This window comes from Agelaius phoeniceus, chromosome 11 (assembly GCF_051311805.1).
Source record: "Agelaius phoeniceus isolate bAgePho1 chromosome 11, bAgePho1.hap1, whole genome shotgun sequence".
NCBI classification, from domain to species: Eukaryota; Metazoa; Chordata; class Aves; order Passeriformes; family Icteridae; genus Agelaius; species Agelaius phoeniceus.
Window position 1 is genome coordinate 8,622,693 of NC_135275.1, and position 142,516 is coordinate 8,765,208.

At 47.3% G+C, this 142,516-nt stretch overlaps 3 protein-coding genes and 2 long non-coding RNA genes across 9 annotated transcripts; 1 reads left to right on the forward strand and 4 right to left on the reverse strand.

Annotated features, from left to right (window-relative positions):
- Positions 1-5,867: 5,867 nt before the first annotated feature.
- On the reverse strand, positions 5,868-14,170 carry DUSP7 (dual specificity phosphatase 7). The gene is made up of 3 exons (XM_054640024.2): positions 13,475-14,170; positions 10,762-11,190; positions 5,868-8,268 (listed from the first exon to the last, which is right to left on the reverse strand). Exons 1-3 carry the CDS (start codon positions 13,884-13,886, stop codon positions 7,961-7,963), a joined length of 1,149 nt encoding a protein of 382 aa, XP_054495999.1. The 5' UTR covers positions 13,887-14,170; the 3' UTR covers positions 5,868-7,960.
- A 2,856-nt stretch (positions 14,171-17,026) lies between these two features.
- On the reverse strand, positions 17,027-27,930 carry LOC143695024 (uncharacterized). Of its 2 annotated transcripts, XR_013183897.1 has the most exons (6): positions 27,602-27,930; positions 25,529-26,673; positions 23,083-23,176; positions 22,471-22,671; positions 20,617-22,311; positions 17,027-20,418 (listed from the first exon to the last, which is right to left on the reverse strand). It is a non-coding gene; the product is annotated as an uncharacterized LOC143695024 (long non-coding RNA). The 2 variants fall into 2 exon arrangements; XR_013183896.1 differs by having other exon boundaries at positions 20,617-22,622.
- Positions 27,931-34,294: 6,364 nt separating this feature from the next.
- Positions 34,295-39,486, reverse strand: LOC143695038 (uncharacterized). Its single transcript, XR_013183932.1, has 3 exons — positions 38,919-39,486; positions 38,700-38,840; positions 34,295-34,606 (listed from the first exon to the last, which is right to left on the reverse strand). It is a non-coding gene; the product is annotated as an uncharacterized LOC143695038 (long non-coding RNA).
- Positions 39,487-58,438: 18,952 nt separating this feature from the next.
- On the reverse strand, positions 58,439-112,500 carry POC1A (POC1 centriolar protein A). Of its 4 annotated transcripts, XM_077184609.1 has the most exons (12): positions 102,410-102,535; positions 101,556-101,667; positions 101,147-101,231; positions 100,308-100,479; positions 99,220-99,399; positions 98,014-98,121; positions 96,656-96,771; positions 92,302-92,435; positions 84,663-84,731; positions 83,346-83,441; positions 70,464-70,604; positions 58,439-58,723 (listed from the first exon to the last, which is right to left on the reverse strand). In XM_077184609.1, exons 4-12 carry the CDS (start codon positions 100,466-100,468, stop codon positions 58,625-58,627), a joined length of 1,104 nt encoding a protein of 367 aa, XP_077040724.1. In that variant the 5' UTR covers positions 100,469-100,479; positions 101,147-101,231; positions 101,556-101,667; positions 102,410-102,535; the 3' UTR covers positions 58,439-58,624. The 4 variants fall into 4 exon arrangements, with proteins under 4 accessions (XP_077040724.1, XP_054496146.2, XP_054496147.2 ...); XM_054640171.2 differs by lacking the exons at positions 101,556-101,667; positions 102,410-102,535 and adding an exon at positions 111,428-112,500 and having other exon boundaries at positions 70,464-70,601; XM_054640172.2 differs by lacking the exon at positions 101,556-101,667 and having other exon boundaries at positions 70,464-70,601; positions 102,410-102,543.
- A 22,424-nt stretch (positions 112,501-134,924) lies between these two features.
- ALAS1 (5'-aminolevulinate synthase 1) lies at positions 134,925-142,147 on the forward strand. Its single transcript, XM_054640135.2, has 10 exons — positions 134,925-135,232; positions 135,975-136,181; positions 137,149-137,304; positions 137,387-137,609; positions 138,056-138,240; positions 138,810-138,989; positions 139,158-139,322; positions 140,418-140,686; positions 141,155-141,317; positions 141,862-142,147. Exons 1-10 carry the CDS (start codon positions 135,034-135,036, stop codon positions 142,020-142,022), a joined length of 1,908 nt encoding a protein of 635 aa, XP_054496110.2. The 5' UTR covers positions 134,925-135,033; the 3' UTR covers positions 142,023-142,147.
- The last annotated feature ends 369 nt before the right edge of the window (positions 142,148-142,516 follow it).

The following is a 142,516-nucleotide window of genomic DNA, read 5'->3' on the forward strand; positions in this document are numbered from 1 at the left end:
AGACAGAGGAAGCAGTCAGAGCTGCCAGGCAGATAAGCTGCCTGTCAGAACAGGCTTGGACTGTCCTAGCAGGAAGATGTCCAATAAGAGGGAAAGCTATTTGGGGAATGAATGAATAGTGAAGCTTCTTGTTAAAAAAAAAAAAAAAAAAAAAAAAAAGAACAAAAAAACACAACAAAAACTCCAAAAAAAAAAACCCCACAAGACTTTCCAAACATTTCTCGCTCTCAGCTTTCTGCCAAGAGGATGCAAGGCCAAGACATGCAGGAGCCTGCCTGAACTGAACCTCTAGCACAGGATCACTCAAAGACAACAGCTGGAATGGGGGCAGAGGGAAGGCGAAGAATGCAGAGAGGACACAGAGATGGAGCTGACAGCAGAGCTGATCTTTGTTCTGTCAGAGGGGAGGGCATCTTTCTGCAGGCTCAGCACCCTGAGTCCCATCAAACTCTCCTCCAGCACCTTGCATTGCAGAGCTCTGAGAGGATCCTGCCTGGACCACTGCCTGCTCCAAGCAGCAGGGAATCAACCACCCAGGGAGAGGAAATGGCAAATTTAGAGTAAGACCCAAACAAATTGCATCACTGGAGCAGGGCTGTAAATCTTTCACCAGGTACTGAGCACTTCACTGCCAGGATAAATGCACGGGGGAAATGATGGGCTCAATTCAGAGCCACATTGGCAAAAGGAAGGAGAGTGCTAATTCCTCTAACTGCACCCCCTCATACATAATTCAATTCCGAATCTCCCATACAGAAAAATGCTGTGCTTTTAGGATGCAATCAAAGCTCAGAGCTCAGTTTCCCCTGGCACAGGGCTTTCACTAATGCCAGATCAGTGACCAGGGTCTCACCAACGCACCAGTCTGCTCCCTCCCTCCCATTTTTTTGCAGGACTTATCACAACAATTCACCTCCGGGAAGAAAGCAAGGCAAAACCACAAGTCAAACTGGAGCAGTTCTTTACAAGAAAATGAAAGAAAATAGAAGAAAAAGACAACACAGACCAGAAACAAAGAGTAAATTTCATGAAAGCAAAACCCCAAATCATGAAAAAATCTGCCCCTGAGGCAATGATGGGAGATGAGAAGAGCAGAATGCCTGATTGCAGAGACTTTCAAAATAAAACAGTGAAAAACTCAGCAAATGGCTTTACATAAGCCAGATGTTTCTCTAAGGAAAGAAAGTCAGAAAATAAATCTGTCTGGATTCCCCTTTTTCCCAGTCTTGGGTCCCTCACCAGGAATTTCTTGGAGCCCTACATCTCTTGGATCCCTTGTACCACTGAGCAGCACGGAAGTGATACACATATCCTCTCCAAACCTCACCATAGCACAGCAGGTCTTCATATCCAACATGTCCCACTGTCTTTGAGAAGAATCCAGGGTTCCCTTCTCCTACAGAAGGACCACAGCTTTGTAGGAGCCACTGCCATGTGAGATCACCTCAACTCTCAACCATTTGAAGAAACAGAAGGCAGTGGAGAAACCAGGGAAAGGACATAAGGATAATGCAGAACAAGAGCAATTTCAGTGATGAGGACAATCAGTGGGGGAGAGAGAAAGGCCAACAAAGTATTGGTGGTTTCACCTTGCACCAGGCAGACAAGGGGGATCTGCACTGCCCCAGCACCGAGGGGTCCTCGCAGCCCATGGAGGCCAGGTCCCAGCAGTCCAGGGCCAGCCAGCCAGCCCGGGCAGCTGCTCCTGCTGCAGGAGTCATTCCCAACCCATAATTAAACCCCAACCCTTCACAGAGCCACCAAAGCTGAACCACAGCTTCCTGCCTGACCCAGCTCCCACCCCAAGCCCAGGATGGTGGCACAGCACAGCAGGGCACCAGGGACATGTCAGGGAGGAGCCCAGAGACTCCAGAAACTTGCAGTTCCTTCATGAGCAGCTCCCAGTCTCTCACAGCGGTGCCACCTCCATCGCAGGCTGAGGGATTTGGCTGGTTCAGAGCCTTCCTCCCTGGGCTCTTCATCCTCCACAGGACCCAGCCACTGTGATGGCCATAAACTTTTCAGCCCTTCCAAGGCCAACGGTCAGGGTCCCTTCAGGTGGCACCTGACATGTCACAGCATCTAGTGGGGAGGCAGAACCCCAAGTGTCTGCCATTGCCCATGATGGGGACAGATGTCCTGAGGCCGGACACCGATCACTGCCTGCCTCATGGTTTCCCCCTCACAGTTTCCCACCTCATGGTTTCCCCCTCACAATTTCCCCCTCACAGTTTCCGACCTCATGGTTTCCCCCTCACGGTTTCCCACCTCATAGTTTGCCCCCTCATGGCTTCCCCCTCACAGTTTCCCACCTCATGGTTTCCCCCTCACGGTTTCCCACCTCATGGTTTGCCCCTCATGGTTTCCCGCCTCATGGTTTCCCACCTCACAGTTTGCCGTCTCATGGTTTCCCACCTTACGGTTTCCCCCTCACGGTTTCCCCCTCACAGTTTGCCTCCTCACAGTTTCCCCCTCACAGTTTCCCACCTCACAGTTTCCCCCTCACGGTTTCCCACCTCACAGTTTCCCCCTCACGGTTTCCCACCTCATAGTTTGCCCCCTCATGGTTTCCCCCTCACGGTTTCCCCCTCATGGTTTGCTCCCTCATGGTTTCCCCCTCACAGTTTGCCCCCTCACGGTTTCCCCCTCACGGTTTCCCACCTCATGGTTTGCCCCTCACGGTTTCCCGCCTCATGGTTTCCCACCTCACAGTTTGCCGTCTCATGGTTTCCCACCTCATGGTTTCCCCCTCATGGTTTCCCCCTCACGGTTTCCCCCTCATGGTTTGCTCCCTCATGGTTTCCCCCTCACGGTTTCCCGCCTCATGGTTTCCCACCTCACAGTTTGCTGTGTCATGGTTCCCGCCTCACGGTTTCCCCCTCATGGTTTCCCCCTCACGGTTTCCCACCTCATGGTTTCCCCCTCACAGTTTCCCGCCTCATGGTTTTCCCCCTCACGGTTTCCCCCCCTCATGGTTTCCCCCTCACGGTTTCCCGCCTCATGGTTTCCCCCCTCATGGTTTTCTGCCAGTTTGTGGCAGTTCCCACCCAGAGGCCACAGAAGCGGCTGTCAGACCTGAGCATGGCCCCCAGAGAACAGCCACACCACGTTTGGTGCTGATACCCCTGTCAGGTGTGCAGCCGGGAGCCTGGCCTGTTGGTGATACAGCAAGGGGCCAACGCCACTGGAGAGAGGAACTGTGCAGTTTGAGTGAAGGAACTCACAGGAACAGGACGTGGAGGCTGGATGGGACTCCCAGGAGCTGCTGTTCCTGGTGAACAATCCCCCACACACCCTCTCACCAGCCCAGCACTCCACAATGAAGGGACAGATTTGAGGAAGTATGGGAGCAATTGGCACAAAATCCAGAAGCAAGCCCGTTTTCACACACATTCTGAGCAGCTCAGAGCATAACTACCACAGCCTGTGCCAGTAAATACAGGGATGTGTTTATTAGCTGAACTATTTGCATGCCTTTACAACACCGCAAATAGCCTGATTTCCTCACATAAAGGATAATACAAGAATGTAACAGCCCACAAATAACCTGGTTACCTTGGAAATGTGAGCACCCAAACTCAGATGGTAGCAGGAAGCGTCTCCTTTTCCACGTGCGTCTCTGGGTGTCGCAACAGCAGGCAAGTGCAGAGCTGCAAAGGTTGACTTGCATCATGCTCAGGATGTGTTTGATGCCACACCAAGGGAAGGGTAGACACAAGCAAGAGCTAAAACGCTACAAGTAACCACGAAGACCCTTCCCTGAGCTTGTGTCCTGCTCACAGGGCTTCTGATGCTGGGCTTCCAGCAGGGAATTGCAGAAACTTAGCTTTGTGCTTTTGCCATAACTTGAAATAGAGGGAGAAACTTTTTGAAAGCACCTGGGACCTGTGGTCACTCTAACTGTTCAAATGAGTTAAGATAAAGTCATCCATGGGGGGGAAAAAAAAAAGATAAATTCCCACTCATATCACCTGAGGGCTTGTGGCATCACATGTGAAAACCCAGGGACAGGAGATCTCTCTGCCCAGGCAGGAGATTACTGGGTTTTGGAGAGTAGAACACCACAGAGCATCTTACAGACAGCTCGTCTGGAATCAATGGGTTAACCGAGGAGCTTCTCCCTGCTGCGTGTGGGAAGCTCTATCTCCTTGCCAAATTCCACTGCTCTGAACATAACCAGCTTTCTCACTCAGCCTGTGCTCCTACGCTCAGCTAGTGCTCGTGCCTGCCTCTGCAAGGGAGTGTAGACAGACCCCACGCTCTCTTTTTCCTCTGTAACTATTTCTCCAGCACTGCCCCTTGCCTGATGTCAGTTCTCTTCTCCTCACTGAGTTTCAGGACATCAGGTCTCCAAGGAAACCCCTCCGAGATTTGTAAAATACTGATGGGCTGAAGACCAGCCAGGCTGGCTGCTCCTTGCTGCTGAGGCCAGGGAGATTGGAAAAAGCTCCTGTGTGTCCTGTTTGCAAGTGGAGGGATGATTTTCAGACAAGTGATCTCCTTTGTTTGGCAACAGGGCTTCTGAGTGCCACAGTGCCAGGGCACTCACAGGATGACCCAGGATCAGGTCCCCAGGAGCTGCCTGGTGGCTCCCTGCACACCAGCTCTTCCTCCAAGGCCACAGCAAACAGCAGCTGTGCTGCTGCAGACAGACAGCCACAACTCAGCTACCACACAAATGTGCTTACAATGCAAACTGCAAATATCCTGCTCCACGCCTTAGCAGAAAAACCTGAGAGGAAATTAGATGGAAGCAAATACAGCCACACACCTGACAAGCTGTTCTGCACTCCTTCAGTGCACAGCCAGCCTCCAGCACAGTTTCCTATCTTCCTCAAGAGCTACTCTACCATGTAATTACAAGGGAAAACCTAAAGGTCTTCTTTCCCCTGCAAACCAGGTAGTTTTTTGTTTGTTTAGCCACAAACAGGTCTCCAAATCAATATATAGATTTCCATCATGGAGTCCAGGAGTAAACAAACTCATGCACACACTTGCTTGGCTCCTGCTTCAACCTCTATCTCCCCTCTGCACCCACTAGCCTGAGCTGCTTCTGGAATAAAACTACCTTTTGTGCTCAGACCCTAGGATAAGAACAAGATGACACATAAACTTACTCTGAGGGACTTCACAACTGAAGTAATTTAATTTCTTGCCATTCAGGTTAAAACAAGGAACGCTGGGGGGAACCCACACGTGCCCAGCTACAGGCAGAGTCACAGTGAGCCACAGCTCCCTTACATAGGCTGCACTCAGATGTTTAGAGCCACGTTTCACCCTAAAGCATCATCATCAGCCCCTCCAGAATTCCCACAAACCATGCAGGGAGCACAGTGGGACACAGCACAGCCCAAGTGTAAGACACACAGCATCCCCTTCCCCAGGGATGCAGGAGGGGGCTCCAGCTCTCCAAGAGCCCCAGGATAACCCATCAGGTGGTTGCCCACAAGCCCCTGACTTCTTGCTCTCCTACCAAAATAAAGTCTGCTAACACAACAGTTGTGGGCAAGGCCTTGCGATGCCTTTGCAGGCCAGGCTCAAACAGTGAACAAAAGTGTCTTTAGTTTATCTATTTATTTTTGGCACAGAGGAATGGCTGGGGTCAAAGCCAGTCCCATTCTCAAGCTGTTCTTTGTTCTCCAGTTTATCCAATACCCCCTGTCCCTCTCCTCGCCCGCCCACCTCCCCCTCTCCATTTTACCACAGGTCTTAAAAATTAAGCTGTGCATGAAACCAAACACCACACTTGAACACAGCCCAGCAAATGCTCTCCATGGTCACAGAAGGATCCTAATCAACCATAAAAAATGGATAAGAGCAGCATGCCCTTATATGGGCAGAGGCTAGACAAGGATCTGACACAAACATCATTTTTAAAGAAAAAATAATATTTATTTGCAATATAAACAAAGTCCCAATATTGGATCAGTATATATAGGGTCACTAATTTTCCTTCATAACTCAGAAAGCAGAACCATTCCTCACTAACAAGCTCTCATTTGTACTAATCAGAAGATGCATCTTATTTTTTTCCTTTAAAGAATAAAGACCACTAACAGCACAGGAAGCCTTTACAAACCAGCTTAGCTGTAATGCAATAGAGATGCACTGTCAAAAAATCCCTGAAAAAATAAATTCCTCTATGAGGTAAGATGCAATTAGGATATTCTCAATTTTCTCACTCACAACTATACGCCCATTCTCCCTTCCAATGACCCACAATCCCAACATTGTGGCAAACAAAACCCAACAAACAAACAAAAAACAACCAGAAAACAAGAAACAGAAGCTCATTCCAACATTCTGATAACATCTTTAACGAAAAGAACAGTTTCAGGATGTGACAGCGTCAAACATTCCTCCAGATGGAGATTTTTTTTTAATATTTTTTATTTTTCTTGAAAAAAGTACAAAAAACTGGATATTTAGAAAAAAATCCGTGGCTTTTTTTTTTTTTTTTTTTTTCACTAACATGAGAGTTAAAGTGGACAGGGAGGGGGGAGAAAGGAGGGACTACATTGCAGCCAATAAAGAAATCTCTAAATCCGTTCTGCCCTCCTCCCAGAAATTATTACCACTTCCTCCCCTCCCAGCTTGGTAAAAGGAGTTTGCCAAACACTAGCCAGAAATACATACAAGTCTTCTCAGAATAGAAGGCACGGCATAAAGTTATTCGAAAGAGGAAGAAAAAAAAATCAGAACCTCTGTTGAAAGCTCCAATCATCTCAGAATTTGCCAGTTAATATATATATTCATATATATATATATATATATATATAAAAATTCTCTGTTACAATGCTCTCCTCATCATTTCCACACCTCTTCACTCCCCTCACGCGCTCCATGCGTGACGATCGAGTCCTGTCCCGCCACACAATCCTCGCTCTGCTCCAGGCGCTCGCTGCATTCCCCCTCCACCCCGCACACGTGGGAAAGATTCCAGTGTGCACAAGAAACGCCAGCACTGCAACTACCTTCTGGACTCGGGAAGCTGGAATGGTTTCGGGCCAGCTGGATGACGTTAAATCAGTCAACAGGCAGCAGAGAATGAAGCCGGGCTCAGACATGCTTCTACCAACTCTGGAGGCTACGAGAGTTTTACCTCTGGCAATAGCAAACAGTGTTTTTGGCAGGGGTGGCATTAAAAAAAAGCTTGCGGCTTAGTCACCTTGGCTGAATCAGTGCAGAGTTTGTGATTGTGAGTGCAGGAGTGGTGAAGGGGTTGCGGTTAAGCCCAACTGGCCTTCACACATAACAAAGCTTCCTACCAGATGCTAACAACAACAGCAGCAGCATGTATCTCTCTCTGGAGTACCCAGTAATATGCCAGGACATACCAAGGCTTCACAAAGTGTGCAAAATGCATTTGGTCAATATAAACATTTGATTAAAAAAAATAATAAATGATCAAACAAGAAACAGAATAAAATACTGGTTTTGCAACCTGGTCTGTACAAACAGTCAAGAACTTACATGTCTAAAAAGAGTTTGAACCCAAAGCTCGAGTAAGATCTACCTTTTCTTATTTCTTTTTAAATCAAAAAAAGTAAACTTGGGTTTTAAAACAGTCTTGGCCCAACACCTTTTGTTCAAGGTTTCCAAGTGCATAAATCTCCTCATTTTCCACAGCAAGCTAACCCCCGGTAGCTCTTCACACGTGTGCGTGTTCTGACAGTCTCAATGGACCCAGGAGAGCGGTTATTGCCGGTGACAGCTGCGTCCGAAACGCTGTAACATCGCCCCTGTTAAATAACCCCCTGTAAAAACACTACCTCTTGAAACCACTTGGATCAGGATACTTAGTGAGCGGCATTAGCCTTCCTAAAGCAGCGACCAGGCACCTCTGCCCAGAGAAGCTACTCATCTCAGAGCTGCCTGGCTAGACAGAGATTTTCGTAAGAGTTGAAATACTCAAGAGAAGTGATTCGATGCTCGAGGTCCCGACCAGGCAGTGTCCTCTTCATGTGGACTCCAGAGTGTTCAGCTGGAACAGGTTGTGGTTGGTGGGGGTGGTGAAGTAGAGCTGTTCACTGGGCGAGCGGTTGTCACAGGGGCTGTTGAGTCCCAGAGTCCTCTCAAAGTCCAGGAGTTGGCCCATGAAGTTAAAGTTTGGGGAAATGTTGGATTTTTTCCTTTTCACAAAGTCATAGGCATCGTTCAGGGACAAGTTCAGTTTTTGCATCAAGTAGGCGACAGTGACCGTTACGGACCGGCTGATGCCAGCGAGGCAGTGAACAAGGATCCCACACTTCTTGGAACGGGCCTCATCTGAAACAAGACAAGGGGAAGGGGGAGTCTATTATTCTGCACCAAAAACACATGGCTTTGGAGCAGGGCCAGGTGGCAGCTGCAAGCTCCCAGCACCACGATGACTGCCAGAGCTGGATCCCCTGCCCCTAGTGACACCATCCCATGTCCCTGGGACACCCACATCTCTCCCCACAGGGCTCCTGAGATATTCCTGCTGCACGGCAAAGCTGCACATCCCCAGCAAGGCCAAGCACCTCATGTGCTTGAGAATTATCAATCAGGTCTAGCAACACATCCCTTGCCTAGGGAACATTGGTACCCTCTACTCAAGAGAGTTGGAGCAACCCACAGGAGGCAGATGAAGCTGGAGACAACAGCTCCAGGGAGATGCTGGTGGCTGGGCACAGCACACCCACCTCAACTCCAACTAAACCAGGGAAGGCTGTGCACTCAGGGCAAGGCTGCAGCCCAGCACTACATGAACTATTCTGCTGTTCCTGTCCTCCTACCACTAGAAAGTTACATGAATGCAGCCAATGCCAATTTAAGCGGAGTCTGAAGTGCAGGAACTTCCCTTATTGTGAAATTGTTCTTTAGGATCGACAGAAATGCACTTCACCACAAACAAACGCTTGTGTTGGAGGAGGCTCTCAGGATGAATGGTAGCGGGAAGCAGGAATGCAGGCTGGACCAAAAAATGGCGAGAGAACAGCAGCGAAATTTCCCCTCCCTTGCCACCAACTGAAAAGCACACACACACTCATTGTCTCTCGCACAGCCGGAACAGCGTGATCCCTTTATGAATTGACATCTCAGTGCTGAAAGAGGGACACGCCACTGAGAGCACTGAATGCACGCAAGTACCCAGCGCTGCCTCTACTTCTGGGCAGCCCTATTTGAAGTCAGTCATTTGACTGAGAGCTTGGTGGGGAGCGAAAAAGTGGCAGGAGAAAGAGGATCCTCGGGCAAAGCCAGAGGTAAGAGACACTCTGGCACCGTAAGTGCAGGGAAGGGCAAAGAAGAAGCAGGCAAAACAAAAATCCAGACCCAAGCCACAACAGGTTTTCTGCCCAGCCTCCAAAACCAGGCAAGAATTTCCAGTAGGGTGGGCAATCACCGCCCAGTGTACCCAGCCCTCCCCCCAGGCTCTCCTGTTCAACATTTTTCCAGACATTTTTGCCTTTCATCTGACCTGCACAGCATTTCTTGGTGTTTGGTTTTAGAGTGAGGTAATCCTCCATTTCCTGTCATTAACTGGAAAGCACAAGCTCGGTGTTCACAGAGACATGGGCTGACTGGAGCAGACAGATCCCAAATGCCACATGTCAGCAGGGAGGGACACTGTACCTCACCCTGACGTTTAAAACCCTGCTCATGCAGGAAGTGCAGATGGGACATCAGACAGGTCCCCGTTGCCACACTGAAGCAGCAGCTTCTGACCACAGTCATGTTACTGGAGGGCAGAAGCTGGGGGCAAAGGAGAATGTGTGAGAATCAGGGTTTCTGACAGCTGAAGAGCAGCCAAGGATCCACCACTGCTCTGCCCCATTTCAGGCCTTACAGCACAGCCAGTGCAAGCTATGGGGTTTGAAATGGGCTGCATAGGCTTCAGTCTGCAGGCAAAGGTCACCCTCTCCTTTACCCGTACAAGTGTTTGTAATCAGACATGAAGCCATGGGGCTTTCAATAGTTAACAGTGCTATTACTGCCTGTGCCATTCACCTCCATAAAACAGCTGATTAGGCTAATGACTATCGTGAGCAAACAGCACGGGTCAGCCTGGAAGTGTACAGCCCTGTTCAGCCCAACATACACTTCCCACAGAATAAGAAGTAATTCTCAAAGTCAAGGCTGGCCTAAGATAAAAGATCTTCCTTCCTGAACCCCACCACCACCAGCCAAAACTGTCACAGGGGCTGCCTACAGAGCAGTTTTTCGATCCAAACCCTGCAGTTTAATTATAATCACTAACTCATTGTGTTGACACTTACCTTAGGAGAAGTATCCATACAAGGAGTTAGTTATGCTGGGGTGACTTACAGCAGGATCCCTATTAGACTAGCAAATCCCCTCAGGAAAAGAAAACACACACACACACGCACTCCCTGATTTTAACCACATTTGGGGCTAAGGAATTGCTGGCAGCAGTCACACTAAAGCAGCTCCCATCCCCAAGCAGAGCAGGCAAAGGAGCTCCCCACTGCCTGGGTTCAGCCATTTCACAGCAGTGCAAATCCCCACACAAGGGCAAGAGGCAGCGGGGCCAGTCCAACCACTTGCAGGTAGTTCGGCTGAGGTGCTGCAAGAGGGCTGAATTTTGGAAGGGGAGGCCTCTCTGAACACAGCCAGGGTGAGATGCACCAGATGTGCCCCCTCAGAGCGTGACACTCTGCTGCTAAACTGATGCTGTGCCCCGGAGAGGTGAGGCTGCAGACAGCAGCAGCCCTGGGAAGCGGCACACCACATTCCCAAGCGGTGAGTATGAAAAGAGATGTTCTGCCAACTACCTACCAATGAAAGCAATGGCCTCGGGAAAGAACTGCGAGAGGTTCTGGCTCCAGTGATCTGAGATGGGGATCTGCTTGTACTTGAACTCTCCGTCATGCTCAAACATGTTTGGCAGGTTAGGAGTCACATTCAGGATGTACTTAATGCCGTATTTGCCCAGGACGTCCAGGTTGGTGGAATCTTTGGCACAGCCCAGGTACAGGTAAGGTAGGATCTGGACTGGAAAGGCAGGCTGATTGCTCGGGATGGGGCTCCCGTCCGACTCCGTGGCACTGCTGGGCTCCCTGTCGGATTCGCCATCCGAGCAGTCGGAACTTATCCGCAGCCCTCCCAGGCCAAGGACCGATGCTGGGGGAGAGTTGCTGGGTGAGGAGCTGTCAAGGTTTGTCTCGCAGTGCTCAGAATATTCAGTCTGAAACTTGTTAAAGCCACCTGGGAAGGGGGAAAGGAGAGAGGGAAGGGGAGAGGCAGAGACAAAGAAAAAGATGTTTTAATCTTCAGGATGGGAAATCCTTCTACCGGTGAACATATTACTCAGAAAGTCTTTACCAGCAAGAAGTTGGTATCCCTTCAACTTCACAGCAAGAAAAGCATTTTCCTGCTCCCTTATCTTCCCTGGGCAAACTGATACTGAGCAAACAGGTCCCAGGAGAGCAAGGAGTGGTCCTTGCAAAGTTCAATATTGCCTGTGAAAAATAGGGCCAAATCTCAACCACAAAAGAAAGAAACATCCACAAATAAAATCAAAGCCAAGACACAATCTCACCGTGCCAGCTTCTCAAAAATAAGGGTCTGGGGCAGTTTAGGCAAGAGCTATTACTGCTACTTAGAGAGAAAAGTATCCGTGTCTGAAAAGACAGATCAGGGACAACCACCACACACTCACTCCAGGCACTAAAACCAACGAAATTATTCACCTCCAAGCAGGAAAAAAGACCCTAAGTTTTGCCACGGACTGATACTCGAAATTATTTTATCACTATAAAATAAGTTTTGCAACAGAGCAGTGTCACAGGTTTGTTCTTCACCCAAACCACAGCAGGGGCACAGAGGGATGGGACCCTTCACGTCTGCCCCTAATACTTTTTTCTCCAGCTCTTCAGCTCGGCTGCTTGGGAAGGAAGGCAGAGGCAGGAAAGCAAAAACCCCACGGATCTACCTCCTTTCCAGGCGGTATTAAAGCAGAGCTCAGCCACCGGGATCTGACACTGACAAATGGTTTAATTAGAAAGGGCTCCTGGAAACTTCGTTAGTGGGTTCGGCGGTTGTGGCGGGGTCACTGAGCAGGACAGACAGCTCCTGCCACATCCATTCATGAAAAAGGCTCGTCCTCGCCCTCCTCCTCCCCCCGCGCCGCCAGACAGCGCCGAGGAGCCATTTTGGAATTTTAATTAGAAACATTTCCCACCGAGGCTCCCGGAAAAAGGCAGAGAAAGGGGCTCAGCTCTTCCCCTGCGCATCGGGGAGAGCTGAGGAGTAACTTTAAAACCGCTCCTTCCTGCCGGGTATAAGGACGATGGGGAGAGAAACGGGAACGCAAAGCGAGGAGGGAGCAACGGAGCCCATGGGGGAAACCCCAAACCGGGATGGGATGATGGGATGAGAGACTCGCCCAGGGGCAGGGATCGGAGGGTCGAGGGGGAATGGGATCAACCCCTGTGCTGGCCCCTCACCATGTTTTGAAGGAGGCGTGTGCGGGCTGCGCAGCCCCGAGGGCTGGTCCCCAAATACCTGACTGTCCCCCTGCCGCCCCACCCCGCCACCTGGGGCTTCCTTGACTCCCCAAAAAAGGTCTATATCAAGGGACAGCCGTGTTTTTTAAAGAGCCGCAAGTGGCAACTTTCTTGACCACTCTCCCCCACGCACGCTCCCCCGCTCTCCTGTTATTCCTGCCTCAAAGCCGCCACCCAGCGACCGGACTGGGAGCACTGGGAGGATGGGAAGGGTCCCAGCAGCCCAGCTGCGGGCTCTGCTCAGCCCGCTGCGATCTTTCAAAATGGCCAAAAAACACCCAAAAAAACCAAAGCTCCCAAAGCGCCCCCAGCCCTGGCGGAGGGACGAGTGCGGGGTTCGGCTCCCCTGCAGGGCAGGTCCCCGCTCCCCATCGCCCTGTCCCGGGGGAGCAGCCGAGCTGCCCTCCCCGAGACCAGCACTGCCTGGCAAAGGGGGAGGAAAACCTTAGCGAGGGCTTTTGCGTTATGTGGGGAGATAAAATACAAATAGAGAAGGGCTCTCTTGCCCCCCAAAATCCGGCCATTCCTCCCGGAGGGCTGGAGAGGAGCCTGGTGCCGGCGCGGGGAAGCTCCCTCCGGGCAGAGGAGGCGAGGGGCACCCGGCGCTGCCCAGCCGGGATCCGCTTGAGACGGGGCAGCGCTGCAGGGGCCGCGCCGGCGGCGAGCCTGGGGGGCTCCTCCCGCCGCTACCGGGGAGGCGACGCAGGAAGAAGCGGGGCGCTCCCGGCCGCTTCCAGCCTGCGACCATTTTGTGCGGGGGATTAAAGCGGGATGCAGAGGAGGGGAAAAAAAACATAGAGAAAAATGGAAATAAATCAGGCAGAACGGATAAGGGAAGGAAGCAAAAGGAGTCCAGCCACCTTCGTCCGACCAGGGGATGAGCACCCTAGGGATGCAGCGGCCGGCCAGGGGCTGCGCAGGGGGACACGGACAAGGGCTGCGGGAGCGGGACGGGGCTGGAGGGAGGGCGAGGGGCACCTCACCTTTCAGGTAATAGGCTTTGCAGCCGTCATCGCGCAGCTTCTGGAGCAGGAGCCCCAGCACGGAGGTGGCGGCACCGCTGTCCTGCCAGTCGGCGGTGGCCTCGTCGTAGAGCAGCACCGTGTCGGCCTTGCAGCGCTTAACGAAGCGCTCCTTATCCTCGTGGTTAGGGATGATGGAGCGGATGGGCAAGTTGCCCTTCTTAAGGCGGCGCAGCATGAGCCCGGGGATGGCCAGGTTGATGGCCGTCTCGATGTGCGAGCTCTCGAACAGCTCGTGGGGGCGGCAGTCGAGCAGCAGCAGCGAGCGGCCGCCGCCCGACTCCAGCTCCTCCTGCAGCCACTCCGCGCTCTTGCACGGCATCGCCGCAGCCATGGGCGCCCGCGGGGAGCTCCCCCAGACCTGCGTTTTCATGGGGCTCGGCAGCGGCGGCCGCCAGCGCCCGGTCCGCCGGCCACCCACGCGGCGTCCGGACGCGGCCCCGCTCCGCTGGGTCGGTCTTGCGCTGCGCCGGACGCGGCTCCGCTCAGCACGGCCGCGGGTGCGCGGTGTGTGCGGCCCGGAGCGCGGCGGCCCCCGTCCTGCCCTAGGCGCTGCGCCCCATGCCGGCGGCCTCAATTAAAGCGGCGCTCGGCCGGCGGCTCGGCGAGTCATGCCTCGGGAGGCGGGGCGGCGGCGGGGCCCGCGCCTCAGCCCCGCCCGGCGCCGCGCCGCGCACACGCCGGCCCCGCCCCCGTCCGGCCCCGCCCCCCGCGCCCCCACAGCCAATGAGGCGCAGCGGGGGGAGCGGGGTGGCCCAATATGGGCAGGGGCGGGGCCACACCGGGGGCAGAGCGCGGGAAGGGCCGCGGGGCCGCGGGAGCCGCAGGGCACCGGGCAAGGCACCGGGCACCGGTCACCGGGCACCTCACCTCACCGCACCGCACTGAACCGCACCGGGCACGGCATGGCCCACCGGGGCTGACCCCCCGCCCTTCACCCGAGCGTGGGCTTAATAAAAGGCTCAGGCGGTGAAGTGACCCAGCCCGCGGGCCGGAGGGCGCGCAGGCCCGCGTGGGTTCTGAGTGGGTCGTGCCCAGCCATGTTTGGTCTTTGACAGGAACTCACAGTTCCAAAATAAAATCGACTGAGACTCATTAAGCCTCCGCATTGCCTCTCGTTCTCAGAATGAGCTACAACATAGATGTTTTTATCTGTGCATCCTTGTTTATTTTTAGAGTATCTTCCCTGTTGGTATCCACTACTATAAATACAAACCTTTTGTGCTGCAACACTAACATTTCAAGACAGGAATGTAACTGGAGGCACCCTTTGGTTTCCTTCCATCTTTTACATTCCTTCTCATGTGAATCAGTCCTCTGGTACCAGAAGTTTTCCGTGCCTCACACAAACTGTTCCTGTTACAAAATAGATTTGATCTTTCTCTTTTTAATGAGCAGGATGACATTAAAAATGTGGTTCTGTATGAGCCACTTCTACTGTAATCTATTTTCACCATGCAGGCAGTCAAACATTGGTGGATTGCTCAGAGAGGTTGTGCAATCTTCCATCCTCGATTGATTTCAAGATCCAACTCAACCATCCCCAGGTAACCTGGCCTGCCCCCAGGGCTGACCCAGCTTTCAGCCAGAGATTTGACTGGAGCTCAGCTGTGGTCTCTTCTCTCCTGGGTTATCCTACAAACCCCGGCTCTCCAAGTTCTTGTAAGCATGAGTGGGAATCATTCCTTCTCCTCAGTCTGGGACAGATAAGCCATTCCATTTTTTTCTCCCTAACTTTTCATCTCTTTAGCCTCTTAATATAAACTTTGTCAGCACACACTGAAGTGAAGAGGCAGGTCTATTTCACCAGAAGATTCCCAGGCTCAGCAACCTGACTAGGTCTCCTCAAGTTTTTTTCCCCAGCTGGCTGAATTTCAGCCAGAACTGGGCTGTACCTTGTGTAACAGGAAAAATATTGCTCTTAAAACACTCCCCCACACGCAAACAAACACGTGCACACACAGAGTCTCAGTTGTAATGTTGTTGAGAACTGTGCTGTTCAAATGGCATTGTCTCTAGGCAGAACTTCAAATTGATTTGTATCTGAAGACACTTTTCTTCTGGTCAAAATCTGCTTTTCTCAAAGCTGAGATCTACTACTGAAACCATTTCAGAGCCACTGTCTCTCTCACAGTCATTTATAGACCCTTAACACATGAAATATGCCAAGAGGGCTATATTCCTGAGCCTTTAGTAAAAAAGCAGCACTTGGATGTGCAGGGGTCCCTGCCTCCTTTCAGTCTAATTCCTAAGGCTGGATCCTAATGAAAATACTGACTTAAGACAGCATTTGAGCAGATGCTTAACTTTGAGCACAGCGAGTGTCTCATTGCAAAACACTCTGTGATTTCAGCAGGACCAGGCTCTGAACCATTCATGGATTTCATTGGCATCAGCAAAATAAATGTCTTGTTGTACATCGCTTTTTTTGTGACTCAAGTGTGCCCAAGAAAGCGGAACAGCAGAAGCTGTCCACTTCCCCTTGCCCGGTTTATTTTTACCACTGGTTGCTGTGGGAAGCTATTGTGATTCAGTGTGGCAGTAGGAAGTTCCTAACACTGCTCTTTGCAGCAGAGGATGTTGAGGTTCTTATGCAAGCCACAGGCACAGTGAAAATAGCTGACCTTTCAGAATGTTTATCAAGGCACCTCCAATTCACAAGGGGAGCAGCAGCAGCTTGTGCAGAGAGCTAAAATCTGGGTCTAAAGTCCCTGTTGTGCTGAAAACAGCCCAGAAATCTTACAGGGATCCTTTTCGGTGGTGCGAGGGAGGCAGGTGTAGCCGCCAGCGTGTGGTCCTGTGAAACCAGAAGAGAAATGTTTCACCTCCATTCTGCGGTCGCATCAGCAACCACATCAGTTTCGGGACAGGCTCCAGACGCGTCACCTGCGGAGACAAGTGCAGATTTCACTCTGAGAAGGGCCAAAGCAAAATAATGTCACTTAACAGAAGGGCGACACCCTCTGCCTGCCCAGCTGGGACCTGAGGGCCACTGGAAGAGCTTCCCCTGGCTGCTCCGGGCTGGCCGGGCAGGGTCGCGGTGCTGGGTGCCGGTGCCAGCCCGTGGCCGTGCTGCCCTCTGGAGTCAGCCGCTCACAGTGCGCCCAGGCAGCCGAGGCACCGGCCCGCCGCCATCCGGGACTGACACCCGCGGGGCTTCTCCCGTCAGAGAGGAATCCCTGCCTGCAGAGAGCTGCGGCCATCCCCCGGAATCCCCACGTTTCCTGAGACATGGCTTGCAGGCTGGGGCCAGGACATGGTGTGCCAGCACCTCCTTCAGCCCAGCGCGGCTGGCAGGGCTCAGGGGTGTTGGTGGTGTTTGTCTCCCCATGCACAAGGCTTTGCTGACAGGCAGAAGAACAACACTTGTCCAGAAATGGCCCCTGCCTGCCAGCCCAGAGCAGCCAGGAGCCAGGGGAAGCTTTTCCAATGTCCCTCAGGTCCTGGCTGGGCAGGTAGAGGATGTCACCTTCTGTTAAGTGACATTATTTTGCTTTGGCCCTTCTCAGCTCAGGTCCCAAAAGCTCCAAGTGCTCGTGACAAGGACTGCACAAAGTGATAACCACTCTACATGTGGATTCATGAAATTGTAGAATATCCTGAGTTGGAAGGGACCCACAGGGATCATTGAGGCCAGCTTCTAGTTCTGCCCAAGACCATCCCAAGAGTGCCACCACGTGCCTGAGAGCATTGTCCAACCCTTCTTGAACTCCAGCAGGTTTGGTGACCACTGGCCTGGGGAACCCAGGGTTTGCCATCATCCCCATACCACAATACCAGACCTGACCCAAGTTTCTAATACAGGTTGTGTGCATCTTTCTGGCTGTTTTTCTGCTGTGGACAGGCTCCCTCCTCCAACAGTCCTTCTGCTTGATGCCCAGTGCAGTGACCAGGCAACTCCCCCTTGCCCACAGCCCCATCTTGCTGGCTTGGCTTCAGAGTGCTTTTGTCTTCACCTGTCCCCACCTCCCATGATGCTGGTGCAGATGCCAGGCTCAGGTTCCTCATTTCCATCACCACCACCTCTCTTTTCCCAGATTCTCTGACTGCAGAGCCCACAGGCCTTTTTGATGTTTTAGAAACAAAGACCATGAGTCATGGCAGAACACAAGGTAAGTGCCTCATTAGCAGATGCCTGCCCAAAACCCACTCCAGGCCCTGGCAGCCCCTGCAGAGGCATCATTCCCAAGGATGTGACAGACCCTACTTTGAGCCAAGGAGGGAGGCAAGATGTGAGTAAAGGGCAGAAGGTGTCACACCCCTAGAGGATGCATGGTACTACCTACAGCTTAGGTGAGGAAGGGGCTCCTCAGGATTTACAGAGTAAAGTAAATTAGAAGCTGGTCAGAAGTTAATATATATTTTCTTCTTAAAAATGAACCTCTGAAAAGCTTTTTTTTTGTAACCTGCACTTTCTCCACAACACTTCACCCCCAAAGGATTTTCCTTCCAGCCTCTCCCGCAACAAACCTGGGCTGTAGCAGCTGAACCTTCATAGGACTTACCTTCTCACCACTCATCAGCTGTTTGCTACATCTAAGAAGTGGTTTCAGGTATGATTGGTGGCCCAGATACCAGCCCATAAAGCTACTAAACTCTTCTAGAAGGAGTTTCACCTGGCTCAGGTGCCTGTGATCGAATATCCATCAGTACCAAGACAGGAAGCACCTTCCTGGCAGCTTAATGCTGGACTGGCAGCTCAAAGCTGTGTTTTGTGAGCAAGATTTCAGCTGGGAATTTGCTCAGGTAACCTGGGCCCTCAGGCCAGCTTCTGGTTTGCTCTGTGACGTTGAGTGAATCCACAGTTTTGTGTACTTCCCATGTGTAGAATGGGGCTGATACCTCCCATCACCTTTGCAAGAGTTTGGGTGCTAAGGAACCAGGCAGGTGGGCTGGTGTGATGTTAACATCCTCTTGCAGCGCTGAATTTCTAGGACTGAATCACTTTTTTCTATCTTTAAAAATAAATTTTTAAAAAAGACTTTTTATTTAACTTCAGCTTCCCTTCGTAATTACTTAATGTAGTAGGAGTTATTTTGTCAGGAGAGGGCACTTGTTGATGGTTTACCCCATGTTTCATTAATGCATGGAAGAGGTTAACTCCTGGTAGTTATGGTAGCAGATGCATGGTTTTAACAGGGGAAAAAAAAATCCCCAATTTTACTTTCTACTCTTGCACTAATTTGTGACTATTTTTATCAATGTTAGCACTGAGCCAGGGTAAAAATACTCCCTAGAAAGTTTAGAATTTACATTTGTCTTCATATATATTCAGCAGAAATCCAGCTCCCCAGCCTCCGCACTGCCTAATCTGGACTCATTAACTTCACCCGCCCCCGAGAAAAATGTCAGATGACTTTGGCCTGGCGAAGCCTTTCACCCACAAACACTCAGCAGGAGGGTCCAAGTCTCCTGTCTGCAGCAAACAATCCCCGTGGAGCATCAGCTCTGGCACTGCAGGCATCCAACTCAGCCATGGGAACAGATTCACGCTTCCTAACACAGCCCTGCCTCGGGGCAAAGTCTCCGATGTTGGGCTCCATCCCGTGGGGATGCTGAGCCCTGGAAGCATCTTCCACATGGCAAGGCAGATGGATGGAGGCTGGGGAAGAAGCACCACAAGGAGAAACCTTTGTGGAGCATCTCCTGAAACACAAGGCAGCCACAAGCATGTGGAACTGGCATTGCCAGGTCCCAGGATAATGCCATTTTCCTTCTATTAAATGGACATAACATTTGGCTCTCTGAGATGCCCTTTTCCTGCACAGCTGGAGACTTTCATGTCAATGTGTCAATGAACTCTGCTCCAAAGACAACAAAATTGCTCTCTGGCAGGTTCCTGCAGAAGCAGCAAACCATCCCCTCCTGTGCAGTGGGGCCATTACCATCTCACAGGGGCACAGCAGCCCAGAGGGGCTGAGGCTGGAGGTCCCTCTGAGGAGTGTCCAGTCCAGCTCCTGTCTCACAGCAGCTTCTCTTAGGGCAAGTATTGCCCCTACTATTGGGTATGCCAATATCTCCAAGGATGGAGGCTCCACACCTTCTCTGGGCAAGGTGGTGCAGTATTTCACCATCCTCACAGTGAAAAAGGGAACTGACATGTCCCGTGCTTCAATTTGTTCCTGTTGCCCTCACTGGCCACCCAGGAAAAGTCTGGCTCCATGTTTAGGGTTTGAGGAAAGCCCTGAATTTTCAGGAAATGGGTGTGTTTTCTATGAAACCCAGGAGAGAAAGGGGGCTCATGTTTAAGCTGGAGCCAAGAGCCCAGAGGCTCCCCCAGCAAGGGAGGGCAGCTCCAATCTAATTAAACTGAGAAAACATCCTTAAGCATCACCATTCCCCTTCTTCCCTGCTTCACTTCCTGAGCTCCAGGCTCCTTCCAGAGGAAGAACTGGAGAATACTTAAGATTATTTATCCTTTTAGCAGTAAGTTTTAAATGAGGAGGTCTGGAAGCTGCTCCTTAGAAAATTCTCCCCTGCAGAGGACCAGAGGAGGGGAAAGCTCCATTGTTCCTTTGGCATGAGACCCTCAGAGTCTGTCACTGCAATGATGGAATAGGACAGGACACTTATGGGACTTAAGAAGCCAATAACATCTCCCCTGGCTCGGGCATGTGTTGGACACAGCCTGCACAGCCTGGAGTTGAATACAGACCTCCATATCCCATTTATTCCTCCTTTTGCATGCCAGAAAAACCCTTCCTCCCTAGAAAAGAGTGAAGCAAGAGAGAAATGGTCCAAGACATGGAATGCAGGACCTGTTGGTGCTGTCTGAGCCCCGGCCCTTGGCTCTGCTGGGCTCCATCCCTCCCTGGCTCTGCAGATCCAGCACGGCGCCCGCCCCGCACACGTCAGTTCCTCGGCAGCTCCTCCAGACAGCCAGGCTGTTTTCAAGAAGCAATTTCCTGCAGAGGAAGATTTTTTTTTTTCCAAGGAGCCTAAGTAGGGACTTCCTGGTGCAGGCTTTTCATGGGAAACCATTGTGAGAACAGCTTCACCACCCACCAGGAAGGGCTGTCACTGAGCAGGCTGCACCCCACTCTGTGTGCCCAGCCCAGCTTCCCAGTGCATGCCCAGGGGCTGAGTTTGTGACCCTCACTCACCTCCCCAAGCTGCTGCTGGGATGCTGACTTGTGGCAGGGGAAGTGGACAGATGGTGAAGATCTGGACGGGGTGCAGGCAGTGCAGAGCCTTCCAGGGAAGGTTCTGCATGGCCTGTCCCTCTGCTGGGAGAAGATGTGGGAGAAACTGAGAGGAGACATAAAGACTTCACCTTACTTTGGCTCTCCAGCCTTTGCATTTTCCCTCCTCACTATTCTGCTGGTCTGATTTCAAGCATGGCCACCAGCTACCAGGACAGGCTTCTCCTCACACAGAGCTGGGTGTCACTGCTCCTCAGCCTGGTTCTGGGAGGCACCTGGGTGCTCCTCTGAAATGCAAACCCTGCCAGGGCTTCTCCCACTGCTGCAAGAGAGGGGCAGCCCAGCTCAGCTCTGCTGTGGTGGAGCCAGGGCAGTCCCAGTGGCTTTGGCAGCACTGCCTGGGATTTACACCAGAGCCCAGAGGCAGCCCCAGCACCATGGCAGTGCCCCACAGCCCTGGCTATCAGTGAAACCCCAAAATGTACCAGTTAAACCCTCAGCCAACACAGACCCTGGGGCAGCAAGTTGCACTGTGCTGCTGCTTTTCACCATGGGTGGTGTTAAAGCCAATTTTTGTTTATGTCCTTTTACTCCAATGAGCTGTGCAGGTCTCCCAGACAGTGCATGTTCCCTTCAATGCTGCTTTTCATTCAGGCAGTTGTTCTGGTTTGAGTGTGTTTTGTGGCTATGGATGGAGAGGCAGCCCAGACTCGTGCCCTGCATTGAGCTCTCACCTGTGCTGTGGCAGCACTGCTCTCCCATGGAGAAGTTCTGCTGGACATCTGTGAAGATGCTCTGGCTCCAGAGGTTTTTTCCTTGCGTCAAATTCTCTGGTTTTGCAACCTCTCACTGCAGTTGAAATAAAACTAAACAACAACCAAGAATCCATTTCCATGAAGCATTTCAGGAGCAAGGGGCTGGTTCCTCTTTCAGAGCATCAAAAAACAACTTCTATTTTCCTCACAGCATTAGCAATGTTCAGCTGAGCCCTGCTCTTTTTTCCCCCAAAAAAGTTTAGTTTCCAGGAAACAGGACTTTATTTTGAACACAAAGCATCTCTTTGGCCAGCCTGAGACTCTTGGGTACATTCACAACTTTTGAATACACATATACGACCTACAAGAACAGGACCCAGCATAGAGGGAACTGAAACAGGTCTCAGGGAAGAGCCCAGTCCCTTCCCAACCCACCACTGGCTCTATTGTGTGATGCTGGGCAGGTCCCTTCCCTCTGCCTGTGTCCTGTTTTCCAAGCCTTGAACTGGGGTTTAAGTCCATGCAGGACTCTGCTGGACCTCAGAGTTGGCAAGAAGTATCTGAAACACTCAAAAGGTGCCAATCCAGTTTCTGGCAGCAGTGCTTGATCAAGCTGATTGTGAGAAAGCACCACTGGCTCATGGTCAGCTCGTTATCCATCAGGACCTCCCAGGTCTTTACCTGCAAAGCTGTTTTCCAGCCAGCTGGTCCCCAGTTTGTACTGGGTCATTGTACTGGTGAGTGGGGTCATTCCTCCTTGGGGGCAGGAGCTCCTACTCCCTTTGCTGGACTTCACAAAGCTCCTCTTTGCACATTGAGGTCCTTGTGAATGGCACCCTGGAAAGTGCAAAGCCAGGGGAGCAGGGAGAGCTCACAGCATTCCATAGCTCAGGTGGTGGATCTTGGAGAAAAGGATGGAGTTGGAGACACACATCCCTTCCCTTCTGCCCACAACAGAGGGGGGCACCAGCCTAGGGACACCCAGGGCACGAGGAAAGGGGGATCCTGCCAGCAGCTGGTGCCATCCCAGCACACACTGTGCCTGTGCTCCTTCACTCACCATCTGACAAGCGAGGAAGCAGCGCTCAGGGAAGGAGGTGACCGGGCAAATTCAGTAAAGACATCGCAGGGAATGAGTCACTGGCTCTGCGAAAGAAGCCAGGCTCTGGAGGGAGAAGGGCAGCAGGAAAGAGGAACACTCCCAGGAGATGGCTGCAGGATGATTAAAGGCTTTTACTTGGACCTTGCATCGGAGACCCCCCTGCCAGAGGAGTGAGAGCAGAGCTCTGGGTGAGCCCACAGAGCAGCTGCTGCCCATGGGGACACAGCAGTGGGAGGCTGCTCCCAGAGCAGGAGAAATCACCCACCTAAGCCAGGCTTTTCTCAGGAAAGGCTTGGCTCTGGTGGTGACATTTCTCTTGGGAAATATTATTTCCTTGAAAACCTTCAGGTCAGCTAAAAGCTTTTAGCACAGTGGCACCAGACACACTGAGCTGGTTGAGTCAGAAGGTAATTTCCAACACATGTAAGGCAACTTCCGAGGACAAGAGAGATTCATCACCATGTTTTCCTGGTGACACCTTCAGTTGTTTTGCTTCTAAGAATCAGCCTTTTGTTTACTGTTTTAGCTTATTTCCTTGTGGAGAGCCTTTCATTTACTCCCCAGCATTACCTGTAGCTTTTAATCCCAGCAGGTGAAGGAGGTGGAAGAGGAACAGCTCTTCAGCAGCAGGGCCAGTGTGCCAGAAATGGTACTTTTTTTTAAGCTGTTCATAAAGATAACAAGAGATGAAAAGGTTGTGTCAGGAGGGGGATCTTCTCTAGTTGGAAAGCACGAAATACAAGAGCACTGCTGTCTCTTCTGCTGGGGCCCTGGCATTTCTGATCTTACTGCTCCAAGGGTTTGCCCTATGGAGCAGATGCCCCAGAAGGGCAGCCAAGGTGGACGGGTGGATGGGAGAGAAGCTGCCAAGGGACTCACACCCATCCTAGAGGGGCTGCAGTGCCTCAAAGAGAGAAGAAAATCTGTCTGGAAAAAAAATCTCAGAGCCCAGACTTGTTGGGTGAAAGGTGTTGGAAATGCAAATCATTAATTTAAAGAACTGGGCCAGGAACCAGGGGTGCCAGGCTGAGCTGTTATCTGCTGCATCAGCTGCGAGCCTGGCTCAGGATTTCAAAATAAAATTAGACTTGCAGTATATGTCTTTAAATATTTAAATTACTTTCAGTAATTCATATGGTGACATTTAAACAAAGTACACCAAGCAAACGGCTCCCAGTGCTAAAAGGAAATGTTTGCAGGTAATAATATTTAATTTAAAAGGGAACAGCTGATATCAAGGCAGAATCTTAATGCTGAATTCAACCTACATTTCTCTCTCAACCAATCAGGGAAGAATAAAGACCCAGGCCAGAAAATGGTTAAAGATGTAGAGTGGTGTGATTGAAGTGCTGGTCCCAGACACCCCAAAGAGCTGTGAATTATATGGGTGCCCAAATATTTTCAGGATCAGGGCTGCCGTAGTTTTGTGGGCTCCTAGAGGTGGGGACAAGCAATTTCATGCTGGGAAGTGAGGACCACGGGGGCTTGGTCATGCCAACCCCTCCTGCCACACTCACCTGCCCTCCCACAGCCTTCCTGGGCCCTTTGCTGTGAGTCTGTTCCAGAAACTAAAGGGAAAATCCATCCTGGGTGCAAGCGAGCAGAGCTCAATGAAGTCAGCTCACACACAGCAGCTTCGCCGCGGTGCTGCCGGCCAATTTGGAGAGCTTAGCTGGGTCTGTTACATCAGTCACACTGGATTTCATAACATCAGACATTTCAATGAGGGTGACTCATTCTCTCTTGAAGGGTATTGTATGTATGAGCAAAGATGATTAACTTTTGCTGAATGGTATGATTTCTGGGATGGGAACTGCTATTAATTAGGAGCGGATCTCAGATGTTCACAAACCCTGTTTTCATGGCCTACTTTGTATATTTTTCTCCATTCTACTTGTTTTTTTAGCTCAGGATAAATATTAAAGTGCTCTTCCCTGCTATCTGGCACTAAGGCAGCCAGATGTCCAGCAAAGGCATCTGACTTTCATAGTCAGGCACGGCCCATGGCTCAGTTCCTGTGGCCAAGCTTCAGCTACTTGCCCTAAAAAGCTCAGTTTTCACATTAAAAGCAAACAAAACAAAATAAAAGGGAGCTTCCAGCCTGCACAAGTGCAGCAGATAAAGTACCAAGGGAGGTAAAATAAGCACAAGTGGCTCAGAATGCAAAATCCAAAGAATTATCCTTTCTCACCCTCCCCCCAAATTTTCTTTATCGAAAGAAAGCTGGGGGCTTTATGCTAATCTCATGCTTCTGGCTGTTGAGATTGAGGTTTGGGGGTTAACACCACCAAGGATCCTTGGGATAAAGAGTTTGCCAGGTTCAGGGAGAAAAATACCCTTTCAGCTGCACTGGCTGCAAAGCTGGACAATTTACCAGCACAAGGGTCAGGGTGTTCAGTGCCTTCCAGCACATCTGCAGCACCCAGCACTGTGGTCCTGCAGGAAGGGCCTGGAGAGATTCAGACCAGCCAGCTTGGAAAAGCCAAAGGAGGCAGGCATAGGATGGGATGGAGCTGTCCTTCCCCACCCCAGGCAGTGCTGGGGGATGCCAGGGAGCAGCCAGGCTGAAGCTGGGGACCTGACAGGTCAGTGTTTAACAGCCAGGCTGTTCAGTGGCACCTTGCCACCACCTCATGATCCCCAGCATCTCCCCTGGGAGGACAAGGTCCCCTCCTAGATCCAGCCTATCAGCTCCCTCTTGTCCTATCCCATGGCACCGGCAGTGAGCAACACAACATCCCACAGAGCCAGACATCCCACCCTGCTCCAGCTCCACTGCTGTGGGCAGTAAAACAGTCTGGGAACAGACAAACTGTGGTCAGTCCCTCTGCCTGGCCAGCAGGGAGCTGGAGGAAGTGTCCTGTTCCTGGTTCCTGGTGAGACACCACCATGAAAGTCAACTGTGACTTCCAGAGAGGGAAAGGAAGGGTCACAGCTCAGCCTGTATTCTTCCAGCAAGGATGAGGTTCACGTGCTTTGCCCAATACCCCATCCCCATGGCCCCTCCAGCACTCACAGCACTCCTCAAATGTCAGGCAGGGACTGTGAGCAGCAGTGAGGCAAACAAAGGTCACTGGATCTGTGCTTTTCTCCTTCCATCAGCTGAGGCTGCAGGAAGCTCCTGGGCACAGGCTGGAGAGCTGGTCCTGCTCCAGAGCAGGCAGCAATGAGGAGCATGAGAAGCAAACTCAAGAGAAACAATTGTTTGTAGTTAATTGAGACAAGAAGAGATGATTTTTTTTTTTAATTAAAATTCAGAGCTGGGCATTTGAGCACAAATGGGGGGTGAGGAGTGAAACTGCCCTGTGGGTGGGCAGCCCTAACCTGTGGGGGTTTGGAAGCTTTTGGGGCAGTGACTTGCTCTCCTCTACCCCTCCTGCTTGTCACCAGGCAGGGGGCAGACGGGTGACCTGCCCTGGCTCAGGCACTGCACCCAGGCTGGTGGCAGCACACCTGGAAGCACCTGCTGGCCAAGCCTCCCTGTAACCACCAGGCTCGCTCTGGAGAAGCTGGGAGGTGTGGGAGCATTAGAAGGCTTCTCCTTCCAGACTCAACAGTGAGGAATGTACACTCGAAACAGAGATAGGGCTGGTTTCACTTGTGCTGCACACCAAAGCCAACCATGAGGCTCTCGGAGATAAAGTGGCATCTAGGGGTAGGAAAACCCCACAATTCGCCTAAAATTTGCACCCATAAAACGGCACTGGCAGATCAAAGTGTGGATGTGTGATTCAGGCACAAGCCTGGGATGTGTGAGCCAGTGCCCAGGCGTGCAAGGAAGGCTGAGCCACGCAGCACCAAGGGTTTCCTTGGAGACTGACGCACGAGGGGCTTCTCCTCCACAAGCAGCACTTTCTCCCTGCCTTACCAGGCAAAGGAACACCCTAAATCCCATCCCCACCCTAAATCCCATCCCCACCCGGAGAGCAGCTGGGGGAAGGGGCAGTGCTGAGAGCCTCCAGCGGGGTTTTCCTCACCTCCGAGCACTTTTCCTGTTGCGCAACTCACTCGTGCTTCTAAAAATGCTTGCTGGAGCAACAGTCTCTAAGGCGATTTCCATAACAATGGGTGCAGAAGAACGATCCACGCTGCTGGAGCGATTTGCTCTCTCACACGCTTGCTGAGGACCGGGCACACCGCAATTCCAGTGGGGAGATGTTCCTGTCAATGAGAGAAAAGGAGTATTTGACTGAATTGCCCTCCGCGGCTGCTGGAAAGCTCCCCACAGGCACTGCTGTCCATTGCCTGGCCAGGGGGCACATGCAGGGCTCTCTGCCCTGCCCCAGGGCATTGCCAGAGTCTGCAGGCACAAAAACACCCACAGCAAAGGTACAAAACCATAGAAAATTCTTCCACACCTTTGGCTGGCGTGTCAGCAGTGCCCAGCAAACACACACCATGCAGGCATCTGTAGAGGGGCAGGACCCAGCAGCTGCACTCTGACATCAGCCAAAGCTCCTGCTCCACCTCAGGCCTTGGTCCTTACAAGGCCCCCATGTGTTTCTCTTTTATCTCACAGTTCTGGGTGCTCAGCCCCAGCCAAAACCAACCAGGTTTGCTCCTTCCCCACATCTTTTCCAGTTGACCCATTAAAATCAACACTCAGCCACTGCCTCCAGTTTACATCGCTCACATCCTGCCATTACAGCTTTGTTTAAATCCGTGCAGAGCTCAACCTGTTGTCAGACAGACACTAATTGGTGTGTTCCTAATTATTTGTTTCCATCTTAAAACCTGTTTTTCAGCAGATTGCAGCTTTATTTTAATACATGCTTGGCTAGAGCTTGATATACTGGTTGCCAGTAACCTAGACACAAATGGGATTGCATTGCGCAGGGGGAGCAGGGGAAAAAAAGAGACTTGAATTAAGAGCCTGTTCATAAAAATGAATTAAACAAAATTGTGAAACAAGCAGCACTGTTACATTGCAGAAGATTGTTTCTGTATTCCTGTTTCTACCTCTTCAAATAAGATGAACCTCTGCATTCACAAAAGGGCATTTAAAACATCTCCTTACACAAATGCTTTGACCACGTTTTTTTATGTCATCAAAGCTCTAAAACTTAGGGTTAATCCTTTTTATACTCACATGGTTGGTGTTAAAAATTAGCTCATCAGTGGGTGACCAAACCAGGATCAATCTCCAATTGCTTTCCCAGGATGTGAATGCAGATGCTCAGGCACTGTCCTCAGCCCCTTCATTCAAGCAACACCAACAAGCTTTTCCTCTTCCAGGAGCAGCCCCGGCCCTTTGTATCTTGGTCATTTTCACACAAGTCTTCAGAGGGCAGGAGAAGTAGCTGAGGTGCTGCTCCAAGGCAGCTGACACCTCTGGGACACACCAGGCAGCACAACCAGTGCTCTGGGGCCTGCCTTGCTCCATTCTCTCTCTGTAGCTCTTTCTCCTGTGCTGAGGATTTTGGGGTCTCCCATCTAAAATGCAATTAGGGAAACAGAGGCAATTAAACAAAAATAAAAACATATGTAATTTGCTGGCAAGTAACTTTTTAGTGCAGGCCATGTTCTGCACAGCCCTGACTAAAGCTGCTTGCAACAGTCTCACCTTTGGCTTCTCCTCTCCTGCTCCCTGCCTTTCCCTGGTTGTGGGAAAATGCAGCAAGAGCATCCCACAGACAAGAAAGCCTCAGTCCCCCAGCCCAGGGGTTGTGAGGACACCCACCCACCCACTCACCAGGACAGCAGGAGCCACATGAGGAGTGGCAGTGTGCAGTCAGCAGCACGCTGTCTCTCTGCCATAACCTGGCCTCTGGTTGTCTCCACAGTCAGCCACAGAGGCAGAGTGAAATCTTGCGCAGCTCTTTCCAGCAGTGGACACACTCTAAGTCATTGATTTCTCTGCAGGCTTTTTGTCAGCAGACAAAGGGGCTCAAGAGCTGATGCAGCCAGTGGGTGTGAAGATGTACTTCCCAGGAGGAGCTAACTGCTAGAGGGAATTGGGTTTTCAGTTGTCAACACAGTCGCCTGGGACTTTGTAGGAGACACCCAGGTTGAGGGCACAGCCCTGGTCCATCTTGCCCCTGGTGGGCAGAGGCCCAGCTGAGAGGCTGAGAGAGGGCAGCATCTCCAGATGAACCTTCTGGTGACCTTCTCCCTCCTGCAGGTCTTGGATTCTGTGGGATACATGGCCCAAAGTATCCCACAGAGGTATTCCATCAATGCCAAGCAGCATGGAGGTCACCTGGGAGAAGGCCTTGGCCAGGCCACATTTTGGGGTTGACTTCCTGGTTTGGTTCCTGTGGAGGAGCATCTCATGCAGACACATCTGCCTGCAGCCATAAACTGAGCCAGTGGGGATGAAGAGGGCCCATCACCTCCTCTTAGCCCTTCCCTATTTCCACACAAAGACATTTCTGGTGAGCTTCTACTCCTTTTTTTATACTAAAAAGGAAAGAAAAGAGGAAGATACGCACTTGATGTTAAGGAAATCTAACAGAGCGTGCAGCAATCCAACTGCTCAGACACATATGCCTCCTTCCTTCTGCTCCATACCAGCGAGGCTGTGCCATATTTAGATCTGGCTCCATCTCTCACAAACTTGACCAACTGTTCCTCCACAGTGTCATCTCTGCTTGTTTACCCCCAAACTGTTCACTGAAATCTTCAATTCAGTGAGGGGAAAATAATAATGATATTAATTTAAAAAAAGGTTTTCTTTTTAATGACAGGAAAAGCACTAAATGCCCAGAAAGGCAGATCATAACTGTAGTGGGTAAAGAGGTCAAAAGATCCCTTGGTGAGTCATCATCTCCATCAGGGACCTCCAGTGTGAGGAGGCAGAGGTGCTTCCTAGAAATGAGTGGCCCTGGGGTGCTCCCACAAGTGTGTGCTCCCACAGGAGTGGCCCTGGGATGCTCCCACAGGAGTGGCAGGTTCAGTGACCACACATGAAGGCAGGCACAGAGCTGTGGCCACACTGGGGTTACCTGGGTGTGACTCCTCCAAGGAGCCGCCTCGTGCAGAGCACTGGGCATCTGCAAAGCAAAAGGGTAACAGCCTCCCTGAGGGAAAGGCTGAAAGTACAGCTTTGTTACAAGTAGGACACATGGGAAAGAGCAGAGAGCATCTCCTGACCTTCCTCATTGTGCCAAACCATGGCAAGTTCACCCCAGTGTTTGGCCTCAGCACTGGCACAGGAGCCAGGCAGAGGTGGTCTTGCTCCATGCTTTCAGCCATGGTTGTGTCACACATGAGGCAGAGGTGAGCCCTTGTCCTCCCACACACAGTCAGGAGCCTTGGAGACTTCTCTCTGAACATCCACACCTCTGCCTGGCTCGCCTTTGATGTCAAGACACTGCAGTCTGCTGGAGGGCCTGGTGCCAGCCTGGCCTGCAGCCTCGCAGGGTGTGCAGCACAGCACCCCCACACCAGCCATGGGCCTTGTGTTCAAAACTTGCTCACACTCGAGGCAGATCTTAGGGAGTTAAGAGCATTTTCTTGGCTTGCTGTGCTGGTGGAAGAGCAACTTGCAGCACAGCAGATGGATAAAATTCTAATTTGGGTTTCACATGATTTATATAAATAGGCTTAGACGAGGTTGTGCAGAGATGGCACAGTCATCTGCCAGCCTTGCTCTGTTTACCTCGAGACCCTCTCCTCCCCCTGTTAATGATCACCCAGCAGTGCCTTGTGTGCTGGCAGTAACGAGTCACCTCAGCTGTGTCACCTCCTGCCAACGCCACGGCCCCGGGCTGTGCTCCCAGCGGGGCAAAGCAGCCTCCTGCCACCCCACCTGGCTGGGCACAGCTTTTATGCTCATCCCTCAAACCCAGGGACGAATTGTCAAGGAGCACACCACAGTCATGACTCCCATGGCTGGCTCAGGAGGTGGGGCAGGGTATGGACCACGCTGCTTCCTACCCAGGTGAGTGGGAACAGGAGCAGGGCTCTCCCAGCACCCCTCACTCACAGGACACCAAGTTCTGCTGGGGCCTCTCCCCGGGGTGGGTGGCTCAGAGTCGAGGGACACCAGTGGCCCCACTGCCACCCTCATGAAAATGACACAGTAACTCCCCCTCCTCCCCACTAGTGCGTCACCCAGGAGCCTTCACCATATCCTGACAGAAATCATCAAACACAGCTTTGTCAGGTTTAGTTAGAAACCTCTTCCTCATCTCCACTGCTCCTCTATCCCTCAAACGGGGACATGAGCTGGTGCGGCTCCTAAGAAGAGGCTTGTGACAAACAGGGCCAGGTCTGGCTCCTGTGAGGCTCCAGCATGCATCTGCTGAACATCTCCATCACAGGTGTATTGTCTCCTAGAAATCAAATGTGATGTGATCCCAGCAGGAAAAAAGAAGAAAACTAAGCTGCTGGTTTCTTTTAGTGGTCACCAGCAGCTGGATATGTGACAGCTGCATCTTCCCAGTGTCAGATACAGCTCAGGGGTCACTCACACCTGGTGCAGAGGACAGGGGCAGGGCTCTGCTTTTAGCACACATTGACCACCAGATATCCCAAGGTCTGAGATGCAGGGGCAATCAAAGCAAAAATGCCAGGTCTGGGCTGAAATGGGACACAAGTTTGTCCAGTCTGAGGGCCAAAAGCCGGACTGCCAAACAGAATGACACTTCTCCCAGTGGGCTTAAAGTACCCCATGTCACACCATGTTACATTGTCATGGAAAACCTCTGCCTTTGAGTGCCTTTGGCCCTGGCAAAATGATCATCATCACAAAGCAGATGCACAGTTTGAGGTAGAAAATGATGGAAACATCATTAAACTAGCCCAGAGTTTGTCTGCCTGAATCCTCATTTTTACAACCTGATTTTCTACAGAAACAAGGTTCCCACAACCACAGCACCCCTGCACCCCTCCTCTCCAACTCTCCTGCTTTTTGGACACTTTCAGCCACAAGGGACTCCCAGTTATTGTGGGAATGTACATTTTGTGAAGGTGGGTGGCTGATGAGGAGGTGATGGTGTGTGTTTGGCTTTTACTGGCCAGTGAGAGCTCCTGCACATCCTTTACTCCCCAGCACAAACCCATCGGAAACCAGGCTTTGCTGGCTTCCGCTGCTCGTGGAACAAGTTGTGTTATTTGTATCACTGTATCCTAGGAGCCCTCCTTTCTGTCCTGCACAGTCCCTGGCATGAGCAGCATTTTCCACGGTCAGCCTGGAAGGAGGGAGCAGACTTTAACCCCTCAGTGCAAAGAGAAGATTCCCACATCAGGTTATCTCCATGCAAACCTCCCTGTGAGAAAAAAAGCCCTCCTAGGACCAAGGCACCGTGCAGAGAAATCTCAATGCCAGCAAGGGGTTGTCTCTAGGAGAGGTGCAGGTGGCTTGGGAACAGCTGGGGACCCTCCTGGGGGGCTGCTTGATCCTTCACAGCTCCTGCAGCCAGTGCCATCCTCAAACCCCACCTTCAGCCTGGCTGCTGCCAAAACACTCTGATCCAGCCTCTCTTTCCAGCCATGAATCATAAACCAGCTCTTTACCAGCTGGGATAAGGCTCTCAGGTCACCAAAAAAAGGAAGAGAAATAGATTTCTCAAGGGCCAAAGCCCCTATGATTTGACAGAGCTTCCCTGCTCCTGCATCTGTGCTGGAGGAGAACAGTGAAGTTATGCTGGCAGGTGGAAATACCTCTGCCCAAGGAGATGCAAGCAGAGCCAGGTCCCTGCTCTGGGCCATGGTGGAAGGTAACAGGAGCCTCATCAGGAACCTCCAGCCTGAGATGAGCAGGCCAAGCCACACATGGTTTAGAACTTCTTGGGATCTGAGCCTGGTACAACCCCAGATGCAGAAGGGGAAGTCTTCAGGGAGATCACAGCCACCCCAGAGCACAGCCACCCCAGTCCTTGCTGTCCAGGTTCTTCATCACTGAGCTCCTCCTTAGCCAGCCTCAGCCACATCAACATTTCCCCCCTACTTGCTCCTGTTATCCCAGATCTGCCCTAATTATGGGCAGCAGAGAGAAGAAGGGAAGCACAGAAGGGCTAGAGACTCAGGTCCAAAAGTGGTGGGGTGCTGGGACTCCAGCAATTCCTAAGAGATCTGCACATGTCCCGTGGATGAGGGCTAGGAGAGACACAAGGTAGAGGACCAGGTGGTGCATGGAGCCCCCCCATCAGCCCCTCCAAGGGCTCAGAGCCAAGCTGGGCTCTTTGCAGTGTTGGTTGTGGCATGTGTGGGCCTAAAAAGCTAGACCATGAAACTTCTGTTGAGCTTGGAGGGTCAGTTTGTGCTGCCCTGGGAAAGAAGAGCAAGTGGCAGGTTCAGGGCACTGCCAGCAGCTGGGCAGAGCGTTCCTGCATTTCCCAGTGCCCACAAGAGTGGCAGATGAGAAACACGTCAGGCAGAAAATATTTGGGGTTTTCTTCTAATAGTTGCTGCCTCTGTGCTGAGGACATGGAAAAAAAAAGGGCTGGATCTTCTGTCAAAACCATTTCCCACTACTGCAATGTTTTTAAGCAAAACCAAGCATTCCAGAAGAGAATGGGGAAGACACCCATAAACCAGAGAAAATAACTTATGGTTAAAAAGGTTTCAGAACTGTGTGATTTAATTGTTTCTGGATTTCATTTCAGAGCTCATTTTTCCAAAGTTTCTAAAAAGCACCTACTTAGTAGTAATGGCAAAGATATTTTCTTAGAGAAGTGTGAGTAGCTTGTAGAGGCAATGTTTGAAAAATAATAAAAACTAATAAAACTTTGCTTTTACAGAGCACAAAAATCACATTTGTCTAAGAATGTACTTACAACAGCAGGATTTCACCAGCCTGTGAACCAGCAGTTGGTATGGATTCAATCTCTGAGGCTTTCCCAGTGTCTTAGCAATTAAGTGACATTATTTCAATCCCAAGCAGTAGAATTTCTTACATCTTCCAACAAATACCCCGTCATCAAGCTGGAAGCTTTGACGAACAAGACAGCTGATTCCTGCCACAGATCACAAACCTCTGCTTCCCTCTGTGAGTCAACACTAAGCAAAGATTTCAGTGTGAACACTGAAATCACAAATCTAGCCTTGATCCATGCCAGCAGAAAAGTTTGGATGAAGCATCTACTGAAGCTTCTTCCTTGAGCGAGGGACTTTCCTGAGCTGGAGGCTCAGAGTCACTGTCTGTCCCTCGGGACACAGCGGCATCTAAGCCTGGGTTATTCTGGTCCTATGTGGAGTGAAATCACCACCATTTCAGTGCCACTGGTCCCCATTCACAACTCCATTCACTCCAGAGCATTCCCATGGCCAGATGTTTATCACTCTTGTGTCACCCTCCAACTATTTTGCAGGGGTGGTAGGAGTGGCTTTTGGAAGACATTTGAGTACACACACAAACACAGGCTTGGGCTGCTGTGTGTTTGGACAAATAAATAAGTGCAACTAATCAGTAGAAATGTTTTTATGCTAGCTGTGACCGGGAAGAGAGGATCCCAGCCCTGCCAGATAAAAATCCCCGTGGGGATTTCTAAGTGCACCCAAAACCAGCTGGACTATGACCTTGTTTGTTCACCCCATGGATTTGTGTGGGCGAGGAATTTAAAAAATATAGGAAGCTTTTAAAAAATAAAACTAAGTAAACAAAATAACCCCTCTGCCTCTCACCTTCACACAGTCTGAACTGCTGGAAGAACAACATGGGTGTGTTGGGCAACACAGCCATGAGCCAGCTCTCTCCAGCTCAGGGCTGGAGATGCAGCACTGATGGAGGTGGTGGCTCCTGCAGCTCCCAGCACCCAGAACCAGCAGTTTCTGTCCAAAATAACCACTCATATACATGTATTCAAAAATACCTAGGTTTTCTCTCCATTTATAACACACCTTGGAAGGTGAGCCTGTCTGGGAGTGCTTCTCCTGGCAGCAGCAGGCAAGCAGCAGCTCTAGTACAACACCAGTAGTAATGTTCTACCCCAGATAAAGCTGTCCCAGGCCCACTTGCCTTGATGTCCAAAACAGATGCTGCAGGATCTGGTGTTCCTGCTGGTTACAGGCAGTGATGAACTGTTTCCATATCAGGAGATGGTTTGGAGAAGGCAAATGACGAATCAGCAGCTGGTGCCTGGTGATGGCTCAAATGGAGCAAGGTTGTCAGGACCCTGTCAACCTGTCAAGGTTGTTTTGGTGTCAGGACCTGTACAGGGGAGGCAAAGCACAGCTTGAGCATCCACTGCCACCCTAAGTACTCTGAGATCATTGCAGCACACAGGAAGCCAGAACCCATCCCTGGGCAGGGCAGCCCATCCTGCTGAGGTCAGTAGGGCAGATGTGCTCAACACCTGGCAGCAGGTCCTAGCCCTGATCCCTCTGAAACCAGCAGCTAAAGCTCCCATTTAGCTTCAATGGAAACAGGATTTGGCCTGGATCTCAACTAAACCCATGACCATCAATGGCTTTGCTTGGGGTTTAATTCCCTGGATTAAAGGGAATTTGCCCCACAGTCACTCAGGGAGCCCCAGCCCCCTGGGCAGAGCTCAGCACCCACATCCCACCAGCATTGTGCTGCAGCCAACCAGAGCAAACTGACCCAAGGGCTCTGGGTTTAAACAAACAAACAGCAAAAAAAGAAAGAAAAAGGAAAAAAAGAAGAGCATTTATTTCCCCTGCAGCTGTGCTCTCCCGGACAGAGGATTTCTGTGGCAGGACAATGACGCTTTATGCAGCGAGGTTAAGTTTCAGTTACTTGAAACTATCAGCTCTTGTGTTCCAATCAGCTTATTACCTCCACAATCAAACAAGGCTTCCCCATGGGCAAGGATTGGGTCATGCTGTTCAACTGGACACAAAGGTCAAGCAGGGCTGGGTTTAAAGGGATCTCATGGGAGCTGCCCAAGGCTGCTTTGGGAAGGGGGATACAGCAGGTGTGTTATTCATACTGCTGGGAGAGGCAGGTCCCACGTGCAAGAAAGAGGAACCCAAAATCAGGCTCTAGAGTTGGAGTTTTGGTTCCTAAATGTCTCCTCTGACAGCAATTTATTACTGTCTAGAATCAGTCTTGGTCCTCTCCAAAATACTTAAGGTATCTGCAGACCCAATGTGACATCTCCAGTAGAATTTCACTTTATCTTTCTTCAAGCAAACCTCCAACCCAGCTCTCTCCTGGCAGTTGCCTCTCCCACCAGCTGTTTGGGGAGGGCAGCACCTCTTCTAATTACCTATCCAAATTCTCTTCGTGACCCAAATGGAAAGAAACAGCCCTAGATCCCATTGGCTGCAGTTAGGCTCAGCTTGGGAAGTTACTCAATATTTGGGCACATCCCACAGTCAGCAGCACATAACATGTGATGAAGATAATTTGCATTTCAGGGCTGCAAAGCTCAAGAGAGCAGATGCTAAAGCCTGAGTGGTGCTTCTGAGCTGAGGCTGCAGGGAGGCAGTCAGAGCACAGGGAAGCACGTGCTGAATGTCACCTGGGGAGGCCATGGCTGATGGAGCATTTGCATTTGTCCCCATGCAGAGGACTCACAGGGATTTACAGACCAACCTGGTGCCATGCAAAGGCAGGGGAAAACACCCCTCACACTGCACATGTGTGGAAGGCAACATGCAGTGGAACAGGAGGAAAACAACTTGCCTGCATCTTCTTTGCTCACACCAGAACTGCTGCTCCTCCAGTTAAAGCTGGATCCCTGTCAGCCCCTGTAGCACTGCAGCCTGGCATGGAGCAGGCAGCAAGCCTGGGAGCTGTGCTTGGAGCTGCTCCAGCTCTGCACAAGCCTCCAAGGGAAAAATGTGGCTTCCATGTTCTAATCCACCCCCTTGTCCAGACGTGAGATACATCACTGAGCTGTAGAATGAAGATGTGCTGTGGGATCAGCTTGCTACCCTGCAGTCTTGACTACCAAAGGAACAGATATTACATTATTAGACTCCAGAGCACAGCCCCAGCTCCCAGGAATTAATGCCCTGGGAAGGGAAGGTGGGGGAGCAAGACAGAATTCCTGGGGACCCACATAAGCAGGGAGCTGCTTGGACCTCCCTTCTGAGGTGCCTGCAGCAAAGCACTAAGGAAGCTCCCAAACACACAAGGCCTTTCAAACCAAAAGCCTTTTTCTTCCTCCCAGCTTCCTTCCCAATTCCTTGGGATCCCAGTCCAGGGGAAGGAGGAAGCACAAATGCAGAGGAGTTCAGCAGAACCTTTGTGAAAGTGGCATGAACCACGCCCCAAACAAATCAGGACCAGCTCTGCATCCCAGACCCACACACCCCTTCCTCCATCTCCCTTACAGGTCCTGTCCTTACAGGCACCACCTGAGCTTGCTGCTGGCTCCTTGTGCCAGGGGACATCCTGGCCTTGCCAGGCAAGCCCCAAATACTCTGCACCATGGAGCAGAAGCTCAGCTGGGCTTTCTGCATCAGCCAGCTCTGCCTGTCCCTCAGGGGCACGGGCCAAGAGCAGCCAGAGGCACTGGTCAGGAGCTCAGGGGATGGCCTAGACATGACCACCATTTCATATGGGGATTTCAGACCTTCCATCTTCAAGTAGCTCCTAAGCAGCTTGATTTAATGATCCCACAGGTTTCCACCCAAGCCCCAGGCTATGGGGAAATTTGCACAGGTGTGGCAGTGTCTCATTACACAGCAAGAAGGAACAGCTCCTGGCCCTGTGCACCAGAGCTTCCAGAGTGCTCTGGGTGCTCCCCCTGCCTCACCCCCTGCTCCAGGTGCTCCCCACGTGAGCCTGGGCACCTCTGAACTCACCAGCACCGGGAGAGGGGCTGGCACAGAGAGCTGAGGCTGGGCATGGACTCCACCTCCCCTCACTGCTCTGTCTGGTACTTGCCATCCCACAGTCACCCAGGGTGTGAAAAGGCACAGGGTAAGTGAGCTAAATACCATAATTATTTAATGTAATTAACCACAGCATTGAAATGGGCCCAGTACCAAGGAGATAGGCTGCTAGAAATCTTCCCTCCTCTTTTTAGAGCACCAACCCTAACACAGGAAAGGCTTTGTCATATCTTCCCAGTAAGGGAGTGGAGAGGAGTAGGTCCTGCTTTTTGTTTTGCTTTTGTTTAATTAATATTATTTTCAGAGATTGTTGTTCCTGACTTCAAAGAGAAGCCATGTCTCATCTCAGGCTCTGGTACTGCAAGATGCCAGCATGACCCCACATTTCTGGACAGGTGCTCACACTGGTTTGGATCAAAGCAAGGGAGGCAGCTGCCTTCCACATCCCCATCAACTGCTTCCCAGGGCTGTGGCCAGCACCTTTCCAATGGGGACAGTGAAATTAATTCACTAATTACTTCCATCCTTTGGTGTTTCAGGTGGGGCAGCTTACAAGAACCATCCATTCTGCATTTCTACACCTTCTCAATGCAAAACAGACCATTTTAAAGCATTTTTGGTATTCCAGTGGAGATCTTTTCAATGAACCTGCTTCTCACTCTTGCCAAAGCAAAAAGAGTCCTTCCTTGACAATACACAGTGGATGGGCTCTGGCCACATGCAGCCCTTGCACCAGGACTGGAGTGTTTCTGCAGTGCTCTTCTGAGGTGATGGTGGGATGCAGGGATATCTCACAGCATACTGAGGCTTGGGTTTTTCACCAGCAATCAATTCAGCCCATAAAAGTTGTGCTGCATTGGGAGGTCCCCCCCTTGTACTTCAGGTACAGCTGGAGAACATCACTGTGACTGTAAATGGGGAAATCCTCACCTCTCAGGACTGTGGGGCTCAGTAACAGCCACCCTGGGTTCATAGCCAAATAGCCAATGCCCTCCTGTCACCTCCTCCAGGGCCATCCAAACCCCCACTGTGCCCCACAAGCCAAAACACACCTTGAGGCTCTTGGGCCTTTGAGCAGAGCCACCCAAAGCTACATTATCATCCCTGGCTGGCCCCTGGTGGAGCAGCATCACTTCAGCATTTGCAAACACTGCCTGCATTGGGGTATGAGGATGAAGACATCCTTGGCAGGGCTCTCCTGGGCTCCCTTCCAGCAGCCCTTGCTGTGGGAGGGGTGACCAGTCCCAGAGTGCCTCTGTGAAGTCATTCTGTCCCAAGAGCCTTCTCCTCCCTGCCATCCTCAGGGGGCACAGCAGCAGTGTCCTGCTGCAGGCTGTGCTTCCAGAGGCACCCACAAGGAATCCTGGCTGCTCACAGAGTGCAGCAGGGTGCACCCAAACGAGGGCATGGAGCAGCAGCCCCCAGGACTCCTGTTCAGTCAGCTGGGTGACACTGCTGGGAAAGGGCTCAGGGAAAGCAGGAAGGAAACAACTCACCCAGCTCAGTCTGTCTTGAGCCTGATGCTGTGGATAACCAGGAGTCCATGGGCTCAGCAAAGCCTCTGCCTACCCCAAGAACAAGAGTGTGGAGCAGAGACTCGTGTGGTGCAGAGCAGGAATGCAAGTGGATGCAGAAACCTTCATTTAAATCAGAGAAGCAAGGCATTAGTGATGATTATCTTCCAGAGGGGCTCCAATAGGAAAGGAGGCACTCACCCCTCACTGCAGCAAGGGTTTCTCCTCCATGCTCCGTGTTCAGCACAACAGCCAGGCAGAGAGGGCAGGGAGCTGTCCTGGGGGGTGCTGGGTGCCAGGCTGCTGACCCTGGGAGCAGGGCATCCCTCAGAGCCAGAGAGAGCAGCTGGGAGTAGCTCCCAAATTAACAGGAGTGGGGGCTGAGCTCCTGTGTTGGAAGTATTTAAAGATTTTCTGGGCTGGCGTCTTCACCTCCTCGTCCACCCCAGCAGCACCCGCCGTGGTTTTACCCAAAGACAGTCCCAGTATAGCTCACCCTGCAGTGCTGGGGCTGCATCCTGCCCTTCCAAAAGCTTTTCTCTGCTCAGGATGCCCCTGCCAACACACCCACAAACACTCACCTTCTGCCCCAGTTTCCAAATCAAATGGTTTAATTTAGGGCTGGATGAATTATTTCAAGTGGGGAGGAAAAAATGACAGGCAGAAACTGGAATTTCTCTGCCTTTTTCCAAAAACTAGCACGAGCCATTTCTTTAAAGTTCTTAAGAGATTGACCAGAAAATTAAAAACATTTGGTCTTTTCATGACTTCCTCCATTTTTTCCTCTCATTTTTTTGCTATGACAGAAAGCAAAAGAGAATATTGAAACCACAGAAAATCATTTACAAAAGGAAAGAAAATATCATTTCTCAACTACAACACAAGCAAGATTTTCAGTCTTTTTTAGCATCTTCACTTTCTACCTTCTTACTCCTGGAATTCAGCAGAAGAGGGAGATATCTTAAAAAGATTCAGGAAAAAAAAGCTCAATTCCACAGATTCTGGCTTCTCATGCCCAGGAGAAGTTGCCAAAATTTACTGATACTTGAAGACAACATACTAGCACTGGAGCAGTGATGGTGGTGGCAGTAGCCAGGAATTGATTTGAAATTAATTGGGTTTGATGGTGTTTTTACCACTTTGTGTTCCCTTCCATGCCATTGGGGTTCAATGAGAGGCTGCAACACAACCCCTTTGGGGCTCAAAACTGTCAGCCAGAGACAGTAACATTTCTCCAGGCTGGGGACAGCAAAGCCACACACAGCTGCTGTGAAGCTGCATAGCTGGGGTTTGCTCATTTGACTTCCAAACACAGTGCAATTTGAGAATCAGCTTCCTCTGAGCAACTTCCATGACCAAGTCTGAGATAATCACAGATCTCTTGACCTGCTGGCTGCTCTGCCAGCAAGAGGGGAGGCACTCAGGAACGAGTGGATCTGTCCTGAATGCTGGCAGTCAGCTGCCCACAGTTTGTTCAGATGGCCAGGGGACACCAGCTTGGCAATGAGGTGTCCTTGCATGTCCCAGAGTGACAGAAAGAAAACATATCACATGAAAGTTGTGTGTAGCTCAACGTGCTTTAGAGGTGCTCTTTAAGGGGCCTACAAGCTCTTGCAAATCAAATGCACCTAAATACCAAACGGATTTCAACCTAATTCCAGAGGTAACACCACCTACTCACATGCCAAAGCAGGGAGCAGACAGCTTGCTAATTAACGTGTCTCCTTCATGAATATTGCACTTCCCGAGGAGGAATTTGGTGCTCAAGCAAGAGGCTGCTGAAAGGGAGCCAAGCCGGGCTGAGCAGCGAGGATGCTTTGAAACTGCTGAGATCCCTCTGGCAGGGCTGGTGCTAAAGCCAGCCCCTGGTTTTCACACCCACTGGCTGAGTCAGTGGGTGCCACCCGGGTGCCACCTCCAGAACACACTGTCAGCTCACAGCCACATCTTGGGGGCCACAGCAGAGGCCGTGGCTGGGATGGGAAGGGGAAACACAAAACCACAGGATGTTTGTGGTACTGAACCTCTGTGACATTTGACAGCACCTGGGGCCTGACCTTTTTTAACCACAACCAAACCCCTCCCTAGAACCTTCTGGGAGCTTCCTCAGGCGGCAATACCTGCCCCAGCACTGCCCTATTTTCTGTTGTAAGCAGCCACCAGGGCAGTGTCCAACAGTCCCATCCATGCACAGTTGTCACACAGCCCCACACACTGAGCTGGGAAGAGCCAGTTTTGCCAGCCCCACTGGAGCCAATCAGGCAGGTTTCCCTTGGCCAGGGCTTTCAAAGCTCTCCCATGATGAGGCATTACCTTGGTCTCTGTTTCCCCTGGCAGACTCCTTTGATGTTACCCCATGAGACTGAGCGAGGAGCCACCACAGAAACCTCACCAAGATACATCTGGCACTCTGAGAATGCAGCAAGGTTCCTTGGTGTCCTTCCCACATCAGCATCCCCAGTGCAGATGAGGATCCCCATCTGAGCACAGCTCAGATGCCTGGTGCTCCAAAACCCACATGGTGCCCAAATCCTGTTGGGCCTGTGTATGGCTCCATACTGAAGCAGAAATGACACTCCTAAGCCCACCCAGGAATTTCACTTTACTAGTTGTAGTTGAACTGGACAAGGAAAGGCAGGTTTGACCACATTAAAAGGGTTCCTGCTTTTTTAACCAAAGTGCTGCAACTGCAGTGCTGGGGTCAAAGGACTCATCATTTCAGATCCCTGCAAACTCAGCCACAGTGCTGACAGTGCTGGAGAGCAACCAACCAACAGCCCCAACATCATCCACCAGCACCAGCGACCTACCAACAGTCCTGTCATGGCCTCATGTGGAAGAGACTTCCAGAAGTACCAAATGGACCCCCTTGGACTACACCACATCTCCAGAGGAGACCACCTTCATCACTGGCCAAGCAGAGAGTCCTGCCCAGCTCCTGCTCTTCACAGATTAAATTCAAGGGCTGTGTGTGAGCTCTCCCAACAGCCTGGCTGTTGGCATTCAGCCCGTGACAAACAGCAGCAGGCTCCAAGCTGAGACTGAATCCCACAGCATTAAAGCCACTTCTGAGAAAATACACAGCCCATGTTATTACCCTGTGGGACAAGCAGGCTTCAGAGACCTGTTCTGTAGCCCTTTCTGGACAATCACCCCTTAAATATAGCTCCTACTACACGTGTGCATGAAATCTGCTTGGCAGAGCAAAAAAAAAAAAAAAAATCCCAGAAACTTCACTCAATCTTCATTAGCATTTCCAGCATTGCACAAACAGCCTTCCTAGCCACTGGAAAGTCTGCCTTTACCCAGCCAAAATGCTCCTTTGCAAGTCATTTGAGCTCTTACCTCAGAAAACTCCTTTCCTGCCCACACACACAGGGAAGGAGCTGTAATCTGACTTTATTATGGTCATGCACGTGCTGTTGCCATGGAAATGGACACGATGCTACTGGATCCGACTGCAGCACGGCCAGCACAGGCAGGGACCACAGCCAGGATCCTCGAGGCAGTTCTGCTGGAGAATCCCCCTTGGCAACTTGCTAAAAAATCCCCCAACCAACAGCAGTGAAAGCCCCTGAGACCAGGAAACTCAGGGTAGCACCAGTGGTAAGTACACCAGAGACCACTTGACACTTATGGTGGCAGCAATACAGCCCTTGCTTTGTCATTAGCTCCACTGGAAAGTTATAAAGTCAAGGGAAAAACATCTCCAAATGTTTCTTGTTCTTCAGGTAACTGTGCTCAAGGACTTGGTCTCTTCAATCACTTGGCCAGTCAAGTCAGCCCTGTGCAGGTGTGGCATGGGCCCCCACAGAAGACAAGAAAGTCCTTGCAGTGAAAAGCAGGACATAGCCCAGCCTGATGTACCCTCCTTGGGCTTGAACCTGCAAGGTGCAGCCCCTCAGGACAGGAACAGCAGCCTTGGTGATGGGGGTGTTTCCACAGAGCCTGGAGGACAAGCTTCAGTTGTGATAACAGCAGAGGCTATAAATTCCTGGAGAAGCCATCCTCTCCTAAGCATGATGGAAACCATCTTTGCCAGGGGAAGCAGAGTTTAAACCATGGCCTGCCAAGGGCTGCCTGCCAGGGAAGGATGGGTCCACACATGCCCCTGATTATTCTTCTAGGCTCCTGGCATCCCTCACCATTGCTGCTGGAAACAGGAGATGCTTCCAGTCAGACACACAAAGGCTGTTCTTATCTCCTCCTTCAGGTCTGTGCTCAAGCCCTGTGCTCGGCAGGGCTGGGGACAAGTCCAAATCCAAGGCTCAGGCTGTGCCAAAAAGGACCACACAATCCTGCAGCAATCTGCCCCAGGGGGCAGGACAGAGGACAGCTGTCCTGGAGCTGAACAACAGCAAGGGCTTTGTAAGCATGGAAAGATGAGAGGCAGACAAGTCCTGTGAGTTTAGGAGTTACCAGCATGTCAAGCAGAAAGGGCTCCATGTTCAAGGCCAGATTGCACAGGGGTTTTGAGCAAGCTTATCTAGTGAAAGGCATCGTCTAGAAAAGCTCATCTCCAAGGCATGGAAGTGGAACTCAACGATCTTTAAGGCCCATTCCAACCCAAGCCATTCCATGGCCCTATGATGATGCAGATTGCAAAGGAAAGCAAAATAAAAACTTGATTCACTGAAGACAGAGAGAGGACAAAGCTCCAGCTGTCACAAGTGGGTCTTGATGAAGCAAAAATGCTCCTCTAAGGCCCTAGGAAGGAAGGAAGGACATCACAGCACCAAGCTGCCCACTGATGTCCAACTGCTCCAGGCTGTGTGAGGAGTGCCAGCTCTCCAAACCCCTCAGCCTCGAGCAGCATGGAAATGTCAGGGTGCACCCAGTGCCTGTCACTGAGGCTCAGCTCTCTGTGTGGGCAGGAAGGCTTCCAGCACCCTGCCATGCTGGAACCAGTGCAATTTCTGGCCCAGGCTGGTGCTGGAGCTGTGGCAAAGGGAGATCCCACATCAAGCACAGGGCTCTGTGCTGCACCCCGAGCTGCCAGCCCATACTGGGGCTGGGCTCCCTGCTCACAGTTACACATCTGCCCCCAGCACCAACCAAACCTGGCACTGGCCTCTCATTTACCTTCCCAAGGGTTGAAAGAACCTGGCCAATATTTATAGCAGCCAATCAAGCCAGTAGTGCACTGGATGCTTTGAGAAAAATAGCTGAGGCTTTTCTGAGTCCAGGATTATTTATTATTTATCAAATTGGATTCCAGATTCCCCCTTCAATTTTATGTGTTGTTTTTCCTAAAATATGGATTTTAGTTTATGATGAGGTTTTACTTAGGATTAAAAAGGAGGACACAGAAAGGCAAAATAGGAGAAAGGAAAACAAGATGATAAAAAAAGGCATTCTGTAAAAACAACAAAATTTTTAGTGAACAAAATTTACCCTCACAGAAACCAGCAAAGGCCAGGACATCAACAAAAGTGACAGTGCACATTTTTTATTAATTACTTCATATTAATTACTCAATGGATCAAGAACCAGTTTACACCTCTACCAGAGCTAAAGTGTCACAGCTGACAGAGAGTGTCCCAAAGTGGCTGTGGGACCAAGTATCCTGCCAACCAGGAGGATCCCTCTGGGAGGGCTGGAGCAGCAGGAGAGGCAGGAAAAGACACTTGGCTGATGCAAGGCTCCTGCTCAGAGCACCTTGCTCTCCTGTCAGCCACCTGGAGCACATCTGACAGAGCCAGCTGACCACAGGGCCGTGAGAAAAGGATGGGATCTGCAACTGAATTACCACATCTATTTTCTCCAGGGATTGCCCAGGAGTGAGTCATGCCAGGAGGAGGCTTTGAGCAGGCTCTGGACCTGGGCAGATAAAAGCAGAGTTATTTGTGTGTGTTTGCTTGAATCAGTCAGAGAGAAAAGTGCACAACGCATCAATCCTGCAAAATAAATACAGCACCATAGAGGGCTACCCAGGAGAGGTGTCCTGGGAAATGCTCTCCTTCATTCATCATCTGCCCTGGGAGGAGAAACCACAATGCAAGGAGAAACCACATGGCCAGAGGAGAGATGCCAAGGCACAGGACACCCTGTGCCCACCAAAAAGCTGTGGTGGTGGCTGGGGCAGACAGTGCCCAGCACTACACAGGGCTGGGAGGGAAATGACAGGATCAGATCTTTATGGCATTGTTCCTCCCTGCTCTTCCCCTTTCCCTCAGAGAAAGGCACCCCCACAGCAGAACAGAACTCCTGTCTCAGATGTGGGAGAAAAAGGGATGATCCCTTCCCTGACACCAAATACAAGGCAGAACTGACTACAGTCACATCCCACTTGACATGAGGCTGCAGTGGGCACATGGCCCCTTCCCCCTGCACCAGGGACCCACTGCTGTGGGGTCAGGGCAAGAGTTACCACAGATGCACAAATAGTCTCCTACAGAGCTCCCAAGCCCTGAATAGGGAGGGGAAACAACCAGGGGAGCTTTTCCCTGAGCAGACTATTTTGGGAGAGCCACCATAAGGGCTCTAAGGCAGGCAGGCAGGCATTTCCCATTTCCCTGGTTACCCCAGCAATGAATCTCTCTCCCCTGTGTTACAGGTGTTCTCCACTGCTGCAGGATCACGTCAGGACAAGCTCTGCAGTCCCCAGGGCTTGAGCAAGTGCAAGTCAGACAGGCAGAGCCTGAGCGTGTCTCTTCCATGCCAAGGGGAGGGAGAGACAGCAAGAGCCACTTAATGAGGAAAAACAAGTTCACAAAAGGGGTGCTGCTTCATGGAATCAAATCCACCACAAAAATCCAAACCCAAACCCAGCACCAGGATGTTGGTGGGAAGAAGGCTACAGAGCAGGCTTAGGATGGAAGACCAGGAAGAGGGAGAGAGCAGCACCTGCAGTAAGGGGCCATGATTGGAAAGAGAAGAACCAGGCTGAGGAAGACAGCAGGAAAGGCAAGAGACACCTCCACAGCAAGAAACAGATGGTCCAAAATGACAGGCAGGTCCTTGCACGTCACATCAGGCACCCTGGGTAAACATTCACTGCTGACATTTCACACCTACACAGGGCTGCATCATCACATCTCAACACCCAGCAGGAGAGACAGCATCCTTGCTGCACTTGTCCCCAGGGCCAGGTCCTCCAGCCCAGATCTCTGGAATTAGACCTCAGGTCTATTCCCTGGAGAGCTTCAGTGGAAGGTCTGTGTGTGAGGAAAGGGAGTCCAGCTCAATTGCTTTGTTGCTCTGAAGAGCTGCTGTGCCTGAGACATTTCTGCTCTGGAGGTCTCCAATTTATTTGGTCACTTTTCTCTTGCTGTTTAGTCCAGGGCAAATATTTGCATGGATTTTCCAGGGGCACAAAAGTTCCTGAATTCTCCTTGATTTCCTCTTGAAGCCAAGGGTCACAGCAGCCCTCCAAGGCTTGTGGTGAAGGACCACATCACCTGGAAGGGGACACCACGAACATCAATGAGTCATTTTGTCATCCAAGGCCGGGGGGAAGCATGCAGATGTCCCTAGCCAAGCAGGGAACATCAGGGTGCCAGGGTGTGTGATTGAGAGAGCCTTTTCCTTCCTGACACCTTAGAAATCAGCTCTGATGTCCAAATGCCTCAATTGTTCAAGAGTTTATCTTCCCCCATCTTCACGAGCTTCAACACAGGACAAACTGAGCAGCTTCTTACTTGACTGAAAAAATGCTGAATAAAACACGGTGATAGGATTTAGGAACTGGGCACAATGGATTCAGATCTTCCCAGAAGCAAGAGGAGGTTGCACCTGGATGCAATTCCAAGGGAGTGCTTTGAGCACAGGGAGCAGCAAAAATCCCAGCACTGACCAAAGTCAGGCTAAATCTGTGATGGGCTCAGGGTAAAGGAAGTGACTTTTTTCTTTCAGAATTGCTGTTCACCCGAATCTTTCACCCAACTTCATTCACAGGAAGTCAGTAGATGCTGGCTGGCAGCAAAGGCCATTTGCTGATGTTGCAGAATGACTCCTGTTGAAGCGCTAAATTGACTCCCAAAATTTCCACTTTTGGTAGAGAAAATTTTCCCCAATGTTACCCAATGAGAAGTCTATCATATTTCAACAACAGCAGGGAAATCATAACCACTTGTCTCTTGGAAGATAAGAACAACTAAGCAATAAGAAACACGCAATTTCAAACAGGACAATAAATTTTCTCTTTGTCATAAAAGAAAATTGTCATTTTTTCCCCTCAAAGACCCCAGAGGTCTCTAAGCATGAATGAAAACCAGAAAATTGCTGCTTGGTTCCTCCTCCAACAACACAACTGAGTATATGGAAACATCTATGGGATCTGTGTAACAGGAAAAAAAAAGTCAGAATTACCTCTAACAGAGCAATGAGGCTCCAAGTTCTTGATAATGGATGTACCATTACACCTTATACACCTGCATTGCAAAATGAGTTTGTGCTAAGGGCAATTAATACCTCCCACCCCAAAACATTTCTATCAGATCTGGAGTCTGCTGGAAAACAAAGGCACTTTTTATGGGAAAATATTCACAGTTGTTTTTCTATCCACACATGTCAAAATTGGAGTGGGAAATTAGGAAGGACAACTCATCAGAGAATGCAATAGTGTAACTATTTCCACCAAGGGACTTGTCCATCCTTGCCCAGTGACTGTGTACCCTGGCACGGCTCACAACCCACCTGGGTCCTGGGCAAAGGGACAGTTTTGTGTGTATCATGTACTTCAAACATTTCCTTAACACCTGCAACAGGTATGACACATTCCCAAGAGCTGTCAGCTCTACCTCAGCTCTCCAGCACCTCAAGAAAGGCAGTCAGCATTTCTTCCAGACCCACTTAGGTTCCTGATGGAAGGTACAAAACCATGGCACACTCAGCACTGCCTCCAGTGACATCAGCTCCTTCAGCCTGGGAGCCAAGCAGGAGTTTTACTGACCTGGGCAGATTTAATAACTGTCAGACCTCTGAAAGAGCCCACACAAAATGAGCTTGTGCAGAAACACTGCATGGGCTTTGAGAAGAGCAGGCATCTGCCCTGACTGAGGACATTCTTGCTGCAGTAAAACCCAGCTCCTTCAACAGGAGCTTACAGCAGTTAAGTGTTTCCTAACAGCGCAGATGTTCCAGAAAACTGGGGTGAAGCTGGAGGCCCACACTCCCCAGCCTTCACTCACCATATCCTGAATGCCATTTTCAGCTCCACAACATGAAACCTCACTCTCTAGAGCAGTACAAAGACTCCAAGTCAGCCAGCCCAGAGGCTTTCCACAAGCATTGTGCACCAAAGACAAGATATTGCAAGTTTCCCTTCACAGCCAGGAATCTGCTGCTCACCCAGCCACACCACAGCAACCACCTGGTAAACTCAAACCTGTAAGCTTTTGTTGCAGAATGCACAACTGAGGGCATTTAGATAAGAGATGGCATTTAAGATAAGAGAAGGTATGATAAGAGATGGCATTTAAGATAAGAGAAGGTATGATAATCTCCTGATTATGCCTCCCATGCAGCCTAATCTGTCCCCACAATCTGCACAGAGACCACCAAAGCACTGCTCCCCCACGCTGGGTGACCCAGGACCCCCAGGCAGGATCCAAGGAGTGCTGGGTGATGAAGGGCAGATGAAGTGCACACAGCCTGGCCAACCTCATCTGCCTTTGATCTGCAGCTTATTGTCTTGGCATGGTTTAGGGAGCTAATCCTCCCCTGTGGCTGGGGGAGGACACGACCTCCCCAGCTTCCTTCAGCTGCACAGGGTGGGGGAACTGGGCTGCCTGGGGGCAGGTCAAGCTCACAAGCTCAGGGGAAGTGTTGGGCACGTCCAAATCGTGTGGTTTTTTTCTGAAATCCTTCTACTCCACAGCAGTCAGTTTAAGCAACAGGAGCCTCATCTCCTGGCTCCTTCCCCTGCCTATTGCAGCAGCCTCTCCTCGTGCCCTGAGCCACCCTGGGCCATGGTGAAAGTGCAGGTATCACCCCAAACACATTAGAGAAAGGTGTAACACTGCCTGAGCAAGCCACTTTGTGCAGCGCAGGTGTAACACAACCAACCAGGGCAGATCCCATCAGCACAGGTTTATCTCACAGCACCAACTCCCTGGGTCAGGTTTGAGAGGTGAGTTCACACTGCAGGATATCACTGTGGTTATCAGGAGCACACTATGTATGGCACTTGCTGGACAACAGGAGATGCTTTCTCTTGCACTCTGCAAGCCAAGCCACTGAGCCACACTGCACTGATGGCAGAGGACCCTGCTGCCTGCCCCCATCCCAGCATCCTGCTTGGAGTGGCAGATTCCCACCAGCCTTGGCTGATCAGAGCAACAGGAGAGCAGTGAGAGGCTGGGAAGGAAACCTGAAATTTGGGATTTGCACCTGAAGCCCACCACCAAGGAAACCAGTCTCAAAGTGATGGTGATAGTCTGTTCCACCCCTGATGCTTGAGCAAAGACGTGGTTGTCAGGAACTACAAATCCTATCAGCAAATTCTGAGCATATTCAGGGTGAGCCAAGAAAATGGACTTGAAGCAGGGACACACTCTGGTCACTCAGCACAACACAATAGGGAGAAGGGCCTTTTATCAAGAGATGCAGTCTGCAGGGAAGAAAAAAGGAGAGAAGGATCCCTCCCTTCTCAGAGATCTCCAGTGAGCCTAATGGGCATGAAACCCTCAGGAGGCAAAGAGGAAGAAGTAAGACACAAAATCCAAGTGTAGAAACCATCCTGTGAAGAGTCAACAAGGGAGGAGGTTTGGTGTGGAAGACAAGAAAGCCTCTTGAGAAAGCACTCGAGAGATGAGCTGTGAGATGCACAGGAAATGAAACAGCACCCAGAGCTCTGCACCTGGGCTGTCACCCAACCAAACACATTTCAACACAGCCATGAGCTATTTCCTCAGCCAAGCACAGACACAGGTGAGGGATGCAGGCAACTGTGAGGACATGTCTTTAGGATGCTGTCTGCAATCTCCAAAGAGACTGGTTCACCCTCAGCAGCCTCTGTTTTGACTGACATTTCCATTTCCTGGACTGTAACAACAGAGGGGAGAACATCACCACAGTGGGTTTTCTTGTAGCTTTCCACACCAGCAGGTCTTCCATCAGTAACTCTGGTACCACTTAGCTTTTGACTTCCACACCACCCCTTTCATAGCAATATTATTATCCCTGTCTGTGGAGAAAGAGGCTTGGGTCTCCAGGGTCAATCACCAGCTCCAGCCCAGGACAGGGAGTTCAGAGCCAAACCAAACTTTTGCTGCAACACCACATCCCTACCCAGCACCCAAGCTCTGGGGCACCTTCCAGTAGGGAAAGCCACAAGTGTCCCACAGGACAGCCAAAAGAAACAGAAACACAGGTGCTGATCTTGGCTCAGCCACTGCAGCTGCAAAGCTGAGCTCCACACAAAAGCCAGCTGAGGCTGTGGCACCACAGCTGGATGCTCCAGCCACACCACACTCCCACTGCCAGCAGCACCCAGCCAGCTGCAAGCAAACCTGCCTCACCATGCCCCAGCTGGAGGCCACAGCACAACCACCTGCAGGCAAGTGCCACAGTCTGAATCAAGTGATTCAGTGAGTCAGGATCCCTGTCCATGAAGAGTGGCTGGAATATGGCCTCTCCTACCTCACAGGTCTCCAGCAAAGATCCCAAGGATGTCTGTGCAATGCTGGCATTACGAGACATCCCACCTATGTGACAGCTTCCACCAGACAGGAGAGAGAGAAACCTTCCAGCAGGGATGTGGTGGGGCTCCAGGAAGGATTATCAGTTGGAGAAAGGACTGTTTCCAGCCCTGTCCAGGACTCCTGGATGTGGTTTGACTCACACACACCAGTACACACAAGTGGTACATGTTTTTCCCTCCAGCCCTGTGTTGTCTCACAGGACTAGCCATGAAATCCTTTAGAAAGGGGTTTTGCAAAACCCACCAACTGGGAGACCTCAGGTGTGGAGCCTGCAGAAGCCCACGGCTGCCAGGGTGGGATAAGAAACACAGTGCACACAGTTCTCAGTCAGGCCAGGCTTCTTGAGAGGCTACAGGAAAGGAGAAACAAAAATCAAAAAGCAGAAGTACCTGGGGAGGAGGTAGAGCCAGATCCAGCATCTCCCTGGTGGGCAGGAAGGAAAGTCTCACTGGTCTGTGCAGGCAGGAGGGTTTCAGGAGGATGGAGCAGGTTACAGGTAGCCACAGGAGAGGGAAGTATGCCACACATCAGGAATACTTTGGTTCACTGCCAAATCCTGCACTCTGGCTGCAGAGGCTGGGGGAAGACACTCGCAGTGAGCAGCATTTGGTGCAGGGTGGTGGGAAGCTGATGAAGGGTAAGAAGGGGTCCCAGGACATTAAATAAATGCTGGGATAAGAATTACAGTCATGCTTTTAAAGAGGTTTCTGCCAAGGCCACAGCATGCTCTTGCCCCTGGGCTTGGTGGCTGCACTGCCTTGCCACTCACTACAGACAGACAGACAGACACACTGGCTCCAACCAGGGGAGTCACAGTCCCTTTGTCACTCACTCAGTGTTGAGCTCTCTGAACACCTGAGATACCACAGCATCCATTTCATGCCAGTCTCAAAGACAGGGAGAACCTTTCCAGTGTCTGCTGGAGATTTATCATTTGGCATTTCAGCACCTCTCCACCTGCAGCAACTTCTCTCAGAGCCTGGGCTCCCAGGACAGGGCCAGAGCAGCTGGTTGCAGGATGAGTGGCAGCTGATCCCACAGCCCTTTGATCCAGACTGTGAACTGCTGGGGTGGATTAAGGAAAGAGGACTTCAGCTGACTTTCATTAGCTTTCTGCTGCTCCTTTCCCAACTTGTAAATTAGCAAGTATTTGCATCCAAAAGGCAGGTGAGCCAACCTGCTGGGGCTAGGGCAGAGGCACTTTGTACAAGGGGCAAAGGGGCTTTGAAAAGACTTTCCTGTCTACCTGGGCCAGGCTGGAAAATCCAGACAACACAGATGCCACCTGGCTTTCCCCTCCCCACTGGTGCCACAGTGGAGCCTGGTACAGGGCTGGCCAAATGACCACATGAGATTTCAAAGCTGCCTCCCACCTTCAATAGGTGGGAGAGCAGGAAGGAAAACAGCCCCTCAATCACCACACCGATTTTCATTGCTATTAAATATAATTATCTCTGTTCTCTTTCATCTTCACTTCTCCTGTGAGAGCTGGCAATGAAGGCAGCACACAGTGAGGAGAGGCAGAGAGAGGGAATTGCAGCAAAGAACATAACCTCCAAAATGCACTGCTGACCCTTGGGGAGGGAGCACAGGAACCAGGGAAAACAACAGGCCCATTGCTATCAAAGGGTGGGGAAAGGGACCAGACACAGAAACTTGCTCAGCTTTGTTTCTTTCCCTCACCACAGCTGCAATGTCTCCAAAGCACTCTGAGCCTGCTCAACACCACCAACAGCTCCTCTCAAAGGTATCCCAAGAATTTTCAGCATCCTCTGCAGCACAGAGCGTGCACCATACCCCCCACCTGGGCTGCCCAATTTAAAACACCAATGTCATGGCCCACCCTTATTTCTGGCCCTGCATCACCGTGTGACCTGCAGGTACTCAGGCAAGAATTTCTGCTTCTGCCCCCATCACCTGGGCTGCTGTTAAGGCATTTTCATGGACAATCCACCCCTTTGTGCTCAGGTGAGCTCCTCTTCTCTCCAGCCAAGGCTGATGGGAAAGGCTGTGCCAGCAGGCAGGTTTTCACTTTCTCCTTAGCACACCTTGCTCCAGACACTTTGTGGTAAGAGCTCCTTTTTAAGACCTATTGATTTCATAAATAATAGAGTAAAAGAAACACATCACACAAATACACAGGTCAAATAATCTCTCCCTTAAGAAACAAACAGGAGCTACGAAGAAAAAATAGCCCAGCAGGCAAGCATTGATCTTTAAGCAGGAGATCAAGTGGCATTAGAGTTATTTGTTAATTAACTTAACAGCACATAGATAGGGCCAGAGTCAAACAGGTCACCTTGGGGATCTTGCTTCACAAACAGGAGTCTTGAAGCCTGCCATTCTCACTCCAGGAGCACTCAGCAGTTTCTGCAACACCACAGCTACCTCTGTCTTGGTCCTACTGACTGATGTCAACAGGGGACAAGTGCCAAAAGCCAGGATCTTCATCCCTAACTCCTGTAAAAAGCTCCCAGCCTAGGGAACCCAACATGCAATGACAAACTTTTCCAGCCAGAGGCCTGCATCAGAAGACACTGACACAGAAATCAACACCTACTGCTCCCAGGATGAAAAGAACAGCGTCTTCTGAAGTAACCACAGCTTAGAAGAACAAAAGGAAAAGGATATTCCTAGGCTGTCACAGGATGAAAACCATCTCAGTTAGCCCTGGTCACCGCATGGACCACGTGTAACAGGAGACAGGCAGAGCCTTTGTGGCTGTTACAGCACCTGCACATGGCAGAGGGGATTCACACAAGGGGAACAGCAATGCCCCCCTCGTCCCCTGCCCATACCGTGCTGCCAGAGGATCCCTGGTGCCCAGCACACTCCAAGGTGCTCATTTCAGCTGAAACAGACAAAGTCCTTCCTGCAGTTGGAAGATCTGCACACCAAAGCTCAGCTCTGGCTGTGAAAACGTGAGGAGGGAATCCCTGCCAGGAGCAGCCACCCCAGAGGGAAGCAGGAGCTCCATCCAGGCAGCTGCTAAGCTTAACCCTTTCAGTCACCAGCTGCAAGAGCAGCTACCACCAGTGGCACATGCTCCACACAGCCACAAGCTCTTGCAGTAAGCAGGATCAGCTGCAGTAGCATTCCCACCGGAAATTTGCAGAAAAATCCTTGTGCCACACAGAGCACCACTGTATCCTCAGCTTGCCTCATCTCTGGAAGGCAGCAGTGAGTTATGAGCTGCATGGAAGGTGCCTGCAGGGAGCAGAAACAGCAAGGGAGAACAGGGGTGACAGCTTTTTGGCACTGGGTCACAGCACTGATTCAAGCCTAGCATTTTTGTGACAACAGAGTGGTGTGTTTCCAGCTGTATTGCATTATCAGGGAGGAAGGGCTGGAGTGAGTATAAAGAAATCTAAAGGTGGTCACTGGGGAAAGCCTTCCTTGCAGATGGCAAATTCCTGGCCTGGAGCAGTGGTCACCTGGCCTGTCTCAGCTGCAGCTAAGCAGAAAATGACCCACTGCCAGAACATGTCCAGGTGTTCACAATGCTCACCCCCCACCAGAAACCACCCCACAGCACTCTCTCCCTCCTGCTGGTTTAACCATGTACCCTCACCTTTGCTCAGAATTGATACCAGGTACCTTCAAACTCCCCCTGAGGTGACAGCCACCACTTGTGCAGTGCAGCACAAAGGGTCTCAGCACACCTTTACCAGCAGCACTGGCTGCTGTGCTGTGCTACAAGGAGACAGGGAGAAAAGAAGGGATGCCAGAGACCTGTGCCCTGCAAGCCCATCACTCTTTTCACTGACACCCCACATTCAAATCTCTGACAAACTCTTCTTTCATGGAACCTGTACTGCAACAGAGGAAGGAATTTATAGATATCTCCTCTGACAAGGAGAACAGGGGGACTGAAGAGTGATGTCTGCCTGCAGTGACAGCTCTGTTGTAGAGCTACAAATCCCAACTTTCCCTGAGACACACGTAAAACTTCCTACAGCACACTAAATCCACAGATCAAATCCACAGAGGAGTATCAATATGAGAATCTTCTTTCCCAGCTTATTTCCTTCCCAAAACTACCAGTGATCAGGTCCTGCCACTTGAGAAGCACTTGCAAACCAACCATTTCTAAAAGCAAGAGAAGAAACAGCCCTGCTCTCATGTCAGAGTGACAAACCTTTGTAAAACGATTCGCTTCCCTCCCCTCCTACTCACTCGTGTTTCAAAAAACATTTCGTTCAAAAGCAGCTCTTTAAAGAGGTTATATAATAAGTGATTTGTACCACAAGGCTGGCTAGTTTTAGCCCAGCTACTTAGATCATAGTTGGATTTTATTTCCTGGTTAGCTGGCAGGACCCCTGTCCAGTGACGAGCCTGTGGGCAGAGGATGCTCCTGGCTATTGCATTTCCCAGCCAGGAGAGTCAGAACCACAGTGCTCTGCTGTTTCTGCCTATTCAGTAAAGCTCTGCTGTTGTATCTGTCCAACTCCAGCTCCCAGACAGGAAGGAAAGTGGGCAGTGCTTGAAGATTCTTACTTTTTCACAGATCACGGTTATGTTTAACATGCTCCATACTCACAGCAGCCAAAAAGCCATTTGCAGCAGCACTGGGCTCCCCAGGGGCCAATCTCAGCACAAAGAACCCTTGCTGAAAGTTTAGTGAGGTCATATGTCTGGCAAATGTAATGGCAACAAATTAAACTACTTTTTTAAGAACTTGGCTTCCACCGTGCCTTGGAAATCCAAAACAAAATCCTTAACTCTTCATGGGCTCCTCCTGCACAGAGCTCACCAGGTGAGGTTTGCAAGGCAGGATTTGTCCTCAAGCAGAGCAGAGGCCATGTCAGCCCAAGGACAAGCCACAGGCTGCTCCTCACTTGGCTGCTCCACTGCTCCCCCAGTTCACAGCTTCACAAATGGGACACTGCAGATGTGCCTACATTAAAAAAAGATCATGAGTGTAAAAGTGGATTTAACTCACTCTGGAGGCTACTCTCCCCTCAGCACTCAAAACCTGGGGTGCTGAGTGGATAAAGCATGGAGTCTCAGAACAAGACAGGCAACAGGATTTGGGCTCCTCATTTTTTTAAGCTGTTGTTCAATCTAAGCCCAAGGATTAAAATGTCAGTCTTGTAGTTTCCAAGCCTTGCCTGCCTCTCAAGCAATAGCCAGCCTTCAGAAGTGCTGGTACATTTTAAGTCCTCCTCCAGGTAGGAGGGTTGTAAGGGGGAAAATGAAGTTGCTGAGATTTAGGACAAAGAAGGTAGGTAATACTGTCAGAATCTTTTCAGATTACCTTTCTTGCCTCCTAAATCATATGGAGGTTTTAAGATTCCCTCTCCTTCTGACTCCCCACTCCCATCCACCCAGGGTTATCACTACAACAACATGGAACAAGAAGGTAAGAAAAGCAATTTTCCCAGTCTGCTGCTTTTGACTGGAATAGAGGTATTTTTTTACCCAGTAGCTCCTATAGGGCCATTTCAGATTAGTGCTGGTAACAGAGTTGATAATTCAGGGATGCTCTAGTTGCTGCTGAGCAGTGCTTACAAAGAGCCAAGGCCTTTCTGCTTCTCACCCCACCCCAAGAGATGAGGCTGAGGGACAGAGTTGGGAGGGACAACCAGGAGAGCCGAGCCCAGCTGAGCCAAGGGATGTTCCAACCATGTGGCATCATGCTCAGCATGTAAAGCTGGGGAAAGAGGGAGAAAGGGAGGGCATTCACATTTGTCCTCCCAAGTCATCATTACATGTGATGGAGCCCTGCTGTCCTGGGGATGGCTGAACCAATGGCCTGCCCATTGGAAGTGGTGAATGAATTCCACATTTTGCTTTACCTGATTAACTGTCTTTATCTCAACCCACGAGTTTTCTTTGGTCTTCTGAGCCTCTTCCTCACCCCACTTGGGGTGAGTGAGGGGCTGGGTGGGGATTAGCTGCCAGCTGGGGTTAAAACACAGCACCCTACATCCCACTTGTCCTCAGCACTTGAGCATTTAACCTCTTTTAGAAGCACAATTACATCTTTCAAATGTTTCTGATTCACTCAGAACATCTGAAAAGGAAAATCATCTGTATCAAAAGTGCCCAAATGTGGACACCTCTGGGCACACATGAAATGTGTCAATTGCACTGCCATCCTCTCTAAAATACTATATACAGTTGCTTCTGTGTCTCTAAGACATTAGAAACTATACATTAAAAGGATGCAAAGGCTATTTTTAAAGTAAATCACAGAACACTCTGAGTTGGAAGGAACCCACAAGGATTATTAAATCCAACTATTAAGTGAATGGCCCATACAGGGATCAAGCCCACAACTCTGGCATTATTAGCACCACGCTCTAACTGAGCTTAAAAACTGATATGGGAATGTTTCAATTTTCCCCTCCACACCCCAATCCCAAAGGCCAGTCCACAACACTGAGGATCAAGTTGAAAGTTTAGGCTCTTGCAACTGATTTTTGTCATTGTTTCAGTGGCAGCAGATCAGGGCAGGAAAGCTGTTTTTCTAGCAGCAAATTGGCCACAGCATCTTTGAGTCCCCTCCTCCCCACCCATCTGCATCACCACACAAGCTCATTTCAATGAAAATGATGTCAGGCTCTCAGCAAAAAGCCACTGAAAGCTTAGAGCAAGAGCACAGAATACCACCACTGAATTGATTCCATTAAGGGAAAGTAATGATTTATCAGACTCAGAGCCTGGAAACAGAAAACAAAGTCTGTGGCAGAGCAGAGAGAAACTCATCATCAACCAAGCATGGAAATGAGAAAGCTCTCAGCCTCCCACAAATGAAGGAGTGAAATATTGTGATCATGCCAGCAAGGGGTTCTTAGAGATGTACAAAGGACCAGGAGGGAAGGAGGGCAGGAAAACACAACCAGCTCCCCCCATGTGGGATGAGGAGCATTAACACCAGCAAGGAACTGTCCCAGCCAACACAGCCTGCAACAGAAACAGGTGCAACACCAGAAACCATTCTAAAGCCAAAACCACACAGCCTGGCCTTAAAACCAGCTAACCTCCATGTGAAGTAAGGATGCCAGCCTGTCCTCAGGCAAGCATCCAGAGTGCCACAACACACGTGGAGATGGAGGCCCTGGAAGCTGTGCAGGGCTGGCAGGTGCTGGTGGCACGAGGTACCACCAAGGGCAGGGACTAAGGCAGCCTCCCTGTCTGCAGAGCTCAGACAGACAGTGGTGAGCAAGGTAACCCTGGGGTGCTCAAGTTTCTCCAGGAATGTGGGTCAGAGTTTATTGCAGGAAAGGAGACCACCAGTATGTGTTAGCAGAAGAGGTGTTGCAGACAGGATCTCCCAGAAGTCCAAATTCTTGTGCAGCTACATACTGAACAGCGCTCAAGGCCCAAAAAAGTCAGGAGGAGCAATGAGGGGAGGAAGGTGCCAGTGATGAGCTACTCAATTGTGAAAACATCTGCAAAATGACCACAAATTAAAGGCAGTCCAGTATGAGAAGAGGGGAGTTCCATGATGGAGAAAACATTCCACTGTTTAGTTCCCTTCCTGTCCCTTTGCCCTGTCTTTAACTTAAAAGCAAAGATGAAGCAAAATCTCCTTGGAAATCACCCTGCACCTGACACGCTGGGGCCTCTGTTCCAGCCTCAATCATTTTTCCTCTGTTGCACATGGGAGCAGGTTGAACGTGTCAGATTTAATCACTTCTGCACAAATATCATCCAGGGTCTCAGCTGCTGTGTCAGATTTGCTGTGTGAAACTTGGCTGAGACAAACCCTTCCAGGTGCCAGTTGCACAGGACCTCACCTGCTTGATATGGTTCTAGAGCAGAGGTGAAAGCTCAATATGGTCCTAGAGCAGAGGTGAAAGCTCAATATGGTCCTAGAGCAGAGGTGAAAGCAGACACCACTGCCCCAAATGTCCTGAGAGCACTTTGCTTCTCACCTTCAGGCAGCACATGCCTCAGCAACTGGCCTAGTACAGCCTGGGCCAGGCATCTGGCATCTCCAAAGTGCTTACACACTTGAACTTAGTAGGACCAGAGACAGGAGAGATGTGACCTTCCTGGTTAGTACTCAGTCCACATGCTGGCTGCTGGACTTCTGGAAAGCACAAGAGATCACAATTGTTACCCACATTACGAATAAAATATTGCTTTTATTTTAGGGAAGTAACAAAGCTATTTACAGATACAGTAACTATACATTCCAATTGAAAAATAGATTGTGCTCAAAATTGTTAAAGCAAGTCACACACAGTCTGTTAGGAACACAAACAACCTCAAACCTCCCAATTCCTTCAGCTCCTGTCTGATCTCAGGAAATCAGTTTGTTTTGTTCTGAATGATTTTCTGCTGAGTCTCAAGACATTCCTTCAGCTTGTCTTCAGTGAGTGTCAGCCTCTGCTCCAGGATGGAAACTGTCTGCAAAACAAAGTAAAAGCTGCTGTTGAGCTACTGACAAAGACACACTGCACACTGTACTCTCAATAAAATGTGCCCAATAAAACACTAAATTCACAGGAATATTTTGAGGATGGAACTCCAGTGTCAGTATTCCAGGAGGGCAGAGCCCTGCATGACTTCAGAGAGGAGCAAGAGCAGACAGTGGGCACAAAGCCCTCCTGCAGACAACACCAAGCACCCATTTCAGCACTGGCTCTGCATTTCCTTTCCTGGACAGGTTCATGAGGCACCAGACACACTTCTGCTAGCGAGACACAAGTTTTAAACAATTTTACTCAGTTATGGCTCTGATTTTCTCTCTTTGCTTCCAACCATTTCCTCCCTTCCCTTAACACCATGGGTCTGCTGTAATTAAAACACTCAAAACTTGCTGGACAAGCACCACGACAGGCAAGAAAACCTTCCCAGCCCGAGACAATGCAGCAGGAGATGGAGGGGAAAAACTCCCCTCCAAAAGTGGCAGTATCTTCCTCAACATAATGCCTACATTTCTTTGTGTAATCCACTTACCCTACAAAAGATTGCTCTCTTTCTCCTGGAGCTGAAGTCATCATGTACAGGATGCACAGGAAGAACATTTTAACCACGTGGCAATAAAAGCTTCTGCTGAAAACCTTTTATTGATCACTCCAAGATAATCAAGGGCCCCAGCTATGCACAACCACTTTCAGCTTCCAGAGACACCAGAATGGCTGATAATGGGCGGTGATGATTTAATGCTTTAATATCCATAAACTTATCAGCAACGATCGATAGCTTCACATTTTGGGCATTTTTACTGCATAAATAACATCCTCTGCTAAAACCAAAGGATGCTCAGAACCTTGGACTTTAATAAAGTAATTCAAATAAACTTGGACAACCGCTGTTTGTATAGCAGTTATACATAGAAAGCCTTTTAATAGCACATTTCGTAAGCACATCTCTAAGTGCCTGACAAAAGCAAGCAGGTCTCATTATCCCCATTTTACAGCTGGGGAAACGAAAGCACAAAGAGAGGAAATAGCTTGGCTAAGGCCACTTGAGACTAAGAAAAGTCTGCTGTAAAATGATTTGGGGAATGAGACAAGTTGTGGGGGAGAAGAGAAAACAGACATAGTAAAAACAACTGCAGGCATAAGGCAAAGCCATCTTGCAAGACTGCATCAAGGAAGTCAGGAAGGGCTTGAGGTTGTCCAGTGCATCATAATGCACCCTTTTCTCCTCCCTAAACACAGTTCAAAGCTTATTTCTAATATATTTCTTAATTCTGACCTGTGACAAGGCAAAAGAGCTCTGCTGCAGCTGTAGAAAGCTTCACCTGAAAGAATAAACCCTGCATTGCCAAATATTCCATAGGCGACAGCACCAGCTGCATTTAAGTTTTTCCCTCCTCTACTTCCATCCCTTAGAGGCACAGGAACTGAAGTACACAGAGAACCAGAAGAAACATTGTGGAGCCAGCAGGTAACATCCCAGGTGCCCCAGAGCCAGCAGGAGCCCTCCCCTCTATTCAAAGGAGAGAGGACTTAATCTTTTAGAGGACTTAATCTCCATATCCAGCCATGCCATTGCCTAGTGACTGTCTTGGAGACCAGGACAAAGCTACCAAGGGCAGAACACAGCAGGCCAAATGTCTACCAAGGGTTTACAGCAAAGATCTTCTCCTTTAAGCAACCAGACACAGAATGAAAACCAGTAGGGATCCTGGCTTTTCCATCTAAAAAAATGAACTAGTAACTCAACACTCCAATAAAAAGAGAGAGAATGAAACACTGCATCAAATTTCCTTGAGAAAGATAACCAGCTGAATTAAAGGCCCAGTCACACTGCCCTGCCAGAAGCAATGCCCAGATCACTCGTGGTTCCTCTGTTCCATGATTTACTGCCACCATGATCCTGTCAATAGGAGTTAAGAGCTGTTACACACAGCACCATGAGACACAAGTAAAGGAGCCTTCACAGAGTGTTGAATTTGTGAGAAAGCTGTAAGGAAAATGTTTATTGGAATGGAAATTGCACGTAAGTATAAGCAGAAACTTGCAGTAAGTATTTTTTGGAAACTAAAAGTGGAAAAGCAGCAGTCAGAAATTAAATTCAGGAAGACCAAAGTAGGAATCAATGACTCTAGTCCATTTAGACTTGAATATATGATGAATATAAATAGACAGGGCATCTGATACCCTAGGAAGGTAAGGGAAAGCACAAATACTACCCAGTTGCTGTAAGTGCTATATTGCAACTTGCACAGAAAAGCTCCTTTATTAGCACCTGAAAGTTTTACAATATTTCCATGCTGCTATTTATAAAGCAAGTCATTCTCAGGAGGCAAATGAAACTGCACCCATTCAACTCCTGCATGCTTTTGCAATGGCTTCTCAAAGATGACAAACCAGCAGTTAAGCCAAGGAGGAGACCACTGTTAGCCAGATCCAGTGAGGATTCACCAGAGCCCAGTCTGCACTCTGAGGCAGGATCTGGGCTTCCTGGTGTGTCAGGAATTCAGTACATGTCTCCATTACGCACCAGGGAGTAAATGCTGGATAATTTATTGAAGTCCTGGCTCAAATTGGCAGAAGGACAACAGCTTAGGCTTAAACAAGAAAAAAAGACCAAGCTATTTATTTTTTAAGGAGTATTTTTGACATTGCAGTAATATACTGAGCATTACTATGGGCACTAGAACAGAATACAGGAATTTTTCACAGAAAACTTAAATCACTTCTACCAACACTTCTGGCAACATTGGTTTTTTTTTTTTTTCAATGTTGAGTCTGTGAAGGTAAATGAAGACCAATCTTCTCTTTGGAAACATTAATGAGAAAATATGGAGAAATAAAAAGTTGCCTCCAATTTACTTAAAAATTCTGGGGAATATTCACTCCCATCCTCCCCAGGACACCTGAACTGAGGCCCCCAGTAGTCATGCTTGCTTACCTGATGACAAGCCCCTTATGCCATTACTCCATGTTATTTTTACAACCCAAATAACAGTGATTTGGGATGCTGTTCCAAGATGCTCTCATGGTATCTTTTCCTTAGCCCCTCTTAAATGTGTTTGATTAAGCAGCAGAGACAGTTCAAAAGCCACTGGTCTTAGGGCTGAAGCTTCTGCAGCAGCCCTGGAGGGGCTTTTGAGGAGGACAGATAAGGGGAACCAGGTGCTAACTGAATGCCAAAAGAAACCAGTTGCAGCAGCATGGAAGGAAACCTGAACAGGAGTCCAGAGCCAGGCAGCAGAGGTCACCAGCAAGGCTCTGGAGCAGCAGTGGAGCCCCTGGCAGGAGAGATCCAGCCAGCCAGATGGGCTACAGCAGGACAGCCTGGAGCTGGGGGAAGGCAGGCAAAGGATAACTAATGGAGTAACTGATGCTCAGCTCAGCCTGCTCAGGGACACTCTGCAAGGCCAAAGGTGCAGCACAGGGCCTTTCCAGTCTGCAGCCACAGTGGCTCTGAGTTAGCCATGGAATAGCACAGGGACACAACTGCCTGAATGAGCACCAATAATCAGGGAATCCCCCCCAAAAAAGTATGGGCAAAGCAGTTCCTCAGAAAAGTAACAACAGCTTGGCTGAACCTACAAGGGATATGATCCTGCACAGTGACTGCACCACAGATGTGTTCTTGGCTCTGTGCAAGAAAAATAGGACACTTGCACTTCTATTCCTGTTTCTTCATAGCAGAAAATCCCTCTCTCCATTGATCTCAAAGGAAGCAGAAGTAGTTTTCTAGCTTTACTTAAAAAGATCCTCAAAAGTTTGCTCCACTGTTTTTTCTAAGCATATGCTAAAACATTTTGCAGAGCACTAACATATCAAACAGCTCAAAGAAAAAACATTATTTCCTCCTCTTCAGATTTTTCTTCCCTATCTGACATGTTAATTTATGAAGACAGCATTTTCTTTTCAATTTATAAAAAAAAATCACCCACAATAAGCACACAACAAATGCAGAAGTTTTTAAGTTTCTGCACCCACACTTTCTTCACTCCACTGTGTGGGTACAAGGCAGAACTTAGGGATTGATGGTTTTTAAAAGGTCCATTGAAAACTACAGATTGCCCATAGATTTACAGAATAGGATTTGTCACATTTGACCTGGAGTTGCAGGTTGGAGAGCTCTGCCCTCTGTAACAAGAAGCATGGCCAGTGCAGGTGTGTTCTCAAAGATGCCCTGCTGCAACTTCAGGTGATTTTCCCTAAAATTAGCAATTTCAGAGCCCACTTTACTCCCAAACATGAAGTACATGAGAACTGCATCATAAAAATGCTGCCTTAGCATCCAAGGGGCAGCCAGGTAAATTAAGCTTGGGAGCCCTTTCTCTAAACTAATGCAATGAGTGAAACAAACTACATGGGAAGGGTTTGCACTGGGGTAGCCCTACCTACCTTTTACAGGAGAAAAAAGCCCTTAACTCCCACCACTAATCACAGCTTACAACTCCAAACTGCAGCTGCAAGATGGAAAGGCTCATGAGAGAACTTATGCAGAGAGTTCAAGCATGAACCTGTCTGGCAAGAACAGATCCTCCTCCTCCTCCTATCCCATGCTGGGTTTTGCCCCAACCTGCAGCCAGTGCCCCTCACCTCAGCAGCTGCACTTGGACCCCCAGAGCAGATCCCTGCTCTTACCAAGCACACCTAAAGAGAGCTGGGCTGCTCTCCTCAGTGCCAGTTGGAATTTAACAGCTTTGAGATGGCACCCAAGTCAGCTACACTTCTGCACCTCTGAAGCATTCTCAGAAGAGCTGGCAGTTCAGATTGAGTGAGGAGAGAAGTTTCATCTCACAGCAGGAGAAGGCATGAAGCTTTCACAGAATTAACACTTTATCTAGCAAACAAATGCCTGCAAGGACCAGCCTGACTCCAGTGGTCAAAGCCTTAACCTCAGAGTGGGTTTTGGTTTAAAATAAAATGTGGGGTATTTCTAACAGAAATGATAACTCCTCATGTGCTCAGATTAAAACAAGAGGTGCTACCCCAAACATTTAAAATCAGGTCTGTAGCCCCTCACCATCTCAATGGCTCTGAAGGAAGACTCTAACATGAATTCTCATAAAACCTATTTGCATAGAATATTTCACACCAGGCTGAGTTAGTGAGTGAAGACTCAGCACTATCCCATTCTCTAATTCAACACCATGAATTTTCTTGGGTTTACTTTGTAACTTGCTTCAAATTCTACAAACTTATTATTATTCCTACAACACAGTTAGCTCCAGTGTGGCTGGACAGGAATATCTTGGTCAGTGCTGCTGCACAGATTTGAGTCAGGAAGCCCCCCAGAGCCCTCAATGCAGGTTTTGCACATCCATCCAAGGTTCACTGTGGGGTCACATGGATTAGGAATACATGACAATGCCTGAAGAAGGACAAATGCCAGCACTAGCCTGGCCTCATCAGGATCTGCTCAAGTTGTATTGCTAAACAACCTCCTTGTCTGCTCTCTAGTGCAGGGCATGAGTTCATAGTCCCACCCCTCTCTTCATCCACCATTCAGACATCCATTACTGAGGACACTTGAAAAGTAAAGAATTTTCTCTGTTTAGCAGCCTGAAGCACTGCAAGAAGGAAATGGTTACTGAGAAAACTCAAAGCCAGTGCTCAGCTACCCTCCCCTTGGAATTAAAATGAGGGTGGTGAGGTCCTGGCCCAGATTGCCCAGGGAAGCTGTGGCTGCCCCATCCCTGGCAGTGCTCAAGGCCAGGCTGGATGGGGCTGGCAGCAGGGCTGGAACTAGATGATCTTTAAGGTCCCTTCCAAACAAACCATTCTCAGCTGCCACCTCTCCTTCCACCTCCCAGCACACCTCACTTTCTGCAGAATTACCAGAATTACAGTTTACCAACCCTTTCACTAAATTATAGCAGCAACTTTGGGGTAATGTACAAATCTCCTCCAGTGGTACTCAGCACAGCAACAAGTGATCACTTGCAGTGCTCACTGTGCTTTTTACAGTAGGAAAACCACACAAGCATACACAAAAATTCCAGTACCATCCAGTATTTGCCAGAGCAAGCATGATCAGCACCAGTATCACAGTGACCAAAGGGACCCTGGGGTACAGAAAAGGTTGTACTTTGTATTAAATCAATCCTAGCTACAAAAATGAGCCAGAGGCTCTGCCAGTTTCATCCACACAGGGTGGAGACACAAGGCACACAAGCCCTTTGCAACTGAGTCTTTGCATTTCCAGCCCTCTGAGTAGAAATGTTTCATCACACGCTGCTGTTGCTTTAGTCTTGACAGCTGATCAGCCAAAGCTAAACTGATGGCACTTGCATCAGATCCTGCACGTTTCTGCAAGGGAATGGCTGATGGCTTCAGTGCAGCTTCCTTGCTGCAGAGCTCTCACCTCTGGGGCTGGGCCAGCACAGCCAAAGGAGTCAGGAGACTCAGTTTCACAAAAAACCACAGCTAGCCAGAAAGGGCTGCAGCAAAATGTCCAAACATGCACCATGACAGCAACTGCACAGTACAGAGGTTAGAACTCCAAGTGACCAGAGGTCTTCCCCAACCACAAAGACTTCAAAGCCTTCCCATATCCGTCCCCAGCTCTGAGAGGATGCAAATCACTCACCTAAATGAACTCAGCTGCTGGTATCCAACAGCTGAATAACAACTTGTATTAATCTTCAAAGTCTGCTTGTGAAAACAAATTGTGGGAGGTGTTTAATATTCCTTCCCATTGAGGGAAAATAGAAGGTGAAGGTCCTGTGAACATCCAGGGAGAGGATGAGCACTTCTGAAGAGCCAGCCTTCAGAGGGTGCCCTGCTAACACAGCAACATCCCTCAGAGTGCACTTAATTTAAGCAATCTTAGAAAGGAGAAAAATGTATCTGCATCAAGATTTTATAAAAAGTGTATTTTGGAAGTAAATTTCAGGGGGAAAAAAAATGTTGCTCTGCTGAATGACACAGAGGACTGGCAATAACCAGAGTATTTAATTTGTTTTGAGTGAGAGATCAAAGCTACTGAATCTCTAAGAGATGGGTCTGATTCACAAGAAATAGCCTCTATGTCTTTTAAATTCAGATTTAAAAACCAAGCTCATCTGACACTCCACAGATTTTCAGATGAGAACTTTTTTATTAGTGTTTCAGATTTCAAACTATTTCTCTTGGAATAAAAATTACTTGCAGTTTTTCTCCTGTATATTGGGTCCATTGGTATTCAGGTCTTGAGAGCAACACAGAAACCAAGATATTTGTGCACAGCAAAGGTAGAAGCACTTGGGACATGATCCCCCCACCACTGCCAAATATTTCTTCTTGACTTGAAACTACTGAAGCCATAAAGCATATATTTTACTAAACCACTTGCTTAATTTACATTCAGTGCCTCTCAAAAGAGAGACCACATTCATCCCTCACCAACACAGGCTTGAGACCACATCTCAAAAAAGGAGTAAAAATTTGATTTTACTCACTTTCATTACCAAGCACTGGACACACAAACATTTCCAGTTTTAATTAAAAAGCAACTTACTTGTGTCCAAGTCTTTTTAATGCTAAAAAATAATTTAGAAAAATTCTTTCTCCACCTGCAATCTTTTCTGGAGTGAAATAATCCTTTAATCTCACATGAGCTAGATTGTCCTTCAATTCAGGCTTTGGATTATTTTACAGATTTATCAAGTCTTCTCCATTTCACCGTGTTGTTTTCTCCAGCTTCAAGGCAAGATTAGTTTGGGGAAGCATATAAAGCCATTTCCTGTGGGTGGATTATCGCAGCTATTTATGAATTTTTATGCTAACCTGGTTCTGAACTCTTCCTTTGGAGAAGACATCTTCCTTCCCACATAAAACCAGCAGCTTTTGCCTCAGTGCCTGCTGCCCACAGATGAACAGAGTGAACACAGCAGCTGGAGGTGTTTGGAGTGAGGACAAGAGTACATTAAACTGTTTGAAGATGATCACAGCAAATGCAGCCAAGACAGTTACTCACAGATGATCTTTTCAGAAGGGCAGCTCAGCTGTAAATGCACCTGAACCAAGCTAATCTTTGATATCTGCTACATTTTTGTTTTAGCCAAAATACACCTTTCTGTGCCAGGTTATCCAAGAGAGAAAAATCACCTTGTTTTCCCCTTAAACTTAAATATTCATCCCAACTCTTCAGAGATACTGAGATCCAGTCCTCAATATAAACAAATAAATTGATGAACAGTTTGCATTTTCATCTTTTGCACATCTCTGAAATGGCAGTAGAGGAATTTTAAACACTGAGACACTGACAAGAGAATAAGCTGCAGGAAAGGGAGGAGCAAAGCATCAGTATCATACATTTATTATTCTCATCCTCCTCATTCTTTTGCCAGATGTGAATTGCCTGCTCTCCTACAGAGGGGAACCAGGGCATCTAAAGTAATCCAAAACTACTGGGAACAACTGGCTTATGTCCAGGTCTCAACTTCACTCTTGAAGGCAGCAGAATTATTAAGCATATGCTACTCTCCTGAAAGAGCCATGTAAGGCCAAACACAAACTGCTGTTAGGAAAAAATATGAAGACCCTGTCAGGTCACATTAGCCCAGTTTCTTACAAGCAAAATGAAAGAGATCCTGACAAAGCTTTGGGGAGTGGGAGTAAAAAAAGGTTTAATTGAATTGAAGACCAGTTGAAAAAGTTGCCAAAACCTTAAAGAATCCTATCAACAACATAAGAATGAAGCTTAGCAAAGCTTCTATTCACTCTCATGGTTACTGGTAGCTGTGATACACAACAGCCACTGGATTCTTTTGATCCATCTCTCTCTGATAAGAACTGAAGTGCCCAGCTGAAGGAGCAAGTCTGCTTCAGTGTATCCTCCTGTGCAGGGCACAACACCTCCACAGCCTCAGTGACTGGTGACTGGCTGGAAGAGACCTCTGAATTGAACAAAAACAATCTCACTCAATCAAAGCACATGACTTTTCATCTGGAAATCTACTGCCAGCAGAGGAAAGGTACTAATAATTGGTGATGCAGCTTCAAGTGTGCAGCTCAGAACAAAGCTGTGTGCTGGCAAGGGATGACAGCCCACAGCTGATGTCTTACTATCACCTCTTTCAGCAGAAATTGGAAGTATTTTCTCTCCTTCCCACTTCTACATGATACCAGGTTTAAACCTTGAAATGACAGCTACAGAAAAAAAATATTAGGAAAATAAGTTTGGCTTAGATCTGCATAATTTCCCCAAGTAGGTTATTACAACTTCAACCTTCCCCCACCAGTACTTTACATGATGGCAACACAGCCTTGCATCTACAACAACAATGAACACAGGAACTCAAGGTACCACATGAGAAATTAAACCAAGCTCCCATGGAGCTAACAGATGAGATTTCTGAGAAGCCCATGGATGGCTATATAATTTCTGGAAACCATTCTCTTTCCCTTCAAGTGGATGGCCCTGTTTATGCCCTTAGAGTTCTCCTGAAACAAAATACTCAGGAATTATGATTTTAACAGAGCACTAGGAGCATCTTCAGCCCTTCTGAAGAGAAAATAGTGACACCTGTTAAGTGTTGTTTATGAAGGCTTGTTTTGAAGAAGCAGTGGTGTCCTCCTTTCACAAAGAAGTCAGCAGGCCCAAACCTGACACACACATTGGTTTGAATCTGCTGCCTGCAGGGAGCAGCACCCATTTGTGCTTTGGCAGAAATGCCTTGGAAGGACAACCAGCCCCACACCAGGCACTGCTTCCAGTTCCCTTGGGTCTCTGCACACCACAGCTCCTACACCAGAGCACATCCAACTGCATCAAAGAGGGGTAACAGTGGCTCTGCTGGAGCTGCACTCCCTTCTCCTACCAGCCCAAGGTGAAAAAGCCAAAGTTCAGACATGCAAGTCAATGCCCTCCACATCTGCCTTGCTACTGCCCACATCCCTCCTTCTGAGGTGCCTTTTTATGCCTTAGTGCAGGAATGAGGAATTTTTCCAGGCTCATTTGCTAAAGTTTCTTTGGTGTCGGTTTGTGTTGCTTCTACATATCAAAACCTTGGCATGAAAGCAGCATGTGAGAAATACCTACCTGTACAAATGCATTAAAATGGTGTTAAATACAACATACACAGAGTAGAACCAATGGGAAATTAAGTGCTTCAAAGATGGTAAAAATGCTACAAAAAAGGTAAAAGGTTGAAGAACACAGTTACTCAAGGCAGCTTTTTGGTTTTTTACTATTTCAGGGCTACTTCCAATTTTATCCTATAACTTACTAATTTATTCCTCCCCCACTGATCTCAATTTCTCTTTCTGCTAGGTTTAAAACAAGATTTAGAATTTTCTACAGTTACACAATATCTTCAACAGAGATATTTGCATTGCTTATATTTAGGTTAAATCCCACACATACTGTTTACTGCAATACTTGCCTCCTCTAAACACCTATGAAGTTGAAAAGGAGCCATTACACATCCATCATCAGAAATGTGGATGTGATTAATGTAATGAAAGATAACAATCACATTCCAAGCTTACTAGGGAGACGTAAAAACAGTATTAAAATATCTTGTGTATACATTGGGTTGCTTTTTACTCACAAATATGAGGGCCCAGTGTCACACAAGATTTCCCTCCCCTCCTCCAGTGTTCAGTGTTTTAAAGATCACAGCAAAAGTGCTTTTTTGCATTTCTGCCAAGTGAACTTAAATACCTTTTGGGTTTCATCCTACACTATTTTAGACTGCTTATAGTTGTGGCATGTTTTTTTAATCCCTAAAACAGCCTTCAATCTCCTGATGGGCCCTCCAACCCATCATGTTACACTCTTTGACAAGTACTTTGACAAGTTAACTCTCTCAAGAGCAGAGAGCTAACTCAGACTACTAATCAGTATGTTCAACACCAAGAGTTTAAGACCTACTTGTTCTTCCTCAGAAACAGTATTGAAACTCACAGAAAAACCCTCCCAACCGATTTTTCCAACCTATCACCATAGTCTCAGCTACAGGAGACCTCCAATGTTTGCCATTCCATACTTTCTCCCTGCTTCTCACATACCTCAGAAAAAAAAACACAATGAAATTCAGGTCCAGCCCACCAGAAACAGTATTTCTCCACAATGAGCAGTTTAGTTAATCAAAAACACTTCTATCCCCAAATTCTTCTTAAGTAAACACATTCTGTGATGATCACCATTCATGGCTGGTTCTCTTCAAACATTGCTTATTGACTCCAAGAAAGAACTGTTTGTTAATGTTTTAGCAAGGGATTAGTTGTTTGTAGCTGTGGGTGAAAAACATGTTCCAACAAGGAGGCACAGAAGGGCCCAGACTTGTTAATGGGAGGAGGATTCTGCAGAGATTGGACTGTGTAGGTGACTGCAGGGTGGGGGAAATGAGCAGGATCTGAACAGAGTTCACCTATGGGCTGTGGTATAACGGAGGAGGGAAGAGAGACACAGATTATTCACCAAAACAGAGTTGTTCTGCCAACCACTCCTTTAAGCATCACCTTAGATAAACCCTGGCTAACAGCACAGACTATCAGAGCTGCTCCAGCAGCCTCTACCACGCTGCAGCACAAAGAAACCGGGGAAGAGCAGGGCCTAAGGTGGAAGTCAGTGTGAGGAAACTGATAGAGAGAAGCTGAGATGAAAGACTTATCAAAATACTACTAAAAAGCAGAGGTTTTGAACTAGCCATATTATTATTCTATGAAACTATTGCAAAACATTCTCAATTCTTCCAGTCACAGTTACCTTTGTCAATAACAAATTAAAAAGCAAATCATACCTGAGTCAGAACATCCAGCTGTCCCATAATATGCTCCAGAGTATTTGCAAGACTGGTCTCCTCCTCTTGCTGCTCATGGGTCCTAACAGAATCCTGAGTTTTTGTTTTCTTATGATGAATGTCACCATCCATTTCTGACTGCTAGAAAAATAAACAGACACGATCTGCTATTGCAATGCAAATAACTGCACAGGGATTGCTGCTCCATGGAGGGTAAACAGTAAAGGACAGTTTATGCTATTAAAAACAGGGAAAGGAGGAAAGGAATTGTTCTTGTCACAGCTGGAAAAGGAAAAGCTTCTGCTGACTTGTGTGCCTGCTCCAGGTGGAGGGTGGTTTAGTTGTTTTCTGGAGGGGTTTTGTGTGTGCTTTTGTTTGTTTTTAAACTCCCACCGGGCAAGGCAAACCTTCGATAAAAATCTTGAGGCAATCCTGTAAGGTTCAAGTTTTCTGTGTGCAAAGAACTTTGGTGTGCTCTTGTGGCACACAGGCACAGACTACAGGTAAGTGAAGACTCACTGGAGCTGCTTAGGGAAGCACTACATCCCAGTGACAGGAATTAAGTAAGCTACCCCAGAGGAGTCTGATTATTTCACTCCAACAGTGAAGTTAAAGCCTCTCTCCATGTTTGGTAGTTGAAAGTAGGCAGACATTGTACCATAGTTAAGTTCAGCAGAAGCAAGATGTCCCAATACGCATTGGAACTGTTTTGATTAAGTAATTTTAATTTTGTTTATATCTTGAACTGGTTTTCCTCCTCAACGAGATTAAGAACAAGTTTACTTTGAAGTTTCAACTGTTTTAGTTATGCAAGCTTGAATATTTCATTCAGAATAAATTAAGTTTGAAATACACAAATAGATCTCTACTAAAGAACCTATTCTTCTTTCCTTTTCTTTCAAAATGGTATTTTTCTTGTAGAACAAACACTATTTGCATTGTTTACCTGCAATAGTGCCAGTAGAAGCAGTACAAAGAAGTTTAGCTAAAGGAGGTAGCCAACTGGTTAAGCAACTACAGACTTCAGTTTCTCAATTTACACTAATGGACAAAATTTGAATTGAAAGCCAAGATCACAGCACTCAAAACACTTCTCCGTAGCCCAATCCCTGGTGCAGCTCCATCCCATGCACTTATTACTCACACAAAGTTTACAAATCAACAAAGCAAGGAATTCTGACAGATTGAAAAACAGTCTCCAAAAGCTCTTCCACATGTACTTTTTCTAAGTAGAAATAAAGATTTGCCTCTGTCTCTTCTCTCCTATGCAACAGCAGGAATGCATTTCTCACCAGCACAGTACTGATTTACCTGCTCCTTTCTGTATTTGATGGCAGATGTGTGCAGATGTGCAAATAAACTGCAACAAGACCAGCTCACATAACTTTAACCACCAAACTGTTCAGTACATCATGAAGATATATACATGCATACAAAAAATTCATATCTCATATATTTAAAAAATATACATCAAAAGCCTTGTGCTGCTGGGAGCCACTGACTGAGGCCACATAAAGGCTCCCCAGGCTGAGATGCACCTCAACAACACAGGCAAAATATGCAATAAGTAGTACAAGGAGCAGAAATGTGAGTACCTAGGGAAGGTGGAGACTGGAGGGGGTGAGCAAGAGAAGAAGAACTAAGAGGCTGCAGCAGCAGCTTTGACAGGAGAAAGCCTTGCTGCTGGCCACCAACTGCTAGTAAGTAGGAGCTGACCATTCTTCCAGACCCTGCCCACCAAACCATCCTCCTACAGCTAAGCCTCACATGGCCAGTTCTGCACAAGGAGCAGGAAAGAAGGGGAAGGTTTAAGTAACAGCTGCCCCACAGGGATCACTGTGCTCCACCACAGGCCAGGGCTGCAGCTGGGTATCAGCCACACTGGCCTCTGCTAATTTCCTTCCTCCCACCTGCTTGAATAATTTGGATTGTCTACAGGCCCCTGGCCAACACAGCCCACACTCCAGGTCACACAGCATGGCAGCCACACTCCAGCTACTCCTGTGCTGCAGGAAGCCAAAGAGCCACACATTGCTCAGTGATGCATTGATTTAATCAACTAAAATATGTTCTTGCAGAGATGAGATCAATCCAGTCTTAAAAACCTGCTATTTGCTGCTTAAATTTAAAAGTGAAAACAAACAAAACCCACAAATCACTGCTTTTCAATAGGTAACTAGCATAAAAAAAAACATTTTCTTTCTATTTTAAGGCTGACTAGCTTATGCTGATGATGTAACTTCAGGCCAGTCAATCATGGCACAGCAGAAAATTTTAGTGAGCTAACACTGCATACAACCTGCACTTAAAAACCCCAAATGATGATGAGCTATCCTCTTCAAAACCCATTAGAACAAGCTGACTCACAGAGCAGAAAAATGACTGTAGCAACAGATTTTCTCCATCTATCTTTATAGCATATGTCAGACAGCTTTTCATAAAAAGCTTTGGGGTTGAACTCTGAGGCTATATTCTCTTTGTTACAGTTCACAAAGTGTAAGAGTCTGGCAAAGGCAATACTGCAGAGATGTTCCTACACTGGTGTTTTAGGGGTCAGGTGGTCCCTTATCATGTCAGGTTGAAGCCAGAGCTGTCAGATGCCATGTTCTGCTGCTCACCTCAGAAGCTACATACCACTCCCACAAAAAGCCACCTCCAGAAAGGCCATGGGGGCTCCTGAAGGCAACAGCCCCAAGAACAGAAATATATCTACATTTAAAAACAGAAACATGACAACATGGCATACTGTCCCATTTCAAACAGCACAGCTGCTTGAAAGGCTCCTTACTGCCCATGAAGACAATCCCAAAGCTGCAGCCTTCAGCAGTGAGGTTCTGAGTCAGTGCCTGTGTCTAAAGCAGGGACACAGCCAGCCAGCAAATAACCACTGGGTCACAGCAGCCACTTCCAAAAAGGAGGCTTCCAGCTGACCAAGGTCTTTGACCATTCAGTTCTGGGAAGTGTGCACCTAGCTGAGGAAGAACAAAGTTGCCTGCAGGCTGAAACATTTTCAAATTTTGTAAAAATCAGCTGTTGTTCACAAGAATGAATAGCAAACCCCTTAGAAACATACAGCCTTCGAGAGACTCCAGGAGCCCTTCTGAAGACAATTTTATATAATCTGAGCCAGCCATCAGGAATTTAAATTCCCACAGGTTTAGAAAAACACTGCAAAAATACAAAATTGTGTCAGTCTCAGTACCAATGACCATCATGATTACAGGCAGTGACACCTGTGCTTTTATCTGACTCACCTGTGGGTGAAGTGCCAGCTGAATCCTGGTGACAGGCACCAGGAACAATGGCACTGCTGCAGAGGTTTAATTCATTTCAGTCAGAGTTCAAGTGTACAATTTATTTGGCACAACCAAACAAATGTCTCTGCCATTAAATATCTTATTACAACATCTGTGTATTACACCCTGGGAGCAGAGCAAGGAGCAGCTGAACATTAAAGGAAGAAGAGATGAGCAGTTTCAGAATACAATACAGATCCCAGTGACAAAGGGAAAACAGAAGTGATTTATTTATAGCAACCACTTAAAGACAGCACAAGGCAACTACTTGGGGGAAGGGGAAAATTAATCAGCCTTCATTCCAGAGGTCTCTTAGTGAGCCTCTTATAAAAATTGTTCTGGCTAAACAGCATCCTGGCCAGAAATTACAGTGATGATCAGGGGTTGGGGGGCAGGTATGAACTAAACAACACATGTGCATCTGTAGCAAACTGCAGGAGACAACTGAGAAATGCCATTTTGCTTCTTAAATGGTGATCCTCAGAAGACATATTGATACAATAACCACCCACCTCAGTTTTACACCTACTAATAAAATGTAGGATTCTTATAATTCAGTCCAGAAGAAGTATTTCTTCTTCCTTTTCTTCACCTCTCTCCACTGGATTGGAAGAATTGAGAGGTGTGAAGGGGGTAGGTTCAGCTCTACCTTTAAGTCCCTTTCAATTAATTAACACAGTATATTTACTCTTTTGAGGGTTTTTTTTAAGACAGTATGATGTTGCTAAGAATTGATTTTCAAGTATCTAGAAAGACAGCACACCCCTTAAACAACACACACATCCAACGCGTTCAATTCAACACAGACCTTCGAAATTCCCTAGTGCAATCAAATTCATTATCTTAGCTGAAAAAATTCCCCTAAAAACAAAGCAGCAGAAAATCCTCAAAGGTGCTGTATGCAGTTCATCTGAACCCCAATTCTACTAATCCAAAGAAAAGAGAAATACCTTTAAAAGTCTATTTTGAGGAGTCATTTTCACTCCAGGTAAAATACTTTAAATGTGTTCCCAAAGAGCAACAGTGACATCCAGTGGAAGCACATCAGCTTCAAGGTAAGCTCTACAGGAAGGTCAGATGGAGCACACCGTGCTGGACAGAAGGGTTCATGAAAAGATGAGAAGTACCTCAGTCCTGCCTGCTGCACACAAAGTACCATTGACTGAGCACAGGCACATTTCTCTGGCCTGGAAAGGCATCCCCTCCTCAAGGCAGCACTGAAATTTCTGGAGCAATCACATTCTTCAAGATTTGCATTACTCCCCATCTACTGTCCAGACCAGCATAGGGTAACAACTCAATTTAGGACACAAGTTAAATTAGCTTTGTGAAACAATTTATATGACAATTCATCTATGCTCAACTCTTATGTCAGAAACCAAGTTGCAATAATGCAGGGAATTTGGGAGGGAGAGAGAAAAGAGAGGGCAGGTGAAAAGAACATTACCTACCTTTATTTTTGCTTCAGACAAACGGTACCTTGGGTTTGATGCAATTATTTACACAGAATCCTCCTCCCTACTGCTGCTACTAAAAAACCACTAAAATTTGGCACCTCTGCTGTAACAACCCTATTTCACCATAGGCCAATAAATATTAAGTTCCTGATAAACCCAGGAAGAAATAAGAGTTAATAGGGACATCTCAAAGCCATTTAAATCCCCAGGCACTCCTGTGCCAGAGCCTAAGTGAGGCACTGGCAGGAGGAGGAGGATGAAGCAGGCTCGTGTACTTTAAGTGAAACAGCATCAGAGCATCCAGCTCTGCTGACCAGAATGCCCGGAAGGACAGAAACAGGGGAAGAGTTAGTGCCCAGCTCAGGGACTCAAAAATGTACAAAACAGCCTGTCCATACAGAGAAGGCTGCACTTGGATTGAAATTGGAATTTGCTTGCAGAAATATCAGCATCCTATCTCTGCAAGTGACCCTGTCTGGCCATCTCCAGCCAAGAACAGGTCCTCACCAGAAGGGAAAAGCTGTTCCCACATTTCACTGACTTTGCTCTGTGGTTGAGTGTCTATTGGTCCAGTTTACTTACCCTGTAGTCTGTAAGTGTCACTTTTAAATCAGGACAGACAGTAGTACCATCAGCTCCAAGGTAACATTGAAGACAAATGGGACCTTGGCACACATTGCATTTCCAAAAGCACAAATAGTATTCATGTGAAAAGTGAAATGAGAAATAGTAATGCCAGACACTGAAAGCCCAGTGACAGATAAAACTTAATGACTGCCAACTGTTAAAGCAAGCCTGTATTTCTGGAAAAGCTAAGGGTGGACTTCAACATTTTAGAATTACGTTTCCTGCATTTTATCTCCCTTAATCGATTTTCCCCTCCCATCAGTCCTAGAGTTTCTTTAGGGAAATAGGAAGAGGTCTTCCAGAATTCAGTATGGAATAATTAAGCTTTGTTGCATAGGTGATGCTAAACTGTCTAACACTGCTCCTGGAGCATAACAACAACAAAAATCTCAATGGAACAGTTTTGTGTGGAAACAAGCCATGATAGGAACAAAAACATAAGAATGAAAACCACTTGTAAGAAATGTCACCAAGAATTGAACTGCTTCTTTCTGGTCCTGATTTTTGGAAAAAACTCCCAAGAAAAGGCAACCAGACATTGAAAAAAAAGTTTATTCTCAGCCTTGGGTTGTCCAGCTACAGGTTCTTTTACACCAAAAAGCATCAGTCTCCAAGGCAAGTGATCTGCTGAAGTGGGAACAACAGCTTCCAGCTCATTCCCTTCATCAGAGTATTTTTTCTTTTTCTACTGAATTAGGTACATACACACTGTATAACATACAAATCATGTGCATACCTATTTTGTTACTTATATACATGTATAAAAATGCATGCCATGTGTATGTCAATGCAGACACAGACACACTACAAGACATGCACTTGTTCTTACTCCTTCTTCAAGTTTGAATTTTAGCAGAAAAGTTTGAGATCTTAGGAACTTTTAAAGCTTAAGCTAACTTCATGCATCTCCAAGCTGGCACAGAACTGCAGCTTGAAAAAAAACTTCAAAATCTTGCCTCCATCTCACTTCTTTGAATTATGACTCAAGCATTAAAACAAACCTCATACAGCAGCAACCTAAGTGGGAGAATTTACATTAATTAGCCTGAGATGCTGAACTTAAAAGGCAATTTTTATTCTGACCAATAATGACTTGTCAGGACTTGCCTTATTGTTCCAGAGTCTAAGAACAAATCTATTCACTGTAAGATGACAGAAATTCAAAGCTGATCCTCTTATTTCTGGAAGACATCTTGTCAAACCAGAGCACAAGGGAAAACAGTAGTAGCAGCACAGCTGCTCCATGCGCTACCAGGCAAAGCTGCTGCAGGTTGCTGCAGTCATTCAGGCTCCTTGCAAAGCCCAGCTGAGGGTGCTGCCTTCTCCTCTCTCCACGTTCTTCACCAAGACACTCCTCCTGTCACTCCGTGCCCCTGTCCAAGACCCTCTCCAGCTCTTCTTGTAGCCCCCCCTCAGGTACCAGAAGGGGCTCTAAGGTCTCCCTGGAGTCTTCTCCAGGCTAAACAACCCCAACTGTCTCAGCCTGTCTCCACAGCAGAGGTACTCCAGCCCTCTGATCATCCTCATGGTCTCCTCTGGACCCACCCCAACAGGTACACATTTTCCCCACTTTGGGGCCTGCAGGTGGGGTCTCACCTGAGCACAGCAGAGGGGCAGGATTAGCTCCCCCAGCCTGCTGCCCACAGGGCTTCAGATGCAACCCAAGAGACATTTGGCTTTCTGGGCTGCAGGTGCACATTGCTGGGTCAAGTCAAGCTTCTTGTCAAGCAACATCCTCAAGTCTTTCTCTTCAGGGCTGCTCTCAATCTCTTTCTCTCTGTTCCTGTTTAAGATCTGCTCCCTCACCAACCAATTACAAGGTCACATCTCCAAACAGGCTTAGATAAGTGGGTTTCCTTTAATAAAAGGAGAGGCAGCTATAAGTAACCATCTGCAACCACCCTGCTTGAGAAGGATGTAGGGAAGAGCTCCTGTGATCAATCATAGCAAGGCTCCTGTTCATCCCTACAAAGTTTCTGCTTGGACAGCCAGGTAGGATAGAGAACAGTGGAAACACCTTGAGTACTCATCACAGTTTTTCTTTTAAGTAAACTATCTACTTACCTATCCCCCAGGAGGAAGGCAACTGTGCACCAGACTAAAGTTCCTGGAGTGGGAATCCTCAGAAAAGTAAGGTGATAGCAGATGGGGAAAAATAATCATTTTGCAGACCACATCTTCACCACAGACTGAAGATTGGATCCCTGCTCTTGAAAACAGGATCCCTCCCTTATAATGCTTAAAATTACATAAACAGAAGGGGGTGGAGAAGGTGCAAACAAAAACCCACATTCACATCCCATTGCAAAGAGCTGCAGCTCTATGCAATTAAACTGATTCCCAGGAAGGAATTTCACAGGAAGTAAAAAAGAAAAGGTACAACAGGATTCATAAGTATTAACAAATGCCAAAATTAGATACAGTTACCAATCTGGAAGCCAAAAGGTCAAAAAAAAGGCACATCTGGCCTGTGAGTAATTCAGAAGGAATTTGTTTACACAAGGACAAGCTGACAGGATGAACTGCTGCAGTCAGCATGAGACCATGGGCTGAGCACTGGAGGCACCCGAGGTCACCAAACAAACCCAAGCAGCAAAGGAGAGAGGTGGAGTCAGCTCTGGACATTCTGTGATGGACTTCAGACAACTTTATATCAGATCACATTTTCTGGAGTTTGCCTCTAATCCTATCCAACAGGACCATTTGGGATAATTTACCATTGAAGAAGTAAGCACAGTTCAAGGCCTGGAGAAAGCTCTTAACCCAGCAGCACCAAAAGAGCCTAAATGTGTCTGTCTTAGCTGAAAGACATATTTGAAAAGTCACATGCTGCTTTTGTTTCTAAGTCCTTTCTGCTGAAATGCTGCTCTTACCAAGCTTTCCTTTGTGTAGGTCAGCTATGCCTAGAAATTTGGTATCTTCACAACTAAGTGCCATTTCACTCCATAAGAGCTAAGGATATTTAAAACATTTGTGTTCCTGAATTTCAGAAGAGAATGTCAAGAGGGCAGTTTTTTGGCAAGAGAATGTCAGAGGACAGTTCCTACTTCTGGCCATGTCTCCCAAATTGCCCTACCAAGGGATTACTTCTTTCTGAGTCTGTCTGAGGTACCTCAGCACAGGCAAGTTTTAAGGTATTTTTCATTAGAAAGTTATATATGGATGTTGAGGCTAAAATCTCCTCATAAGCCTCCTCCTTTGCAAAGTAACATTTTGCACAGAGTTACAACATGCCAGAAGGTTTATGTTTAAATCTGAGCAAAAAATGTATATATCAATGCATATTTCCATAATATTTTATAAAAAAACTGTCTACCTACTTAGCTTATATTACAATGCTTTTATTCACCATTTTCAGTGTTTAGATAAACAAGCTTAGATAAACACCCAAGCACTGTCTAACTGTCCATGTGACATCAGCCATTCAGCATTTGCTGTGACACTTTACCATACACAGCCTTCCTGGAATTAGTAACAATAGCAGCAAATCTATCCCATAATGAAACAAATGTTCTTGCATATTCACATCAGCTGCAGCCACATATGCAAAGCTTTCCTTGTACCTGTAAAAAAAGAAAAAAAGTCCACCACCAAACCCCCCCAAAATAAAACACATTATCTGCCCTCTCTGGACAAAAGTAAATGATATGTTGAATGTTTTCATAACTTAGCAGAACAGTGAACACATCCTCTGATCTGATCCTACACAACTTTCACCCAGACAGATCTAAATGCCAACAGTTACTGACCCCAGACAAGTATAAAAGATTATATTTTTGAAATCATCTGCAAAATCCATTCTCTCGTTCTGACTTTCTTTTAGGTCCTCACTACTCAATAGTGTAGCATAAAGCATGAATTTACCCTTTAGATTTTAGATCAAAGCAAGCACACTCAGAGGATCAAGGCACAGGACTGCAAGACTTCCTTTCTTCCCATCAGCTTCCCACTGCACACACCAGGAGTGCTTGCCCTGAACTTTGGGTTTCAAGGTTATTATGCAACACTTAAAAGCAACAATTGTTAGCCTATAATTTAAGAGCAAGCATTTATTGCAGAGCTACTACTTCTGATCTAACATTTACAGTCTCACATCTATGCTAACATACTTAGAATTCACTTCTGACAGCTTCAGTTGTTTATCACACTTTCACATCTCTGCTTTCACACCAGCCATGACTGCAATTCTGCCCATGTGTCCTTCTCTTTCATTTGCATTAGTCCTTGCACAGATCAGTTCTACTTCCAAAGCAAACTGCATCTCCCAAGCCTCTGTATTTACAGAAAACACAAGCAGGTGGGCAGAGCAACTTTGAACTTTCTGTCCATTGTTACAAACATGTCCAATAGCCTGATTCATCCTGAACTTAAACCAACTGCCTGAGAAACCAGAATCTTCTAAAGGCTCCAGTCTCCCTCTGCCTAGGGAAGTGAAAATCGGTTTGGAGCAAGTTTGGTTTTAAGCTCACCAACCCTGACAATATTTCATGACCCTTATCCCACAGCCTATTTAGGACTCTTTTTCCTTCCTATTCAACTTGATGACAAACTAGTTTTGATGTCTATATTCAGTTATTCTTTCTTGCATGTTAGTCAGCCTCTCTCCATGAGAAACCAGATACTGCACTGAGTGGTTTTACACAGCCACTGTTTTCATTAATATCTGTGCCTTCACAATGCTTAACAAAAAAATTATACAGCTACACAACAGTAAAAGCTCTCCTTGGAAAAATATTCTCATGGACTTAAGGGTGAAAACAGTTTCAAGATGTGTCAAGAATAGCATTCATGTATTTTAGGGGTACCAAAACTAAATAATAACCCATGTGCCTATTTTAAATGTAATTACATCCTGAAATGTCTGCAAAATCTCAAGATTATTCAATAGGCAGAATCCTGGCACACTAACACAGCAGTAGAAAAAGGAGTAGGTTCATTTTTCATTGAAGGAAAAGGTGACCTTGGCATGAAATCAGGATCTGCAGGTGGCAGCTTCAAGTCTGACTTTGTCAGAAAATAACTATCTCACCTATCCAAAACCCACCAAAATAAGCGATTCACTATAAAAAAGCAAGCATTTGGCTCAATACAAGAAAGAAATTAAAATACAGTGAAATTTAGGCCTTGCAGTGAGTTGTAGGAGTGGTAGTACTCTTAAAGAGCCCAGCACAATCTACTTCTAAAAGATATAAGACATGACATTCACTTAAAAGAGGAGACTGACATGAGTGTAAAAGTTACTATGGAGCCACGATCTTCATGCTCAGGTTATACTTAAAATAGAGAATGAAGCCATTTTCAGATCTCAGTTTCTTTTTAACAGCAAAGAACATTTCAGATCAATTCTAAATTTAATCTTAACCTAGGGTATTCAAATGTCTCAGAGGACATTATTTATTCCTCTCCTCCTAACTTTAGCAATTTTAACTGCCTCAATCCAAGGATATAGTACCAGCTATATTTTGCACCTCCCATGCTGCATGCCCAAGCCAAAGCTTGCATTTGGATGGCAGTTTAAGAAAACTCCTTTGAAGTAATTTAGGACCCCAAATCAAAATATCTTTCTCCTCATGACTGAGCATGGATTCAGTCCTGACTCTACAAATCCACAGCACCTGGGCCAAACCAGCATATGACACCTCAGAATCTAGAGTGCCTTGTTTCCTACAGGATCAGGGCATCACTAGAGCAAACCCTGTCAGCCACCAGCACATGGCACAGATTTGCTGTCAGTGGCACACAAACAGCTGGTCTCAGCAGCATCTACTGGATGTTTGGCCAAGTAAACCCTCTTCCATAGGGGAACACTTGTGTTGGAGGGACAGATGTTCAAGGTGGTTAGGCATTGTTCAAGGGATTTGTTCAGCAGCCCCTTTCAATGGGCATCTTAAGAGGTTTTATAATGAAAAACTAAGTTTAAGAACAGCTCAGGGATTTTCTTCCTTTCTTTAAAAGACTACTGGATAAGATGCTCTGGCAATACAGCAGCACAGGAGAAGGTAAATTTACCATCATTTCCCATTAGCTGATACCTTGTCTATATTTTTTAAGCCATTAAGCATGCTACAAACCTAAAGTGTTATTTTTCTCCCAGAAAGGAGGTATCTGTGCTGTATTTCAGCCCAGTATTACACTATGCCATATTTTAAATTAAAGCAGATAGAGTTCAAAGCTAGACCAGTTCAATAGACTAATAAACAAAGAGGTCATTGGACTGATAGTTTCATAGCCTGCATAACTTTAGAGTTAGAACAGGAGGGGAGGAAAAGGAAGAAGTCAGATTTAGCTAAAACCAGCCAAGGACCAATAAACACTTTCACCTCCTTCCTCATGTGACTGTTTCCTCCCATGCTCTCCCACTAACCTACATTAACCAACCTCAGGTTATGTTTGCTTTCTTTACACAGCACTCCACATAGCAGGGCATCTGACTTGGAGCTGCAAACTCAAATATTGTTCATCTCAAAGTACTGTGGCTATTTCAGTATCTCCAGCAATGGATTGAAAACATATTAAATAAAAACACTATTGTGTTTGAGAGATAACTTTAGTACCCCAGTAAAGATCTAAACTGATATGGTCAAAGACACTGCCACAGAGCAACAGGCATTGCCTAAAGTTTGCCCTTCAGCTGGGGCAATGCCACTTATGCACAGACCCCTGCTTCACAGAAAGCCTTTCAGCTTACAGCTCTGCTGAACAAGATTAACTAAAAACCAGCCATGGTAATAACATACAGCAGAATCCTATAAGTATATCCAAACGTATCAAAAATATCCAGAGATTGACAAGACAAAATAAAGACCTTTAAATGAATCACCACCATGTGCAAAAATCACAGCTTTTACGGGCAGCAGCTTTCAAGGGTCATTTTGGTAACAGCCAGCATCTGATGCACTGATCTAAGCTGCACTCAGATCTGTGCATCACTGAATTGCTCAGCTGCTGGATTTATCCTCAGGTACAGTCAGAACTCAGAGGTCTCAACACATGATTCAGGGAGCAGATATGAACTAATGTCTCCAGGTATTCAGGAAAGAAGCTCCAGTACAATATGTCACCTATTTGTCATGTGTGACACCTACTCAAGGCAATTTTTTTTGTCTTTGCTGACTGTCAGTGAAAAGATATCGTGAATTCTATTTTCAGGACTGACACCAGCCTGAAGGATTCATGTCAGCTAGCAAAGCCAACTTCAGTTGTTGCTTACATCTGCTTTTTTGGTGAACTATCATTCATGTCATTATGAACCACACATTCCTAAACAGTGGCTGTTACTAAAAAACACATCTATACATGCACTAAGTTTATCTTCCTTTTAAGATCATTATATATAATTGCCCTGTGAAGTAAGTACAGTTAAACAAAAACAAACAATACAAGGTTAGTTAAAAAACAGATGTCTTGCAGCTCAAATAAACAGCACAGAAAGATGATTCCATGGTTCAAAAACCTGAGTGTACTGGAAAGGAACTCTCCACAATTACTGGCTGCTGACCTACCCCAGTGCCACGGGTCTCATCCACACTGCTGCTGTATTTCTGGGGTTTCACTACATCACCATAATCAGCATCAAAGTTGGTCTTCCACACCATCACCTGCAGAAGAGAGTTAACTCCATTAAAATTTCCCATCTAAGTTTGCTTATAGGTCATTTTTTTCAACCCTTCAGAGAAGAATCAGCAAATCCACAAGAAGTTTCCCTAGAAGAGCTTTGCCATTGATTAAATTAAGGATGTTGTTTGTAAATATGCTACTAAATACACACAGTTTAACTGAGTTCTCAATGGATAAGTGACCTCTTTCAGCATTCTTTGGGTCAAGAACATCATTAAACTAGAAGGACCAAGAGAACTTCAAAGCAACATGAAGAATACACCATTAAAACCACAAACATTTTAAAATAGCATGCTCAGCATTATAACATTTATCTGCCACAGCCCAACTCAGTCACTCATTCATCATGAGACTCAGAGGAAAAGGAGAGTTAGTACTAAGACCAGCATTAGAGAGCTTAAGCTAGTTTGTCAGCTGGACACCAAACTTAAATCCCAATCCATAACACAATACTGACTTCAGAAAAGAGGCCTCTGACACATGAATCACTTCAAGATACCAAGAGGAAATCCATGAAATAAACCCCTCAGCAGTGACTTTACAAGTCTAAAAAAATATTAAAGAGCAATCAATCAACAAATTCAGAGGTCTGAAAGACACCCAAGTATCCAAACAGCTCATTTGGTTATCAGAAGGAGCATTTATTCTTCATTTACAAAATTGCACCGATAAAAGCATTTATATTTCATTGTTGCATGGTTAACCAACAAGGCCATTCCACTGTGCAACAGGGAAAAAAAAGTGATGTTCTTAATGAATAGACAAATCTGTCTCTTCACAAAGGTGCTGTCAGAGATGGGCATTGCCACCTGGTCCAGCCTGGGGATTAGGAGCAATGCAACACAGCTCTTTGAAGACTGATGATCCTTGCTCAGACCACTGCTTTGGGTTGAAGTCTGTCTGTCTTCAGCAGGGCAACTCACTGTGCTAAAACCAGGACATATTTGCAGCACAGGCTGGGCCTGATTGCAGTTTGGCAATTGAATATGGGTTTTTTGGGCTACATGTCTTATATTACCAGAAAAATAATTGGGTTTGACCTCCAGATTTTTGTTCATAAAACAGCAAGTTGCTTCAGCATGGCCCAGACATACTGGATAAAAGTTACACTTTTGCTTTCCCCATTGTTCAATGGAGAACAAAAAGCAGCAGGTTTTAAGGAAATGTGAATCTGGATTATAACTCAGAAATTAATCAGGTACCTGTTCATCAGAACCTCCAGAGGCAAATAGGTCTCCATCTCTTGAAAATGCTACACAGGTAGCTGGTCCCTGCAAACACATTTAAAAGACAGGTTTAAAAAAAGAGAAAAGAAAACGAATTGTTACAATGTTCCATTCATTACAGCTTTGCAAGGTATTTATCATTTGACATCAGCAATCTAAAGGCAAAATTTGAAAAGCTCTTACCTGTCAGGTAAATGGGCCACAATTAAGATGCTCAGCTTGCTGGCACTTACCATTTCCCACACTTTTGACCCCAGTTTAAGACACCCACTTTTCAATATCTATGACAGAGACAGGAACAAACCAATTTTTATAGCACCAGGCTTTTTCTTGTTCCCCTCAAACATTCCCTCTTCACTTTAGAATTAGAAATTTCTAAAACTCCTCTTCATTTATTAAAAGTGTTGAAACTACGAGGTTTTTGTATAGTAGGCTGGCTTAAACTGCTTTTCTCTTAATAGTCTGATAGGAGAGATGCCAGAGTTAAGGCAGCCAGGATCACCTCTGCACAGGACTTGCATTTTGAAGAAGCCTCATGCTCAAAACATTCAGTTTAGAGAGACTTTAAATGCTTCTGAGTGGTACAGCACACCTTTCACACCACACAGCTAGTTCAATGTGTTTTCCACCTTCCAGCAAGCACACAGGAGGATGCACATGGCAGGCTAAGGCAGGAGCTCTGAGCTGCAAACAGAGCTGAGGAATTGCTACAGGTGTTCGAGCCCAGGCACAACAGACAAACTGTTCTGCTCAGAGTAAACAGCTGAGAACCCAGATGCTGGAGTTTTATGTCAGCTGCTGAACACATTCCTCTGCAGAATGTTCAGCAGCAGGGGCAGAGGTCAGAATGAGAACTTCCAGAGGCTGCCTATGGAGCTGGCTGGGGAGGGTTGGAGGAAACACCAAAAACAACCAGGAAAGCCACAACAACCACCAGAAACCTCCACCACATGATCATCCACCTCCTGGCAGAAGCAGTTACCCCCTTTCAAGTAAGACCATGTATCTCAGAAGGGAATTAAGAAGCTTCTCCTTACCCTGTTGGAAGGAGACACAACTCTGAGCCCACATCTTTCTAATGGACACTGCATGAAAACCTCACACCCTTTCTTTGCCTTCTTTGTAAAAGTGAATTCAACATAATAAATCCTGAAGATAGACAAATACCCAAAGACTGCGTGTGAGATAAGCACACAGCTGTCACTGCAACCTGTGCCCCACAGTCCTGTGGGCATCCCAAACATGCTGGCACAAGGTTATGGCAGCAAAACCAGAACCCTGCTGTGCTCAATCCCAGTGTGAACAGTTTTAGCTTCCTTAAAACACAAAGGTGTTTCTATATTATCATTTAACATGCAGTGATTTCAAAATACTTTGAGGCCTCCCCTAGCAACACCTCACTAGAGAGGACTTGCCAGGAATGCTCCAGTAGCAGCAGCTCCAAAGCGCAGGCGCAGTGCCTGCTGTGACTAAGCTCACTCACCTGACACAGCAGTAACTAGGGTAGGTATTTCACACCAAAGACACTGCCATCAACCAGCTGACACAAACTGTGCCTCTGCCTTTGTTCCCATCCACCTACCCCAGTGCTCAGCTCTCTAATCACGTGTCAGGAATGGAGGCTCTAAAAAAAAAATGCAAAAGCCAAATACAAGCAGTAAGAAAGGGTAGGAACAACTCCACAGCCAGAGAACTGCAGTGGTGAATACTGCTCCAAGAGAACAGAGGCTGAGCATACAGAAGCTGCTCTTGCACTATAATAAACCAGTCAGAGTTAGGAGGGCAGAAAAAAATTTAAGATAAAGTGTTCAGGAACAAGCACAACAAGGAATACTGGAAAGGAGCAGTGTTTCCTAAAAATATTTTTATCAGTCTAAATATTTCAGTGTATTTAGACAAAATCTAGTACAACACAAATCACATCAAAACAGGCAATGAACTGACTCCAAAGTCATGGCATTCTGAAGGGAAAAAAAGTTCAACAGAACATATTCTTCCCAAAATAGAAAATTATATCAAAGACTGAATGTGCCTTTATAAATTGAAAGAAAGGGAACAAACAAGTCTACAGACGCAACATCCTCTACAGATTTGTTGACATAAATTAAGTGAAAAAGTATTCCTGCTCCATACACTCCCAGAACTCTTCCAAGATACAACAGGTTTGCTATAGCAACAGTTTGCAAATGCCCTTGCAATTTAATATTGACACACCAAACAAAAATAAAAAGCTACATTTGGCAGTTATTAGACACAGCCTAACTTCCATTTGTCCTAGGAAAGCATAGCAGAAATGGAACAGATTTCTGATGAAGATCTGGATAACAGACATAAGATTGGAGAATGAAGAATTCAAACCTTTTTTTCCCCCCTTTTTTAACTTGCTGCTTGCATTAAAAGTATCAAAAAGCAGCAGTTGCATATTCTTCTACAGAAGCTGTAGAGAATTTTAAGCCTATTTCCCACACAACTAGAACTCGTGGAATGCAGCAACCTTCTTCTACTGGATCTGTAGAAGGATTTTACCTTCTGTAGCAGGATCAAACAGCCCTCTATTAAGTATTTCCTGGAGGTTCAGAATTTCCAGTCTGAACCCCCAAGGTGCTCTACACAAGCTGCTAGCACCAATCCCCAAACTCCAGTAGCTTCTTGCTTCAGACTAGACAGCAAGCTGCAGGAAGAAAGGGTTGGGCAATGACATACACCAAGTCAGTGGTAAGGAACATTTCTGTTTAATCTTCAGCAGGTCAATGTCAGGACGGCCAAGCTTTTGTGCATGTCCAGTAGAGTTTGAAATTATAACAGCAGCTTTAGTGATACTGGGAGAGCTGAAGGAATTTTGAAGAAAATACAGAAGTAAGCAACAAGTTACCCACTGAAATTGTTGAGTGAGAAGAGGCCACTAATTGACACTCAACTCATGTCCTCTAGTGAAAGAGTACCAGGCAAAGTAGAGGCAAGTACCAGAGAGCCTTGAAAAGTTACATAATTTATGTGCAGAGATAGAGACTACACCTTCTGCCTATTTTCCCACTTCCTACAAAGGAGGTTGGTGACTGCAAGGCCTTTATTGCCCTTGCATTTCCCAGGTTGATCAGCTTACATAAAACATTACGTTTGGCCTTCAAAATAGATGGTGAGACTATTCTGAATGACTTGAATGCATTAATCACCAAGAGGGACAGGATCTGAAGCCAGGACACAGATTACACCACCAAGTGACTGGCAGGATGCTAATAGCATCAGTAACAACTGACACAGGGGTGACATAAGACAACAGGAATAGCATCCCTGAACACAAAGCTTTCAAGGGTAGAGCTAAAAATAGATGTCTCTGAAAGAAATACTTAAGAGAACGGCCAAGAGGTTAGTCTGGAGAAATATGACTGGAGCCCAGAGTCACACCTACACTTAGGCAGCAGATGAATGTGTACCATCCATAAATAATGAGTGGACAATCACAGAGAAATCCCTCTTGAACATCCTTTTCTTCTCCCAGAGCTGCTGGGCACAGAAGGCACAACACTTCAACAACAACAGGGCCAACACCAAGAGCAAGTCAAGAGAGGCCAGACTTTCAGGCTTCAGCTAGGAACAAAGCTAACATTTCAGCTTCACAGAAAAAAACAAGAACCAGGTTGGAGAGGGTCCAGGGATAAACCAGAGAAGAGTAGTTTAATGATGCGCTGTCTGCACTATGAAAGGAGAGGCAGTGTGGAAGGAAGCTAGAGAGACAAGTGGGGTCAAGGATGCTAGCAGATTTTTTCTTTTTTTGTTTCAGTCCTGCAAGAAACCAATGCATAGTAGAGAAAAGCCATAGGTAAGAGAGCAAGGAAAATGCTAAGAGTTGGAATAAGGCATATCTAAAGGATGCTAATAGTTGAATTAAAGGAGAGCTTCCTTGTCCACTGCCACAAAAGGCGATGTAAAAGTGGGAGCCAGTACATTCAGCCAAACTCTCCAGGAACAGACTAACTAGTGCAAAGAGAAACAGGAGACATGAGAGGAGACAAGGCCTGAGAAGCAAATCCAGCAGCAACCACACTCTGGGATCCCAGCCCTGGCATCATCAGTTCCAGGCATAAAAGAACTAAGAACAAACAGAGCAGTCATTGCCACTGTTGACAGTGCTTTCAGCTGCTTCATGCATGGGAGGAGAGGGCAAGTCACATGGCAAAGGAAGAAGGGAAGCAAGCAGAAAAGCACAGGGAACAGAGGTGGCAATGACAACAAGGATGTTTTCAGGTGGAATACCTCTGACAAGAAGCCCCAAGGATTCTCAGTACACTGGGCTTTGAAAAATTCCTGAGCAAGACTGACATGTTTGCATCCTCCTTCACCAGGGAGTAAGAACTACAACTAACATAGGGCAAATTTATACTGGCATCTTACAGCTGAATCTGCAGCAGCTTTAACTCCTGAAAGTTTCAGTCTATAAAAACATAAGGCAAGGACAGAGAACCCATACTTCCTTTCAAGACTCAGAAATGCTAGCCTAAAGTCAATTGCTTGTTGTTTGCAACACACATCTTTCTTTTTTATTTGACTTCTGTGTAGCCCAGAGATGTCCCCACACTCTTCAAAGAGGACAGGCCTGCACAGATGTTTAATGCCACCTAGGCAGGGCTGGCAGCTGACAGTAAAGGAGCACATTTTTTCCTTTGCACTTGCTCAGGAGACCTCACTCAGTCAGTGAGCAAAGCAGGGAGCATTGATGTTGCCCAGGTAGGTAAAATGTAGCTACTTCACAGTTCAAGTCAAGGTTGCTTGAAGAGTTGTAACTTTGCATTTTCTATCTTCCTATTTATGAACATAACCATGAGATGTTTTCTAAATATTTACTGAGAACTTCCATTCCACTGAGGAAGTCAGTCTGGAACCACTCCAAAGGGCAGACAAGCACCATGTACATACCTGCTCTCCTCTAGCAACTCTCTGGGGTGGCTTAGAGGCCTCAAAACATTCTGTTCTTCAACAATGATTCAGTACTAGAGGTGGATTTACATACCAAGCCAGTGTCTCATCTGTATGGAATTAGATAAGGGCACTTCACAGTTTGAAGCACTCCAGAACCAAAATATGCAGCACAATACAGAATGATATTTTGCAGCTGCAAGATGTCAGCTCCAAACTGCAAACTTCTATCTCTAATGATCCTTCTGCTACAAGAGGCCAGCTACATTTCAATTAAAGACAGCAATGTAAACTTGGCCAACCTCCCCATGTAAACCACAGCTAATCAGCTGCTAACAAATTTCTGGCACTCCAGCAGTTGCGTCAAACTATGTCTAAAAGACCTCAGGGTTTTTTTCCTTCAAGTGTCCACTTGCATGCAGCCTTCCCAGAACAATGTAACAGCAGCCAGCTGTCAAAGCAGGAACAAAGTGTCAACCAGAACATTCAACCTCAAAAAGTCACAACTCAAGAACATGCTCAGAACAGGCTGTCCATTCAGTGACTAACCTGCAGCACTCACTTAAAAAGGCAAATTAATTTAATGATCAAAAAGTCCACATCACTTTGTTTTTAGCCACTTGGGGCTACTGGCACAAGTCACAGTAATAACAGAGGGGACAAAAAGTCCCTCATTATTAAGTAAAGTGGATTTATCTGTGGGCAGAACTAGCTGGAGAAGCAGCCAGTGCAGGAATCCACCCCTGGTGACAGCACAGCCTGTAGCCATTGACAGTGGCTAACTGGGAATGAAGCACAGGTTGCCATATGCTTTTGGTGGAAAAGCAGTGTTCAACCAGGCAGTAAAAGAACCACCCCACAGCAATACAGCACATGCCAGACAGGGAATGCCAGGCAGGACTGAGCCAGGACTGGTTCCACAGATATCTCAGTGCAATACCCCTAAAGGCAACCAGAAAGCTCTACCAGCCACTTCAATACTTGCACTTGTTTCCAAATTGAAGAAGCTGTAAATGCCACAACAGCAGCTACTCTTCAGCTGTGCCAAAGGCAAAGCTTTTCCAATGCCAGTTAGATGCCCAGGAGAAAGAGGCAGGCACTGTTGTACTGATCTGAAGCAGCAGGGAGGAAGAACAGGGAGCTTTAATTCTACTTTTGAATAGATGATCCACAAAATGTTCTTTTAAAGCCTCAAGTTAAGAACAACATTAGCCTAAAGGGACTTTCTATTGCTCATTCTGAAGATCTCCATCACCATAATCAGTTTTGGACTCTCATTCAATGCTAGACTCTTTTTTTTTCTGTGCTACTGCAGCCAGTGAGGCACAGCTAGCAGCTCAAATGGGAGAAAAATGGAAAGCAGGTTCAGCCTGCTGCTGAGCCATAACCAGCACATCCCTTCCTGAGGGAAGGGGGGAAGTGTAAAGATTTCCCATGCTTCTAACATGGAGCTTCTTCCCAAGAACTCACTTGGCAGATTAACACAACAGACAAATATGAAAACAAGATTAAAGCAACAGAAGCATTGCAGCCCCTATCTGATAGGAGTATCCACTTAGTCCAGTCTTCCAAGAACAGTTTTATACAGCCAAGGCTGACGTGTTAGGATAACCAGCATTTGTTATCTCCTCCCCATTCTTTTAAAAGTTGAACCCTTTGGTCAATTTTAATCAAAGCTCTACTTCATGAAAGATTTAAGCATAAGGTTTTCCTATTTTTTCCATTAATATTACAAAAAAAAAAAAAAAAGAAAATTTTATTAATATACAGCAAAAGTTACAGGAGAAACTTGATCTTTTTAGACATCAAACAAGGCAGTCACTAAACAAAGCCACAAGAAGACAGAATTATCAGATTTACAGCCTACAGAGATACCATTATTGCCCACAACAATCCCCATCATCTCCAAAAAGCTTCAGGCTGTGGTTTTCCCCTGAGAGTTTTTATGCTTTAAAACTCAGCCCCCACTTTAAAAGAGACACAAGTGGGTTAAGAATTTCTGTTCTCTTTGTCCCTTTGGGAAGGGATGCCTTAAGGCAGTCCTGCTTTTTCACACCCCACTCTGCATGGACAATGAAATTAGTCTATTTATTTTCATTTAAGATTTAGAAAGAGAGCTGCAAGCATTCATAAAATTAACCTTACAAGCAACACATCCAGCAGCATAATACTAATAGGCCAATCAGTTAAACTTAACCAACCAGCACCATTTATCACCTTCAATTGTATGATTCAGTCCATTAACAAGATGTTCCCAAATCAAATCCCAAAATAGATATCCTCTATTTTACTGCTACTGTTCTTGAGTCTCCTGCCAGGTGAACAGCATTTATCTTCAGAACACCTGTGTCAGGGGGCCAAGTGTTATTTGCAGCTCTCTAGAGGGAGGGAGACAGAGCTGCACTAGAGGCTGACAGGGTCAGTCAGAGTCAAGGGTGCTGCTCTGAGTTTCTTCTGACTTAGACTTGAATCCTCAGTGCTGGAGCTCACTTTTAGTCTTGCTTTCTCATTCTCTCCATTCCTGCCTTACCTCCTTCCCTTCAAAACAGTGATGATCTCAAAGATTATTAGCATTATTATCATGATTTTACACAAGGAAGCTTTCAAACAATTTCTGGTCATGAAGAATGAAAGTCTCAAGCATGCATTTGCTCAGTTTATTGTGAGTCTGTACATCACTGTAAAAAAGGCTTTGCCTCACCTGGTGACCATGCAGAGTATAGAGAAGTCTTCCTTCTAACAAGTCCAGAATCTTAAGAGTTGAATCACTGGAAGCAGTCACCAGATAGTTTCCAGAGGGATGAAAGGAAAGGCTGTTGACCACAGAGCTGTGCACTAAGGATGGAAAAAAAAACCAAGTATAATAGTCACCAAAACCAGTTTACATAAGCCCAAGGCAAAAGAATAAAATAAAGCACAAGCACATTGCAATTTTCTGTTATAAAATTTAACAGGAAAATTATCATGGGAGAAACATTCCACAAAAGCTCTTCAAAGCACTGGAGAACAATAACAGTAACTCGATTCTTGTAAAAATAGGCACTACTTTACTGAAAGGAAAAAGGAAGCTTTGCCAATTATTTTGGGAGATTTAATGCTACAAAGGCTTCCAGTATAGCCCCAAAATGTACTGCATGTGCAAGTGAACTACAGGATTCTGTGAGAGTGCTGGACATTGATGTACTTTACTGTGGTGGAGCTGCTGGCCTCACTCTCAAGTCATTCTAGACTAAAATCTGCATCTCAGGACACTGAGAAGACTGAAATTACAAAGGAAGGCACTCAGAGTTGACACTGCACAGCTTCTTTTGGTTTACTATCTGACTCTAGCCAAGACTGGGGTTAAGAGAAACTAGGAAATAAGAGCAACTTGAAAATGGTCCAGTACAAGCATCATTTCCTCAGACATCCTATTTGCCTTGCCAAAAATTCAAAACAAATACAAATAGACAAACTATCAAGAGTGTGAACTTGCAATAAAGCCATTTTCCCTGCGTGAAGATGAGGCCCAAGATTTATTCTGAAAAAAGCTAAAGAAAATGTTCTAGGAAAAAAAAAAAAAAATCAAACTTCACTGAAGTTCAGTGTAACATTAAACATTTAATATATGACTTTTTTCCCTCCCCAAACTTTTGCAGAACAGGCTATTGAACATATTTATTTATGAGAACACGCAGTACCTCACATATGCCCAGCTTCCTGAGCGTATGTGACATTACAGAATATTAATAAGCCTGAGGAGGGTTTTAACCATCCAATTATTCTTAATTATACTATATGCCCTCCAAATGTTCTGGTATCTCAAATCTACGACTTCTGATACATCACACCCAACTAAATTTATATTCTGTTGAGAGTCTACTGTGCATTTTGAATCCACACTGCATATTAAGAAACCCCTTAAAATACCATTTTAAGTACATTAGAAGCAAATATTATTTTTTGCATACGTGGATTTGAAGCAGATAGCTGAAATAACCTTGCTCAACTGTAAAACAGAATGCCTCTACTTTTGAAATTCTCAGTAACACTAAATACCTCAGCAAAGTTCTGAAAACAACTCCTCTTGACCCAGACTGTTACAAAACAGAAGAAAATCTTAACACAGGTAACTCCTAAACTGTTATTCTTCTTGGTTAATACTGTCTCTATCACACAGTTTCCTCTACCCCCAACCCTGTATCATGCTACCTACTGAAGGAGAAAAAGGTCTGTGTGGAGATCTTTCTTATGAAAATAAATATCTTTTCCCTTGAAAATCTTATTCTGAGTGATTTGTAATATTCCTCACCCCCTTAGTGTCTATATTCAGATAAATGTAAATGTGTCTTGTCAACTAAGGAAAGTCCTGAAAGGAATCACATCAGAAATAGACATGGTTAGTAATGTAACACATTTCCAAATTCCAGAAGGTAAATAAAGTATTTCCAGCTTCACAAAAAATCCTTTCCATAATGGAAAAAAAAGTCACACAGACTGTGGCTGCATAAGCAGTCACAGCTTCTGTGCCCAAGGAGTTACTGGCTCTTGTAAACTCAGAGAAAAGTTCATCTCTCCTCTCAAAGCAGCTCATACCTCCCACAAGACCATTCATAACATCTCTCCAAGAAAAAGGCCAACAAGTCCTGCCACCTCACTTGATTTCATGCTGTGAACAAGAAATCCAGTGCAGCACCAGGTGGCATCTCCCAGTGACTTTTAGCTACAAGCCCACCCTTCTGCCAGCCAAGCCCTGGCAAAGTAAGAGCCTCCTAGGGGACTTACACTGGGGGTTAACATCTAAAACTGAATCCTCCCAGCCTGCACAAAACTGTCCCAAGCCCCACAGCATTGCTTTTATGTAATGTAACCCTTAGTATCACCAGGGAGAAGATAAACTAGGATGAATTTGAAACAGCCACAGTCTCCACTGAACAGATATCCACCATCAGCCCCATCCAAATTGGACAGAAGTACCAACTATTCTTTTTAAACAGGAATAAAAAACAGGTTAGAGCAGTTTCCATAAACCTGCTACAGAGGTGTCCCACACACAGCTTTGGACAGGGAAAAAATGTCAGGCAATAAACACTGGCCATTTTTGTAGGGGTTGTACAAAAGAGTCAGTGCCAAGCAGAGAACCAAATAAAGCATCTGTGTGTTCTCCTGTACAGTAAAAACGTGACCAGAGCATACTTTGTTTGGCTCAAAGAGAAACACACCATACAAAAGGTTTTGCAGCTTGCTCTCTACTTCCAACCTTCATTTACAAATGTCACAGTTGGAACAAGTGCCAGCAACAAGAGCAACACTGCTAAAAGACTAATCAGTGCTGGAAAGCAGCCCAACCTTCAGACGCAAGAGCCCGAGGCAGGGCTACTCATCTATTAACTCCATGTTTAAAATGGAGTCCCTGGAAATCAGGCAGCATCAGCACATTCTGAAGGCACAGATGCCATCTAGTGGGACAGGACTGGCAGCTTCACAGGGGAGACACAAAACTAAATCAGATTTAACCAAAAGGAGGTATGTATAAACCCTCAGAAGGGCAGGACTTATAAACATCCCCAGAACACACCAGTTTGTGGCCACAGGTGCATGAAGTGATTGTAAAAAACCACCATTGCAATTTAAGGTTTCTTCAGCTATTATTACTATTTTTAGTTAAAGGTTTAATACACAGTTAAGATTTACACAGTAGCTGTTAAAAATAACACTCACCCCAGGAAAATGATCACTTCAATAGCAAGGGTGTCACACTAAAATGCCATTCAGAAAGGGTGGGATACCAGGGAAATATGTCAATCCAAGACAAAAATAAACCTGGCAGCCAAGCCTAAACCACATTAGATTTGGACAATTTTATAGCAGTAAGTGGAAAGCAGGAAGAGACAACTTTTGAGCCAAGTTATACTGTGGCTGGAAACATGCACTGCAGATCTTGCCACCATTGAAAAGCTGATAAAGCAGGTTAAAGGACAACATGACACTGCCCAAGTATTTAAAAACACTACTGATTTTAGCAACAAGACTTCAGGAAGGCATTTCCACCTTTGGATACGGGCCACAATTTAACAATACTTATTACACAAATTGCACGCTCAATACTGACGAATTGGAAAAGTCACCAAAAAAGTTTGATATCTATTAGATTTTGTTAACTATCAGAGAGCTGGGAGTGACTGTGATCCAGAAGAATGACTGAAGCTGGGAGACTGTCACAGCAGGAATGCACAAAAGCTTATGTTGAGGGCAGAAAGAACACACCAAGCTCCGTGTCTCTGTTCTGCTTTATGAGCAAGCCAGAAGCAGTTCCTCAGGGAAAGTTAGCAAAATTAAGTTTAATAAGCTATCAACACTGAAAGGAGTGGTGGAGAATGTATTCATTTTAAAATATCACAGCAGCCTAAAAACTGTTGATAGCAAAGAAAAGCCACATTTTGGCTGAAGAAACTAATGCACAGAATAGGTCAATCAATATCACAGAAGCTGGCAGGGAAGGGAAAGCACCCTTCTCCTATGCAGATCTACCAAACAGCAGCACCAATCAGTAGGACAAGAACATGTAATGGGAAGAGATGCCATTTGGCATCATCAAAGCTAATTATGGAAGCTGAAAAACAGAGTCTGGAAAAGAAACCATAAACATGGATCACAGTATAGAATTGCAACTGATTGATTTTGATTTTCCTTTTTTGCTAACTTTTCCTAATTTTCTCATAAAAGAACCTAACATTCTGAATTGCTAGAATACAATTCTGACTACTATAGGCTTATTCAGAGGCAAAGGCCACATCCTTTTTATTGCACATCACCTTCTCAGTAACAGTGAATATGAGCCAAATGGCATCACAGGTAAGACCCATGCCCACATGCAACACGGGACAACTTGAGGATTAGCTGTGGAGCAAAACACAAAGCAAAGCATGACATCTGGTGAAGAAAGGCTCCTGCTGGCAGGCCCAACCCAGTGCCTTTTTGGAAAAGCAGCAGCTGATGGAGAAACAATCCTTGGACTTCAGAGCAATTGGCATCAATACATGGAAAGGCTCAGCTTTTGTAAGCTGTTGACTTGCCTTGGTAGTGTTGCAGCAGTCTGTTCATCCTGATATCCCAGAGCTTCACGGTGCTGTCCGTGCCGCCCGCGGCAATGCAGTGACCGCTGGGATGGAAATCCACGTGGTTCACAAACCTGCCAACAGCACCAAACCCAACTGCTGACCTGCAGCTCCTGCTGCACACCAAAAATGCCTCTTCACGAGCTACATCACGACTCACTGAACGTTAAGGAAAGGAGGAGATAACCTGAAAATGTATTCTGCTGAATTTCTCTTAAGACCTTGCTTCTAACCCCAGCCAGACTGCAGGCTCCTACCTAAGCACATCTTCAGTAGTTCACATTACAGGTGTAGGAGCTGTAGACACAAACCTCCTGAAATCTGATGGATCCAACTGTCACAACAATTTTTTGAAGTCTTCATTTAATGTTTGCATAATATATGTCTTCTACTATATTAACATTATTTCCAGAGTGATGTGTACAAGACTGAACAGGGATTTTTCTTCTGTTAATTAAATTTAAGATGGAACTGAGTGAATTTGTGCCTGAAATCATATGTTGCCCCTTGGAAAGTAGCAAGGCTGAGGTCAAATTTCTTTCTGGTCCTGAATCCAATCAATTTTTAGTTTGAATGCTTAAGTACAACAAAAGCGTCTGACCCTTCAGGAAAAGACAACTCCTCACCAAACAAATTGGATAAAATTAATTATCTTTTGACTGTTCTTGTAGCAAGTACTGAAAAAATTGAGCTACTTCAATAGGTTGTTTGGACAAGACACATACTTAAGAACATTGAAAAAAAAAGGTCTGAATTTGTCTTATCATCACTGTATATTACCTAGAAAGAACATATGATTGCACTAGAAATTCAGTGCAGCAATGAATTAGGGAGACTGCAGTCTCAGTTCTCTGAGTTTTATGTTTCTGGGTAAATTATCTTTTGCTACATTCCAAATTTAACTATTTTTCTGAATGCAAAGTGGGGATTTTGAATAATCTCGTTATTAAAAAACTTGAAGATTAATCAAAGCATCCAAGTGTCATTCTGTCAGTAGACTTTTGCACTTGGAATTTATGTCAACTCAGAGCAAAATAAAAGAAGAAATAAGGAATTTAAGCATCTCCAAAAATAAATAAGTACAAAGAAACTGAGGCTTGATGTGCTGGACAGTTGCTGAAATATAACCCTCACAGTTCTAACCTTGAGCAGTCAAAGGGACCAGGGCAATTCTGGACTGGGGCCTCACACTGGCTACTTTTGTAAAAGGTGCTAATGGTTTTTTAAGCAGTTTTATAATTGCCAGGACAGGGACCTCTGAACCTCACAAACCAGGTGTAAATTCCCCACTTCAGACATCACCACCAGGTACTTACCCTCCATGCTCACAGAAGGAGTGGATGCATTCTCTGCTGGTTTTGTCCCACAGCTTGACAGTTTTATCATCACTGGATGACACTATCAATCGTCCATCAGGAGAGAATCTAAGGCAAGAGTGACAGCAATTTACAAAAGCCCTCAAATGAAAGGAGTACAGGGTCGACTGAATTTGGCCAGGTGTTCTGACATGTTGGTAAACACACCCAGCTTTTCAAGAAGTCACAGAGACACCAATGACACTGAAAATCCAATCACTAAGTTGAGGGAAAAGAAAGCAAGCCCTAAGTACTCAAACTATCCCTAACTCCATGAGCACATAAAATAACCCTCAGGAAAGTCTTGAGTCTGACTTAAGATCTTGTGCCTTACTTGTTTAAATTTAAGTGTACCTCAAGTTGTTTCTCTGCCCCGATTCAAAACAATTCCTGCCTTTGCCACTAGAGTTCAGAGCAACACAGCCACTCACAAGAAAACAGCTGCAGCAGAGCCTTCACCATTCCAGTGCCTTAGGAGAACATATTAAGTTCCCATCTCAAAATATCATATACATGACAGATCCAGACCTCTCTTCACAAAAATACACATTACAGAATCAGGACTTGAGTCTCTTAACTACAGATCATCAGACATATTGGAAAAACATCCCTTCTGCTCTTCTGTGGGCATCCATAGTGCTACCAGCCCCTGCCACCACCACGTTCCAGAACTGTAATGAACTTTTCACCTACAGAGAAACCATGGCTTTAGCCTAGATACACATATGCATAAATAAGTCCTTGAAACCAAATCTGAAACAGTTATCAGGAAATAATGTTCTTATGGCAGCATTTAAAACATTTTAGAGGTAGCACTGCTGATCATTTTAACAAGGGGCATGACAAGTCTAAAGAAACCAAGCTGAAATAACAGCAGAAACCTCTCCTGTTTTTTTCTGTTAGCAATTTCAAGACAAAGAACTCTCCTTACCAGGTAAAAACAAAACACATCACAAAGCAGGAAAGCCTCTAATTGGCAGAGATTACTGGAGAAACACAAAGTGGGTACAGACTATTACTCAAAGGATGTCTCTGCAGGTCAGTAATGTATTTCAGTCACTAGACACACCTGAATCACCCTGAACAGAAATGTGCTGCACCAGACCGTGACACTGAGCCTCTGCCTTGAGGGATAAATCTCCATCTCTGTCAGAGGGCTGTACTCACCTGGCACAGCGAACCCAGTTGATGTGCTGACTCAGTGAGAACAGAAACTTCTGCCTGTGAACCGTCCACACTTTGATGGTTTTGTCATCAGAAGCTGTAACTAAGGACTGGCCATCGCTGGAGAAATGAACACTTCTCACGGTTCCTGTGTGAGCCTTGAACACAGTTGATTCTCCTTTGCTACACAGAAGGGAAGAGCTCTTTAAAACTGCACAAAAGGGCAGCAAATGCATTTGTTCTTTGTACCTGAAAGCACAGAGCTGCTGTATGCTGAGCCGTGCTAGTAACCATCACTTCCATGGGAACTGCATGTGACCACATTAGGATAAAAACGTTGATCAACCCCAAACTTGCTCATGCTTCATGAGCAGTACAGAATACACAGCTAAAACCAGTTGTTCCAGTTCCATACTGGAGGCCAATCCAACAGGAAACAACCCATGTTTCCTATAAAGGGGGAAAAATGCTACAGCTAATTTGTGCAACCATTTAGACACTTACAAAAAGATCAATGTTAAAGAAAACACTTTGGTTCTGTACTCTTGCCAGGTCCTTTGCTGCAAGGCAGGCAAAGAGGGAGGTGTTTTCACAGCTCATTCAAACAAGAGCCAAGGAGGCAACGACCTCACAACTGCTCCTGTAATGGGCCATGCCCAGCTGGCCATCCCAGTGCCACATCACACAAGCATTCAGCACACCTGATGCAGTACAGCTGCGAGCAATCTGCCATTAACTCAGCCAGGCAAGACAATTCACGTGTGTTCGTTTTTCTTTACACATCATTTCCAAATAAATGCAAGATGCATTTTTCTGGCAAATAAGCACAAGACATATTTAGAGAGCCAAAGCACAGCACATTTAGAGATCCAACAGGTTTATGGAACTCTCAGTCCAAAATCTGTCTCCAGCATGTACTGTACCACCAGGAGCTCCATATCCATAGACTGAAGAGAAGACCAAGACACAGTGGTTCTTCTTTCCCTCAAACAGATCCCTGTCCCATAGCCAGAGAAGTGCTACAAAGCACTAAGGAGAAATTCCAAGCTATAGTTAAACACAAAGAGAGGCAGAAGGGAACAGGTACTCACACACTAGGGATCCACAAACGGACTGTTTTGTCTCTAGAGCCTGAAGCCACAAGGTGACCAGAAGGTGAGAACTGGACACACAAAACTGCATCTTTGTGGCCCAAGAAGCGATAGGCTCTCATCTGAGGCTTCATACTCCAAATCATCAGGGACGAATCCATTGAGCCACTTGCTGAAATAAAAAAGGAAAAACAAAACCACACAAAAGCAAACTTGCATTAGCTCTCCTCCAATTACACTAAAACTACATTTCACACTCAGCTCTCCATCGTAGCTTCCAGCAGTCTCAATACATTGCCCTTGAAGCTTCACCAGTCTAATGCAAGCTGTGTATTTCATTATTGTCATGCATATAATTAATTAGTAATTCAAAGAAAACAAGGCCAGCTATGCATTACTTTGGACTGACAATTTAATTCCAAGAGTCCAGACATGCAACAGTCACAGGTTGCAAATCGTCCACACACTCAGGAAATTAAGGTTATCTCTTCACTTTCTTATGGGCAGAGGCATCAGCTGCAGCAGGTTAAATGTCACTTCAGATTAAGCAGAGAAGACCACTGAGGTGGTGACTTAAAAGCACCCTAGCTACACCTCCCTCCAACACCTCTCCCTTGTGGCAAAACATTGACCAAAGTCAGCTCAGCGGCTCTTCACAACATACTAAAAACACAAGCTTGGCAAGGTGAGTGGAGCAGCACTCAATTTGCTATTAGCAGCAAACAACAGCAGGACCTTTTGCTGGTGCAGAGCTCAGTTACCTCCACTGCTCCCCCCAACTAACTAAAGCAGAACAGCTCTTTCTTTATCCTCTGGCCATCAAAACACAGACAATTTACCCAATTGTTTCTTAGCACGACTGAAGTCCACACTAGTGACAGCATCTCTGTGGCCTTTGAAGTGCCTCTCCAGGGATGGATCTTCCTAGAAGACAAGAATGTTCAGACACTACAGATTTAAGAACAATCTTTGTACAATAAAATCATTTCATTTCTAGAAGAAGTGAACCAAGCCACATATTCACCCCACAAAAAACAGGCAGAGGCAAGAACCATTGTGCAGGCAACTGCACAACACAAAACACAAATTTCACATATACCATAAATTTTAAAAGAAGCAAATTCTCCAAGCTGTTATTAGCTTGGATCTTGAGTGACTGCACAAATCCCTCATGCACTTTTACAACATGCTGCTGGCACAAAGACTCTAAAGCTGACTGTAGAACAGATAAGCCATGTCCATGATCACCTGAGCAGGCAGCCAAGCTCAGCTTTGCTTTGACAGCTGCTCATCTCAGCTCAGGTGTAGCCAAGAGGCCACTATTTGCACAGAAGAGGCAAACTCACAAGATTTAACACACCTGTTGGAACAGGCAGGACAAATGAGAATTGCAGCAAAACAGACTGACACCTAACCCTTCCCACAGCACCTTGCTGCAAAGGCCAACAAAAGCCGGAGGCCAAAAAAAACAAAGACCTGAAAGAACTATTACAAGAGGTTTTAACACTTGAAAATGGTTCAGGACAGGCTGGTCAGCCTTCAATCCTTGCTCTCACACACACTGTCCCTGCCTCCCTGGCAATCCCCACACTCAGGATTTGACCAGAGCCCAGCCCAGCACCCAGCCCCAGAGCAGGGCAGCGCTCCCTGCTCAGCCCCGGCCCCCCGGAGATCCGGAACCCCTCCAACAGCCCGGAAGTGCCGCTCTGCACACACACAGACCAACCCCGGCTGCAAAGCACCCCACACCCAGGGCTACCCCAGCATTAAGCTCCACCCAGCATTAAACTCCTCGAGCCCCTCTGTCCCCAGCCCCACCTGCACGATGCCACCCCACAGCAGCGCTGAACCCCCCTAAGCCAGCACTGCCTCCCACCGCCACCGCGGCCTCAGAGCCCCCCACAGCACCAGACACGCCCGGGCCGGCACCAGCCCTGCCTTCCCCTTTCACTCTTCCGGGCAGTCACAACCCTCCCAGCTGGGACACAACGGCCCAAGGGCTGCCGCTGCCGCCCCCCGCTCGGCGGGATGCCCCGGTCCCGCCTCAGCAGCCCCACACGGGCTGTGCTGTTCCGTTCCGTTCCCGCCCGGCCGGCGCTCACCTCGCACAGGGCGGCCATGACGCCCCGCGGCCGCCGTTCGGTTCCCGCGCCGCTCGCGCCCCGTAGCAACGGCCCCGCCCAGCGAGGGGCGGGCCTGGCCTGAGGGCGCCGTGGCGGGCCCGGGGCGGGAGCCCCTCAGGGCCGGGGAGTGGCCCGTGTGTGGGAGCGGGGTCCTCTCAGCACGGCTGGGCCCGTCAGGGGACTCAGGGCGTTGGGGGGCGTTGGGAAAGCCCCCTCCGCCGCTGTTACAGCCGTTATCTTGGCAGCCTATTCAGTGCCGACCACCCTTCTCCTTTGTGTCACTGCTGCCCTGGGGCCGAATGGCTCCCGAGCCTGGTGAGGCGGTCTCCGGATCGCAGCCAGGGGAGCACCGCAAAGCCGTGCTCTCTAGGGCTGCTCACTTCCAAGAAGTGGTTTAGCTGCTGGGAGATCAGTTGCTTCTGCTTGGCCTGTGAGTGTTCCAAACAGGAGCTCACCCCGGGGTTGTGGAAAGAGCACAGGACAACTGAGAAGGGTTTATTCTTCCAGTGGTTTAATACCAACTCAAATTTCTTCCAACTCTATTCATCTCTATCTAGGAACAGCGCTATTAATTAGACACTACAGACTGGACACTGACTGCTCTCTAGCAGACGCCTGTGTGGAGCCCAGATCTGCCTCTCCATGAAGCTTGGGCTGACCATCTGAGCTTCTAAAGGGGCTTTTCCTCTATCTCTTCTGCATATAGGCCCCTTCCTTTAAGGACACCTCTCCTCTTGCATGCTTCTGACAGCCAGGGGTGCGCTCTGTTGAAGCTGGGGTTATAGTAGTAGAGGATCTAAAATAGGCAAAGGAGAGGAGTTAGTTGCCACCATCTCCCTGGTTACTCCAAACTGCAGCAGAGGGTCATGTACCCTGAGGGCTGTGTAGAACCTAAAGCTCAGGCTAAAGCTTGAGATGGTTGTGTTCAGGCATCACCACCTCTGGGGTTTTGCCTCCTGAGAGCAGAGAAGTGTAGGATTTTCAAAAGCAGAACAACTTTTTGAAAATACCACTATTTCTCAGCAGCTTCAGTGCAGATGTGAGCAGGCAGGTAATCTTGTTGGTCCTTTGATGCATCTGCTTGGCATTGGGCAAGTGCCACAGGAAGTTTTCAGATTTAATACAGCAAGACACAGAGCAAAGACATTCAGAGAAATCACATTATGCTGAGCCTGTCTGTGCCTTTAATGGATTCAAACTCAGTAGATCTCACCAAAATGTATCTTATTCACATTTCTACCAGTCAGAAAGCCTCACTAAAACATGCCTGAGAAGGAAATGAAAACCAGAGAAGGAAATGAAACCACTCACTCCCATCCCCATCCTCTCCATCACAGAATCACACACTGTCTTGGGTTGGAAGGGATCTTAAAAATCATCAGGTCCCAACCCTGCTGCCTTTGGCAGGGATGCCACTCACTATCCCAGGTTCTCAGATCCCCATCCAGCCTGGTCTTGAATACTTCAAGGGATGTGGCATCCACAAGCTCTCCGGGCACCCTGTGCCAGGGCCTCACCACACTCACAGGGAAGGATTTCTTCCTAAGGGCTAATCTAAACCTGGCCTCTTTCACTACACAACCGCTGTTCCTTGTCCTGTCACTCTCTGCCTGCACTAAAAGTCCCTTTCCCTCATTTGTATAATCCCCCTTAGGAAAAGTGGCCTCTTTTCAACCTGCAAATGGCCCTCTATGAGGAGGCCTTATTTGCTGTGAAGGTCCCTCTCCTCCCCCAGATTATCACAAGCATTAGTAGCTGTGCAGAGCAGCTGCTGTACCTGGCTGTGAGCAGAAGCTGCTGCTTCCTCTGCCAGGAATTCAGGCAGGGAGGCAGATCTTTGGAAATTCTGCTGCATTTTGGTGAATCCATATGCATTCAGCTGTCGCATGAAACTTTTAATTTTCTGTGTGTGGAAGACCTGCTGTCCTTCCCTGCCCAGCACCTCCACTTCAAAGAGATCTTTGTTGATGGCCACACATTTTCCACCTTCAGTCCACCAAATTGACTGAAACTTGCTACTTTCCAGCATTTTCCAAAGCTTCTGTGGAAAGCGCAGGGACGAGAACTCTCGCTCCATGGCCCTGGACAGCTTGGCTGTGCCCCACCAGCTGGCAGGCAAAGAACGACTGGCACCAACAGACAGCAGGTTCCAATGGAATGTTCTGGCGTATCACTGTGCTGCCTCTGCTCTGGGGACACTGCAGGTGACATCTCAGTGATGGCTGGCACTGCTGCCCTGGCAGGGGGAGCAGCCCAAGCAGAAACCGCTGGAGGGAACTGTAAAGGCTGATCTCTCTTGTTGCTTCTCTGTCCCAGAGCCACCAGTGGTGGGAGTCCAGAGCCCAGCAGTGCCCACAGAGCTGTCCTGAGGGGCTGTGGGCAAGGAGAGGCCTGGGCTGTGTCTGGCTGCACCAGGAGTGGGTCCTCACCAGGGAGGAGCTGGGATGGCTGCAGCCTTGTGTGGTCATCTTATTCCATACTGTTATCTCCTTATTGCAAAAGTTTCATACCTTCTTGGTGTTTCTCGTGGGCAGCTCCTCAGAGCACTGACTCTTTCTTCTTCACAAAGCAGCCACTGACTCCCATTCCCTTCCCAAGCAGCCACCCCACTCTTTTATAGACTCTTCTTCTCATTGCTTACAGCTGTGGCCTGTTAAAGTCAGGCCTGCTCCTAATCCTTGATAATTGGCCCAGCTGCAACTCCTTAGGGGTAAGATTACTTTCTACACTATTTTTATTTTCTTATCTCCTATCCCACTACAAGGCTTGGGCATCCCAGGGCCCTGTTTGGAGAGCTTTCTGGCTGGGCCCCTCTCACACCTGCAGAAATGAGGCTCCCTGGATCCCTGCAATGCAGAAACAGCAGTGATAGCATGGAGATTAATTTTCTTGATATCTCCTGCCCCAAAGCAGCAGGGATTCATTGATGTCAACCCATTGTCTTAGCAAATTTCTTGAATAGGATTGCACTTTTTTTACCTAGTGGGTTTAAACCCTAGTGGGTTTAAAACTAGCTGGGAGAGATGGAGCAGGGGACACACTTGCTTAATTTCTGGCATGAGACCCCAAAGCAGTAGTTTCCATTCCATCCATGAATGGCCCAGCAATCAGGCTGGGGAAACAAAGCCCAAGCCCTCACTCAAGCCATCTGGTCAAGAGATGTTCTGGTTTACTTTACCTGAATCACTGCTGCTTTGTTCATAAATGCAGAGCCATGAACACAATTCCATCAATGGGTCTTCTCAGGGAAGCCATCCCTCTTTCTCCCTGATGCACTGCCTGCCTGCAGCAGACAGTCTGCTGGTTCAGGGGTGTTTGTGTGCCTGAAAAGCTCTGCATTCCTCCCTGCCCTTTGAGGTACTGCATCTGAAGAGATACATTCCTCCCCCAGACATGGCCCTTCTGCCCACATAGCCATGGATTTTGGATCTGCAAGTTTGAAGTGGTTTCTAGCGTGGCCTGACCTGTTCCTCATTAAATTCTTTGGCATTTCAGCATTAGCTTTTCTTTCTCTGTACTGAAATAAAAAAAGAAGATATACACGCTGTTAAATATGCCTGAGGTCTGGAAGAATCCATTTTAGAGAAATAAAATCTATATCTACAGCCACCACATGTAGATATACATGATGCTAAATATGCCTGAGGTCTGGAAGAATCCATTTCAGAGAAATAAAAAACCAGAAACATGTTGTAATTGGACTCCCACTTATAAAAGCAGGAAATGGGAACATCTGCTTTAATTGAAGCATTACACCACTCAAAAAAACACCCCAAGCTGCCTTCTAGATAATACACAAGCAGCATCCATGGTGGCCACGGATGGTTACTTTGCTTACCCCAGCCCTGGGATGCCACTGTGTAACACCAACAGCCAGAGGGGACAGCAGATCAGTGGCATGACACTCCCACCTGTGGGAGTTCAGAGCAAATGTCAAAAGAGAAAGAATTTAAGAAAATTCATTAATTCATTAAGAATTAAAGAAAATTCTAGAGGGAAAAAGGGGCCCTTGGGAGCAACAAGCACACATTGGGCCCAGCAGTGAAGTTGATACTCTTGAATAGCCCAGTTCAGCCATTCAAACATCCCTGTGGCATTATCTGCCCGGAGTTTGGGCAGGATGGGGCTTTCCCAGTCCCTCAGACACGGTGTCCCGGAGCCAGCCAGGGCGGGGGCGCTCAGGCCGTGCGCTGTCACCCCGGTGTCCCCGCAGGGACTCCTGCCGTTCCTCAGGGCCGGGGCCTCAGGCCGTGCGCTGTCACCCCGGTGTCCCCGCAGGGACTCCTGCCGTTCCTCAGGGCCATGGCCTCAGGCCGTGCGCTGTCACCCCGGTGTCCCCGCAGGGACTCCTGCCGTTCCTCAGGGCCGGGGCCTCAGGCCGTGCGCTGTCACCCCGGTGTCCCCGCGGCCGCAGGGACTCCTGCCGTTCCTCAGGTGGCCACCGGAGGGCAGGCGGGGGCCGCAGCAGCCTCGCCTGGCTAGAGAGGGAAAAGCCAGCAGGAAAAGGGGATGAAATGCAGCACGGCTTCATTAGAGATAAATCAGGCCCATCTAGGCAGCTTCTTTGGGAAGAATACCGTAACTCTGCGTGATAAAAGCTCTGAGCGTGCCTCTTTTAAATGCCACTTCCCAGCTTGGCATCTTTAGGCATTATCTAGTAATTCTCAGCAAGTCCTTCCCTGGGCTTATTTTTGTCGCAGTGAATCAGAAAGAGACCAGAAGCCCCAGGATCTGCCCCCTCTGTCACATCGACAGAGCCTTGCACTGGCAGCCCTGCCAAAGCTGTGATTTCTGCATGCTGCAAAAGCTATTGCAGAGCATCAGACACACTCAGAATTCAGGTGAGTTTTTCTTGCATGAAATGACAGTTAACCTTTGACTTCAATCCCAATTCATAAAAGCCTGGATTTCTCTCTAGAGTGTGTGGGTCTAAGTTTAGCAACTAAACTTAATGTTTACCAATTCTATATGGCAAACCCCTGTTCTCACGTGTCCTGTTAATACTTAAACTGCTGAGCATACCAGGATCTAGTTGTACCTTTGCAGTGCTAAGAATATTCCAAAGAACAGCATGCAAAGCTTCAGAAAGCCACTATGAGAGTTTTTCTGAAAAAGCTGAGGTTCTCAATGAGACCAGTGAAGGGAAGAAGTATTTTGCCATTTACAAAGGAAGCTCCAAGAGACATGGAGCTGGTGAATGCAATGCACACACTAAAATGGAACCAGCACCTACACCCAGGTCTCCAGTTGCTAGCAGCACTCTCACAACAAGGTCATCCTGTCCCCATGATCCCAGCATGGCTCCTTCACCGCTGTTTTGTGTCCCATCCCAATACATCCTGGAGATGGAGGCAGTGGCATTGGGCAACCAGCCCTGCAATGCTCTGGCATAGGTTGAAATGGCCATCTGGGGTGTTACAGCCACCTTTGTATTGGCACTTTGCATCCAGAGAGCACAGCAGGGATGCGGGCAGCCCAAGCACACAGCTACAAGGAGCCAAAGAATGTAGATGAAGATTCATGGCACAGAGAGTTGTTGTTCAACCTCCTTTACTGCTGCTGTGGAAGGGGGCAGCTACAGACAGGTTAGACACTGCAGAAGGGAGCAGACCCACCAAGCAGCTAGGCTGATGACAGCAACATGTCCCATTGCTTCCATGGGGAGAGGCTGTTTTACATCAGCTGAAGATGTAGCTTGCTGCCACATCAGTTATTTTTTCTCTTACTAATGACTTTGTCCTCCCCTGTGTGCCAAACCTGTTTATTTATAACCCACATTTCTTTTTCCCACCTGCCTTTGTGCTTATTACCCTTCCTTACAGAGTTAAGAGAAAGACAAGAGGAAAAAAAATACCAGCCTTTTACTCAAGTAAGTCCTGACCTAAATGCAAATCTGTTCAAGCAAATTCAGAGAGCTTTGATGCTCCATAAAGAAGAGAAAGGAAAGGGGAGCAGCCTCTACTGCTATCGGAACAGATCTTTACTGCTGCATAACAACCAGGCAATAAAGCAAAAGCCAAGGGAGTTTAAAGAGGAAGCTCAGACAAAGGTCACCTGGCTGCCCAGGTGCTTGTTATCAGTGCCTTGGAAAGAGGGAGGAAAGTGACAGGAGCTGATTACAGCAAGAGCAGGAAACAGCTGACAGGGCTGGGGGAGCTCTCCCCTCAGCGGATCTGCAAAGCCCGGACTCTGGAGTTGCTCTGGACACTTAAGAGAAAATACTTCTGCTTCAGATTTGAAGCATCTGCTAGGCAGAGAGTCAGAATTAATTGCAATACCCTGTTTTATTTGCTGCCTGGTCTTTGCAGTGGATTTGTACTACTCACTGCTCATCCAAATGGCTGAGGGGAAGATGGCAAGGGGATCCATGCAGAAGCACCGGAGGAATACACTGTACTCCCTCTGTGGAGCTACACAGTTCTTAAGCCATCTGAGAGAGAGCAAGTAAAGGGAGCTCGTACATGCCTGCAGTTTCCAGAACTAGCCTAAAGAGGAGAAGAATCCAGGAGTGAGAAAACCTCAAGCTGGATCCAGCCAGAATACCATCAGCAGCCTCTTGGCATCTACAAAGTTGTCTCTGACCACTTACATTAGTTCTAGTGTCTTAAGCCACTATAAAATCTTAAAATCTGTTACAGGAATGTAGATCAAACCTGGCTTTAAAATGTCTCCAGCACAGGTGGCTCAGCTGTGCTATCTTGCTGACCAAGGGCAGGTGGCTGCTTTCAGTCCCTGAACTTTCTCTGCTGGTGTCTGCAGGGGTGAGCAGAGTTCAGGCTTCGCTGAACTCACAATTGCATCAACCCAGAGCCCAAAGTGCACAAAAACTGGTGCTAGGAAAATGCTAGCTGAGTTCACAGGAGTGAAGCTGAAACCTTTGGGACATGGAATTCCTCACTCATGGGGCACATGTCCAGCACCCGCACCCAGCAGGGTTCATTGCCACACAGACCCTGGGGCTGGCCTGGCCAGGGCAGGTAACACTGTATGGTCCAGCACCACCCACCTAAAAGCAGGTTGGTATTGCCAGTGCCATGGAAGCATGTTCCAGAAATCACCCATCCCCATGGGGCTGCTTTCCAAACAACGCTGATCACTGGGCTGGATCACATTTGGCCCTGACTTTTAAGCCTCTAATCTTATCGAACAGTTCTTTGTCCCAGAATTTCACAAATCTGGATCCCCACTCTGCAGATTAGAAGAGGGTATCAGTCAGACCTTGCTGAAGAGTTTCAGGTGTCCATGGAATGTGTCACGTGGGAAAAACTAAAAGGATGAAGACTCAGCCCTGCTGAGAGCAGAGTAGGCAGGGCAACATCAACCTTCCTAGAGAAGCTCCTGCTGACAGGAGAGTTTGGTCAGCACAGGCAAGCACAGAACTGCCCAGTGCTTCTTCTAAACCTCTACACTCTCAGGAGCCTTGCACCTCCTGAATACCCAGAGCTGCCTTCTCTCCTTCCCACACACCATTCCTGCACATTGCAGAGGGGAATGGCAGGTAAGTGTGACCAGAGCAGACCACAGAACAACCCCAAATATCTGTTACATTTGCTGCCTTTACATGCTGAAGGATGCACCTGTTTGCAGAATGTCAGAGCAGCCCTTGTTCCAACGAGCATAAACTCAATGGCACCCACCTGAGCATCTCCCCTGCAGCACTTTCCCCTCTGAAAGACCATAATTACTAAAGCTGGACATTCCTGCTGTGAACTGAGCTGTGTGAGGGGATAGTGGTTCTTTCTATTTCCAAGCCAGTTGAAGCAGGCAGAACTAGATAGTGGTGGGCTCCCTGCCTACCACCCAAACCAATTGCTTCCTTGCACAGATCATTAACCCTTCCAACATCTTATCCTCAGAGAGAGAAAGAAGCTCCTGGCTTCCTTTCTGTCCAGTGCCAACAGGAGCTCAGCCTTTGCTACACCTCTTTGTGCTAGCATGACATGGCCACATTTGTGCTGGGACATCTGTCTTGCTGAGGCCACTAAAGGATAAGTGGGACATTAAAGGCACAGAACGATGTAAGAGAGTTTTCCACTGTTCAGTTAGGACAGGACAACCAGAAAGGTTTACTGTTCAAACAGTTTATTATCAACTCTATTAGGTTGTGGCTATCAGACTTTATATCCATACAGCGCTCCAGGAGGCTCTAGAAGCATGGGAGCAGCTGCCAGTGGAGATGGATGGGCTTCAGCTGACACCTGCATGTCCCTCCATACTGACCATCTGGGCTTTTGGAGGGGCCTTTCATCCAACCCTGCTGCACACAGGGCTCTCTGTTTGAGGGCAGCTCTCCTTTTGCACGTTCCCAGCAGCCAGGGATGTGCTCTGTTGAAGCTGGGGTTATAGTAGTAGAGGATCTAAAACAAGGAGAAGAGTTAATTGCTACTATTCCAAGACTGGAAAAACCCAAGCTACAAGAACTAGGACTCTGAATTGCAAAAGAGGAGCACGGCTAAGGAAAAGGACTTTGAACTTAAATATGGAACTTAAAGCTCAGGCTAAAGCATTATGTGACCATTGTGTTCAGCCATCACAACTGAGGTTTTTTCCTTCTGGGGACCAAAGCAGAACAGCTGCTTTCAAAAGCTAAATATCACTATTTCTCAGCAGCTTCAGTGCAGATGTGAGCAGGCAGGTAACCCCATGATCCTTGGATGCATCTGCTTGGCATTGGGCAGGTGCCACAGGGAGGTTTCAGATTTGGTACAGCCAGACACGGAGCAAAGACATTCAGAGAAATCAGATTACACTGAGTCTGTGTGTCCCTTAAACAGGTTAAAACTCAGTAGCTCTCACTGAAATGTATCTTATCTGCATTTCTACTAGTCAGAAAGCCTCTCTCAAATCTGCCTGAGCACAGGCTGAGAAAGGAATGAAAACCAGACCACTCACTCCCATCCCCACCTCTTCTATGGCAAGGCCTTATTTGCTGTGAAGGTCCCTCTCCTCCCCCAGATTATCACAAGCATTAGTAGCTGTGCAGAGCAGCTGCTGTACCTGGTTGTGAGCAGAAGCTGCTGCTTCCTCTGATAGGAATTCAGGCAGGGAGGCAGATCTTTGGAAATCCCGCTGCACTTTGGTGAATCCATAGAGGTTCAGCTGGCGAATAACACTCCTGATGTGCTGCGTGTTAAAAACCCGCTGGCAAACTCCCCTGCCCAGCACCTCCACTTCAAAGAGATCTTTGTTGATGGCCACACATTTTCCACCCTCACTCCACCAAATGGACCGAAACTGGTCACTTTCCAGCATTTTCCAAAGCTTCTCTGGAAAGCAGAGGGGCAAGAATTGATTGTCTTTGCCTGTGCTCTCACTGGAAACAGCAGGAGCTCGTTTGGTCTTGTGTCTGTCACTGCCATTCCAGATGTCCTGTTCATCCTCCATTGCTTGTATGGCAGTGTCACAGGGCACAATTTCCCCCTGTTCTGGAAGGCCAGGAGCAGCCATGTCAGCCCACTGCCCCAGTGCATCTGAAGCAGAAAGGACTGGTATTTCTGGGGGAATCAGCTCGCTTTTCTATTCTCACAGGTGGACTGAAGGTTCCCTCATTGGCCATCGCCCTGCACAGCCATACCTCGTTCTCCCAGTCAGTGGGCAAAAGCCAACTGGCCATGGCTAACTGTGGGTTCCAGTGGAATGTTCTGGCATAGCCCCGTGGTGCCTGTGCTGTGGGGACATTGCAGGTGACATCTCAGTGATGGTTGCCACTGATCTCACCACTGATCTCAGTGGTGCCCTGGCAGGGGGAGCAGCCCAAGCAGAAACTGCTGAAGGGAACTTGTTGCTTCTCTGTCTGGTGGGAGCCCAGAGCCCAGCAGTGCCCACAGAGTTGTTATGAAGAGCTGTGGGCAAGGACAGGCCTGGGCCCTGTCTGGCTGCACCAGGAGTGTGTTCCCTGGGAGGAGCTGGGATGGCTGCAGCCTTGGGCATCCCAGGGCCCTGTTTGGGGAGTTTTCTGGCTGGGCCCCTCTGACACCTGCAGAAATGTCCTTGTGGATATCAGGGAGAGAGGCCAGCCCAAGGGACTGCACCAGGCTGCACAGGGGGAATGTGGGAAAGCCCAGCCCTGATGGCAAAGGTGGAGGCCAGCCAGGGCCTGGCTGCTGGGTGGTGGTGACAGAGATGAGACATTCCAGGCATTCTCCAGCACAGCTGGGAAGTGGGGGAGCAGCTCTTTGTCAAGGTGTACAGGGGCTGCATATGCAGGGACATGTGTTAGGGATTAGCTGTGTTACCTTGGCAAGCACAGGCTTTCTGTGAGCAGACACCTGTGTGTCCTGTACAGCAGCTGCTGTGAGCTTCTCCTTCTCCATGCCAGCAGTGGTTTCCTGGACAGGCCAAAGATCTTGGCTGCTTCCTGAGGGGCAGCTTTCCTCCAGCTCCTCATCCAGGCACAATGCAGCTGGGGTTCTTTTTTTGTGGCTCACTCTTGGCTTGTAGCCTTCCAGCACCTTGGGATGGTCCCTCTTAAAGCTGGGCTATAACAGAATCATAGAAGCTAGAAAGTGCAGAGAAGGAGAGTTAGTTGTAACCAGTTCAAGCCTGAAAATCAAAAATGCATAAGAACTAAGACTTTAGTCTTGGCCAAAATCCAAACCTGGGTATTGAAGAAGACAGGGGAGTTTGAAACCTCAAGCTTGGGCTGTCTCAGATGTTACAATATGGTTCTATTAAGTGATAACCAGCCCTGGGTTTTTACCTGAGCAAGTCCACAGAGCTGTCCTGAAGGGGCAAGGAGAGGCCTGGGCCATGTTCAGCTGCACCCAGGAGTGGTTCCCCAAAGGGCAGCAGGGACAGCTGCAGCCTGGGACATCCCAGTGCCCTGTTTGGAAACCTGTCCAGCTGCGCCCCTCTGACACCTGCAGAAACACCCTGACAGTCTGCACCTTTTGTGATTCACTGGAGAAACACCTTACAAAGCTCCTTGGTAACAAACCAGCCTTTTAATTGGCTAGGAAAAGTTCTGCCAAGCAAGGGGAAAGGGTTTTCTGTGTTGAAACACATTGCAGCAAGCCTTTGTGTGGAGTAAACACTCTTCATGCCAGCAGGATCAATACAAACAACCTGTCTTGGTACCCAGTTCTGAGCTGCTGCTTGTCTCTCTCTTGCAGCCCAGTGTGAGGCAGTTTGGCTGCAACATTCTGTGATCTCTGTGAGAGGAGAGGCTATTTCTGAGGTGACAGAGACCCAGCAGACGGCTGAGAGCCCAGAACAACCCCTGAGCTCACCTTGTTAGCACTGCCAGGTTGCTGTTCTCTGACAATCTGTTCTAAACATTGGCTAAGTTTGGAAACAGTGCTAAAAGCAGGCTTGTCATGGTCGTGCCAATGAATGAAGAGCTTGTCAACAGAGAGGAGTCACCAGCAGCACAAGGGAGAAGTATAAATATGATTATATTTCCTCTATAGAACAGTTTATATCTAGCTGTAAATCCTTCAAAGTGCTGCAACAGAGCTTTAATACTGTATTAAGGACTGGAAAATTGGAGGGTCAGAGGATATTTCACTGTCTAGCTCCAGTCTTTTGCACATGAATGTGAATCCTCCATTCAAAACAGATTCAAAAAGCCAGTTTCTAGCAGGTTCTGACCCTTATAAAATGTCCATATTCAGCTTTTGACTTCAGCTTTATCTCCAGAAAATCCTCAGCAATTTAGGCTTACTCCAAGGGCAAAGCTCACCAAGCATTCACAGAATACAAGGAACAGCCACATGCAGCTGCTGGCAGCAGGGCAAACCCTCTGGGGTGAAGAGCCAGCATCCAGTGATCACAGCACCACCTCTCCCAGCTCAGCCTTCAGGAAGTAAGCTGTTGTGTTTTTTCCTGTGAAAGCAGAAAGGTGAAGAAAGAAGCTGGTTCTCACCAGGAAGATGGACAAGTCAATAAAAAGGGAGGTGCTACAGCTGCAGTGAGTTTGGGGGGTGCTGCTTTGAGTTATCAAAAGGTATAGAAAAAGCCTGTAGGTGTAGGAGTCTCCTGCAACACCTCAGGCCTTCTCAGAAGAATTTATTTCCCACTGCAAGTCACCCAGCTCTGCATTTCTTGGTTGGGCTTACTCCCTCTTGGAGACCAGGCACATTCCTCTGCCCCTGCCTTTCAGCTCAATGCCAGGCCTGCAATGTCTCTGACAGATAAACCAAGCTCTGGCAAAACCAAGCACATTCTTGTCTAGCACCATACCTTGACCCACTGATGAGTTCTTTTTTCATTATTTCCTGGAGATGTGGGAAACAGCTGGAGCCAGAATCCGTGACAGGAAGCAATAGAATTTCAGGCATTTCAAAAATAGAAAGATCAGCAAGGTTAGGCTTGAACCAAGTGAGGCAGACAAAGCTGTAACCCCTGCCAGGAGGATGAGCAATCCAAACAGTGGATGCCTGTAACTGAAGGAGAGATTTTTCCCCAGTTACAGCAGAGGAATATATTTTAAGTAGCTGGCTTTTGGTCTCTGTTTTGTTTACTCTTCCAAAGACAAAACCAAAAGTGACGCCATACCCTACTTTATTAAGTGCAGAAGGAAGCATCTGGGAAGGGCAGCAAAACATGACAAAGTCCAGACCAGCCTAAACAGAGACACCCACAAATCCTCCTGAGCCTGCTGAGTATGTAGATATTTATCTAGTACAGCCTGCTACCACCGCTGAACAGAAAACACCTGCTGGGCTTCAGGATGCTCCAAGCAGCCAGGAGGAGAACAGGGGCAATATCACACTCAGCTGCTCCTCAGGGGTTGCTTGGTCCCTTGAATAACCACAACTGCACAGAAGGACCAGACCTCAGCTGCTGGGAGCAGACCCCACAGCTCTGCCACAGCTGTGTTCATGCTGGCTCCAGTTCAAGGGCTCTATGGCCACTGCCACTTGTCAAGCTCCTGGCAACTTCTAGCCTGTGCCAAGCAGAAGCTGAGGAGCTGAATGAGTAAGTGATCCACTGGAACTTGTTCTGTGTGAGGGACTTCCCCAGAGAACAGCACAAGAAGGGCATTGCCTGCCCAGGTAAGTGCCACACTAAAGCTGGAGAATGGCCAAGCTCTTGTTCAAGCTGCCTGATTTGATCACAGAAGCCAGTACCTCTGCCAAATGCAGGCACTGGCTCTGGTTGAACACTATTATAATTAGAGCTGAGGAGCTAGACCTGTTGTTTCTAATTCCTATTTTCAGTCATTTGTGTTAACCTGAAGAGAGATGGTGTCCAGTTTCAGGAGGTAGGAGAACTTCATGCTAAGAACATCCAGTTTTGTTTTTCTACTTAAGCAGAGTGGTCCAAACCTAGTGGTGCAAACCTAGGTGCACCAAAAAGGTCCTAGGGCAAAGTACTTCACTTGATAAATCAACTTATTGAACAATTAGGGTTAGCAGTATTTAGTTCTGTCAAATTACCCCAAAGCTAATTATTCTAATCAGCAAACATTTATTAGAAACTGCAGAGGTACAGTAAAGGACCAGCAGAGGAAGGGATCAGCAATTTCATCTGCAGCTGTCATGACCTTCAGGGAAAAGTCTCTCTAGCACAACATGGTTGCCATAAATACTTACACCATGACAAAAGATGTCAGAAATGCAGGCTGTTGACATTACAGGATACTCAGCCAAAGCAAAACTGTATGGCATTCAGACTGAGAGTTTAAAGACCAGCAAGTTTCACGACAGTGTGGTATGCTATTCTAGAGTTTAGAGAGCAAGAAAGTGCAGCTGACATTGAACACAAATATATTATTTTCTTTCAAGGAAGTTCGTTTCCGAATGACACAGAACTGTTTAACTCATTGCCAAGTTTCAGCTCGAAACTAAGCACATTTGTCATTTCATTTGTCTTGAAGGTCTCTTCCAACCTAGTGATTCTGTGAAGTTCATAAAAGTTCATTGAGGCAGAGTTCACCAGAAATTTTATTCTTTTAATGATTAACAATTTTCTTTTTTTTTTTTTTTTTTTTTTTTTTTTTTTTTTTTTTTTTTTTTTAATTCCTGGTTCATATCCTCTGGCTCAGGGGATTGCCAGGAGCACAGTGCACACCAGCATCTTCCTTTAGAGTCTGCTGCTAGCTGGATGGACATTTGCTCTGACTCACTTGACTCATACAGTCAGCCAAGACTGAAGTATTCAAGTCTCAGTGTTGTTTGTGCAAAACAAAGCCTCATTTGGCAGTGTGGGGTTTCTCAAAGTGTCTTCTCAGTGTTCAGTTCCTCCTTCTGTCTCTTGTGAGCCTGAAAAGACAGACCACCATCTCCGAGGAGGGCAGACACAGGGTTGCTCTGCTTCTTGTTTGTAAAGTATTACAACACTGTGCAAGCAAATGGTCTAACCTCACATGAAAAGACATCTTAGATAAATCCCTTGCATGGAATTAATCACACTGGTGTTGCAATCATGGGTGTCATGGATAAAAATGACCCAAAGAAGAGGAGGATGACAATTTTCCATCAGGGCTTATTTACTCTAATTATAAACAGATTCCCAGCTCTCTTAAGCTAGGCCAAACAACAAGGACCTACCTATGGCCTGTTATTTTAGCTGAGTACTATGCTAGAGCACATCTTCTGCCACATATCTGGAGGGGGCTGCCTTGATCTTACAAGGTGAACAGCAAAAGCATCATTTTACTGTTACTGCTGAATACATGTTTCTTGCACAGTTATAGAAACATTTCCTTGCTACTATAAAGAGGTACCCTCATATCACCTCTAGATGTCATAATTATAAGGTAAAGGTTCCTGGTGCCAACCCCACCATAAGCTCTTACACCTTGTTCAGTATGGTACAAAGCTCTGCCCCTGAGCTGAGCTGTGGTCTCTGCTGTGCTGGTGAAACCAGCATTTACAATGGGGTTCTGGGCTTAGACTGTGGAGAGGAAGCTTTAGCACTAAAAAATAAAATAATGAGTAACCACATTAAATTATGTTGAACATATCTTTTATGCAACTCCTGTCCTTCCCAAGTGAAATGCACCTGTATGGATGTGGTGCTCTTACAGCTTCTCACCTAATGCTTTTATGCAGTAGGGGAGGTGGAAAGGTGACACAAAGCCCACACATGGTAAAACACCTTTGCAGCAGGAAAATCAAACCTCTACATCGTAAAAGCAACCAGAGAGTCATGTCATTGGGCTCAAGCAATTGATCAGGTAGAAAACCTGAGATATCTGAGTGGTTTTCTTAGGAATGGTTGACTACTTACACAGATTGTGCAACTGCTCTGCCTGTGCTCTGCAAACACAGCCTGATGTCCAAACAGCAGTGTCTGTAACAGCCTGACTCTGTATTGATATCATTTGTGTGCGCTTTTTAAATAAACAAATAGTGACTCACAAGTGACAGGCTTGGAGAAACCCAGGGCAGGGGTTATAGCACAGGCTGAGTCCTCACGTTCTCATCTGTCCAGGCACACAGCACAGAATGGGCCTGGCTGCAGCAGGGCAACTCCACAGCATAGCAACCCTGGCTGCCAAGGCCAAGCCCTTGCCCCAACAGCTCAGTGACATTTGGCCTAACTGGCAACAGCAGCCCTGGCTGGCAGGATATCCCCCAAAGGTGAACATTCCCACTATATCCTCACCCAAAAGCACCTCTTTCCCCAGCACTGCGTGTGCCATCCACCCTCCAGATTGCTACACTGGAGGCAAGTGAAAAAAAGTGCAGAAGAGATGAATAGAAATTAATGTTTAACCTTTTCCTGCCTTACACTACTGGCAAATAGCTGCAAGCAATCCAGAAATTGTTTTCCACTCATTTAGTTTCTACTTGGTGAGAGATTTTGTTTCCTCTGCCATGCAAAGAGCTCCGTCAGAGCAGACCTAAGGAAACCAGGTCCCTCATGGATTTAGTATTTGGATAATTGGTTTCTGGTTTGTTTTTTTTTCCTCATGGCTGCCATGGTTCAAGTCTGCTACAGCCTGTTTCTTGGTCAGTGGATGGCAAAGTCTCTATCAACTGGCTTTGTTGTTTCAGAGCTCTCTTAGGAGCCTTTAAAAGCTTTACTGTTCTTTGAGCTTTTCACTGAACTGCAGCATGGCCACCTCGTTCAAAGGCACTGGCAGGCAGTTAGCACAACCCCAGTACAACACTGTGCCCTCACAGAGTTCAGCTTGAAACAAATGGAAAAGGAAGCCAAGAGCAAATCATATCCTAGCCTGGCAAAAATCCTTTAAAGCACAAGAGAATTGCAAAACCAAATCTGAAAAGGCACCGAATCAGAAGATTCTTGTTTGTAGGTTTGTCTCCTCAATTCTTAGAGATGTAGCCTGAACCTCCAAACCAGAGCATTTGGACACTCATGATCTAGAGACTGGATCTTCAGCCTGAACACCCAGAGCACAAGGGAAGCTCTTCAGTCCAAGTCTCCTTCTCCTATCACCATCAGCAGCCAGCCACAACTGCCTGGCATAAACCCTCCTGTCACAAGAGGAGAGTCAGTCCTTTATCCCTGCAGCCCATCTCCATGCAGGACTGCCTGGTACTGCTGGAGAAGCTGGCTATGAATGGATGGCTCATTCATGCTGGGACACTGGGCTGTTTTCTTGTCCCCCACAGCACGATCTCACCCAGCACAAGAGAGCTGTGAAACCAGTTCCCTGCACGGTGCCACTCCACTGGGCTGAGCAACCAGAGATGGCAGAGGCTTACTGGAGGCTGTGATCCTTGAGGCTTTGTCTGGTTGTAATTAAATCACCTCCTAGGGAGGATGTCCTGCCAGCTTTACCCAGCAGTGTCTGAGCAAGGCTGTGCAGGGGCAGACAGAGGCTGCAAGGACCCACTTTGCAGGCTGCAGAAAGAGCAGAGGCATGCTAAGACCATTGCATTGAGGTTCCAGCAGCCTCATCTTGCCTCCTTACCTCCCTCACCTGCACCCAGAGGTGCACAGTCATCTCCAAGTCCTCCCCCTCTTGCCCAGCAGGGCCCAGCTGTGCTCCTCACTCATTCCTGCCCTGAGCAGGCCAGGTCTGTGCTGGGGCCACTGCACCACCTCAGAGGTGGAAGCCAAGATCTGAGCATTGGCAAGTTGGGGCTGTGCAGGAAAGAACAACCCCAGGTTGTGAAGAACTCACTGCCACAAAAACAGCCAAGGTGGTTTATTTCTTCAGGCACCCTTTACTTTAACATTAATTCAAATTAGTAGTTGTTTCATCCACAGGACAATTGAAGCTTCCAAGACAAGTAACTGGTGGACAACTACTTGCAAGCAGCCCAAGTAATTATCCAAGACTCAGGCTGGTGTTTGCTTCAAAGACCCTCCATGTTCCAGTACAGCTCACCCACTGCCCACAAGTTTACAACATCTGAGGCTACAGTAACTGTTCAACTGCTGTTCATGGTTTGGGCAAAAACCTACATTGAACAATACCAAGACTTATCTTGATATTAGCAAAGCAAAGTTGAGCAAATGGGAGATGTGCTCTTGCAACAGAAAGCTATGCAGAGCCCCAGGCCAGGCAGAGTGCTGTCAAGGCCTCCATGCCAAGTCCAAGGGCCACCTGACCTCATCTCTTATCCAGACCAACAACAGACACTTCCCAAAGAGGTGCAAGAACCACAGACTTCCTGCATACTTGACCTCCAGCACCTCAGGACTGGTTTATGTCTGGACAGTAACACCCAAGTTTCCTTCACAAAAGCATCACTGTTGATTCCAACACCAGGTTGTCTTGTTTTCCATTTAAGAACATGAGCTGGACACTCCATCTTTCTAAATTTATGGCCTCACCAACTTCTGAAGACAATGAGACATACACAAGTAAGCTCAGCTAACCAGTGGCTAAAAGGATTTTCTCACAGCCCAATCATCTTTTAGTTAAGTTCCACAATTTCATGGCAACAAGCCCCAGATAGGCTGGAGTTGTTGGGAACAGGAGGTTCTTCCCAGTTACCACACAATACATATTTTTCCTGGGTGGCTATTTGTTCCTACCAATCATGCTGAGAACAGCACTGTTCCCTGTGGCACAGTGAATTCAATTTATAATAAAACCAAAAAGAGAAAAAATAGGGCAGCTTTGACAAGATCTGCTTGACTCACCCCTGCTGCTGTGTTTAATATTGTTGTAGAATTGCTCCATGCAGGGAGCAATTTAGAAAAAGCTTGATGAGAAAAGGCTTGTGATGAGGAAAGCTCATCTGCTTTCCTTTAGAGCAGCTGCCTGCCCAGGACAGATGCACTTGTCACGTATGTGGAGATGGCTCATGCATATTAAAGGAGCAACTCATTCAATAACCACACATTTATGAGACAGTTTCTAATCAAATCCTTCCTCCAAGCACAGATAACAAGCCATCCTCAACACTCTCACCACAAGTACATGACAGCTCCAGCACTCTGCTGTCTCCAACACACAGCAGCCTCATTGTGCAAGGACCCACCAAGCCAGTGTGACAATCCCAGCCTCAGGGCACCCATCCCCTGCTAAGTCAGAAAATCTTGTGCTAGGAATGTACCCTAATCCTACATCTTGACTGAGACTTCCAAGCTGTGTGCAGTACACTGGCAGTGCCTCCAGCTAAGACACATGCCTGCTGCCTTAATGCTCTGCTCCATGTGAGTGCACAAAGCATGGGAGATGTCCTGTTACTGCAGGTGAAAAAACATCATTCTCTTCAAAATGTCATTGCTGTGTTGCTTCCTGCATTGACTTCTCCAGATTACTATGGTGTGATGGGGCAAGGACTGCCTGCCCTTGGGTGAGACAATGGGAGAGCTGGGATCTGCAGAGAGCTCTTCAAATATTAAATAGAAACCACCAAGATCAAGCCACTGAAGAGGAAGGACAGTCCAATCACAGACAGATATGCTTTATCAAGCCAGCACAGCAGATGCTGGTATAAAGCAAGGAGCAAAGGCTGCAGGAGGCTGTATCTGAAACACAGTGAGCATCTCTGCAAGAACCTGTGATCTGAGAAAACGTCAGTGCACCCTCAAGCACAAGAGGTGGTGCCAGGAACCTCCTGCAGCTGGAGAGGCCTCAGACACTCAGTTTTAGGCCAGGTGAATGGGGAGGGGACCCAGCAAACAGCAAGGCAGATGCAGGCAGAGCCATCTGCTCACTGCACAACCCACCTCCCCACACACCTTTTCATCCCAGAAATGCAGCATACTGAAATCTCATTGTACAATTACAAGATTGTGTTGCCTCACCTTGATTATGAGTGAAGCCTTTGAGTGATTTTAGCTTCTCCTGTCAAACCCAGCTGTCTCAAAACCATGGTGTTTCTACATGTTTGAAGGGAAAGAGAAATTCCATAGTGAGCAGGGAGAGAGGGGAGCTACATTCCTGCTCCTGCCAAGAGAAAGCTGCAGCTCTCACCTGCCCTGCTGGCTGGCTAGCAAGAACACACACACACACACACACTTTCCCAAGTGAGAATTAGCCAGGGCACAGGGTGTCTCCCACCAAGCTGATATTCAGTAGGTGATTTGGGAGAGGAGTGAGCATAGTGAGGGATACTAAGATTTACTGCATCAGTGGCAAGTACAACTGAAGTTGGACTTCCCCAAACTGCTTGTGCAGAGAGCAACTTGTCCCTTGCTTAGGTTACAGTCAGGAGTTCATGCTAAGGACTTTCTCTTTCCCCAGTGGGTATCACAAGGTGTCAGCTCTGCTACAAGCATAGTGCAGCAGCCCCAGGGTAATGGCACCAGCACAACACTGAGATGAATTTTGGTTGAGGTCCCAGTTTTACTTTTGGCATCCAAAGGCATTTGCTTGTTCTGCATCCCCTTTTCACCCTGGCAGGACAGCTGTGTCCCAGCAGGGACAGCTCTTCCAGTAACATGGCACCAGTGTGTGCTGTGCAGACACATGACCAAGCAGACCAGCAGAAACTGCCTCCTTTTTACCAAAACCAAACCCAAGGAAGTCAATAAAGGACAAACAACCCACCCAAGTCAAGTTCCTATTGCCTAACTTAATGCACTGTTTCCCCATCACATGGCACACTGTGCTTGCTTTCAGGGCATCACACATCCCTACAGCCTCAGAGCTTTCCCTGTCCAGTTGCTCTGCCCTGGCTGGGTGGAAGAACAGGCCATGCTGCCTGCCACCTCCCCCAGGAAAACTTTCCTTGCTTTTCTGGAAGGAACTGCAGTGTGCAGGATTCATGCTGGATTTCTCCTACTTTTGAAATTGTTTATCTTTTCCTGTTGATGCTGACCTACATAATAAGCAGGTCACTGGAACACAAGAGATGTTTTTTGAGGCAGAGGAGAAAAGCCAGGCAGCTCCCCCTCCAGATGGGCTTCTGAGGACAAAGTGCTGCTTCCCCAGGGTCCCACTCCACAGCTTCCTTCATGCTCCTCTGTCCAAAACCAGCAGGAGCTGCTGAGATCCCACTGGGGCTATGGACAGACCCTGAGCAGAACATCAGGCTGGTTAAAGCTCCACAGGGGACTGAGGGGAGCTTCAGGAACACAAACCTCCCTCATGTGAGCAGTACAGAGGCCATGTGCAGTCCCTGTGCACGAGGCTGGGAGCTCATGCAATGGCCTGGCTGTGTGGGACTCAGTCCCGTGGGCAAGGCAAGCTCCCACCAAACCAGCAGCAACAGGAGGCAGAAGGAGGGATTGGGCTGTAGCAGGTCTGCAGAGCACAGGAACACAGGGCTGAGACATCACCAGCTGGAACAGTGCTCTAACTGAAAATCTGGCAGGTGAAAAGCAGGGTTAGAAGAGCTTGAACTCAGTTTACTTCTCAAGCTCTAGTCATCGTTGCTGTTTCACCATGAGGGGAGCATCCCTAAAGGTTTGCCACAATAAAGCACAAGCTAGAAATGAGAAAGATTTGAGCCAAGAGAAGAGAGTCCCTGGAATAACCTTTCAGTATCCATATGGTTTAAGGTATGGCAGCATGGAACTGGACTGTCTCAGGATGTTGTCTCCTGCACCATCCTCTCTCATCTTGCAGCCAATCCCTCCCCTGCTCCCAAGCAGGAGACAGCCCTGTGAAAGGTCTATGCCAGCATATCCAATCCCCACACCAACTGAGGCACTGCAAGCAGGAAGCAGAGAATTACCTACCCACGGGTAAAGCAGGGATCTATTAGAGAAATTAATGCAATGTGATCCTGCCTGGGGCTCAGAGTCAGTCCCAGAAGGACACATAGAGCGAGTAACCAGAGAAGGCAAGGGTAAGAAGCTCTCTCAAACAGCCTGATGGCTCAGAGAGTTCCAGTGACAATAGTGCAAGTCTGGTAACTAGGTCACAGTTATGATCCTTAATTAATCCTGAAGATTCCCCATCTGCCACGAGGAACATGACAGATAAGGTGGCTCATTAAGCAAAAAAGCAAGCCAGGGGTTATGCCAGACCCAAGCCAAGCAGCAGCTGCTTTGCCAAGCCTGCTCCCTGCCAAGCTTTTAGCCAGCAGACACACCAGGCTCTCCCCATGTCCCCTGAGGAAGTGACAGCAACCCAGAGCCTGTTCACAAGCCCCTGCCCAAACCACACTGACATAATCCATGACATAGGAGAGTGATGGGATTGAAAACAGACCAGGCAGACATGAGGCTCCAGCAGAGGAGCTGTACCAAATCCTGATGGACAGCTGAACCCTAGATCCCTGGGCTGTGCTCCACCTGCAACCCTGCTCTTCTCCTCTGCACATCCCTGTGCTGGGTGGGATGTGCTATCCCAGGTCACTTCTTCCCACAACTCCTCTGGGAGAAGCTAAGAGATACCAGCTGCTCTGCCAGGGCTGCCTCAGTTTGCACAGAGGCAGTCACAGTCCTGGGTGCTGCAGAGGGACATCAAGGCCAATGGAGAAAAGGGCCTGACACTGCAGCTGACACTAGCAGAGGTCACATGCTGACACCAGCAAAGCCAGGCTGGTCACTTGGCAGAAAGAGCTGGTCCTGCCCATGACAGTGGAGAGCACATCTGCCAACAGAGCAGGAGCAGAGACTGACTGAGGGCAAGGCCCTGGATGGCTGGCACTGGGGAGAGCAGTCTAGGTAAATGTCACCTGCCCTGGCCTCTACAGCTGGTTATGTTTTGCCTCTACACATGATCCATACAAATATCTTGATCTGCTTAGCTCCACTGGTGACAGGGAGATAAGACAGGATAATGTTGATTGAGTTTTCGAGCCCTGCTTTTGCTACCTGAGCAATTAAAAAAGCAGCCACTGTCAGCAAAACCAGCAACACCTAACAGAGCTTTTGAGGACTCAGCACAGAGCAGAAGCATTAAAAATAGTATTTCAGAGGAGAGATGGATGACTAATAAGCTCTACACTGACAACTGTTGGGAGAGGGGGGTAGCTTAGTACTAAAGCCATGTCTCTGGGGACCTTTATTAAAGTGTCACTTGTGCTCACCATCACCCCCAAAGGCATTGTATTCCCCAACATGAACAACTGACAGCACACCAGGGAACAGACACAATTAAACCAGGACAACTAGAAAGGAGAAAAGCTGCCAAGTAAACATAAAACAGTATTTCTACCCAAGGAAACTTTGAAAAGCAGAGCAATCAAATTCACAGTATATACACCATCACTGTAGACATGCACTGTTCTCCCTGATCCAAGTGCAGCTGGGTGAGAGACTGCACTACACTGAGATCATTCCATGAAAACTGGGTCACTGGCTATCAAACCCAAGAGACAGTGCCAGGACTTTGGGAAGGATGCACTGAAATCACTTCTTCTAATTAAAATATGAGCTTAGGAAGCATCTCTAGTTTATTTGCTCTTGTAATTAGAGCTTTAAATTTCAATTACTTGCTCAAAATCTCAGTGTTCTTCATGGTAAATAATCCTGACAGAGTTTTTGCTGTGGAGGAGGCAGGCAGTTTTGGGAACAAAGCTGAAATAAACACAGGAAAGATTAGCACTTTTCCAAGAGAGAAGTACAGAGAGCACAGCTCTCACAGAACAATCCATGGCCTCAAAGGCTCACAAGTGCACTGAGAGCTTGGCCCCATCACACCCCACAAAGAACAGCAGAGCTGTTTGCTGTGCTAAGCAGCAGCCTCCTCTCTACCTCTGCCAACCAAAGTGCAAAGCCAGGTGCTACACAAGCCCTGAAGATCCTTCTGGATTTCAGCACTAGAGAGCACAAAGGTCCAGAAGGTTTGCACATCTTCACTCATTAGAACTGTTGGCTCCTGTTTTGTGGTTGAAATGGTGGCTGTCCTCTTCCCAGGCACCCCACCCTCCACTACAGTGGCACATTCTTGCTGCAGGTTGGAGAGGATGAACATTTGGAGAGGATGAACATTTGCTCCATATCAGAGCCTGGCCAATAAGTGTGCATGGCCCAGCATGGCATCTCTCCCCAAAATTACTCCTTTCAAGATATTGTTGCCTCACAAAATTCAGCTTGACAAAAAAACCCAACCTGACACCCACCTGGACACAGAGATTGCTCAGCACACTCCATCAGAGGCAGAAGAACTAACCTTATAGTGAATGGGCTGTGGAAAAACATTGCAAAGCAACCCAACCACACCTCTACTTGTTAAACACTACAATAATACATCATTATGTGCTGTATTTGCAGACTTCAAAGTGCCAAAGAACTACAAGGAAATATAAAACTGCCATCAGGGCTTTTGGGAAAACAGTTCAGCCACTGTTGGCCAGCAAGAGCCTTGTGCAGTGGAGCTAATTTTAAAGTTGTCTGGTGCTACTGATGGCTGGAGAATCACCAGTTATCCTTTGCCCCGAGTTCCCTCTCCACACAGAGCCACCACACCTCACTCTCACAGGCTCAGTACTTCCTCCCCATGTGATCAATCATCCTTACCAGTGCCTAGAGAGGGTGTCTCACAACAGGTCACCTGGAGTAACATAGAATAATTTTTATTTTCTATTAATTTATGCATTATTATATTTCACAGTGAAAACACAATGCCTCTTTTTGAGAACATGAATTTGGAATTTCCTTTTCAAGTTAAACTTTGAAGCAGAGACTTTTCAAGACTAGAGGTCTTTAAAAAAAAAGATAAGGAGTACAAAACTAAATCATCAGAATTACATGCCAGTTTTCCTAAAAGCTTGCAGGATGTCTGCAGGAATTTCTGGGTTGAAAGTCTGAAGAGACTGAATTATCTAATGTATATATCCATAAGATTACCAGAGCTCTCTATAAAACCACAGCACAGAGGTCAATCACTTGATCCATCACTAGTGCTAAGCCAGCAATAATCCTGCACTCTCCCTTGGTTTACTCTTACACTCAGTGGGACATGAGAAACCAGGCACAGAAGTAAAGACAATGACTTAACCTTGGTTTGTATTTTTGCCATTTCAATCTTAATGTCTCAGCTGATCCCTCTCAACCTTTTTCTTATGTAATGTTTGCACTTCCATCTCTTTCTAGGACATTCTCTAGAATCACTTTTCATCTTCTTTGCCCAGGGCTGGGACAAGATACATTTCCAAGAGAGCACATGCCTAACCCCCAATTAAGCAGCAAGATTCCTGAAAAGAAGACCTTAAAAGCTCAGAGCTCTTTACCACATCTCCTGGAGGCACAAGAGCAACACATTTTCCTACCAAGACCACCACCCAAGCCAACACAACACAACTAGGTTTGCTCAGCACACCAAGCCAGAGACAGCTCACTCCTTTGAGTCCTCTAGTCCAACAGATCTCAGCTGGAATGATGTTCAAAGCAGCTGCAGAACCATCAGGTCTAGTAAACCAATGCAGACAAGGCTGCCAGCAGGGTCACAGTACCCCAAGAAACCTCCCAGTCCAGCTGTCCTGGCATCCTCACTGCTCCTGGTACCGCCTGTGCCTCTTGGCAGGCAGAGCGGCCCGGGAGCCTTGGAAGTGGAGTCAGAGCTTTGCATGACTGAGGCTGTTTGTAAGACAGGGCACACAGAGCACTTGGCAGCTTTTGGGAGAGTTCAGTACCACAGCAAACAAGGAATGAAAGCCTTGCACACTCCAATAATCTCAATACGTCACAGAGTTTCTCTGATCTGCAGCTTTCAAGTTCAGATTTGGAGATACAGTGTGCTAATTTCCTCCCTTAATGTTTCAGCACAAGGCCCCTTCTTCCCCATAGCTGACACTCTTCTCATTTTAATGCCTTATCACCACCCTCTATGTGTAATCTTCAGTGCATAAGGAGGAATAGCATGTCTTGCTCTCACAGGTTAAGCAACAAGAGCTATTGCAAAACAGCACAGCAAATGCCATGGGCAGAATGCAGACTGGGAGCTGGAAGCATTTGGAGCTGGACCCCAAGAAGGCTGTAAACTCATTCTTCCACCTTTCTAGTGTATACACAGGCTGTGGTGTTCCACTCACAGGAGAGTTTGGCTCTGTGAGGTTTTATACCCTGTTACCACACACTTTCATGATATTTTCATGTCTGGAAAACCTCTACTTAAATGTGAGGCATCCTTCTGCTCCGCTGCTTGGCCACTTCGCCTCAATCCTTTGGATTATGCCTTGCAAGGAGCTAACTCTGACTGTACAACTATAGCATACAATATTAACTATGACAACTAATTCTAAAACTATAAATTTTCCCTGGCCATTGATGGATACAATGAAAGATCAAAACTGCTTTACACTTTACTCTGTTACTGCTTGCTTTCTCCAAAACAGTTGTTAAAACTGACTCACAGCCAGCAATATCTAATGCTATAGAATGACTGGATAAGGAGAAAAGCCACTCAGCTAACAGTTCTGTTGCCTCACTGGGTACTTGTTCATGGGATAACACCTACACAGAAACGCCCAGCTTGGCTCTAGTCAGGAGCAGGATTTTCCCCCACCTTCTCACGTCATCAGCAGGTATTTCATTCTGAAATGCTTCTCCTTACTTCACTGAATTTCACTGACCTTTGCAGAAGAAATTATATTACCAGATGTGTAAAAGAATTACAAACCTTTGCTGAGACAAACAACAACAACAAGCTATACTGTGACTATTAGGACTTCACTGGATGCCTTTACTCCTATTCCCAGGCTGAAAAGGCAATCTTACTTGTATTGCTACACCTGGGAACAGAAAGGCAGCAGGAAATAGTATTGATAAAAAAAGGACATCAATTTATACAAAGGATTTCACTTCCTGTATCAGTCTGAGCCTGTGGTGACTGGAAAGAAGAGAGGGCAGTTTTATTATGCTACTGCCTTCTCAGGTGCCCATGGCAGGCCCATGGGACAGGTAGACAAGTCAGAGAAATTTCTGGTTATGATTTAACACCAGTAAGCACCAAATTCCCACACAGCCCATACTCAGTCCCCCCTTTCTCTCAGGTGGGGGAGATAATCAGAAGAATGGAAGTGTAAAAACTTGTGGGTTGAGATAAAGTCAGTTTAATAACTAAGAAAGAGGACAAAAGTAACAGAGAGAACAAGATGCAAAAGAAAACAATTGCTTACCACCAACTGACTGATGTCCTGCTAGTCCCTGAGCTATGACAGCCCCAGCCAACCTCTACCCTCCCAGTTTAACTGCTGATTTTGATGTCCTATGGTGTGGAATGTGTTCAGTTGGGGTTGTCCCCTCCCAGCTTCTTGTGTGCCCCCAGCCTGCTTGCTGGCAGGGCAGTGTGAGAAACAGAAAAGCCCTTGACACCGCACAAGCGCTGCTCAGCAATGACTGAAATGTCCCTCTGTTATCATTGCTGTTTTCACCAGAAATCCAAAGCACAGACTACACAGGCTGCTATGAAGAGCACTAACTCTATCCTAGCCAACACCAGCACATTTTTAGAGGACAAGAAGAAGAGAACAAGGTCTGCTGCTTGCTTTCTAGCAGTCTTCTTGACAGAAAACTCCTAACATTGACATTGCTTTAAGGGAAAGAGCCCATAGGCTCCAGCACAGCATTTTTCACTGCTGTGGGTTGATTTCTTGTTTTCAAGGACTTGGACAATTCCCCTTCTGCCTTGACTTCCACCTGCCTGCCAAAGCCCACAGTAGCACAGGTATGAGCAACACTTGGGGCTCTCATTAGAGATACCTGCTATAGCAAAGATGCTTTACTACATAAGCATGACTTGAGTGTGTTTCTGGGCCTAAAGCATTTAAATTCGAAGAAGACACACACTTCTCTCTTCTGACAGCTGCCCTTTCTATAGAGAAGCAGGCTATCTATTTAGATACTTTCTGGAAAAATCCATTCTACTTCTATAAAGAGCTCTGACTAAAAATCCAAATCCTTTCCCCACCCTCTCACACCTTCAATATAGGAAGCACTTGAATTCACATTTTCTAAGGTATTTCTGCTCTCTGTTGAGAAGACTTCAAGCTCCTAAACTGGATGTAGAAGGTGCTGTCTCTCACTGAGTACCTAAGGAGGAGAAGTGAAGGCTGAGATATGCAAGAAAAATGACAGGCTGAATAGCTTCAATAACCATAACTAAAAGTATACTGGTTAGGGTCTACTGGTTCTTTCTAAGAGAAGGAGGAAAACTGTGTGAGAGAGGAGGAAATGAGGGTGTGGAGGCAAGTCATGGCAAGTGCAGCAAAGCACACAGTAACTGGAAGGATTAGCGTATAATTTCCTGCTATGTGCTGCACAAAGCAAGACATACTCAACAATGAAAGATTTTTAAAAAATTATGTGATTTTCTACATGTGCAGCAACTGGAGAGATGTCAGGGAGATAATCTGGACTTAGGATAAGCCACTGGTGGATGTGTTAATCAGCTGGGCTGTGGACTGCAGCAGCAGTGTGGGGTGGTGCCCTTCAGTGGGACAGTGAGGTACCTTGTATGAGGGTGACAACAGCTTCCACTGCCCGGACTGAGCCTGACTCACCCCCCTGTGATGGGACTTTGCCAGGAAACCAAACTCCTCCGCTGCAGTGGGCAGCTTCTGGCAGACAGGAAAAGTGTCCTGACCCAACAGCCTTGGGAGGGCCCACCAGCAGCCCACGAATTTGAGGAGATCCATTACAGCAGGGAACAAAACAACTCACACTTGTTTGTATGAGATAGGCACAGATCTTGCCTGGCCTGTGTCAGTGAGACAGGGGTGCTGCTCAGCCACTCCACAACACGAGCCTCAGCATCCAGCAGCTCCTCCAGCTTGCTCCAAGTCTCTGCTGCTCAGAGGGTCCTAGAAAGGAATGAGATTTCCTGTTCTGTCATGTAAAGAAGACACTGGCTCCAAATCAGGAAACGTGTTAAAGAAATTCACCATGGGAAGAACTGTCACTATGCAGCTGCTAGAACAGACCTCCAATTTTGCCTTAAAAGGTAAATAAACTAAATCTTCTCTAAGAACTGCTGGTCTCAGGACTGGAGGTGGAGGTTCTCAGATGAAGCTCGGAATCTGAGTCTGGATTAAATCCAGATGTCAGGATCACACCCACTCCCTCAGAAAATTCAGATCTCAATATAGACAAGGGTTTGTGTATGGGGAGGGGAAATTGTTTTTCTGGCTTGCCCTCTCTGACACTGACAGGATGGGAAAAAATTAGGAATATGCACAGTCCTGACTTCAGAAGTGGGCAAAAGGGATTAGATGTTGCTATTTATGGTGCAGTTACAGCCTTTCATTTGAACAGGCTGGAGGCAGAAGGGCTCTGACCCTTGCTTTTCTGCTAAGTATCTAAATGCTCTCTTCAAAATTTCATGAAAATTCTATTAAAGGAGCTACCTGCAGACAAATGCAAGGGGAGAGGAAAGCTACAAACCTGTGAATCCAGTTCTGTTTCCAGGAATGCTGGGGCAAACATGCTTGAGAGAAGAGGGATGGGAGAGAAGTATTCCAGGTAACTTACACCTGACACTACATGGGTAAACCAGCAACATGGAAAGAGATCATCTTCACCAGCAACTCTTCAGAGACATTTGCAGATATTAACATGATCTTGTGGCAGGGGATTTTTCCCCATTTCAATTTCTCTGTGGGAAGCACTTTCTGTGGCTTCTCACTCTCCACTCAAACTGCTGGAATTTACCCTTGTTTTCCCTTAACTTTTATTTAGCTAAGAAATTGACAAATCATCAGAACAGAATGGGCTTATAGGAAACTATAATCACCAGAGACTCTCAGGATAGCCAAGAGTCTTCCCTTCTCTTCCTCTGCCACAGCAACACAGGGGCCTTTCAGGCAGATTGAGCTTCCTCTGCTCAATCCATCTGGTCTCAGGGACCAGCTGTAAAGGCTGCTCCAAAACATAGGTTCAGTAAAGAAATACCTCCTGAGCTACATTTTGTCAGGGCCAGCTGAAAAAATTTGTTCTCACACCAGTGCTACCCCCTCTGCTTAAACCCTTTTCCTCCTTTACTACCTGTTCCCCTGCCCTTTCCATAGTGCCAAGCAGCCATTCCTTCTCCCCTGCCTGCTGTACCTGCTGCCTCTCTCCGGTCTAAGCCTGATTTTTCTCTCAGGATGGACCCCCTGTTCCCTCCTGCTGCACACTGTGCTCCTCCTGCAGTGTGGCAAACAGCATTTGTTCTCCTGAGCCCTGTAGGATGGCAGTAATATACTGCCACAATTAACATCCTTAAACACCGTTTAATTAATCCTCTGAAGCCCTAAGAAATTTTAATTAACAGCAGCTTTATTAGTATTTACTTCACCTCCAACACATAAGCTCTGGCAGTATTTCCAAAGGGAGGAAGGACACTGGCAGAGCAGTTGACAAGACCCCCTTTTCCTGGCTTCTCCCTGCTCTGTTGCTCCCAGAGCTCCAGCCAGCTCTGTGCACTGACAAGGACAGTTCCTTCAGCACCCTCCAAGATGAGGGTCAAGTTAACGTCGTTCCGCTGCTCTGCGCAATTCCTGTCACGTACAAGGTTAAATAAATTCGCCAAAATCAAGCCTTAAAAGAAGCGTTGTCGCAGGGTTTGATGAACAGCACAGATTGGAGGGGAGTCTGACAGGAAAGCTGAGAGTTCTGCTCCATTTGGAGATCTCCATATCGTAGCCAAGGTCGCAGTGTCTCGGCTGCCAGCCTTGAATGAGGTTTGTGTAAAAAGCAGATGCTCTTCAGGCTTCACATGCACTGCTGAACACAAACCCAGCAGTCTCTGCATTCCAGCAACCAAGCAGACTAACACACAGTCCCTCAGCCCTATAACATGGCAGGATGCTGCTCTTCACATTACCAGGATAAAGGAGGATTAGCAGATTTCTGAGGGATCTAACCTGCTGTGGCAGGTGTCCAGGCAGACAAGCTCTGCAGCCTCTTGCAGCAGATTTGTGCTCATTTGCACAACACCTTTCTCTGGTGCCTCTTACAGCAACACACACATTCCCTCTGAGCTAAGGATCATGGACAAACATTAAGGGAAAATAGGAGGAGAAAGAAAAACACTCTCAACATACTATAAATCAAGCTTATGGGACTTGATTTCTGCTGCTAAAACTGCAATTAACCCCAGGAGCACAGGAGTGATCCCTTAGGCCCAGACACATGAACTGTGCTCTAAGGACACTTGTCAGGTATCCACCAGTTAGAATGCCATGATGTTCCCTCAATCTTTAGAATAACTGATGTGATACAAAACTTCAGGGTAGAGAGTCAAATATTGATGTTCCAGGGAACAGGGACAGCAGTAATCTGAAACACAGATCAGGTGTCTTTAAACTTATTATTTTGCTAAATGCTTGAGGTACGTAACACTAGCCAAAACACAGTTGTGGGGGGGAAAAAAAACAAAAATAAATTCTTAATGAGTAACTGAACTAATTATTCAAAACACTATCCTGGTATTACCAAATGACCAGGACTCCTGCTATCATAACTGCTACAGAGGCTGAGATCAAATACCACTGCCCTACTTTAATAATTTATGTACAGAACAAATTAAAACTAGCACATATCTGGTGTAATGACACCAATTATGCATTACACTGACAAATACTGATTTAAGATCTGAGCATTGAGACTTCTTATATAACACTGTCTTAAATTTCTAATAAGCAAGAAGTGAACTGTGCTTAAAGCACTCCTACTAAAGCCTCACTAAAACCCAAATCCCACACCCTGCCTTGTAAAATCCCAGCTAACTTTTTCAGGGCTTTGTAAGTAGTACATGAGGGCAGAACCCTGCCCCATTTCCTGCCTCAGAGCTTAGTAACACACTGGAGCTGACATCAAATCTGACATTTGACTATGACGTTTTCTTCCTGACCAACTTACTCAGATCCCAAAGTTTACAAACTGCATGCAGCATCCTCAAAGCAAGTCAGTGGTGAATAAAAGAGGGTCAGGCAAATACCTTGCTGGTTGTCCCCCAGATTAAAGATTAATCTGCAGTACCTAAATACTAAAGAAGTGTTTTTAAAGCCAAATTTGTGTTCAGCAGCCACAGTCCTACACAGGCATTGTACTTCTCTAGTCATGCTACATGAGCACCTTCTAGTAACTACACAATGTGACTTCATGCAAGGCAAGAGCCAGGAGTGACCTTTAAGAAAGCTCTCCTCCAAACTCCACACCTGTTACAAAACCCACTCCTGCCCCAAAGTGCCCAAGACAGCTCTTGGCTCTCTACCCAAATTCTGTCTTCCATGAAATTGTTTCACAAGATGAGGGAAAAAAAACGTGATGTCGTTTTTCCTTCTCCATTCTTTCCACACTTGAGCAGTCAGTGCTTACAGGAAGTAGGACTACTGTGGTTTGAATGGCCACACACATAAGGAGATCTCCTTTTACCATCACCCTCCCCACCAAAGACTCTTGTAAGCAAACAAGCGCTAATGTCCATTGCAAACCAGAGAATGAAGGGTTCTATTTTACTTGTTGCTGTTGTTCTTCCCTTCAAAACGTGGCAAAAATGCAATGGTGAAAGTCTGAGTATCACCTACGGAGGAGCTGTTAGATTAATATCAGCTGAAGGAAAAGTAAGAGGAGTTCAGGATCCCACCACCACCTGAGCCCGGCACGGGCTCTGCAAGGAGTCAGAGGGGCATTAAGGAACAAGACACCGAGACGCGTCCGAGCAGCGCTGGATTCCCCCAGTGCAGCTGACTCAGAGCTCGCCTTTTCCCACGAACGGGCACGCTGGGGTCACCCCGAATCTCCTGTCCTGGGGGCGAGAGAGCCCAAACCTGGGAAACCAAGCACAGCCTGAGGGCTCTGAGGAAACCCGGAGCAGCGCTTCCCGTGCGGACCATGCCCACACAGCCCCCGCTCAGGGCCGGCTGCCGCATCCCCTCACAGACCCCCGGCAGTAGCCAAGCCCCCTCCGTACCCTCACAGCGCTGCGGGAGCGGCTCAGCCTCCCGCACACCCTCACAGCGCCCCCATTCCCCCATGGCATCCACATCCACTCCAGCCCTCACGACCCCCAGGGGTCGGGACGTCTCCAGCCCCTCACGACACCGGAGGTCTCTCCCTATCCTCAAGACACCTCCAGCCCCTCACAACTCCCTGCGCCTCTCCACGTGCTCAGGATGCCTCCAGCCCCTCACAACCCCCAGAGGTCTCTCCCTGTTCTTGGGACGCCTCTATTCCCTCAGAGCCCGCAAAACTGCCCAGAGCCTCACGCTGCCCGCCCCTCAGACCCCAGCACAGCCCAGAGCCGCCGGGCACCGCCCCCGGCCCCTCCCCGCGCCTGCGCAGCCCCGCCGCGCCTGCGCCGCGCCCCCCCCGGCTCTATAAAGGCGGCAGTGCGGGGCGCAGTACGGTGTCGCCTTCCCGTCACCAGTGTCTCTTTGCCGTCACCTCCGGTGTCCCGTCCGATAGCGAGGATGGAGGCGGTGGTGCGGCGCTGCCCGTTCCTGGCCCGTGTGTCCCAGGCGTTCCTGCAGAAGGCTGGGCCGTCGCTGCTGCTGTACGCCCAGCACTGCCCGCGCATGATGGAGGCGGCCCCGCCGGCCGCCCGCGCCCTCGCCACGTCCGCCGCCCGCGGGCAGCAGGCGGAGGAGGAGACCCCCGCGGGCCGCCGCGGTGAGTACGGCCGGGAGACGAGCCGAGGGGGTTTCTGAGGAGGAAAATATAACACAGACATTGCATGTCACGAGGGGGAAACTTCTGGAATAGGCAGCGCTGAGACAGGGGTTGCTTAATCCTTGAAATGTCCGCGGTAATGAAATTTGTGACCGTGGTATGAATCAGGGACCGGCCTGTTGGGCGTCCTGCGGCGATCGCCGGGCGGGGATCCGGGATCCTGGGTCTGGGAGCGGTGTTTGTCACAGTACGGTGGCCCTTCACGCCTACCGAGAATATCCCTTGGGGAATTCTTCCCCAGGCACTCAGGGGAAGGAGCTGAGAGTTGCAGCAGAGGAAGCTGCATGGCTGAAGAATCTCAGGAGTCCTCGGAAGAAGGTCACAGAATCACAGTTAGGTTAGAAAAGACCTCTGAGGTCGAGTCCAGCCTATGACTGACCACTGCCGTGTCAACTAAACCATGGCACTTACTGCCCTATCTAGTCTTTCCTTAAATATTCCCATTGGGAGTGAAAGAAAGGTATTTCTGCCCCTCAAAGGGTACAGTGCTAGATCTAGCATCTTAACTCAGATGTCCCTTGGGTGTTACTGGCATTTTGTGCTTGTATAAATAAAATGTGACTGCTCAGTTAAATAGTCCTGAATGGGTCCTGCCAAATGATTTCCAAAAGTAATGGATCAAAAAACTGAAGTCAGTGTATTCAAATGATGAAGCCTTTTCCCTTCTCTGCCCCTATCTCAGAGGCCAAGAATGTCAAAGAAGTGGCCCAGCAGAATGCAGATGGAACCCAGCTTCCTGCTGGCCACCCACCTGCCAGCGGTAGCCAGAGTACAGCTACCAAATGCCCGTTCCTGGCAGCTCAGATGAACCACAAGAAGAGCAATGTTTTCTGCAAAGCCAGCTTGGAACTGCAGGAGGATGTGCAGGAAGTGCAGGCTGACAGGAAAGGTACGTTCTCTGTGCACTGGAGCAGTGATTCCTCCCGAGAGCTTCTGGTGCCTGACTTGGATGTGGAGCGTGCCAGGTCTGACAGGCACCACTGAAGTGATGCAGCTGGGATTAGGGGAGACTGCAGGGAAAAGCTGCTGGAGAATGTAGGTGTTAATGACATACCTGTGACGTTGTGCGGGGCTTCCCTGGGTGGTTCTGATGTGGGAATACCGTGAGCTGTGTTTTGATGTGCTGGCTGGCTCTGGATGTGTGAGTCAAGCTGTTACACTCGCACCCAAGCAGATGCTTAGATCTACAGAGAGCTTTGCTACGGTGCTCGTTTAGACAAAGGCTTTATATCCAAAGATGGAGCAAAAAGTGTCAAGACACCAGGCAAGTACCAGCACAAATCCAAGCTTGAAAGCAGGCAAATGGTTTTGGGGTGGTTTCTTTCTGTTTATGGAACTAAAGGGGGTCAGCTAGCTTACAGTGGTAGTGTGAAGCTGTCCTTCAAAGGAAGGAACTTCTCAGCAGTATCAGTAAAGCCTTGCTGCCTGTCTCAGAAGGCTTATTTTACTTCCCTGCTTGCCTTCTGTGGCATAGTTAAAAAAAAATAAATCTGTGCTAACAGAACAAAAAGGAAGCAGCTGACTAGAACTCTGCCTTCAGTTAGGTGTGTAGCAATCCTTTCAGATGAGTGCTGTAGCTGTATAGTGATTCTCTGAGTCACGATGAACCAAATACGTTATAAGGAAATTGCCTGTTGTACTGTGATTGATTAGCAAGGCTAATCCTTCTGTCTTGTGAAAGGCAAATTTATAAGCAAATAAGATAGTTCATCCTAGCAGGATCAACATGGGGTTTGGGGCATGTACTTCCTAAAGATTGAAATGTTGGTTTTACTTGAAATGCTTGCTTTGCTGAATTCAACCTACTTTACTCTATTTCAAACCAAACTCACTGGAATTTATTACAATATCTGTAGGTACAGAATTTGCCAAAATACCAAGTACTTCCACAGTGAGAAAGATTGAGGCTGAGGGAGCAGAGCAGAGTGGCTTGCTCGAGAAGTTTAAGGATATTATGCTGAAGCAAAAACCGGAAAGCGTCTCTCATCTGCTTCAGGATAACTTGCCAAAATGTAAGAATGTCTGGCAAAACCCCCAGAGGGCTGGTCTGTTGTGATTATTTCCTGTGTGCTGAAGTCTCTTGTCTCCTTTCAGCTGTATCCACCTTCCAGTATGATCAGTTCTTTGAGAAGAAGATAGATGAGAAGAAGAAGGATCACACCTACCGTGTGTTCAAGACCGTGAACCGCAAGGCGCAGATCTTCCCCATGGCAGACGACTACACTGACTCCCTGATCACCAAGAAGGAGGTGTCTGTCTGGTGCAGCAATGATTACCTGGGCATGAGCCGCCACCCTCGAGTCTGTGGAGCAGTGATGTGAGTGCTGCTGTGCTCTAAAAAGCGTTTTCAAGCTGTGTTTTGTGGCAAGGCTTCTGAAAAACTGATTTCTATACTGTGGGACATAAGTTGCTTCTAATGTGATTCTTGGTGTGCAGTTAAGGTTACACTTCATTTCTTAAGCAGTCAGTTAGTGTTTAGATCCACTGTGTGTATTGGTCACTGATTGTGCTCCTTGGATCTTCCCTAAAAGCCCCAAACATTACCAGATAAACTGGATGGTATATTGCAGCTGTGCTTGGTCACTGACACCTGACCTTGCTGGACTCCTGAGTGTGCAGGTTGCTCCAAGACCCAACAGCTGCTTTTTGCTGCCAATTCTTCTTTAGAACAGTCCTGATTATGTACCAGAGTGTTTTCAGCAATGATCCTTTACTCTTCTGTGTCCCACAGCAATGCTAATGCCTCTCTTGGGCCTTCTTTAGGGAAACACTGAAACAACATGGTGCTGGAGCAGGAGGCACCAGAAACATATCAGGAACAAGTAAATTTCATGTCGACTTGGAAAAAGAACTCGCTGATCTTCATGGAAAAGATGCAGCACTGTTGTTCTCATCTTGCTTTGTAGCCAATGACTCCACTCTCTTCACTCTAGCTAAAATGCTGCCAGGTGAGATCTCAAATTGCACCTGTGTTGCCACAAAAACACAGCCTTGCCCCAAGCTGTCAGGAGTATGTTTTGCAAATGGCTGTCTGAAGTGAGGATTCACCCTAATCCATGGGCAGAGCGTGGTTTGCTGGTTTTAATACCATATTCAAGTTATGTTCAGTACAAATGATAGTATCAACCTACTGAGATTGAGATCTGTGAACTGGGAACTGCTGGAGGAATTAGACAGGCTGAGTCTTCTATTGTGTTTAAACTCTACCTGAAAATGAGACTGCAGCAATTTAGTGTCTTCCCACTGGAAGGGATGAACTTCTCTCTCACTTCAGAAGTTAGGAGAGTTAGATAACTATTTTCTCAAGCTCTCATTTGTGTTAGTTTGAATGCCTAAAATAAACCTCAAATATTACTCTTGTTTCATGGTGTGTAACTTGCTCTTTTGATTAAGGGCATTACTTTCAAGAGCAAGCTACCCTTGTTTCCTGAACTCTTGCCATACATAATGCAATGCTAGGAATCAGCTAATGCTTTCTATACTTACAATATAACTGGGCTGTAACTTGTTTCCTCAGGTTGTGAGATCTACTCTGATTCTGGAAACCATGCCTCCATGATCCAGGGGATCTGTAACAGCAGGGTGCCAAAACATATATTTCGCCATAATGATGTCAACCATCTTCGAGAGCTATTGAAAAAGTCTGATCCATCCACCCCTAAGATTGTTGCATTTGAAACTGTTCACTCAATGGATGGTAAGTTGACATCAAAGCCTCCTCTCTGTTTCTGGGGCAATTAGTCCTCAAATCATCTGGTTTAGGTCTCAAAGTGTACAGTGCTATAGGGGTTGTCTGGGGGTACTTCTAGGGTTTATCCAGTTGTACAGAAAATCCTAAACTGCCAGTCACTGCTTTGGTTCCTAGGTGCTGTTTGTCCTCTGGAGGAGCTGTGTGATGTGGCCCACGAGCACGGGGCCATCACCTTTGTGGATGAAGTGCACGCTGTGGGGCTGTATGGAGCCCGAGGAGGCGGGATAGGAGACCGGGACGGAGTCATGCACAAGATGGACATCATCTCTGGAACGCTGGGTATGCACAGCCTGGCACTCCTGCAGCAGCTGAGGCTGCAAAGCTGCTGAGCTGCCAAATTAACTGGGTTAGCTCAAAATCAGTCTAGTCAAATGAACTTGTTAAGGGCTGCTGGGGCCTAGGATTTTTCAGAAAGCCCAAGGGATTTAAGTGTGCCCCACAGTTTGAAAAGCTTCTGTTAAGCTACTTACACTGCCTTAGAAATAGTTATGGTAGCTTTGTATGGGGTTTTCTTTTAAGCAAGCTAGCAAAAAGTCCTCCAGTGGCATGTTATACAACTCAAGAAGAAATTCAGGTGAGAATGCTAGTAGAGCAGTTCTCTATATTTAGTAGTACTTAGTTCCTTTATGTGAAATGGAGTGCTCCTAATCTAGAAACCTGAGATGGGGAGTTATGTAAAGAGATTTGGCAAGTACTGAAGCAACTGCTATTATCTGAGTAGAATGCAGGCTAAGGAGTAAGTTTGCTGCTGTAATTTGGAAGGTTGTTTAAACACCTTTCAAAACATAAAAAAAAAAATTGCTAGAAAAGTTCATGCCCTTTGGAACTTAAAGTCCTGGGTTACTGCCTAATAGGAGCAGAAGTGTTCCCCAAACACTCTAGTTCTGTCTGTGGCTGTGTTCTGCACTCCAAACATTTGGAAAGAAGGGCTGGTATCAACTGCACAATCACAGTAACAGCCTTCTGTGCTCCTTAGGATCATGGGCTATTTCTAGCATCTCTGAAACAGATTATTTTAAATCTGCTGAGAGACTTAGTGTTGATCACTTGGGGTCACTGTTCAAGTCCCTGCTTGATGATTTGGCTTGGAAGGTCTTCCCCAAAATCAAAACTTGTGTATTTGATAGAGGCATGAACTGTCCTTGCTGTGCAGCAGCTAGATCCACGTTATCAAGATTAGCTTAAAAACAGAGCTGTACCATGTGCTGAGCAAATACAAGATTACTGGGGGGAGCTGGCACATGCCATGATCACATTACATGTGTGGTCAGAATAACCCATTCCTCCAAGTGGAACGACGTGAAGTCTTGGAGCTTTTCAATAGGTGGAAAGAACAAATCCAATCGCTTACCTTTTTACGTTTTTTCCCTTCAGGAAAAGCATTTGGCTGTGTGGGAGGCTACATCTCCAGCACGAGTTCCCTGATCGACACAGTTCGCTCGTACGCGGCCGGGTTCATCTTCACCACGTCGCTGCCGCCCATGCTGCTGGCCGGGGCGCTGGAGTCGGTGCGCACGCTCAAGGGCGCCGAGGGCCAGGCGCTGCGCCGCCAGCACCAGCGCAACGTCAAGCTCATGCGGCAGATGCTGATGGACGTGGGGCTGCCCGTGGTGCACTGCCCCAGCCACATCATTCCCATTAGGGTGAGCACTGGGGGTGCTCTTAACACTGGGCTGTGCTGCCCGTTTTGCTGTCCCTGAGCACGTTGTACCATCAGGTGCATTAGTTATGTGTACCATTAGTTACTGCCTTCACAAATTTCAAACTCACCCTGTTGCTCAGTGGTGATGTGCCAGGAGCCTGGCTTAAGCTTAAGTCTGGTGTAAATATAAAAAAGGATGGAAGACTGTGGGTTTCATACACTTAGCAGTTTCCTTATTTTCTATGTACTGTTAACAGCTAAAAGATTTGGGTTGTAAAAAGCTACCTGCCTATGCTGCAGTGGTGTTCTTATGCCCAGAGTGTTCTGCAACACAGACTTTTAGCCTTTTTTTTTTTCTGACCTACACATTACTTACCAGCCCTGTTGGATTCTTACACCTTGTTGTGCTGACAGTTTTACCAACTCTCATCTTTTGGTTGCTCTTGTAACTTAAAATTTTGAACTTCAGGTTGCAGATGCTGCTAAAAATACAGAGATCTGTGACAAGCTGATGAGCCAGCACAGCATCTATGTCCAAGCCATCAACTACCCAACAGTTCCCCGTGGAGAGGAGCTGCTCCGAATCGCCCCTACACCTCACCACACCCCCCAGATGATGAGTTATTTTATTGGTGAGTGGACTCCTGCATCAGGGCACTGAACATCCTGCCTGTCTGTGCAGTCTTTGTACTGAAGATGAGACCAGGAAGTTTTAGATGTCATGAGCTAGACAGTGACTTTCCACTGCTGCAGCACATCCTGCACACTTCCCTGCTTGGAGTGTGAGATGTGAAGGCCAGTGCACTGTGACTTGGAACAGAGGGTGCAAGGCCAGTGCAGACCTATACCCAGCCAGGACTCTGCTCATGCATTGTCCAAACCAATCTTCACATGTTACATGGATTCCAAACTCAGCTGTCCTCAGCTGAGCTGTTAACTTGCCTTAAACATGGATCAGTTCAGAGAAAGTAGATCCTTCTTGTTCCTGTCAGGAGAGGTGATATGAGGATAGCTGAGACTTAGTTGCAGCCCAGTTGTTTCAAGAGGTAGATTGTGTCAGAGTGAAATCCTATTATCCCTACTCACTTGTTAGGAGAATAAATATGCTGAAACTTCTGCTGCTTCTCTAAAGCAATCCAGTCTTAAGCTTTGATCTTGATAAATTTTTCTTAACAGAAAAACTGCTGGCTACATGGAAGGATGTTGGTCTGGAGCTGAAACCACACTCCTCAGCTGAATGCAACTTCTGTAGACGACCCCTGCATTTTGAAGTGATGAGTGAAAGAGAACGAGCCTACTTCAGTGGCATGAGCAAACTAGTATCTGTCAGTGCATGAGAGCAAGTGTCAGTTGTTGTCCAGCTCTAGAATGGAGTCAGTAGCATTTTTTAATTGCTCAAGTATTTTAATTGTAGTTGAAGCACTATGCTCTGAAAATAAATTTCAAGAGCCATGCTGCCCTATTGTGTTTGTGTGCTTCTCTGTGTCCCTTCCATAACTGGAATTGATGTCTCAGGGGCTGGGATGGTATTTGATGGAATAAAACAGTGCTCTACAGCTTAATGCCCCTCAGCTGAACTACTGCCTGTCCAATGACTATGCCCAAAGAACTTCACTAGTGCTTCCTGCATGGGGTTTATTTATTATGAAAAGAGAAAATAGCTTCTCTGGGACATCTTCCTGAAACCCTTTGAAAACATGCAGGAATAGTTCTACGTGCCCACTGTAGTACTTAAGCACCTTGAGAAGTGCTGTAAAGCAGCAGCTCCCATGTTTTGGGAGGCAGGCATTCACACTGGGTTGTGCTAGATGCTGTCTCCCTCTGCTACCCT

Coding starts and splice junctions, on each gene's coding strand:
- POC1A (XM_054640171.2), bottom strand. CDS start 111,877: ATGGCTGCTCCTGGCCTTCCAGAACAGGGGGAAATTGTGCCCTGTGAC. Junction 84,732..92,301: donor ATACTCTGCATGGTCACCAG/GTGAGGCAAAGC, acceptor ATGTGTTTGCAG/GGACCAGCTACCTGTGTAGC. Junction 83,442..84,662: donor CTGGAGGTTCTGATGAACAG/GTACCTGATTAA, acceptor TCTCTTCTGCAG/GTGATGGTGTGGAAGACCAA.
- DUSP7 (XM_054640024.2), bottom strand. CDS start 13,886: ATGAAAACGCAGGTCTGGGGGAGCTCCCCGCGGGCGCCCATGGCTGCG. Junction 11,191..13,474: donor CAAAGCCTATTACCTGAAAG/GTGAGGTGCCCC, acceptor CCCCCTTCCCAG/GTGGCTTTAACAAGTTTCAG. Junction 8,269..10,761: donor CGAGGCCATTGCTTTCATTG/GTAGGTAGTTGG, acceptor GTCTTGTTTCAG/ATGAGGCCCGTTCCAAGAAG.
- ALAS1 (XM_054640135.2), top strand. CDS start 135,034: ATGGAGGCGGTGGTGCGGCGCTGCCCGTTCCTGGCCCGTGTGTCCCAG. Junction 135,233..135,974: donor GACCCCCGCGGGCCGCCGCG/GTGAGTACGGCC, acceptor CCCCTATCTCAG/AGGCCAAGAATGTCAAAGAA. Junction 136,182..137,148: donor AGTGCAGGCTGACAGGAAAG/GTACGTTCTCTG, acceptor CAATATCTGTAG/GTACAGAATTTGCCAAAATA.